This window comes from Artemia franciscana, unplaced genomic scaffold (assembly GCF_032884065.1).
Source record: "Artemia franciscana unplaced genomic scaffold, ASM3288406v1 PGA_scaffold_218, whole genome shotgun sequence".
NCBI lineage: Eukaryota > Metazoa > Arthropoda > Branchiopoda > Anostraca > Artemiidae > Artemia > Artemia franciscana.
The window spans coordinates 102767-246945 of record NW_027062647.1 but is presented as its reverse complement, the minus strand read 5'-3'; the positions used below and the strand labels follow the sequence as shown (position 1 = coordinate 246945).

Genomic DNA, 144179 nt, shown 5'->3' with positions numbered 1-144179 from the left:
CTACCAAGGCACCAATTAGGGGGTGGGGGACAATTTTTCTCTCTAGACATGACTCGTGTTTGTAATAATCAAATGTTCGTTTTGTGCCTTCAATTCCTAATAATATTTGTATTACATAATTTCAGGTGTATGGGGAAGAGGAGCATTATTCACACACATGTATATACATATATCAAGATCATGATCCACCATTTTATTAAAATAGTCTTTATAAGTAACTTTTAAATAAATGCTTGTTTAAATAAATGTATTTCAAGGACATTAATGGAAACAATTCATTTTCTGAATAAAAGAAAATCACCCATGTTCATTTCCTTAATTTTTTTTGGTCCTAATTGACGTTCCCTGGAATTTTGACAAATGTATGTATATGGCCTGAAATTTTAAGATAGACCAGCATAAGAAATAAATTTTGAACTCCAAAAATTGATTCAATACAATCACATTTTCCTTCCAAATATGGTTGTCCTCATTAAGGTTCCCTTGGTCAAGTCTATTCACCCTGAAAGTTTAATGTTGAACCAAGAAAAAGAAAATGCTCGGTCATCTTTCAATTTAATGAATCAATAAAACTCAAATTTTGAAAATATTTATTTCAATCTTCTGTTCGTTTGGCCAGTATACAAGCCCAGCAAGTTGCTAGCCAATCAGAGAAAAAAATATGGGCCTATCTTTGGCGTGACATAAGGACCATCGGTCTAATGCTATGCAAATTTATTCCATTATGAGAAAACAAAAATTTCTTGCCTAGTCTTAGGGGTCGAATATCAGCAAAACTAATCTTAGAAGTACTTCCGTGTCTATTTAGGTTAACCTGACCCTGTCTAGATGTCCTGTGAGTTACAAGACTGACAAAGACAGACAAATCTGATTCTGTCAAATAGACAAACCAGTATTTCTTGTGGAAACCAATATTTAAAGACAAAAATGTTTTGGCGTTTTAATCCGTTCCCGAAAAAGAATATTTGAAGCCCCCCTCAAACACTTCATGAAAGTTTTAAGTCCAAAGTATTGTATTCGTCAATACACTACTTTGATAGCCTGGGTGCATGTAATGTCTTTTTGATTTATCTCACAACTTCAAAATCAATAAATTTGCAGTTCCATTGGGCCTAAGAGTGCCAAAATGTTAGGGAGTTCAAATATATAAATTTATTCCCAGTCCATCTTCTTAGTCTAACCACAAAATGCGAAGTCCCCTTGCCTTCTCTTCCCTCAACACTCTGAAAGTTGCAGTTTAATCCATACAATTCATTCCTAAGACATTGCAAATACACCGTTTGGATAACCTAAATACAGTTTGTTAATGCACCTCCGCCCCCTCTCCAAGTCAAAATTCTAGGATCAGTTATCCCTCAAAAGACCAATGAGAATTTCAATTTACTTCCCCAACCCCTTCATGGGATAATAGAGATACGCTAAGCTCATAACCTGGGTACACTACACACAGCATCTTTTGCCTACATTGTGTACTTCACTGGGCATAGATTTTTACTGCCACAGATACTTATGGTTTCAAAAATTTCAAACACAAAGAAGACCAAAATCTTCGGATCTTTCTCCTCTACCCTACCCCCCCCCCCGCCAAGAACTCAAGATTCAATGTCTCACTAGCGTACCTCAATACTCCCTGACAGTTTAAATTGACCTCCTACGCTGTTCCAAGGATATTTCATACACACTGCTTTGATAACCTTTCAACATTGTGTTATTTAATTCACCTTGACACAAAGCCATGAATAAATTATAGGTCCTATAGGATCTAAATCACTTGGACCCTATAATGTTAATTTTTTTAAGTTAATAAAAAAGTTTTAGTCCTCCCTCTTTCACCCTACCCCCAAGTCAAATCTGGGATCCACTTGCACTCCCTTAAGCTTTCACCGTGATTGCCCAAATCCATCCAAATATATAAAAGAGACTATTTTCATTATATGGTGCCATATAGGGTCTTTTGATGTACATTGTTACTTAGCTACAAAAAATATTCTAATTCACATAAATAATTACAATTTGGTTGATTTGTTTGGCTTTTATTAATTCGGTTTAAAAGGAGGGGAGAGAATCAACATACCACACTTAAAAAGTTTATGAGGATTAGTATCATTACCAAATAATAGAGATGTTTTCGAAAGATCTGGGCCACATTGCACAGTATTATTATCATGCATGTATATATTTTTTTTCTCCTTAAAATTTATTTTCATCCCTGGAGAACTGCCGACAATCTGCAAAGAGGATTAAAAATATACCCTCCAACTCTGAAGAAATGATAGTATTTAGTAAGAACATCAAGGTGAATGAAAAGTAGCAGTGAAATTAAAACCCAGTTCATCACTGAGTGTTTGCAGCGAATACTTATTCCCTATTGAGCAACAATATAATATTACCTCAATGCAAGAGTAGAAAACCAAGAGATAACCAAGCAGTGACCTGAAAGTTTTCTTTGAAGGATTTTTTTTTCTTACTTTCTGTCAGTTCGTGATGGAGTAGTACTCAGACTTACTGCAATAATTAGAGATTGCAAAAGCTGAAGTTTATTCAAAACTCAAGTTCCTACAGAAATTACAATTTATAATAGGAAAAATACAAATTGCTTTTTACTTCTAAATAAAAAGTGTGAGAACACCAGAAATAACATTTTTTCCCAAAAACACTGGTCAGATTGATTAACAAAATACAATTTCATCTCCACTGTTATTATTAGACAAACTAAAAAATACCTGGATCATTATTCCCCAAGAGCCCAAAATAAAATCTAAAAAAAGCGCAAATCAATATTTTTTCTTTTTATTCATCTTTTTAGCTTACAGGCTATTGGATGAATAAATAAATAAATACAGAAATTATTTTGAAATTCACTCATCAAAAGTTTAAATTTTCTGAATAATCTAAAAAGACATCAAAATTGAATTGCTATACATACGGTAGTAATTTTTGGGAGTAGACTGAGTGCAAAACCCATTTGGGAGTGACGACTGGCTTATTATAGAGATCCAAGGTTTCTTCTATATCTGTAGGATCAGGATTTTCTCCTGCGATCAGATGGGTCATAAGCCCACTAATAGAGCTCGGTTTTTTAGCTCCTCCATCTATCAAAGCCTTCTCAATCTGAAAACACAGAAGTAAACATTATCCATTGCTCAGGATATTGCAGATTTTCTGCATAAAATTTTGAACAATGATAAACAAAATCATACTAGGTCTATCTTCAATTAAATAAAAAAAACTAGTTTTTTTAACTGAAAGTAAGGAGCGACATTAAAACTTAAAACGAACAGAAATTACTCCGTATATGAAATGGGTTGTCCCCTCCGCAGTCCCTCGCTCTTTACGCTAAAGTTTTTAATTGTTTTAAAAAGTAGAATTGTGGCAAAGAGTCAAACTTTAGCGCAAAGAGCGAGGGACTGCGGAGGGGACAACCCATTTCATACACGGAGTAATTTCTGTTCGTTTTAAGATTTAATGTCGCTCCTTACTTTCAGTTAAAAAAACTAGTTTTTTTTATTTAATTTCTGAACGTTTTCTAATTAATGCATGTTTGATTTTGGCTCTCCGCACATGAATTATTGAAATGAAATTAGTATATTAATTTTTTTTGGCTAAAACGTCTGTACACTTCCCAATAACCATTACTATATGTAAACACTGGTCAAAGTTTGTAACTTGCAGCCCCTCCCCCAGGAATTGTGGGGGAGTAAGTCATTCCCAAAGACATAGTTCTTATGGTTTTCGACTATACGGAACAAAATGGCTATCTTAAAATTATAATCTGTTGACTTTTGGAAAAAAATTAGCGTGGGAGGGGGCCTATTTGCCCTCCAATTTTTTTATCACTTAAAAGGGCACTAGAACTTTTCATTTCCGTAAGAATGAGCCCTCTTGCGACACTCTAAGACCACCTGGTCGATACGATGACCCCTGGGGAAAAGAAAAAAACAACAACAAACAAACAAATAAACACGCACCCGTGATTTGTTTTCTGGCAAAAAATATGAAATTCCACATTTTTTTAGATAGGAGCTTGAAATTTTTGCTATAGAGTTCTCTGATATGCCGAATGCGATAGTGTGATTTTTGTTAAGATTCTATGACTTTTAGGGGATGTTTCCCCCTTTTTTCCAAAATAGGGCAAATTTTCTCAGGCTCGTAACTTTTGATGACAAAGACTAAATTAATTGGAACTTATATATTTAGAATCAACGTGAAAATTCGATTCTTTTGATGTATCTTTTAGCATCAAAATTCCGTTTTTTAGAGTTCCGTTTACTATTGAGCCGGGTCGCCCCTTACTACAGTTCTTTACCACGAACTGTTTGAAAAGAAAATAATTCGGTATTTCGGGGCTTCTGACATTATTACTCCTTTGCGGAAGTTAGGCTCAAAATTGAAAAAGGATTATATTTTTTCTCTGGGCCCCTTCCACCTCTTAGTTCGTTTATTTTCCCGTTAGTTTTCACCTGTTTTCGCTATATAGTTGTGTTATCTCTTAGCAGTTCTTTCGTTAGTTGAGTTATGGTTGTGGTATATATGTTTTATCGCTCGTATAGTTGTGTTATTTTCAAATTATACTCCATAATAGAGAGGCTCCGAACACCCAGCATTGTATATTAAGCTCTGAATTTGACGTTTTTTTCTAACGTGACCAGATTCGTCCTGCGCCCTTTTCATTGAATTTTTTCCCCCATGGCATATTTCTCCAAGGAAAGATCCTCCCACATAGCCCTCTCCCTCAACCCTACCCCCAAAACCAAAAAAATCCCCCTGAAAACGTCTGTACACTTCCCAATAACCATTATTATATGTAAAAACTGGTTGAAGTTTGTAACTTGCAGCCCCTCCCCCAGGAACTGTGGGGGAGTAAGTCACCCCCAAATACATATTTATTATGATTTTCAACTATTCTGAACAAAATGGCTATCTCAAAATTTTGATCCGTTGACTTTGGGAAAAAAACGAGCGTGGGAGGGGGCCTAGATGCCCTCCAATTTTTTTGGTCACTTAAAAAGGGCACTAGAACTTTTCATTTCCGTTAGAATGAGGCCTCTTGCGACATTCTAGGACCACTTGGTCGATACGATGACCCCTGGAAAAAAAAAAAAAAAAAAAAAAAAAAAATAAACACGCACCCGTGATTTGTCTTCTGGCAAAAAATGCAAAATTCCACATTTTTGTAGATAGGAGCTTGAAACTTCTACAGTAGGGTTCTCTGATACGCTGAATCTGATGGTGTCATTTTCGTTAAGATCCTACGACTTTTAGGGGGTGTTTCCCCCTATTTTCCTAAATAAGGCAAATATTCCCAGGCTCGTAACTTTTGATGGGTAAGACTAAACTTGATGAAACTTATATATTTAAAATCAGCATTAAAATGCGATTCTTTTGATGTAGCTATTGATATCAAAATTCAATTTTTTAGAGTTTTGGTTACTATTGAGCCGGATCGCTCCTTACTACAGTTCGTTACCACGAACTGTTTGATAATCTATAAAAATTGGATTCCAAAATCATTCTTAAGAATTAATCAAGTACAGATACAGGAGATGCTTTTAGCCCCCCCCCCCAAAAAAAATATTTAAAGTTTACAATATTCTAAACTATTCTCCTGTATTTCTCCTCAAATTCACCTTGTTTCTTACTATTTTTCAAATTTGAGGCCCTCCCTTGAAATAAATCTATGTGAATATGCTTATCCAAACACATTTATAAGCACAGGTTATAGATAAAATTGACTTTAACAATGGAAACATGGTGAATTTTCAAATAACTTGCTTTTTTTCTTGTTATTCACATTAGGCAGTATAATTTTGGCTCATCAGTCTTATAAACCAGCTTTGTTTTTCACAGTTTTTTACAACTGGCACTTTTGTGCTGCTAAGACATGACTTGCTGCAAATAGCTGCCCATTAATAACTTGAAAGTCCCAAAATAACTTGAAGTCACAGATTAAAATTTTTAGTTGCACTCACTGTTTTCAAACCATTTTTAACAATAATTACTTTCACTGTGCAACCTTTTTTTTGTGTACCCCTGTGACAGCATAATGGATAAAGTCGCCAATGCAGACTCTAGGTACATTGGCTCTAACCTGCCTGTTGTGAGGCCTACTCCATCAAAAAGTGGTGATCCTTGAGGTAAAACAAAAACAAATAAATTCTACACATACAATAACACAATTTTCCTTATTATTCAAGGTGAAGTGACTGTAAACTCTAGTTAATGGCTTTTGAAAAGGGTAATTAAAATCTTGCACTTTTCCATTTTATTTTTATTAGTACTATAAAAAAACAAATACAACAATAAAGAACAAAAACTGAAAGAGTAAAAACAGAAAAAAAGAAAACATATACATCAGATATTGTAGCCCCAAAAGCTAAGCTTGTAGGGGGCCCAATCAATACAGCAACAATTTCAAATGCACAAAAAAACTAATATGAAATAAAGCTATACATCAATACATAACAAAAATTGGCAAAACTTACACACAAAGAAAGAAAAAGAAACTCAGGGAAAGAACAAAATACAGAAATCTCATTACAGTCTAAGAAACCCACAAGCAGAATTAAACAGTATCAGAAAAGACCTCTCACACAAAGCTTAGTAGGTAGATAAATTGATAAAGGTTGGGAAAACGAAATCCAACTCTACAATATTACTAAAATTTGATTTCATTTTTGAGCAGCATCAAGGCTCTTATTCAAAATTGTCTAAACTTTTGATTGAACATTAGTGTTCAATCGAATATGAAGGGGAATTACTACTTTCAAAATAGTTACCTGTGAAATATTTATACCATTATAATTTCTTTAAAACTCCATTTTTTAAACTTTGGCCACTATCAGCATTGTTAAGATGCAATCATTAAACATAGCCAAAAAACTGCCACAGCTTTGTGCTGTGTAGGCCTTATACAACTTTGGTTATCAACATGGTTTTCTCCATATTAAAGAAAGAGACTCAGTCCCTGTAAAAGTGACCAAAGTAACACTTAAGGGCCACATTGGCTCTGGACCCAGTTTGACCACTAGAATTGATTTAGTGTGGTCTACCTCTTTGCCTTCATTTATGGGGTTGAAAACAAAGACACAGTCCCCATCCTTATGACAGAAGAAATTCATAAATGCCCCATCAATTTCAGAATAATCTTTATAGGTAATTTTTTTTTAGTGTGGCCTACCTTTGTTTTCTTATTTCCTATTTATAACAGAAACAAGTTGCAAAATCCCTAGCTATAAGCCAAATTCGTTTGTCAAACTTAGCTTTATTGTGATCTCTCTATTTTCTCCAGCACATTAGAGATAATATCCAGGACTAAGCCCTTGTCCTTATAACAAAAATAACTGCAGCAGTCACTATTGGCTACCAATCAGCTTTGGTTATCAAATTTAATTCAGTTCAAATTTAACTTTTAATAGACTTAAGTCCATTTAGAGGAGCAGCAAATTTTCTCTACAACTAAAGAAATGTCTGCTCAATAGCCACGTGCCCTCCACACTCCTCTAGGCATTTCAAAATGTGTGCCTGAGATGCATTTTAAGTACAAGCTGGCAACAGAGTCAGTAATGCTGAAATCCATAGTAGAATAGGCCAGTCTCTCATAAGGCTACTATTGTTCTAGCAAAGAAGAGGTGGATGTATTTAGGATATGTTAGTCATATGAAAAAGCCACCTTTCTTGGGTGGCCTATGATTGGAATGAAAGACAGAAAAAAAGGTTGTTCAAAAAACACCTTGCAGCAAACTTATTACCAAGATCTGAGAATGGCTGAGACCTTGTTAGTACCTGAATGGAAAGACACCCCCACTTTAGGAAAAGTGGAAATGCTTCACTGTTGCCTGTTGCACCACCAATGGCACCTGACGAACTGAAATAAGGTTGTTTTACATGTTTCTTCTTGGTACATTAGAGCTGAAAACAAAGACTCAGTCTTTGTCTTAACAACTTTTGGACATTATTGGATACAAACCAAGTTTGGGTGTCAAGTTTGCTAGCTATTTTATTTGTTAGATTAGGGTTGACAACAATGGCTCAACCATCATCCTAATGATGGAAAAACACAAGAAAACGCTTTGGCTCTTTCTTAGGTAGAACCTAGTAATGAGAAAACAGAATGTTTTTGAAGCTAAAAACTTTACCAATGTAGCTCATACAACTAAAAAAAGTTAGTTGTTTCATTTGCAATCAATTTGTAACTCTAAGCTTAATACACTTCATCTTTAAACTTCAACCAAAGCTAAAAGGCTATTGTCAAGAAGAGGAGAATGATTATCTGAATATATTAGTATGGATGACTTTGTATTTTTGTTTTTCAAGAAAGGTCAATTTGACAGTCAAAATAGTCAATGTGAGTTAGAGCAATTCTTATTAAATTGTCACTATTTCTAAAACTTGAAGAATAGTTTCAAAACAATACAATGACCATTTAAGCTGGTTAAATGATTTAGCAAGTTCTACATTTAATTAGATGCTTATGTTTTACTTTGCAAGAAAGGTTAAAGCCAAAGAAGTCAACATTATTGATGCTAGTGTGATTTTTTCTTAGCTTGATCTAGCAAAGAACAAACCATAGGGAAAGATGAAGAAAAATAAGATACTGCCTATTTTTGGTTATATTCATATACTGGCTATATCAGCTGCATGTTAATAGTTTCCCCTGAGAGTTGGTTCTGTCTTTCAGCAATTAAAGATTTTTTCAACTGAAAGTACAGTATAGAGCAACATTAAAACTCAGAAGAACAGAGGTTGTTCCATGCGTGAGGGGGATAACTCCTCCTCAATATCTTGCTTTCCCTCAAAATTTCGTTTTGTATTTTAAAAATCTCCTTACTTTAATTAAACACCTCTTTTCTTTCAGGAATTTAAACTGGTTAAATGATTTAGCAATTTCTTTATTTAATTAGATGCTTATGTTTTATTTTGCAAGAAAGATTAAAGCCAAAGAAGTCAACATTATTGATACTAGTGTGAATTTTTCTTAGCTTGATCTAGTAAAGAACAAACCATAGGGAAACAGATAGTAGTAACTAAAATATGACATCATACCCAATATGAGAGTGTGCATGTAACTGAACCACAAAACTGAATCCCAACTAACTAAACCCTCATGCAACTCAGCCCTATTTAACTGAGAGCCCACGGAACTGAACCACCATGCAACTGACCCACAAGGCAACTGAACTCAATTTTTGAGTATTCTAAAAATATGAGGTAATATCATTGGGTAAAACACATGTTAGAACTTCTACATGTTCATCCTTGTTGGAATTGTTTGTTACTTAAAGTCATAACATAAACACCTGTCAAGATCATTCATGAAAAAGGTTTGTTTTATTTTTGCAAAAAAAGGAAGAACAAATATCACAAACCATTAAATATAATTTATATCTCTTTTTTTTTCGGATGAATCATAATTTTCTGTATGTTAAGTAATAAAAATATGTGTTGAAAATATTTGACCTTTGTGAATCTTGATAACAAATTTTGATCAGATGTCAGATGGAGATTACAGCTAAAACCAATATTTTTACTTTTTATATACTGATTTTGATATTTCTGACCAGTTTTTTTTTGCTCAGATTAACTTTATGTTTTGTCAAAATTCAATAACAAAAATTGTAATTAAAGAATATTTTGTGCAGTGTTTTTTTAAATTTTGAATAAATACAAAAAACTTCCTTAATATGAATGAATATTACAAAACCCCTGACTTGGAATTACTTGGGCTCAAGATAAAGAAAAATAAGATACTGGCTATTTTTGGCTATATTCATATACTACTATATTTTGGCTAAATCAGCAGCATGTTTATAGTTTCCCCTGCCTTTCAGCAATTAAAGATTTTTTTTTCAACCGAAAGTATGGAACAACATTAAAACTCAAAAGAACAGAAATTGTTCCATGCAGGAGGGGGAAAACCTCTCCTCAATAACTTGCTCTTAACATAAAATTTCTCTTTGTATTTTAAAAATCTCCTTACTCTAATTAAACAGCTATTTTCTTTCAGGAAATGTTCTTAAAAAATTGGGGGGAAAAGTTACAATTAGCATAAAAAATGAGGTATTGGGGAGAGAGACCCACTCCTTATATGCAAGACAATTTCTGTTTGTTTTAACTTTGGATGTTGCTCCTTGCTTTTAGATGATTTTTTTTTTAATTAAATTGCTTTCCAAATAATGCTGGAAAATCTGCCTTTTCTCTCCATGAAAAATCCCCCCAAGAAAATTCCTCCTTGGAAAGTTTCTCCCAAGTAAGACCCCTCTTCTTACAGACAATTCCATCTCTGCTGCTCCTGTGAAAAATCCCCTAGATGATTTCAACTCCTTTGATAATTTTCCCTGGACAATTTCCCTAGTATATCTCCAAATGTAAAATTAAATTGACAAAGAGAAAGTAAGAAAAATAAAAAGAATTTAGCATGATAATTCTGGCAAATTCCTCTGTGTATGGTTTCTCTTTGAAAGTTCATCCTGGAAATTTCTCTTCCCATGGACAATCTCACCTAGAAAAACACACTAAAAAAATCCCCCCACAGAAAATTAACCCTCCCCAAAAATGTCTCTGCTTCCCAAAAATAAATATGGTACTTAAAAAAGCTTCTATTACAAATTCAAATTTAAGCACTTTTTGACCTAACCTAACTATAAGTAATTTTGGCACTGAGAAAACATAGTGATATTTTGTCAAAAACTATCAAGAAAACAGCACTGCAAAAACATAGTATTATTCTGTTGGAAACAACTGATAACTCATACTTTAATTGAACATTCATCATTTTTAAGAGCTCAAAAAGTGCTTAAATTTGAATTTCTAATAGAAATGAAACTTATATTCATAAAGAGCATAAAAAAGGCATCAAGTGGTATGTTTACTTTATTGGTAAGTCAATTATATGAACTGTGATATATTTACTATGAACTTCACCCCTATCCCCATGATGTGCAAATATGTACCATGATTTGAATATATTTAGGCATTGGGATAAAGTTCATTTGTAATGTAAATGAATGTTGCAAATGAATGATTCAGGATGCAATTCTGGGTAGATATTTGTACTTTAGCAGGGTGGGGCATATATGCTACTCTTTTAATGTATAGGTTATAAAAAACTCATGAATTTCTCAGAAAAACAAGGAAAAAAGTTAAGATAAAGGTCCTCCCCCTGAAAAACATGCTAACTATAATAATTCTGTATAGCCAAGGCTATTATGGAGTAAGAATTGTTTCCTTAGCATGTTTCCTAATGTGTGATGGGCTCCTAGGCTTATACCAAGTAAATTTGTACATTAAAGGGGGGCAACTGCCCACCCAATAATGTCGAGGGTAAATGTTTAGCTTCATTGCAAGCTGTCTAAACTGGAAACTATGTTGTGAAACAGCATAGTTTCCACTTTAGAGCACTTAAAGATGCTAATTCTAGAAGCACATCCATTTTTTAGCTTTCTAAAATCCATTTTTTTAGCTTTCTAAAATCCCCCTTCAACAAACTAAAAATGCATAAAGTGGGCAGGGTTTTGAAGCCAAGGGATATGTTGGGGTTGTACAATTTGAATGAAATTATATTTTAAATACTAGTTTTAGTCATTACTGGTAATTTTTGTATAGTAGTAAGTCAAAAGATATTAAAAATTTTACACATCCATTAATGCTAATTATCCACTTTCACATTTGAACTAGCCAGTGAACTGGTGAATCAGAGAGATTAGTTAAATATTACATTTGTCTTCTATTGATTTGAAGAAATGCCTTCTGACACAATGGAGATTATACAGTTTTTTAGTTCAAGATTAAATTTGTTTTAAAAGATTCTTTGGCTATGGGAAGGCCTTGGTGAAACAAACTTGGTTGAATAGTGATTCTTGCAAGAAAATATTACCTATTGAGCAAAGCAAATTAGTCCATAAGCCCGGGCAAGGTCTGTATTCTATATTTATTGAGTAATTATTCAACCTGAAAGAGCAAACAAAAAGTAGGTCATAAATGTCAATTAACAATTCAACCAATAAGAATACAGACCTTGCCCTGCTGCCCACAGGGCTCATGGACACATTCACTTTGTTCTATAGGTAATACTTGCAAGCAAGAATCACTATTCAGCCAAATTTGTATCACCAAGGCCTTCCCATAGCCAAAGAATCTTTTAAAACAAATTTAATCTTGAACTTGAAAACTGTTTAATCTCTCTGTTGGAAGAAAAATTCTTCAAATCAACAGAGCACAAACATAATGTTTAACTTATTGCTCTGATTCACTGGTTCATTGGCTAGTTTAAACTTGAAAGTAGAAGTGGATAATTAGCATTAATGGATTCATAAGTATTTTAATTATCTTTTGACTTACTACTATACAGAAATTACCAGTGATGACTGGAATTAGCATTTAAAATATAACTTTCTTTATATTCTATAGCCTCAACATTTCCCTCAGCTTCAAAACCCTGCCCACTTTACACATTTTTAGTTTGCCCCTTGGAGGAGGGTCAACCAGAAATGAATGCGCTGCTAAGATTAGCATTTCTAATTGCTCTAAAATGGAAACTATGCTACTTTGCAGCATAGTTTCCAGTTTAGACAGCTTGTGATGAGGTAAAATTCTAGTTAATTGACTTCTTGCTATCTCAGAAAGGGTTTAGGTTATGAAAATGAATTTTCAGAGATGAATCTACAGACTGAAGTATGTCCCAGGAAGGTATTCTGAAGCAACTACATCCACTGCTTCTCCCTCTAGAGGGCCATGACCTTTGATGACCTTCAAAAATATGTTGTGTTATAAAGTGAAACCTTGCAAAATAGATCTTCTGCTTAATTGAAGTACAAAAAAATTGTTTTATGCTTCATAACTTTGCTCAATTTCCATTTTATAAGGTTTTAAAGATATACAAATACATTTCCTAAATTTTGAAAAAAAAAAACATTGATATGGCTCAAAATTCTACTCACATATCAGGAATTGCATTTTCATAACTAAAGGCAGAGAAAAAGCAACTAGTAACTGAAAATTAAGGTAAAATATTGTTTTGTTAAAATTTCAATAGGTATAGACCTGTCATGTAGGCAAATTTCAGGGCCCTCTAGAGGGAGAAGGAGTGGAGATGGGGTAAAATTCTAGTTAATTGACTTCTTGCTATCTTGGAAAGGGTTTAGGTGAGGAAAATGAAATTCTCAGGGATGGACCTACAGGCTAAAGTATGTCCTGGGAAGGTATTTTAAAGTACCCACCCCCACTCCTTCTCCCTCTAGAGGGCCCTGAAATTTGCATACATGACAGGTCTATACCTATTGAAATTTTGACAAAACAACATTTAACCTTAAATTTCACTTACTGTTTGCTTTTTCTCTGCTGTTAGTTCTGAAAATGTAATTCCTGTTATTTGAGTAGAATTTTGAGCCATATTAATGGTTTTTTTTCAAAATTTAGGAAATGTATTTGCATATCTTTAAAACCTTATAAAATGGAATTGAGCAAAGTTATGAAGCTGAAAAAAATTTTGTTTTACTTCAATTAAGCAGAAGATATAATTTGCAAGGTTTCACTTTTATAAGACACATATTTTTAAAGGTCATCAAAGGTCAGGGCCCTTTAGAGGGAGAAGGAGTGGAGGTAGTTGCTTCAAATACCTTCTCAGGACATACTTTAGTCTATAGATTTATCCCTGAAAGTTTCATTTTCCTAACCTAAACTCTTTCTGAGATAACAAGAAGTCAATTAACTAGAATTTTACCAAGATGGGTACTTTAAAATACCTTCCCAGGACATGCTTTAGCCTATAGACCCATCCCGAAGAGTTTTATTTTCTTAACCTTAACCCTTTCTGAGATAGCAAAAAGTCAATTAGGCTACCTAGGATTTTACCTGTGATGAAACTAGGCTAAACAATTACCATCTGCATATGGACCTCTATATTAACTATCTGGATATGGACCTCTATTGTCCCCAGTAACAATGCTGGAGACTTTCCCCTGCTTTTAGGAATAGTATAAGTAGGCTCATTTTAGGATCTTTCTTTTTACATCTTAGAATGTTAGTGTTTCCTTCTCAGTGGGGTTTACCATAACCTAAAACCCAGTAAGAACATCATGTAGATATGCTCTAAACCAAAAAATTACATTCCTAGGCTCAAATGTAAAAGTTTTATCATTGGGCTAATGGATTCTTTAGAAGTTTTAGACATGCTATATCCAAGAACTATATCTGGCCCTGTTGTGGGGGAAAGATGGGAGATATCTCTATACAATTATGGTAAATATGGTATTAAGATAGGCCTCAGAAAGATTAGTTTAGCCTATGCTTGGAAAGAGTAGGGTAGGCACATTGAATGGTACCCAGGCTACTAGGCCTGCTTTTTTCTTTGCAGACAGAATTTCAAGTAAAAGATCTACCGAACCTTCACATTATCAGAAAACTTACATTAGAGGGAATAGATCCAGTACAGCAGTATTTTACAGAACTGAACATTCTTTGTTTAGGCTATTTGCTAAAGCATGTCCTCAAAATTTTCAAATGTTTCGGCAGTATCATTCGATCTGAATGATCTCGCCATCTAATATTTATTTAAGAAAAATTCAAGTAAGAATTTTAAGAAGAAAAATAGACCAAGATGAAAACAAAAACAATCAACTAGAACAAAAACATGTGATAAGAACGTCAAATGGTTAAAACTTTGAAACCCCAGACTTGGGCAAATCCTCATGTAAAATACGCTTTTCCATCTAATATTTCTTTAAGAAAAATTTAAAGGAATTTCCTTTATAAAAAGTAAAAATATTATCACTATTATTACCTAGTATATTTAAGTGATGTTGTTTGTTCTTAAAATATCGGAAATAAATCAGAACCCGAATTAAATCCACGTTAAAGCCACAAAAATAGAAGCAAACTAAACACAGAATTAGCGAAATTATAATTTATAACTCTCACCGCGTACAATCTTGAAGAAATATTTTGGGTGCATTGCTCCCCCTTCCCTTTTTCCTATCCTACGGTCATGTTATTTATCATAGCATGCCAGATTTCTCCAAAGAAACATTTAAGCGGCTAAAAATATTTTAGCGATATGGAAGTCAAATCAAGTTTGAGAACTTTGTCAAAATAAACTCCGTGACCTTTGCCTTAACAGTCTTCTGGTTGTACTTTCCACAGGTGTTAGGCTGTCATGGCATAGGAAAAAAAACGAAAACAGTGCACTTCTTGTGGATTATACACTTAGTAACGATTTACTAATAGCTGGAATTTTGTTCAATCACAAGACAATTCATAAATACACACGGATGCCACCAGATATTCGAACAAGAAATCAAATCATCGTTCTCACAAGAGAACAATAGAACATACCTGAACATAGAGAACATACCTGAATTTGACAGCGACAAGTTGAAGCATCGGCATACACACAGAGATTTTTGCAAATCTCTGCAAAACAAATTCGAAGCCTTAAACATACCTGACAATTTTACAGATGTATCTCAATTATGAAAACGTACCGCGGGACGGCCGAGACAACCATTGGGTTCAAGAAAGGAAAGAAAAAAGAGAGGATATCTGATAACACCTGGGAATACATAAGGAAACGAAAGGACACCAAGAGAGCTATCCTGAGTTCATTGCGGCCTGATTAAAAAGATTGATAAGAAAGTGGCATGTGCTGAAGAAGCTACCAAAAAAGTTACTCGAAAATCGTACATAAATGAGATAGTCGGTAAAAAAGCAAACTGGTCGTCTCTAATAAAAGACGAGGATGGAGAGCTAGTCTCTGAACCCCAAAACGTCGGTTTAAGATGGGTGTCACATTTTGAGCACATCTAGAATGGACACTAGCCTGACGACCGAGAAATGGTGTCTGACACATCGTTTTTTACAAATTGACGTGAGTACTGACCATCCCAGCACCAAAGAAGCAATAGTAGCTACGAAAAGGCTGAAAAATGATTCAGCCTTTTCTGAAATACTCTTGCCACGGTATGTTCAGGAGTCTTCTAAGGCACATATTCTCAAATGCTTGTACACGCTTCTCTCTATATATATTTAGTTTCCAGCACTTGCTAGTGTAAAGGAGAATGGATATCATATTACTGATTAGAAGACGTATTTTTAAGCATAGTGAGTATTTACTACTACGCCAAATTGGTATTAGTTTGTTGAAATCTGAGGATGCTTCTCCTATTCTCCTTTTTATTCCTTTCGTGATTTTGCCATTCACCATCATATATAATCCAACTTCTAAGATACTTAAATTCCTGAACTTGTTGAATTTCCTTATCCTCGTATTTTTCTCGGCCTTATCGGTTATGGTGTCAAGCAGCAGTTACAGTCGTTGTTTCCTTTCTTCTAGTAGGACTACGTAATCAGCGAAATCAATATTTGAGATCAGTCTGCTACTAATCTCTGCACTAGAGCCTGACGACTACCGTAGAACGTAGTCCATTATGGTTACAAACAGAAACAGAGGTAGACCGCATCCCTGTTTAACACCAGACATTATACTGAAGAACAACGTCTCTCCTGCTTTGGATCGAACACAGCATTCGCTATGTTCATAGAGGACTGTAATCATTTTGACTAGTTTCTCAAGTACTCCATAATGCTCAAAAGTCTTTCATAAAATATCTTGGTGAGAAGGATCAAACACTTTTTCAAAATCAATGAAGAGTAAGTAGAGTTATGTATTCCGTTCTTTAGACTTCTCCACCATTAGTCTGAGGATGAAAACTAGATCGGAACAGAATCTAGGTGCGATTCAAGGGCTGCTCTTAAGTGATGCAATATCACTGTGGCAAATAGTTTACTAGGAACCAACATTTTATTGATACCTCTCCAATTGCCGCATATTAGGGCATCTCTCTTCTTGAAGAGTCTAACTAGAATTCCTCTAGTCCGTAGCTACTATTGCTTCGTATGTATTTCATGATTTCAATTACCTCCCTAAAAGATTGTGCTAACATATTTACTGTGGAAGCTGAAGCTGCCTCTTTAAACAAAACTAAATGCTCAGGATTTTCAAAAATGTGGGGAGCCAAAGCTCATAGTTTTACTCTTATATATTTATTTATGGCTATGTTGTGTTTTGCAGTCTTTTCCCAAACGGTCAATATAAAAGCCTCCACGGGAACATGGGACTCTCTAAACATTACTGCCAAGCATAGGATCTGTTTCCTACTCACCAATTTTGAAAATGTTCAACCTTTATTTCATTTTGAATAAGATGGAAAGGTTATGCTTGTTTTAAATTTAATCAAGCCTATTAACAGACTTAGGGATATACACTCACTCTTTATGCTAAATACCTTGTTCTTTAAGCCAAACTTTGACTTTTGTCACAATTGTATAAGGATGTCTCATGAAACACAAGGGCAATTTAATTAGAATAAGAGACTTTTTAAAAGAACCATTCAACTTTAGTATGAAGAGCAAGGGATTAAGGAAGGGCCAATCTCCCTCATTTACTTAATAATTCCTGTTTGCCTTCAGTTGTAATATTGTTTCTTACCTTCATTTGATTTTTTTTATAATTAATAACCTGTGAAGATCTTGTGTATATTTTCAAATTCTCAATCAGGGGACTGGTAAGACATAAAAATAGAAATTTGATATAGATGAGATTTTCAAGGGCTTATCAGACCTATCGGATATATTTCTGACCTATTGGACAAATGGTTTTATTTTTTTGACCAACATATAGCCAATATCTAACAGTGCATAATACCAAAATCTATTTTAAGTATTTTCATGAAATAAAAGAAAGAGAAAACAATATTTAGACTCGAGGCTTTTTTTTGTTCAATGGCAATTTAATATTATAGACAGTTAAGGCCAAATGCTTTTCCTTTTCTTTTTTGTAAAAATTAGTTAGTTGTAACAATAAGGCTTTTTAAGGTTTTGAATAGCTAACATTCTGAAGTACAACATAACTCTTTACAGATGGAGACAGGGTGCAGCTTCAGGCAAAGCTAAGCCTGGTTTGCCATACAGCATTTCTTTTGAAAAAAACGATCAAGTGAGAAGTTATATTCATTAGAAAGTTAACGTGAAATTGTGCCTTTTGATAGTTTTTGACTTGCCTAGCATTGATACAAATTTTCTTTTGTCTGTCACATTTACTTGGAATGTTTTAGAAAAATATTGAAATACGAAACCTAAGTAATTTTGCTTCATATTTTATACCAAGTCTAAATATGACAAGCATTTTCAAGAAATTTTTAAGAAAAATTTATATAGTTCCTTTAAAAGGTTGTCAGCACATTTACAGATCATATTTTATTTCAAATTCCTTGACACTAATATGCTTACCTAATATGTTTTTTTTTTTCAAATATTAGCTCAATATGCTGAGACACACTTCCCTGGGAAATCCCCTGACTCAGGTTCCTTTTTAAGCGGTTTAACTTTTGGTTTATGATTTTAAAGTAGGTAAGGCCAATGTTTGACAAATCCATTGACAATGTGTCTTTTACCTGGTTATAATTAATCAAAATAAGCTTTGGACTAAACTAATATCTTGTCAAAAACCTTTTGTGTGCCCGCAGAAAATCCATTCAAGCTCATTTACAGTACTCCACTGCAATGTACGAGGTCTCAAAACTATATTTTACCTAATAAAAGAATGCGGTGACACAATTTGTACAATTCAGTAGTCACGTGTTCAATAAAAAGAAAAATTCACTTCCAAGCTCCAACATATATCTGCTAAGAGCTGACGGACACCCGAAGGCAAAGATCAAAGCTCTTGTCAAGTCATTGGCTGAATCCTCTAACCTGTAAGATAACGGCAAGGAAGTTGCCTATTTTCATTATCAAACCAATGCTGTCCTTTATTGTGTGAATTATTTCACTCCTAGGGTCATTTGCAATTTCAGAGTTTTGAGGTGACCAAATCCATGGTTCCTGACATTATACCTAACATTGCATTGAAAACCTGCAGTGCCAAATTTGCTTGACCGTCATAATCGCTTTTCCAGCTGTCTTTTTTCCGACGGAATCTTTCCAACATATTGAAATCTGCATAGGTCATTCCTACACATAAGCAATAAGGTGATCCAACAAGAGTGAACTCTATCAGCCTCCTCTCCTGCATTGTCAAAGTTTACAAAAAGTAAACTTTAGAAAAGTAAAGTTTACAAAAATCCAACAAAGACAAGTACCCAGCATAGTATATTGGGACCTAAGCTTTTCATTCTTTACATAAATGACACAGGAGATAACCTAGTGAGCCCTCTGCTTCACTTTCCTGTGTGTGTCACTTTCCTGCTTCACTCAATCAAAGCCTTTCTGCCAAAAAGGTTCACTTTTTTTGAACAAAGCCATAAAGGAAGTCAAAGAGCCTCGTCTCCATGGAATCCAATTCTCCACAGATCACTCTTGGAACACCCACCCTGATCAGATAGAAACATCCTGCGCAAGAAAGCTCAAGATAACATTCGCTGCAAAAACATTCTATTGTTCAGCTTTATCATCCCACTTTACAAGTCTTGCATCAGACCCATTGCCGAGCATGGTTGCCTGCTATATGCAGATGTCCCAAAAACACTGCTGGCACAACTTCAAAATAGTACTTTAGTTGTTCCTTACGAGTCTCTCCAGTCTTTTAATGAGATGTTTTATGTAGCGTAGATAGCTGTTCAACATAAGTACTTAAAATCACCTCCTTCTCATGAGATTTCTTGTACTCTGCTTTTAATTGTTCAACCAACAAGACTGACACAAAGGCACACATCTCGTTAAAATTATCTTGAGGCTGGAAAGCCAAGAGCAAAGGACTTGAACAACTTCATCTGACGGTGCACATCGATCTGGAATGATCTTCCTGAGGAAGGTAACTTCAAAAGTTTTTCAGTTGACTCTTTTAGAAGATGGATTAGTCATTTAAAATCTTAATAAAAGGCTAGCGGTAAATCGGATATTTCATTGTACCTGTTGCCACTATCCTACTAATAAATAAAAGGCTTAGAAATCTATATATATAAAAATAAGTTGTCTGTGTGCGGATCTGTGGATGGATCAGGTGACGTCATGTTTGTTCGCATATGACGTCTGAATTATTTCACACTAATACAAAAGAAGAAAAAAACTAAAAAAGGTAAAAACTACAAAAAAACTAAAAAGAAAAAAAAACTAAAAAAGCTAAAAAACTAAAAAAACTAAAAAAAGGTAAAAATCTAATAACTAAAAAAAAACTGAAAAAAAATAAAAAAAGGCAAAAACTACAAAAAAAAATAAAAACTAATAAAAAAACTAAAAAAGCTAAAAAACTAAAAAAACTAAAAAAAACTAAAAAAAGGTAAAAAACTAAAAAAAACTAAAAACTAAAAAAGAAAAAACTAAATAAAAGGAAAAAACTGAAAAATAAAAGAGAAAAAGAAAACTAAAAATATATGAATAAATATATATAAAAATAAGTTGTTTGTGGGTTATGTCTGTCTGTCTGTCTGTCGAGTGACGTCGTGTTTGTCCGCATATGACGTCTGAATTATTTCACACTAATACAAAAGAAGAAAAAAAACTAAAAAAGGTAAAAACTACAAAAAAAAACTAAAAAGAAAAAAAACTAAAAAAGCTAAAAAACTAAAAAAAACTAAAAAAAAGGTAAAAAACTAAAAACTAAAAAAAAACTGAAAAAACTAAAAAAAGGCAAAAACTAAAAAAAAACTAAAAACTAATAAAAAAAACTAAAAAAGCTAAAAAACTAAAAAAACTAAAAAAACTAAAAAAAGGTAAAAAACAAAAAAAAACTAAAAACTAAAAAAGAAAAAACTAAAAAAAAGGAAAAAACTGAAAAATAAGAGAAAAAGAAAACTAAAAAAATATTAATAAATATAAAAAATATAAATATAAATATAATATAAATTAGCAATCAACAAAGCACCGAGACACAAATGACGACCGGGACACAGGGAGTATAAATGACGACCAGGACATAAGTAAAAAAAAAAAAACTAAAAAAACTAAAAAAATGGTAAAAACTACAAAAAAACTAAAAACTAATAAAAAAACTAAAAAATCTAAAAATCTAAATAAACTAAAAAAGAAAAAAAAGAAAAAAGGAAAAAAATAAAGGAGAAAAACAAAACTAAAAAACGAATGTATATACAGACCGGGACACCGGGATACAAATGACGACCGGGACACAGGGAATATAAATGACGACCGGGACACAGGGACACAACTACAATGGGGACGCCGGGGGGCACAGGGGGATATAAATGACGACCGGGACACAAGGAATATAAATGACGCCCGGGACACTCAAAGAGAAATCACTGACTGGAACACCGGGACACAAATGACGACCGGGACACAGGGAATATAAATGACGACCGGGACACAGGGACATAACTACAAAGGGGACGCCGGGGTGCACAGGGGGATATATAAATGACGATGGCGACTCAGGGAATGGTCGATTAGCAATCATCATCAACAAAGCTCAAGGGCAATCATTAGAATCATGAGGTATAGATCTGAATACGGATTGTTTTCCCATGGACCATTATATGTTGCATGTTCAAGAGTCGGTAAACCTGACAATCTATTTATATGCACAGACAATGGGACAGCAAAGAATGTTGTATATTCGCAAGTTTTACGTAGTTAAAAACATATATATATATATATATATATATATATATATATGTATATATATATATATATATATATATATATATATATATATATATATATATATATATATATATATATATATATATATATATATATATATATATATATATATATATATATATATATATATATCTATCTATATTCACAGGTGGGACATAGGGACACAACTACAATGGCGCGTAACTAATATGGCGCGTAACGACTTACGCGCGCGGGGGGGCTTGGGGGGGGGGCGCGAAGCGCCCCCACCAACTAGGTGTTGGGGTGGAGCTTATAATTTTGAAAATCCCTCTGTTTTCTCCCCTGGAGTACTCTACCCCTTACGTTTAAAGGTGGCGGGAATGGTTATGTATAAATCTAAAGGGCAGTGGTGCCTGGGTGTAATAAAAGGCTTGGCAGGAGGCTTCTTGCCCCTTTTTACTTCTGACCCTAACTAAAAACAAGAAAGAGAGGTAAAACTCAATGAAAAGGCAACAAATGAAACTGCGGCTAGTAGAGAGAAAAGATGAAAGGCTAAAACAACTCGGATATTTTACCTTTATGTAAACTAGACGACCTCAGCACAAGAGAAACAAAGATAAAAAAAACCTAAAACCAAATAAAACCACCACTAATATTAATAAAATACAATTGTCGCAACTGATCCACGTAGGGAAAAGAAGCTATTAGAGTTACTTCTAGGAAAATACCAAAGCAGCTGAGGAAAAAAATCTTACTAATTTCTATGAAAACCAGGGCTGTCTCCAGTTTTTTTTGGGAAGGGCTATTGTTTTGGAGAATTAAGAACTTTAAAAAAACATTAAAAATTCCTTTCTATGCATTTTTGTTACGTTTTTACAAGTCAACAAACATTTTGAGGGGGTGTTCAAACCCCCTAGCCCCCCTCCAGGTAGTGCCTTGATGGCAGCTGTTTCGAAAGTGAGCCACTAGAAAAATAATGGTAATATAGTACATGGGAGGCAAATCATGCATAACATAGTCAACGTTACTATATTGACTTTGATCAGTTTTCGACGTAATAACTATATTAAGGTGTTGTTTTGTTAGACAGCACTGCCGTTCTTTGACGAACAAATAAACTTTCAGCTGGGGATAAATCCATTTGTTTAGACAGCGAAAAAACAGGTACAAAAGTCCAGATATTTTGATCCACATATTCAGCTACTGTGTTCAGTAGAAATACTAAAATAATAAAATTGAAACTAAGATATTTATGTGCAACAAAATAAATAACTTTTTGGGTCATTCACAAAATAATAAATTTCTGGCTTATTCACTAGATTATTTTAGAGAGAGTTCATTGACGAAGTTCGTGTAAAGTCTTGATGTAAATTTCCTTGTTTAATCTTGCCCAAATGTAAAACAAATTTTCAACGAAGGTGACAAAGTCTTCCGTGTCTTCTAATTGCAAAAGGAATGTTGAGTATATAGATGTTCACTGGGTTGGTCTCATTTCCCATAAATACGACGTAATACCTTCAATTAGGTGTTGTTTTCTAGACCACACTTTCATTCTATGACGAACAAATAAGCTTTCAAATGGGGATAAATCCATTTATTTAGACAGTGAAAAAAAAACAGGTACAAAAAACCTAGATATTCCGATCACATATACAGCGACCGTCTTCGGTAGAGATACTAAAACAATAAAATTCAAACTAGCCTATTTATTTGTTCGTCATAGAACGGCAGTGTTGTCTAAGAAAACAACACCTAATTAAAGGTGTCACATCAAAAATACGTTGTATATGTGGGGAAACGAGACCAACACAGTAAACAGCTAAAAACTCAACATTTGGTTTGCAATTAAAAGACACGGAAAGCTTTGTCACCTTCGTTGGAAATTTGTTTTACATTTGGGCAAGATTAAAGAAGGAAGTTTACATCAAGACTTTGAATGACCTTTGTCAATGAACTCTCTTTGAAAATAATCTAGTAAATAATCCTTAAGTTCATTATTTTGTGAATGACCCGAAAAGTTATTTATTTCGTTGTGTGTAAATATGGTAATTTCAATTTTATTACTTCAGTATTTCTACTGAAAACGGTAGCTTTATACATGATCGAAGTATTTAGACTTTTGTACCTGTTTTTTCATTGTCAAAATAAATGGATTTATTCCCATTTGAAAGTTTATTTGTTTGAATCTGGTTAGAGGCATGTAATACGTCTCAATTAAAAGAAAGTTAAATTATCGCAAGTGTTAATTGAAAAGGTCACAAAAAAAGTGTCCAATTGCGTGATTATTTTGGTTTATCATTATATTCATATATGAAATCTCAATATAGTTTAGGTTTTACTTTCTACAAATGAGCTGGCTGGAGTTAAATTTTTATTTGAGATAAACATAATAAAATACGTGGTTATTTCATTTACTATTTAAACTGACCTTGGAAATGATAATCATAAAATTAAATAGGAGCCTGTGAAAGTTGGTGATTTTTGTATTTATGTATAACAAGCTGTATTTACTCCATGACTTTTTTCCCCTCTTCGCAAGAAACAATAGATTTCTAAAGCTACAAAATGGGTTAAGCCAACGATATTTCCATAAATTTGCAAGTAGCTGATTTAATTGAAAAAAAGGCTAATAAATATTAGTTGTAGAATAGAGTAGTAAATAGAGACGGAGATTTACGTAAATAGGTGGAGGTGGAGGGGAAATATTTTTTTTCAACTACGTTGAAAAAAAAAATCGGTCTTAAAACTTGTACTACATATGTTTTGGGAATTGATGGCCATGGGGGGATTATTACCTTTTAATCACTTTTGACTTTTAAATAGGACACTAGCCCTTTCAATTTCCAATTGAATGAGCCTTTTTTGAAGTTTCTGGGCCAACAACTGGCCATCTAAGAGCTTTTATCAGAGGTATTTCGGGAAAATACGAGGTGTGGTGGAGGGTCTCCACCCTCCAATCACTTTTAACATCAAAAATGGCACCGAGCTTCTGATTACCTATTCAATGAGCCCACTCCGAAGTTTATATGACCACTGTTTCTATATAAAAAAAATGTACCCAGGTAATGGCTTACAACCCCTGCCTGGAGGACTGTAAGGGGGTTCACATCTTCAAAAATATAATTTCCAGACCCTTTAATTACACTGGACGAAATGCTTATCTCTATATTTTGATTGAATGTGTTTGAGGAAATGGTGGACATGGAAAGGGGTTAGTTGCCCTCGAATTCCTTTTGACTATGAAAAGGGCACTTGCCCTTTCAATTTCCAATTGAGTCAAACCTTTTCAAAGTTTCTACAACAATTTCCTAAATGCGAAGCGCCCCGGTATAAAAAGTGGTAAATAAATACATAAATAATACATTGTGCCCATATCGCTCTTTACTTATGTAGCGCTAATGCGCTGCCAGTAGTGTTGGGACAATAGGTCCTGATTCTCCAGCCTGGTTCAGGTTCAGAAGATCGCCTCTAATACAGACTTTAAGCTTGAGGCTCTAGAAGATCATAGTCTCAACGTCACTTGCATAACCTAATTAGCAAAAAATTAAAGCATGAACTAGTTATGAAGAAGCGGCTCAAAGAAAACTTGAAATTCATATTTCTGTTTGACACGTTTTTTTTTCACTATAAAAACAGCTTGAGAATAGTTTGTTACTACCAGTTTTGAAACAGAGCATCAAAAATGAACAATTGATCTCAAGATAATACTTTTTATGTATGTACTTTTTAATTCATAATTGATTAGAATATTAACTCCTTTCCTTTTAATCTATCATTTAATTAAATCAAATTTTTCCAATGTTTAAAATATATATTTTCATTTTCATACTTTACTGTTGAAATATCAGTAATGAACTGGCATAATTTGGCTCTAAACTGTATCTACTATAAAAACGACCCCGTCAGTGAGATTAAAATCATGAATTATAATTTGATGGCTAACACAGGGGGGTACACATTATTTGCTAAATGGATGCTTTTATGTCACCATGGCTTACTACAATGATCATTTTTAAATGTAAATTAAAGATATGTAACTTTGTCTCCAAGGCTGCAGAGCTATAGATTAGCCCCAGATCAAAATGAGTAATAGATTTTACAGAGGTCATTCTTTAACATCAGGTGAATTGCTAGGACTTTCGAGGTGAAATTTTCAGAGAGGTGTGGATGGGGAAAGGAGAACTGGAAAATATGACTTGGGGGATATGGGGGTTTCTAAGTAGGGTTATAAATATCTTTTTCTTATCTTCGATGCTTATCGATCTGTTTTTGGTGTTAATAGCTAAAGTAAAATATTTTTGACTTTCGAGAGTTGACAGCTTTTGGGAGTTATCCTATTGAAAGGACTATATCAAGAATGATTTGTACGATAAACTTGAATATCCTACGAATATATTCCTTGGGTAATGAGGACTAGAAATTTTCTTCTTAATCCCTTGGTTATAGGAAAGGTGGGTGGAGAGACCACACGTTTTAACTCTTTTATCTCAGATAAAACAGCAAATTTTGTAGAAAATAGTATATATCACCCACGAGACACCAATATATATAATCACCATACGTCTAATTGAACAATGGCTGACATTCCCCTCCCTAGTCTGTCCGCTAGAGTTCAATATTGTTTCACCAAATGCTTTTGACTTTTGAATCAAGTGTTTCCACAATAAAGTTATAGGTTTAGCCTTCCCAGCAACCCTATTTTCTAATTGATCAGAAGAAATTTCCAGAAATGAAGGTAAAATTGGGAGTATTTTCCCCCTTTTTTGGGCACTTAGAATTTTTTTGGACTCGAATATTTTTTACTCTGTTTTGCATAAAGTTCGATAAAGGTACGCTTCTTTTAATAAAATTCCTGTTTCAAAATGTTTTATAATCTATCTTGCCCAAAGCTCGATGAAGATACGCTTCTTTGAATCAAATTTGTTGTATAGAAGCTTTGTGCAAATCAAATGTGTGTACTCTATTTTGCCCAAACCTTGATGAAGATATACTTCTTTGAATTCAAATAGCGATTTAAAATGTTTTTTACTCTATTTTGCAAAAAGCTCGATGTAGATACGCTTCTTTGAATGACACATATTGGTTCATAATGTTTTCTACTCTGCTTTGCCCAAAGCTCGTTGAATTTACGCTTTTTTAAACCAAATCTGTGGTTCAAAATGTTTTGTACTCTGTTTTGCACAAAGCTTGTTGAATTTACGCTTTTTTTAAACCAAATCTGTGGTTCAAAAAGTTTTTTTACTATGTTTTGCACAAAGCTTGATGAAGATACGTTTCGTTGAACAAAATGTAAGAGAGAAAAACAAACACCTGCTCAGACACACAGGCACAGAGAGAGACAGATAGACAAGAACATCTACAGACACAGAGAGGCTGACGCACAAACACAACAAGAAAGAAGCGGGGAAAAGCAATCATTCACTTAGACTCACAGGCAGAGTGAGAGAGACAAACACAGAGGCAGTCAGACACAGTCTTACAAAAAGTCTTGCAGAGGCAGTCTTACTAACGCACAGGCATAGAGAGAGGAACAGAGAGAGAGAAAGAGAGAAACAGAGAGAGAGAGAGAGAGAGAGAGAGAGAGAGAGAGAGAGAGAGAGAGAGAGGAGAGAGAGAGAGAGAGAGAGAGAGAGAGAGAGAGAGAGAGAGAGAGAGAGAGAGAGAGAGAAAGTACAAACACACAATTCAGACTCACAAACACACAAAAACAGACAAGGGGACAAGCGAACACCCGCTCAGACACTCAGGCACAGTGATAGTGACAAGAAAACAGTCAGTCACACGCCTACGCTTTTCATTCTTCACATAAACTACACAGGAAAAAACACTTCGAGCCCTCTGCATCACTTTCCCGATGACACCACGACACATTTTCCTGAAACGTAATGACCCAATCAGAGCCTCCCTGCCACTACAGAAAGATCTTTTGGAAATTGAAATTCTGTCTGATGCCTGAATGGTCATATTCAATGCATTGAAGCCCAAAGACCTTATGTTCTCCCGATGAAAGGTATCATCATGAGCCCTTGCTTTACCTTCTCGAACGAAGCCATAGAGAAAATTAAAGAGTTTCGTCTCCATGGAATGCACTTTTCCACTGATCCTTCTTGGAACACCTAGCCTGATCAGATAGAAACATCCTGGGCAAGAAGGTTGGAGATAATCTTCGCTGCAAAAACCCCTGTATGCTGGTTCTCGTATTCTGCCTCCAATTGCTCAACCAACAAGACAGACACGAAGGCACACATCTCGGTTCAATTATCTTAAGACTGTAAAACGGACAACACACCCTTGAACAACTTGACCTGACTTTGCATATTGACCTGGAATGTTCTTCCTGGGGAAGTTACCTTCAAAAGTTTTTCTGTTGACACTTTTAGAAGATTTAGTACTCATCTAAAACCTCGATAAAAGACTAGCATTAAATCAGATATTTCGTTTTACCTGACGATGTGATTCTAGGAGTAAATAAAAGGCTCAGAAATAGTATATACTTTTGAAAATACCTCTGTTTTTTTCCCCCTGAAGTACCCACCCATTACGTTTAAAGGTGGCGGTCGCGATTGTTTATAAATCTAAAGAGCAGTGGTGCCTGGGTGTAATAAAAGGTTTGGTAGGAGGCATCTTGCTCCCTTATTACTTCTGACCCTTACTAGAGAAACTATTACTAGTTTCTTTGAAACCAAGGCCGCTTCGAGTTCTTTTCATTGAGTATTGTTTTTTTATGGAGAAGGGGAGCACAAAAAACTTCAAAAACACGTATCTGAACTTTCTTATGCATTCTGTTACGTTTTTACAAGTAGACAAACATTTGGAGGGGTTTTTCAAACCCCCTCCCTGGGTAGGGCCTTGATGACAACCCTTTCGAAAGTAAGCCGCCAGAAAAAATAATGGCAATACTGTATATGGGAGGCAAATCATTTATTACCTAGTCAATGTTACTACATTGACTCTGATTAGGGGCATGTAATACGTTTCAATTAAAGGAAAGTTAAACTATCGCAAACACTAATTGGAAAGGTCACGAAAAAGTGTCCAATTACGTAATTATTTTGGTTTATTATAATGTTTATGTCTAAAATCTTGTTATAATTTGGTTTTCACTTTCTACAAATGAGCTTGCTGGAGTTATCTGAGACAAAGATAATAAACCACTTGTTTATTTTATTTACTATTTAAGAAGACCTTGAAAATGATAACCATAAAATTAAATAGGAGCCTGTGAAAGTTGGTGATTTGTGTATTTATGTATAACAAGCTGCAAATGCCGCATAGCAATTTTTCCCCTCTTCGCAAGAAGCAATAGATTTCCTAAACTACTGTTTTGGTATAGCCAATTATTATTCCACAAGTTTGAAAGTAGTGAATTTAGTTTGAAAAAACGCTAGTGAATATTAGTTGTAGGTTAGACTAGTAAATAGGGACGAACATTTACGTAAATCGATGGAGAGGAAAACATTTTTCTGGATTTTCCTTGTGCATAAGCAAAATCTGAGATTCTGAGAGAGGTTTTTTCTAAAAGAAAACAGTAGAAAAACACGTATTCCAGAATTAGTGTCATTTTATCTTCATTTTAGTTGTTAATTGATACAAGTCCACTGTTACATAAAACAAAATTTCCTAGAGCCTTGAGCAATTAGGTTTTCTTTTTTTAAGGTGCTATTCAAAAATGATAAAACTATTCAAAATACAGCGCTTGCTTGTACGAAGCGTGGATGACCATTTAGGCTTTTATAGGTTTGAAAGGGTTGGTAACACTTGTGACTTATTTGTCATCACTAATGCTTGTTCCCAGTTTAAATTCATTTTTGTGTGATGTTTCTTAGGTTTTGATTTTAATTCTTCATTCGAAGCAAAAATTGCTTTTCATCCCTCAAGCAGAAAAATTCCTTTTTGCTTAATTTTTGACACACTATGTAAGTTAATTGTGTTGCGGAGCAACACTACTGCTTTCGTAGTTTTATTTTTTTTTCACCGTGATCAGCGACCTGTAGCTCCGAAGTGGTAAGAGTTAAAAATTTGAGATTTTTCAGAGGGAAGGGAAACGTGAAACAGAGTAAAAAAGTTCCAGAGAAGTTCCTAAAATTTCTAACAGTTTTCCATAAAAAAAAATAAAACCGTTTTTTCTTAGAAACTCCGTTTGATGTTTGGCGTCAAGTTAAGATGACCCTAGCTTCGGAAATAAACTTGTTAGAAATACAGTTATGCTGAACTCATGTAGAACTTTCATTTGTCTCTTCGAGAACCGGAGCACAAAATTCCGTAGCTCTTACAGATTTCCCGGAAATAATTCCGGAAAAGTCCATCTCGTTCCGATTTTTTTTGGAATTTTCTCAAATTTTCGATTTTGATGTTTCTTATATTTTTATCGAGTAGTGCTATGAAAAGTATGCAAGAAGAAGTGAAGTGTTCTATATACCAAGTTGCTTCGTTCTCTAAGAAATAATTTCCGAAGTTTCGACGTTCTAGAGGTAACTTCTGTTCTGGACCAGGTAGAATTTTTTTTCCAACGGGGTTCGACAGGTCTCGATCTCCTAACAACTGGAGCTTACAATAGTTTCTCCGAAATAAAATTCTTTCTTTGAGTTTTTCTATTTGGAAGTTTTGTCATGCCCTCGGGACAATTTAAATTTTTTGGTGAATTTGGTTTGTTTTATATTTTCCTAGTTTAGACCATCAAAAGTTAAGCAGAAAACTATAAGACGTTATTTCCGTATCTCTTTCAGATTTCCCGGAAATAATTCCCGAAATGTGCGTCTTGAAACATAATACTTCGAATTGGCGTCAAGTTAAGACGGCCCTAGTTTCGGAAGTAAACGTTTTAGAGATAAAATAATTATGAACTCATATAGAACTTTTATTGATGTTTTCGAGAACTGAAGCATGAAATTCCGTAGCTCTTACAGATTTCCCGGAAATAATTCTGGAAAAGTCAATCTCGTTCCGATTTTTTGAAATTTTCTTAAATTTTCGATTTCGATGTCTATTTTATTTTTATCGAGTAGTGCTATGAAAGTTATGCAAGAAGAAGTGAAGTGTTCTTTATAACAAGTTGCTTCGTTCTCTTAAAAATAATTTCCGAAGTTTCGACGTTCTAGAGGTAACTTTTGAATAGTTAGGAAAAGGTAACTTTTGAAAGTTAAATGGAACAATCATCGACCATGTGCATACGGATAGCGATGTGTCTAAGTGTGGTGTTGCAGTCACATATTTCAGTTACCACAATTTAAGTTTTGCTGTATTTGATATTTGAACTTTTTCTTATTTTAGTTTCTTGGTTGTCATTATACATGTAGTGCAAACTGTGGTTTAATTTGTATCGTATTATTCTGTTGTACAGGACAAATTCTAAAAGTTAAATTTGATTTCTAGTTTCAATTATTTAAAGAAATTCTGGTTTATCTTGAAATTGTAATTATCCATCCTATAAATATTCAGAATTGTCAACTGTGTTATTGTGTTATTCTTGTTTATTTCTGGACCAGCTAAACATTTTACCAAACTCAGTTTAGTAGGAGCTCGAAATAAAACCATATCAAAGATGCTTCAAGATAACAATCGAAGCCACATTTGAAAAATGTCGTCTGAAGGACATAATGGAGACTGTTGCTCCGCAACTGTGTCCCGTAGGGCACAGTTGCACGTGTTGCTCCGCAACTGTGCCCTAAGGAACAGGGCACAGTTGCTGCAACACTTCCCGTTGCACAGGCAACGGAGGTCTAGTTTTTGCTTGTTTTGAGGTTTAAATTCGCTCTTTAATTTCTGCTGAAAACTGTGACAGTTTAGCGAGCTTTTCTGGACAATTAATAGATATAATCTTTGCATATATTAATTAAAAAAAATACACAAACAGAAGTTTTTCAAAAGAAGAACAAGCTGCATTAGTCCTAAGACAATCGGAAATAAAGTCAAATAACAGTTTAAGTGTAAAATCAATATAAATAACTATCAGTCAATAAGTGAAACCCCCCAAAAAATAGAACTTACAATGAATAATGAACTTAGACCTAACACGGACAGAAACTGCCATAACCAAGAGTAGGGCTAGCGCCCCTTATGCCCTGTAAAAAAAAAGATCACTTGGGCCTTACTAAGAATATTTCTTGTTTTAAACTATGAGTTTTTATTCGTCATAATATAAAAAAAGATTTTCAGTAACGTATCTCTATCTTCCCAACCACCACATTTCAAAAACTCATTCAACATATTACCAGTACCAACGTTCTTATTATTTTTTAATCTTTAAATCACTTTAAGATTTATTTATTCATCCGTGTTAGTAGGTTGTTGATGTTATTGTGTTTAACATGGATTTTTTTTAAATTATATTTGTTTTCGGTTGCATTTATTACTTAATAGTAATTTTCGGGCCGTTATAAGTCTGAATTATTATAGGAATTTATTTCTGCTCGCCTCAAGTTTTAATATGGCTATTTATTTTTCTTTGAAAATCCTCTTTTTTGAAAGATTTTTTGTATTATTATCATTTAAAAGTGGTGATATCACCTCTCCTTTTATGGTTGAAGTCTCTTCTAATCATGGTCTTTTCTTTGTCTCTATTTATCGAACAGTTCGTGGAAAGAAACATCAAATATCGGACGACTTGGTCGAATAGTAACCGAAAATATAAAAAAAAATCAATTTTTTTTTAACAATTAGTACATCCAAAGACTTGCTTTCTATGCCGATTCCAAATATATATATATATATATATATATATATATATATTATATATATATATATATATATATATATATATATATATATATATATATATATATATATATATTTATATATATATATATATATATATATATATATATATATATATATATATATATATATATATTATATATATATATATATATATATATATATATATATATATATATATATATATATATATATATATATATATATATATATATATATATATATATATATATATATATATATATATATATATATATATATATATATATATATATATATATATATATATGTTTTTAACTACGTAAATCTTGCGAATATACAACATTCTTCGCTGTCCCTTTTTCTGTGCATATAAATAGATTGTCAGGTTTACCGACTCTTGAACATGCAACATATAAATGTCCATGGGAAAACAATCCGTATTCAGATCTATACCTCATGATTCTAATGATTGCCCTTGAGCTTTGTTGATGGTGATTGCTAATCGACCATTCCCTGTGTCGCCGTCGTCATTTATATATCCCCCTGTGCCCCCCGGCGTCCCCGTTGTAGTTGTGTCCCCGTGTCCCGGTCGTCATTTATATTCCATGTGTCCCGGTCGTCATTTGTGTCCCTGTGTCCCGGTCGTCATTTATATTCCCTGTGTCCCGGTCGTCATTTGTGTCCCTGTGTCCCAGTCTGTAATTTCTCTTTGAGTGTCCCGGTCGTCATTTATATTTCTTGTGTCCCGGTGTCCCGGTCGTCATTTGTGTCCCGGTGTCCCGGTCTGTATATACATTCGTTTTTGAATTGGTCTTTTTTTTAGTTTTTAGCTTTTTACTTTTTTTTAGTTTTTTTTTAGTTATACCTCATGATTCTAATGATTGCCCTTGAGCTTTGTTGATGGTGATTGCTAATCGAACATTCCCTGTGTTCCTGTCGTCATTTATATATCCCCCTGTGCCCCCCCCCCACGTCCCCGTTGTAGTTGTGTCCCTGTGTCCCGGTCGTCATTTATATTCCCTGTGTCCCGATCGTCATTTGTGTCCCGGTGTCCCGGTCTGTATATACATTCGTTTTTGAATTGGTACATGATGAAATAAATTTTTGTGTTTTTCCCCTTTTTTTCTTTTTAGTTTTTTTTTTTGGTTTTTACATTTTTAGTTTTTTATTTTTATTTTTTTTAGTTTTGTTTTTTAGTTTTTTTAGTTTTTTTTCTTTTTTCTTTTTAGTTTTTTTTTGTAGTTTTTACCTTTTTAGTTTTTTTTCTACTTTTATTTTTATTTCTTTTAGTTTTGTTTTTCTCCTTTATTTTTAATTTTTTTTTCTTTTTTTCTTTTTTTACTTTTTCAGTTTTTTTTTAGTTTTTTTTCGCTTTTTTAGTTATTTTATTAGTTTTTAGTTTTTTTTCTTTTTAGTTTTTTTTTGTAGTTTTTACCTTTTTTAGTTTTTTTAGTTTTTTTTTTACTTATGTCCTGGTCGTCATTTATATTCCCTGTGTCCCGGTCGTCATTTGTGTCCCGGTGCTTTGTTGATGGTGATTGCTAATCGAACATTCCTTGTGTCCCGGTCGCTTTCTCTTTGAGTGTCCCGGTCGTCATTTATATTTCCTATGTCTCGGTGTCCCGGTCGTCATTTGTGTTCCGATGTCCCGGTCTGTAATTTCGTCAGTCGACAAACATGACGTCAGTCGACACACAAAAATGACGTCACTCGACACACACACATACAGACAACTTATTTATATATATATATATATATATATATATATATATATATATATATATATATATATATATATATATATATATATATATATATATATATATATATATCAAACAGTTCGTGGTTTGAGTAACGAACTGTAGTAAGGAGCGACCCGGCTCAATAGTAACCAAAACTCTAAAAAATGGAATTTTGTTACTCAACATTAAAACTTAAAACGAACAGAAATTACTCCGTTTATGAAAGGGGCTTTTCCTTCTCAACGCCCCGCTCTTTACGCTAAAGTTTTTTACTGTTTTAAAATGTAGAGTTAAGAGAAAGAGTCAAACTTTAACGTAAAGAGCGGGGCGTTGAGAAGGAAAAGCCCCTTTCATATACGGAGTAATTTCTGTACGTTTTAAGTTTTAATTTCGCTCCTTACTTTCATTTAAAAAAACTTGTTTTTTTATTTAATAATTCATTAAGGTTGACGTTGTCCATCAAAAGCTACGAGCCTGAGAATATTATTCTTATTTTCGAGAAAGTGGGGAATCAACCCCAAAAATACAAGCTATTGTAATGAAAGTTAGATTCTGCAAGTTTGAAAATCCTACTATAAGGGCTTTAAACGCCCATCAACAAGAATGCAGAATTCTGTAAAAAAAATTTCCCGAGGAAAAGTCACGGATGCGTGTTTAATAAACACGCATCCGTGACAAATAAACACTGTTTATTTGTTGTCGCTTTTTTTCCAAGGGAAATGGTATTGAATTAATGGTCCTAGGAGATGGCGAGAGGGCTCAATCGAACCGAAATCAAAAGTTCTAGCTCCTTATTCAAAAGGCCAAAACATTGGGAATACTCTTGTGGAAATTTCAAATGGGGGGGGGGTGATTTCCTTGGATACTTTGAAACAGTCAGAAATAGAATTAGAAAAAAAAACATTGACTGGGACAACATTAACTCATGTCAAAATAACTCCGTATATGAAGGGGATACTCCTCTCCTCAATACCTTGCTCTTTGCACTGAAGTTTTCAGCACTTTTAAAAAGAGCTTCCTATTCTGATTAAATGGCTCTCGTATTTCAGGAACCATTCTTAAAAATTAGGGCAGAAAACTCAAACTTTAGCTTAAAAAGCAAGGTATTGAAGAGGGGGGTATTTCCTTTATATGTGGAATAATTGCTGTTCATTTTCAGCTTTAAAGTTGCTATTTACTTTCAGTTGAAAAAACTTGTTTTTTTATTTAGTTTCTATTGTTCTTCAAAAATACCGGTAAATCAGTCTTACTCTACATGAAAAGTTCCTTCCCCTAACGGGAAAATCTTCCGTGGAAACTTTCTCCCACATAAAACACAATCCCACCACCATAAGACTCGCTTTAGATAATTCTATCCTTTGCAAAAATTCCCTTCCCCCCATAAAATTTATTGGGAACGTCTGAAAATATCTCCTTCTCATACTTTTATTTGAAAAGACTTTAATTTCTAATCGTTTTACCGATCATCACAGAAATTCCCGTTTCCTTGAAACTTTTTTTTTGGCGAAACTCAAACCTGCTGAAAATAACCAAAAGACGATTCCCTTGGAAAATCTCCACATGCAAAATTTAGTTGAAAAGAGAAAGAAAACTAATAAAAATAATTTCGTATAGGAATTATGTCAAATCCCCCAAGTGTAAAATTTTCCCTGGAAAGTTTACCCTCAGGAATTTACCTCCCGATTTTTTCTTTATATGATAAAGTTCCTATATGATGTGACCTTCCGGTGATAGTAATATCGAGAACTAATGAAATCGGTTGTCTAAAAACGGAAATAGCAGGGTAATAGAAAGGCGCAATGGTTTCCAACGGTCCGAGTTGATGATTACCCCTCGAAAGCTTTTTATTTGACGAGAAAGCTCATATTTATAGCTGAAATTCATTTTTAAGAATTGTTTTTCTTTGACTGATCTATGATGTTTGTAAGCTTTTACATCGTTTCTAGTGTTTACTTTAAATAGTTTCATTTTCTTTCTATCCTTATCAGTTTTATGCAACTAACATTTCGAGTTTTTGCTTGTTTTTTGGGTTTAATTAAAAGACCAGACAAGGGTTTCTTTATTCATTGTTATTAATATCTGTTATCTTTATGTTTGACAGTATTATTTCATTTAATTTTTCATCGTCTCGGGTTTCATTTATTCTTTGATAATGATTTCTGGTCGTGCAATTATAGGACTTTATTTCTGGTATAGTCTGGTATAAGTGTCTTAGCTCTGTCTCTATGGTCTAAGTCTCAAGCCTAGTATGCCTCTACGTTTCTTAGAAAAACTTCTTTCAGAAAACTCTTTAATTTTATTGCTTTTTTTATTGCTTTTTGATTGCAAAACTTTCGTTATTTCTGAAAATAATTAATATTTATCAAGTTTTTCAGATTTTTGTCTAAAGAATTAAAACATCCGATTCTAATTTAATCACACTTCCTCTTTGACCACTGAATTTTGCATGAGGTTGAGAGATTTTTCGCGGGGGATATGGGGGATTATATTCTGTAAGGAGATTTCTAATTTTCAGGGAGAATTTCCAGGAAAACTTCAAACAACCAAAATAGCCACTAACAAGAAGTGGGGTTAATGATTCTCAAATGCCTTAAAGGTTAATGTGTCATTTGTTCTTTTCTAAAAACGACGTGCATTTTGTAAAGTATGTCTTTATTTTTCACAACATAATAAAACAAATACTAGCACAAATTAAAGTTTATAGGAAGGAGAAAAAACAATTCGATAGACTAAATCCAGCAACAATTCTTAATTTAGTCTATTAGATCCTGAAAATACATTTTTTGCTCTTTTTCATATTGATTTCGTTTAAATTTCGAAATTTCTATTTTAGGTGTCAATAAACAAAAGCTGATAGAATAGTCTCGAGAGCATAAAATGATAAAATTTTTCAAATTCATATAATTTTTTAAAATTTCAGAACAAGTTTTCTTCACTGCCTTACGATACCCACTGAAAAATATTTGTGATTTTTCATTTCTTGCCATTGATGAACTTGAGATTAATTGAATGATTAAAAAAAATAAAAAATAAACTAGATTCAGTATTGCTCCTCCGAAGCATTAATGCCTTACAGAATGAATGCTTAATACCTTGCAAAATTAAAATTGAATTAGCAGAAGTGGTGTGTTAGCTCGTTTAAAAATACAAGAAATAATCCGCCAATTTGCATTAGGGGGGCAAAAGTAGAACGAAAAAGATATTTTGGTAAAAAAATCTTATGTATGAAAGCTTGATTCATATCGGAAAATCAGCTCAATTATTTTCGAAATTTTAAAATGCATTGGGAAGAAACCTAAATGAGTTTTCGCGAAATTTCCAATTTTTTCTAATGATTAGGCAAGTTTTTCCCAGTGCTATAGAAATTTCCGTGTGTTTCTAAGGAAAAATAGGTAATTCTGTTTGTGCGTGTCAATTGATTTATTTCAAGCCAAGATAGGCGTTTCATTTGTTGTTGGAGTTATACTTTCAATTTTTGGGCCTTAGCACACCTAAGGAACATTTTGCAAATTAAACTGGCGAAATGCAAACATAAATATTTTTTATAGCATTTGAACAGACAAGGGCCGCTTTGACGTGTTCCTAGATATTTCGAATCAGGTAACTGTGAAATCGCTAAAAATTTCAACGACGTCGCAGAAACACAGGTTTTTTTTAAATTTTGCTTTATGCCTTTCATTAATATTGTTTTCATACAGGCTTCTCCAGCCTAATTAAGCTGCACTTTGTTTAACTTATAAGAAACCTGGTCTTGGACAAGGGTCAATTCAAAAGGATATAGCTAGTATGAATCCCTCAGTCTAGATATGAAGGGCTCCTGGAAAATATAGGAATCTTAATGTCCACGACAAATTATTTTGGGTTAAAGCAAAGTTACCCACCACTACAGACTTAATAATAATATCCAATTCATAATTTTCTGATTTCAGCAATGTCCACTTTAAAACATAATGCTTATGATTGAGCAGAAGATGAAAGGGTACTTGTGTCTTATAGCCACCACACTCAAGTTTTGGCGAGAAGTGAAGTTCGGTGAATGCTAATAAAATAAAACAAAATATGATGAAAATAATATACATTAACAACAAATTTATGAAAACTATAGAAAAGAATTATGGAGGGGGCCGCCTGACCGTATTATATTAAATACGTAACCTAAACTAACCCAATCTTACCAAAATACCAACTAAATATTTAATTTAAACATAGCTACAATATAGTTTCCCACTGGTTCGGAGCTAATATTGTCTGGTGTAAAAAACATGAAAATGTTTGCGATATAAGATCTTGAGTGTGGTGGCTAGAAGACAAACGTACCGATTAAATATTTATATATCAGCTTCATAAATTATAAAAGAGGGAAACCACAGTTGTTTGTTTTTTATCTCTGAGATAAATCTGGCAAAAAACACAAAGACATGCTCTCCGTGAGCCAGAATTTGCTCCCTTCCATAAAATATCCCAGTATAAATTATCCCTGCTTTCGACTTATAAGAAAAGTATTAGAAATCCAAATTTTTGAAGTAACGAGCACCCTCCAAAGTTTCTGTGACCATGAGGTGGAGGTTTGGATGAAGAATGGAGGTCCCTTGACATTGTTAGTAGCTAGTATTTGGGAACAAATTGGTGTTGAACTTTCAATCTAAATTATTGTCATTCATTTTAATTTTCAGCTTTTGCTGTACAAACTTGATATTAAAATCAGCGAAAAACTAAGGTCGATCTGAAATTTACGCTTTTTTTATCAACGTGTGTGGTTCAACCATAAGACTACACTGTTGTCGTTTTAAATTTCAGGCTCTGTAGTATAGCTATGGCGTAAAATAAAGAAATAAAAACGAAAAACACGTAAGAACAAATCTTATTCTTCTGTCGGTTTCCCTGTCAGCAGGTATGGTGAAGGTTTAGTCAGGCAAATCGAACCGGTTGAATAACCAGCGAAAAATAGATTGAATATCCCAGTTTTTTTCAATAGAACCTGCTAAATATCCTTTGCTAACGAATTTATCGAACTTGATGAAAAATTCGGCATAGTTTGTCAAGTTTATAACTTTAAATTCACAAATTCTGACTTCCCTCAAGCCCTTAATTAATCACGGTTAAAATAATAATTACTCATTGTCCAAAAAGAAAAAGGTTTAAATATCTCTAACAGTACTTGGTTGATTAACCTTCTTTATAAAGATCATAAAAGCAACAATCGTTATCATTCTTTTTTTCATCTTTTTTGTGTTCAGAGCAATTGTGTCGACACATTCGTTAAATAATTACAGCTTTTCAAACATGATCATCAAAATTTAGTAAATAAGTAGGAGGAGCCTTTAAAAAGGATGATTATATTTTACCCAATTTTCATTGGGATCTTTTAGTATAATTCTGAGAGCTCTGACAAAACTAAAAAATATACATTAAAGAAATATAATTAAAAAATTTATTGGAGTTGGCCCAGTAGTGACCTTATAAAGGAGATACCTACCAAGGTAAAGGAAGATTGTAAAGTGAGTCTTATATTAATAATTAGAAGGTAAGATCACGATATATTTCTGATGAATATGAATAAGAAGTTCTAAGTAAAATGTTTGAAATATGAAGTTCTAATTGCTAGCACGAGAGAAAATTTTTTACTGCCAATTACTATGAGATTGCGTCTTTACCCTGTTAACAAAAAAAGATATACATGGATCTGGAGTTTTCAAAGAGGGTTGGCCATCCAGACTACACATCTTTCTTCCAAAATATACATTTTACTTTTTAATATTTACTTTTAAACCATTTTACGTTTTATATTTTACTATTTCCCCCTTGTTTTTACTGCTTTTACACAACTTTCCTGAATTTTGGGGTTTTGTTGCTTTCTAAAAATATTCCCATCTAGGTCTTTAAAACGGAGGCGATTTCCCTAAGTGAGGTATACCAATAATACCTCAAACTAATATTTAACTACATCTGTCTAACGTAATATAAATTTGGAAATATTGATATTTTTTTGACAAAACAAATGATTACGATAATCGTTACATTTTGTATCGTTTATTTGGCTATAGCAGTGTAATATTTTTAATATCGGCCTGTAGGCTTTTTTGCAATTTTAGGTTTTTATTATTATTATTATAATTAACAGATTTTTGATTGATTAAAAAATGGACAACAACATCGGTTTATATACCAAAAATACTTAGGAGAGACATTATGCGTTTTGATGAGTAATACGCTTCGGCTTCAAACATTCATAGCTTTAGCTATATAGTTATAACATTTGCTTGTCTTTCCCAATGCATCCCCTTCAAATAAAGGGTGCAATTATTTTTGGCAATAATTTGGGAAAGAAGCTCCCTTCCTAAGTGTAAGCTTTGAATTAAAACTGTTCTTAAACCATTCTTTCAGTTTGTAACACAATATTAGACTCAGTTTAAGATATGGTATCAGAGCCGTAATTTTCTATTACTCCTAAATAAAATGACAGTAAATAAATGACAGTAAAAACTGAAAAATGAGTCATTTGGTACCATAAATGCACAATATAGTATTATATAAGTGTTGTAATAGTGTTTTATAGTGCTATAAAGGTAAATATATACTAAAGAAAACTGACCCGTTTCTGTTAATGGTTGAACTATGGATGCGTATCTAAGTTCTGACAAGATTTTCGAAGATACTAAATTTCAGCTGGAGGAGGGGGGTAAACTGGGGTTGGGCGGAGGTAGCAAACCTAGATCTAGAGGGGGGCATTCGTCCCTTCTGCCATATAGCAAATTACGCCTCTGATACCATATCTTAAACTGAATTTAACATCGTGTTTCAAACTTACGTCTTAATTCAATGCTTACACTTAAGAAGGGAGATTCTTTCCCAAATTATTGCCAAAATTAACCGTACCCCTAATTTGAAGGGGATGCGTTGGGAAAGACAAGCAAATGTTATAAGTATATAGCTAAGGCTATGAATGTTTGAAGCCGAAGCATATTACTTAAAACGTACAATGTCTCTCCTAAGCATTTTTTGTATATAAACCGATGTTGTTGTCCATTACTATATCAATAAAAAGTCTAGTAATTTTTATAATAATAGTAAAAACCCAAAATTGCAAAAAGTATACAGGCCGATATTAAAGATATTACACTGCTATAGCCAAATAAACGACAAAAATATAATGATTATCGTAATCATTTGTTTTGTTAAAACTATCGATATTTACAAATTTATATTACGTTAGACAGATGTAGTTAAATATTAGTTTACCGTAAAGCAGTTTAAACTTGTAATTGTAGGTATTATTGGTATACTTCACTTAGGGAAAATCAAATCCCCCAAGATTTTGACATAATTACGCCACTGTAGGGTGTCGCTTATAAGCAAAAGAGAATAGAATATAGGCTATCATGGTCTATCCATCTGTTTACACTCTGCTATATCATTTCGAGAAGTTTATGAATATCATCTTAATTAGATGTCAAGAAGCAGAAGATACAAACACAATATAGGCCAATGATGATGCATGTTTGTGGACAATGAACATACATTCTTGACAGACATACTACTGAATAATTATATCGAGACGAAAGATGTCTATTTAAACACCAACAGTATCTTATTATAGTATATATCCAAGGGGCTATCCACTCTTTCCCCTGGAAACACATATTAGAGAGTAACTTGTCCCATAATGAACGACGTATTCCCCTCAACACTAAGGCACGCTTCCAATATAGTATGCATCCTCATTCCACAAGGGGTATAACTCCGTCAAGCGTGGTACGTGCTACGAGGTGTACATGATTGTTGAAAATGGGCAATCTCTTTCAAAAAGCAATTTTAAAGAAGCTCTGTGTTGCGAATAAGGACGATGAACAAATAGTTTCTTATGTGATTCTGTTTGTATATAGTGGATGTAGAGAAATAACAGGGCAATATTGACTTCGAGGATACCCTCAGGTAGACATACCCCTTTACTCAGCAGTACGGTCAAACAAGTATAGGGATGGAGGGATGAGTCTCTGGTATATTGAATCAAAGAGTGTACACTATTCTAACTGTTGATCCCATCTCATTTGGGAATTTCATTTGGAGAAGGTTACAGACTAGGCCCTCCTTCTGATCGTTCACAGATTAATATTTCATACAGTAGTGCCAAATGGAGAGGAAGGCTTTGGGGATGATTATACTTTTCTAAGCTCTGGAGAATATATTTTTTTTTGCATTTTCTTTGAAACGAAAAGCGGAAAAATAAGCCCCGCTAGATTTTCACAAATACTGTTTTTGTATCTTCATTAAAACAATTGAAAATATGTCTTACCCTCTTCTTTTCCTTGAACTGGCAAACCTGATATCGTTTAGAATGGGAATAGAGTATCGTACAAACTCAGTTTTGTTTTCCCCTTCTTTTTTGGGATTCTTAGCCGGTTTAAAGGAAAAACTAGAAGATATTTACCTTTTTTTACATATTCCCTATCAATCTTTTTTTCTAGAGCTGTATGGCGTCCGTCATCACCCGTTGCCACGATCCGCAAGGCCGCAACTCTAAACCTTTTTACCTTAGTTAAGTTTGTTCTTTGATTAAATAAAAAAAAAAAAAATTTTTAGCTGAAAGTAAGGAGCGACATTAAAACTTAAAACGAACAGAAATTACTCCGTATATGAAATGAGTTGTCCCCTCCGCAATCCCTCGCTCTTTACGCTAAAGCTTTAAATTGTTTTAAAAAGTAGAATAGTGGCAGAGTCAAACTTTCAAACAGTTCGTGGTAACGAACTGTAGTAAGGAGCGACCCGGCTCAATAGTAACCAAAACTCTAAAAAATGGAATTTTGATACCAATAGCTACATCAAAAGAATCGCATTTTAATGCTGGTTTTAAATATATAAGTTTCATCAAGTTTAGTCTTACCCATCAAAAGTTACGAGCCTGAGAAAATTTGCGTTATTTTAGAAAATAGGGGGAAACGCCCCCTTAAAAGTCATAGAATTAACGAAAATCACACCATCAGATTCAGCGTATCAGAGAACCCTACTGTAGAAGTTTCGAGCTCCTATCTACAAAAATGTGGAATTTTGCATTTTTTGCCAGAAGGCAGATCACGGATGCGTGTTTATTTGTTTTTTTGTTTTTTTGTTTTTTTGTTTGTTTTTTTTTTCCCCAGGGGTGATCGTATCGACCCAGTTGTCCTAGAATGTTGCAAGAGGGCTCATTCTAACGGAAATGAAAAGTTCTAGTGCCCTTTTTAAGTGACCAAAAAAATTGGAGGGCACCTAGGCCCCCTCCCACGCTAATTATTTTCCCAAAGTCTACGGATCAAAATTCTGAGATAGCCATTTTATTCAGCGTAGTCGAAAAACCTTATAACTATGTCTTTGGGGACGACTTACTCCCCCACAGTCCCCGTGGGAGGGGCAACAAGTTACAAACTTTGACCTGTGCTTACATATAGTAATGGTTATTGGGAAGTATACAGGCGTTTTCAGGAGGATTTTTTTGGTTTTGGGGAGGGGTTGAGAAGAGGGGGATATGCTGGGGGAACTTTCCTTCGAGAATTTGTAATGGGAGAAGAAAATTTCCATGAAGGGAGAGCAGGATTTACTAGCATTATTAAAAAAAAAACAATTAAAAAATAAAAGTGAAAAAGCTTTTTCAGCTGGAAGTAAGGAACAGCAATAAAACTTAAAACAAACAGAAATTATTACCCATATGAGGGGCTCACCTCCTTCTATTACCTCGCTCTTTACGCTAAAGTATTTTCGGTAATTTCAACTACTTATTCTACGGCTTTTGTGATTCAGGGGGTCATTCTTAATAAATTGGGATAAAATTTAAGCTTTAGTGTAAAGAGCGAGGTACTGACGATGGGGCGAATCCCCTCATATATGTAATAAAAACATGAGAATACAAAAGTTCTTTACGTAAGCTAATTTATAAGTTACGTAAATCTTTTACCAATAAAAAGATTCGTAAAAAATTAAAAGTTCTAGTTGCCTTTTTAATTAACCAAAAAATCGGGGGGCAACTAGGCTTCGTCACCCGCTCTTTTTTTCTCAAAATCATTCGATCAAAATTATGAGAAAAACATTGAGCCAAAAAAAAAAATATGCAAATTTCGTTTTGATCATTCCTCTGCGGAGAGCCAAAATCAAAACATGCATTGATTCAAAAACGTTCAGAAATTAAATAAAAAAAACAAGTTTTTTCAACTGAAAGTAAGGAGTGACATCAAAACTTAAAACGCACAGAAATTACTTCGTATATGAAAGAGGCTGCTTCCTCATCAACGCCCCGCTCTTTACGCTAAAGTTTTTTACTGTTTTAGAAAGAAGAATTGAGAGAAAGAGTCAAACTTTAGCGTAAAGAGCGGGGCGTTGATGAGGAAGCAGCCTCTTTCATATACGAAGTAATTTCTGTGCGTTTTAAGTTTTGATGTCACTCCTTACTTTCAGTTGAAAAAACTTGTTTTTTTTATTTATAGCGTAAAGAGCGAGGGATTGCGGAGGGGACAACTCATTTCATATACGGAGTAATTTCTGTTCGTTTTAAGTTTTAATGTCGCTCCTTACTTTCAGCTAAAAAAATTGGTTTTTTTTTTTTATTTAATTTCTGAACGTTTTTGAATTAATGCATGTTTGGTTTTGGCTCTCCGCACATAAATTATTAAAATGAAATTTGTATATTAATTCTTTTTTTGGCTAAATGGCTTTCTCTTAGTTTTGATCAGACGATTTTGAGAAATAAGGGGTGGAGAAGGAGGCCTAGTTGCCCTCCAATTTTTCGGTTACTTAAAAAGGCAACTAGAAATTTTAATTTTTAACGAACGTTTTTATTAGTAAAAAATATACGTAACTTAAGAATTAACTTACGTAACAAACTTTCATAACCTTATATTTTTATTATGCATACGAGGGGGTTTGTACCCTCGTTAATACCTCGCTCTTTACACTAAATCGTAAGTTTTGTCCCAATTCTTTAAGAATGACCCCTGAATCAGAAAGGCCGTAGAATAAATAGTTGAAATTACTAAAAATACTTTAGCATAAAGAGCAAGGTATTTATCTCCTCCTAAATACCTCGCTCTTTATGCTAAAGTATTTTTAGAACCCCTCATATGCGTAATAATCTCTGTTCGTTTTAAGTTTCAATGCTACTTCTTCCTTTCATTTGAAAAAACGTTTTCATGTTTATTTTTCATTGTTTTCTTATAGTAATGCTAGAGAATCCTGCGCCCTTGTCATTGAATTTTTCTTCCCCCATGACAGATTCCTCCAAAGAAAGATCCTCCAACATAGCCCCCTCACCTCAGCCCCACCCCCAAACAAAATAAAATCCCCCTGAAAACGTCTGTACACTTCCCAATAACCATTACTATATGTATACAATGGTCAAAGTTTTTAACTTGCAGCCCCTCCCCCAGGGATTGTGGGGGAGTGAGCCATCCCCAAAGACATAGTTATTATGGTTTTCGACTATGCTGAACAAAATGGCTATCTCAAAATTTTGATCCGTTGACTTTGGGAAAAAATGAGCGTGGGAGGGGGCCTAGATGCCGTCCAATTTTTTTGGTCACTTAAAAAGGGCACTAGAACTTTTCATTTCCGTTATAATGAGCCCTCTTGCGACATTATAGGACCACTTGGTCGAAACGATGACCCCTGGAAAAAAAAAACAAACAAATAAACGCGCACCCGTGATTTGTCTTCTGGCAAAAAAAAATACAAAATTCCACATTTTTGTAGATAGGAGCTTGAAACTTCTACAGTATGGTTCTCTGATACGCTGAATCTGATGGTGTCATTTTGTTAAGATCCTACGAATTTTAGGGGGTGTTTCCCCCTATTTTCCTAAATAAGGCAAATTTTCTCAGGCTCGTAACTTTTGATCGGTAAGACTAAACTTGATGAAACTTATATATTTAAAATCAGCATTAAAATGCGATTCTTTTGATGTAGCTATTGATATCAAAATTCAATTTTTTAGAGTTTTGGTTACTATTGAGCCGGGTCGCTCCTTACTACAGTTCGTTACCACGAACTGTTTGATTAAACCCATAGACATTCAAAGCTCGTGCTTTTTTGTAGCACAAAACCTTGAGAATGAATGAGCTCCATTAGGTGCATTTGTGGCAAGATTAAGTTCAAAATTACTGAAAAAATATAAAATAATTGCGATTACCAACGGCCTTTATTTATTTGTGAATAGTTTTCAGCATAAAATCAAGTTAAACATTTGAACCAAGATAAAGGGTTTGACGAGATAGTCTGCTCTTGATTTAGGGTAATATTTGCTGCTTTAAGTTCAACTTTAAGTCTCTAGTTTCATTACGGAATATCTTGTATTTTATTTTTGCTTATGCCCCTTTCAATTTGTTGGTACCAATTAAATGATAGAATTCGTAGTAGGCTAATATGCTTAGGAATCCGCTGGGCGGTGTCCCCTTGGAAGATCCTAGATCTTCCAAGGCTTTTTGACGAAATTTGATCGTTTCGAAAAATTTTAGTCTTGGATCTTTCACTTTAATATCTTGGTCTTTTTATCGCGTTTATTCTCAACTCGGTTACTTTTTTCATACTTAGATGAATTTGACACCAATCAAACAGTTCGTGGTAACGAACTGTACTAAGGAGCGACCCGGCTCAATAGTAAACGAAACTCTAAAAAACGGATGCGATCAAAACATTTGATGTTAAAAGATACATCAAAAGATTCAGATTTTTATGCTGATTCTAAATATATAAGTTTCATCAAATTTAGTCTTTGTCATCAAAAGTTACGAGCTTGAGAAAATTTGTCTTATTTTAGAAAATAGGTGGAAACACCCCCTAAAAGTCATAGAATCTTAACGAAAATCGCACTATCGCATTCAGTGTATCAGAGAACCCTATAGCAATAATTTCAAGCTCCTATCTACAAAAATGTGGAATTTCGTATTTTTTGCCAGAAGACAAATCACGGGTGGGCACCTAGGCCCCCTCCCACGCTCATTTTTTCCCAAGTCAACATCAACATTTTGCGATAGCCATTTTGTTCCGCATAGTCGTAAACCATAATAACTATGTCTTTAGGAACGACTTACTCCCCCATAATCCCTGGGGGAGGGGCTACAAGTTACTAACTTTGACCAGTGTTTACATACAGCAATGGTTATTGGGAAGTGTACAGAAGTTTTCAGGGGTCTTTTTTTGGTTTGGGTGGTGGGGTTGAGGGGAAGGGGCTACGTGGGAGGATCTTTCCTTCGAGGAGTATGTCATGGGCGAAGAAAAATTCAATGAAAAGGGCGCAGGATTTTCTAACATTACTTTAAAAAACAATGAAAAAATAAACGTGAAAACGTTTTTTCAGTTGAAAGTAAGGAGTAGCATTGAAACTTAAAACGAACATAGATTATGACGCATATGAGGGGCTCTAAAAAAACTTTAGCATAAATAGCGAGGTATTTAGGAGGAGATAAATACCTCGCTCTTTATGCTAAAGTATTTTTAGTAATTTCAACTATTTATTCTACTCGTATCATTTTAATAATTTATGTGCGGAGAGCCAAAATCAAACATGTGTTAATTCAAAAACGTTCAGAAATTAAAAAAAAAACTATTTTTTAAACTGAAAGTAAGGAGCGACATTAAAACTTAAAACGAACAGAAATTACTCCGTATATGAAATGGGTTGTCCCCTCTGCAATCCCTCGCTCTCTATGCTAAAGTTTGACTCTTTGCCACAATTCTACTTTTTAAAACAATTAAAAGCTTTAGCGTAAAGAGCGAGGGATTGCGGGACTTTTCCTTACTTTCAGTTAAAAAAACTAGTTTGTTTTATTTAATGCTATGTAAAAGACATCTTCCTGTATATATATATATATATATATATATATATATATATATATATATATATATATATATATATATATAAGAGAGAGAGAGAGAAAGAGAGAGAGAGAGAGAGAGAGAGGTGTTATTCTGCTATGTGAATGGTTCACCCATGTGAGAATGGTTTTCTGCCCCAGATGACAATTTGGGAAAGAATTATGAAGAGCAGCTTGAGCATTTTTTTTACACGAAGATTGCCTACTGATATAACACTTTCCCTCCGTACCATTGCGCGTAGTAGAAGTGCCTAAGGCGAAACGTTTCTTGCGGTATAGGTGAGGTTAGCACTATGCATTTGAGGGATGGAGGAACATAGATTAGATACCATCTTGTTCTTTTAATTCATATGATTTTCGCACAGGGAGTTATCCCATTTTCTTTCTGCATTGGTTACTTGACCCATATTCCCAAGAAAGAAAAGTCGACTACTCAGTATTCTTCGTTCTGCCCGAAAACTGTGTTGACTTCCCTCTGCAGGCTTTTCGGGCTGTTGTTTGTCGACTAATTGAAGCATAAATGTTGTGCCCTCCATACAAGTTCGGTTTTCAGCAAGGCTTAGGCCGTTCTGGTGCTTTTACAGTGGTGACAAATGACTTAGTCGATGAAGATGATAGCGGGGAAACGCTTGTTTTGTCTGGACATGATGTCTGTCGGGCGTTCGACTCAGTGGTGCATACCACCATGCTTTTATTTGCAGAAAAACGAGGAGTGAATACGTTCATCATTAGCCCTTTGCGAGACAAAAGCTGAGGTTGAAAATTCGCCTTAAGTGACCTCCGGACAAACTTTGCCCTTTCGCACGGTGTGAAAAACTCGTCGATATTTGCAAATATACCCGGCTGGCATCTGTCTCTTCCCCAAAACTTTTTAATAATTACGTCCTAGATCATGAAGCACAGTGTCCCTCATCTTGTGTCCTGGTTGGTCTTAATCTTTCTCTTATTTCTAGCTGAATACCAGCTAGTCCTTCGAGAGTATTTCCAATATCTTGAAAATATTAAGCCCAAGGTACGCTGATATAGCTCTGTCTTGATTTTAACCCCGAAAAATCAGAAATAGTGCTCTTGAACTAGAAAATATCGGATCGACCCTCTTTAGTCTATCTGGGAAGCTCTGAAATCAAGCATGTCGAAGAGATAACGTACCTGGGACTGCCAATTGGCTCACCCCTTAAGCATACTCGTCAGCTGCTGATAGCTCATATTCAGTGCCGCATTTTCGTTACATATGCTTCATTTATTAAAGCAAAGCTTTGCCTTAATAGAGCTACACTCGAAATTTCGTATAGCACCATTGCAATGCCCCATATTCTTTATTGTGCACCCTTTTGGAAGATCTTTACTCAAAAAGAAAAAAAAAGGTCTCATTATGTCAAGTTTGTCAAGTACCTACTTCGGCTTCCCGCATGGACTCGAGACACAAAATTGATTAAACCTCAAGATCACAGAACTATAATATAGCAGTTGAAAAGCAAATTCGAAATCATTGGGAGGTTTTTAGCACTAGTGGGACAGTTAGATAGTACCCATGGGTGCCAACAAGGGGGAAATGTGGGGGGGGGCATGACCCCCTGAAAATTTGGGACTAAAAAGTAATTATAAGGAAAACAGAGGGAAAAAAGCCGAATAGGGGAAAACCATGGAAAAAATCTGTGTTGCCCCATTACCGGCTGCCTACCAATAGATTTTGATGCTTAATAAGGAAAATAAAAGTCGTGTTTTGTGACTGAGTGACCCCTTTCCAGTTTTCCACAAATATATTATTTGTGTGATTTGGTTGGAGCAACATAAAGAAACAACAAATTCTTCATAGTAATGAATGGTAAGTGAATTACGATCCTTGTCAATAATAAAAGTGGAGCCTAACTAGTCATAACATTCAATCAAAGAATCAGCTTTTTATGATGATTCTAAATATGTATTTGTTTGGTAATAATTAGTGCAGTTATAAGTACACAAGAAAGTTCATATAATTATAAAAAACACTAGGAAAACAACTTAATAAGGGGGAATTTGGGTAAAATATGCCGTCAATTTTTGCTTGTATTGCAGGAGTATCCATGAGCTGATATATAAGCCACTATAATCAGAAATATATCTCCTGATATCATTATCACTCCTGGAAAAAAAAAGATACTAAAAAGCAAAAAAAATGAGTCCGATCAGGGAGAAAATACAAAATTCCCAGCCTTCCGTCCAGGAGAAATATTTCTGAATCTAGTGGCTTCAAGCAATATTAAGCCATCATAATCAAAAATATATCTCCTGAACAGAATGCTGGGAATTTTTGTATTTTCCTCCTGAACGGATATATTTTTTGGGTTTGTATTATCATTTATTTTTTTCCTGGAGTGATTATATTTATCAAGTTGTCACTTGGAAAAAGATTTAATTGTTTACAGTTATGAAGCATAAAGGTGTACAATATACCGGATTTCGGTATTCAAATTAGATTAAATAATTGAAATTAAAGTTTTTATTTGGTTTTCTTAATTTTATCTTTAATGTTTTACTTTGAACAAACTACTTTGATAATACCTTACTTTTTATAAGCTATTGAGTCTAGAGGCATTGAATATTTTGGTGTTTGATAACCAAGTTCAAAACTGTCGATATTGCTAAAAGAATATCCGTCCACCGCTTCGGCATTACTCAACAGAACTGAATGCCGGGAGTTAATATCTTTTTTGCAAGTAGGCTATTGTTTTGTGTATCTTTTGTAATTCATCATTATATTTAATTTTTAAATACTTTTATTTTAATTGATATAATTTTTTCATTGCCTTTAGAAAAATGTTGGTCTTTAAGCTTCATTAAGCAAAAGCACAAACAAGTTTTTCCAACTGAAAATAAGGAGCAACCTTAAAACATAAAACTAGCAGATATTATTACGTATGTGAGGGGGGTTGCCCCCCTTCTCAATGGTAGACACCATTATGAAACCTCTATGGTAGGGTTCTCTGACATGACGAATGTAATAAAGAGAATTTCAATAAGTTCATTTGCTTTTTTGGGGGTGTTTCCCCTTTTTTCGAAAATCATGTAAATTTTCTCAGATTTTTGGTTTTGGGTGGGTAATAATAAACTAAAAGAATTTTATATATTTAGAATCAACATAAAAAGCCAATACTGCCGGTATAGCAATTGTCAAGAGGAAATTTTTAGTTTTGGCGAATATTGGCCCAAGTCACTTTTTACTTCCAGTTTCACGAACTATTCGATAATATTCACTTGTGACGAAATTTTTTTTAACCTATTCATTTTTTTTTAGTTGAAAAGGACAATAAAAAGAAAGATGGTTAATTTGACGGCTGGATAGTAAGTTTAAATTTTGTTTTTCTTCGATATTTTATTTTTTTAATGTCTGAATATATAAGGGATTTAAGTTCGAGGGGGAAAATTGACCTGTTATGAAACAGGTACATTTTACATGGCCTATAAAATCAAAACGTGGTATTTATGCAGACAGGATGATTTTTGGGCATCTCTACTCCTTTTTTAAACTATTCTAAGGTGTAGAAAATTAGATAGTCTACATCTGTTATAATCTACGGAAGCAATAAATCTCTCTGTAATTTTGGTTTGAATTCGATTTTCTTTTAATATTAAATGCATAATAATTAAATTGATCCCTTTACCAGGAATCCTTTTCGTTCAAAATTTAGTGTAGTTTCTTTCATTTTGCATACAATTTAATTACTCTTTGTATTTTAGATGTTTTCCTAAAAGTATTTATAATAAACTAATTTCTACGAAAAAAATTCCTGAAATATATTCCCTGTCATCCAACCACCACTGATATTTTGGCGTTTGCCCCACCTGGAAAATTTTCTGCACCTGCCCTTGATCCAACCAGATTTTTTTCTAATGATTTTTACTTTAAGGTTTTTTTTAGGATTTTTTGTAAAGAAGAGAACAACACCAAAAAAAGTAAAAAAAAACGCGCAAGTTACAACGCAAACATAAAGAATTACAGGAATAGTCGTAGGACCTTCAAGATTTTTTTTGGGGGGAGGGGAGAGACTCTAAACTTCTTTCAACTTTCCCAACCCATTCTGTATACGTGCCTGCTGTGATCTTTTTGAATCCTTTGATAGCCTTATTTATTTTTTTTAGGAATGGTACTTGCTTTGAGTCAGACTTTATGCTTGATATTTTGGGTAAGTAGTTTTACTGTCTTAATGAAATTTTTATCGACGCTTAATAAGCCAAATATTGTTTAATACGATATTTTATTAATATAGTTTTTTTCTCTTATTTCATATATTTAATTCCATTTAAATTTTGTTTTACATTTATATTCTTTTATTATATCGTTATTGCTGTATTATATTGTATTATACAAGAATGTTTACTATTTTTTTGTTTAATGTATTATTTAAAAGTTGTTTAATATTTGGAAAGACGTACCAGAAATAGGGACAGTGTGACCATAAGGGATTTAAATGACAAAACAGAGGGACGAATTGTAAGTTCGATTTTTTGTAGGAATCTTCGTCTTACTTAATTTTTTTTTCTTGCATAAAAGTAGATTACAAAAGTATGTTACACGCGTAAACCAATGAAATTAAAGCACAATGCTTAACACAAAATTATACGAAATTAATTTGTCTTGTTCTCTTGGCATACTCCTACTATTACTACTACTAAAAACTCAACGCAGCATCAAGCCACCAAAGGCCAAGACATATACGCACACTCCGGCTCCCCCCCAAGACATTCAAAGTCTCCCTCTTTGCACAAGCCCAGGAACTTCGATTTCCCTTAATTACTTCTTTAAGACCACTTCCGACCATCCCATTCAGGGAAGACCTGCTTTGTTTTTGGTCCTAGATGGTTTGACGATCTTTGACAATCTGCCATCCTTCATCTACGGAAAATGTCCTAGCCATATAAAACCTCCCATTATAGCCTTAGAAAGCGCAATAGAACCAAATTTTTCGCACAGTCTGCTGTTTGAAATACGGTCGGTCAGACGGGTATCTAAAAGGATCCGTATATAATTCCTCTGGAAAACATATTAGAAATCCGCTTCAATCTTTTGGAGCGCCTACTTTTCAGAACCATGCTTGGCCCCTGTCATCACTGTAGCTTCCAATATTCAAATTATTGTCGGAAGACTTATCTTACTATTCTTCCACACGTCTTCTCAATCGTGGAATCTCATCCTGGGCTCTGACTGTTCTACTTTTAACATCTTTACTGTTTCCACTATCTTTATGTATAATATTACCAAGCTAAGTGAAGGTATCCACTAGATTGGTCTTCTCTTTACCCAAAATCACCTCTTCACCTTTACTTATTCCCAGTCTAAGCGAATTAGTCATCTTAAAATTAATTTTCTACCCTATTTTCTCGCACTAAATTCACAAAACCCCCCAAAAATCATATTTTGCTAATATTTTCATTTAACTTGCTAAGATCATCATTATAATCAAATTCTTAGAGTGTTTTACTTTCTCAATTGCTTTCATGCTCTTTCATAGCCTTTGTTGTGCTCCTTAGAACGATTCCTATCAAAGGGATCCATATAAATGGGCTTAGAACACAACCTTGCTTAAACTCCTCATTCAATGTGAAACCAGCTATTAACCTTATTTCCTCCTACATTAACCTATAAAATTACTTTAATGTATTAATTAAAAAAAAATCAAAAAAGAAGTTTTTCAAAGAAAAATAGAGGCCATATTAAGTTTATGATCTGCACAAATATAAACCTATAATAGTTCAAACTAAAAACGAACAGAAATTACTATTAAAGAATAAATGGAACCCAAACCGACCAGAAATTAAATAAATAATCATAGCAAACAAATATACAACAGAAACTAATATAAATGAATAAGTAAATCTTAAAGCGAGTAAAACATGAATTGAATATGCAAATCGAGCAAGAATCTCTTACTATTAGAGAATAAATGAAACCCAAAACGACAGTGACTAATATAAATGAATGGATAAATCTTAAAATAAGTAAAAGATGAATTGAATTTGCAAATCGATCTTAAAATGAGCAAACATCTCTTACTATTAAATAATACATGAAATCCACACGAAAGAAATAAAATAGACAATCATAGCGAACAATCATACAACAGAGACTAATATAAACGAACAAATTAATCTTAAAACGAGTAATACCTGCATTGAATATACAAATCGAGCTTAAAACGAGCAAAAATCTCTTACTATTAATGAATACTTTTTACCCAAACTAAACCAGAATTAAAATGAATAATCAAAGCAAACAAAAGTTCAACAGTGACTAACATAAATCGATAAATAAATCTTAAAACGAGGGAAAATCTCTTGCTACTAAAGAACACATGAAATCCAAAGGAACAGTAATTAAATAAATAATCATACAACAGGTGCTAATATAAATGAAAAATAAATCTTGAAATGAGTGGAAACTTAAATTGAATATGTAAATCGAGCTTAAAACGAGCAAAAATCTCTTACTATTAATGAATACTTTTTACCCAAACTAACCAGAATTAAAATGAATAATCAAAGCAAACAAAAGTTCAACAGTGACTAACATAAATGGATAAATAAATCTTAAAACGAGGGAAAATCTCTTGCTACTAAAGAACACATGAAATCCAAAGGAACAGTAATTAAATAAATAATCATACAACAGGTGCTAATATAAATGAAAAATAAATCTTGAAATGAGTGGAAACTTAAATTGAATATGTAAATCGAGCTTAAAACGAGCAAAAATCTCTTACTATTAATGAATACTTTTTACCCAGACTAAACCAGAATTAAAATGAATAATCAAAGCAAACAAAAGTTCAACAGTGACTAACATAAATGGATAAATAAATCTTAAAACGAGGGAAAATCTCTTGCTACTAAAGAACACATGAAATCCAAAGGAACAGTAATTAAATAAATAATCATACAACAGGTGCTAATATAAATGAAAAATAAATCTTGAAATGAGTGGAAACTTAAATTGAATATGTAAATCGAGCTTAAAACGAGCAAAAATCTCTTACTATTAATGAATACTTTTTACCCAAACTAAACCAGAATTAAAATGAATAATCAAAGCAAACAAAAGTTCAACAGTGACTAACATAAATGGATAAATAAATCTTAAAACGAGGGAAAATCTCTTGCTACTAAAGAACACATGAAATCCAAAGGAACAGTAATTAAATAAATAATCATACAACAGGTGCTAATATAAATGAAAAATAAATCTTGAAATGAGTGGAAACTTAAATTGAATATGTAAATCGAGCTTAAAACGAGCAAAAATCTCTTACTATTAATGAATACTTTTTACCCAAACTAAACCAGAATTAAAACGAATAATCAAAGCAAACAAAAGTTCAACAGTGACTAACATAAATGGATAAATAAATCTTAAAACGAGGGAAAATCTCTTGCTACTAAAGAACACATGAAACCCAAAGGAACAGTAATTAAATAAATAATCATACAACAGGTGCTAATATAAATGAAAAATAAATCTTGAAATGAGTGGAAACTTAAATTGAATATGTAAATCGAGCTTAAAACGAGCAAAAATCTCTTACTATTAATGAATACTTTTTACCCAAACTAAACCAGAATTAAAATGAATAATCAAAGCAAACAAAAGTTCAACAGTGACTAACATAAATGGATAAATAAATCTTAAATCGAGGGAAAATCTCTTGCTACTAAAGAACACATGAAATCCAAAGAAACAGTAATTAAATAAATAATCATACAACAGGTGCTAATATAAATGAAAAATAAATCTTGAAATGAGTGGAAACTTAAATTGAATATGTAAATCGAGCTTAAAACGAGCAAAAATCTCTTACTATTAATGAATACTTTTTACCCAAACTAAACCAGAATTAAAATACTTTTGAACTATTTGTTTGTATCAATGTTTGTAAAAAGAAATCTGTATTTTGAAATTATTTTTATCTCAAATGATGTAGACATTTTGTGAAACTCTTTAAATCCTATTTTATGATTTATTTCATATTTTATGATTTATTTCATATCTTTTAAACTAACCAGAATTAAAATGAATAATCAAAGCAAACAAAAGTTCAACAGTGACTAACATAAATGGATAAATAAATCTTAAAACGAGGGAAAATCTCTTGCTACTAAAGAACACATGAAATCCAAAGGAACAGTAATTAAATAAATAATCATACAACAGGTGCTAATATAAATGAAAAATAAATCTTGAAATGAGTGGAAACTTAAATTGAATATGTAAATCGAGCTTAAAACGAGCAAAAATCTCTTACTATTAATGAATACTTTTTACCCAAACTAAACCAGAATTAAAATGAATAATCAAAGCAAACAAAAGTTCAACAGTGACTAACATAAATGGATAAATAAATCTTAAAACGAGGGAAAATCTCTTGCTACTAAAGAACACATGAAATCCAAAGAAACAGTATTAAATAAATAATCATACAACAGGTGCTAATATAAATGCAAAATAAATCTTGAAATGAGTGGAAACTTAAATTGAATATGTAAATCGAGCTTAAAACGAGCAAAAATCTCTTACTATTAATGAATACTTTTTACCCAAACTAACCAGAATTAAAATGAATAATCAAAGCAAACAAAAGTTCAACAGTGACTAATATAAATGGATAAATAAATCTTAAAACGAGGGGAAATCTCTTGCTACTAAAGAACACATGAAATCCAAAGGAACAGTAATTAAATAAATAATCATACAACAGGTGCTAATATAAATGCAAAATAAATCTTGAAATGAGTGGAAACTTAAATTGAATATGTAAATCGAGCTTAAAACGAGCAAAAATCTCTTACTATTAATGAATACTTTTTACCCAAACTAACCAGAATTAAAATGAATAATCAAAGCAAACAAAAGTTCAACAGTGACTAATATAAATGGATAAATAAATCTTAAAACGAGGGAAAATCTCTTGCTACTAAAGAACACATGAAATCCAAAGGAACAGTAATTAAATAAATAATCATAGAACAGATGCTAATATAAATGAAAAATAAATCTTGAAATGAGTGGAAACTTAAATTGAATATGTAAATCAAGCTGAAAACGAGCAAAAATCACTACTAACAAAAGTTTGGCTACTACCCTGTTCCCTGTTTATGAGTATCTTAAGCCTACTACGTCATTAGCACTTTACTGAAAACGAGTTATATTATAAATATTTTCATTCATACTTGTTATTTCAACATCGAAAATAAAAACTACAATGAAAACTACAAAGTCTTTAACCGCTGAGCTTTCAGCAATTGATATAATTATATATCGAGTATTTATTTTAATTTCGTTATCTCTTTCCAAGAATGTTCAAGATAAATTTAGTTTTCACTGCAAACAGGAGATTGGCTACTGCCCCCATTCCTAACTGTAAAAATCTATGGCTACTGCGTCACTGCCGCTTTGCTGAAAACGAACGGTATTACGAAGATTTTCTTTTGGACTTATTACAACATTGAAACTAAAAATTGAAATATGCTGATATTTCTTCCTTAAGGTTTAGATAATTTTTTATTTATGAAAGTAAGAAAGGTCAAAATATTTCAAACGTATTTTTTATTCAGTACCACAATAAAATTAATGTACATATTAAATAATATTAATATTTATTTGAATATTTAGAAACGTTTAGACTTTTGTAACTGTTTTCGCTGTCTAAATAAATGGATTTATCCCCATTTGAACGCTTATTCGTTCGTCATGGAAAGGCAGTGTGGCCTGAGATAATGATATCTAATTTAAGGTGTTACGTTTAAAATAGGTCGTATACATGGGGGAATGAGACCAACCAGGTATACAACTATAAAATTAACATTTCCTTTGCAATTTAAAAAGCACAGAACACTTTACCACCTTCGCTGGAAATTCATTTTACATTTAGGCAAGATTACAGAATAAAATTTACATCAAGACTTTGAATGAACTTTGTCATTGAACTCTCTCCGAAAAAATGTAGTGAATAACCCGGAAGTTCATTATTTTTTGAATGACCCGAAAGCTAATTAATTTTTTTGTATAACTATGGTAGTTTTAATTTTAATACTTTATTGCTTCTACTGCTGACGATCGCTGCATATGTGATCGAAATGTTTAAACTTCTGTACCTGTTATCGCTTTCTAAATAAATGGATTTATCCCCGTTTGAACGCTTATTTGCTAGCTTGCGTAGCAGCAATAGTGGGTATACTGCATTACATTTGGTTTCTTCAATAAACGCTGAGAGTTTCGGCTTAATACATACCATTAAACTTTCCTGAAGCATTTCTGATGCGTCCACTTGAAAACCTGTGCGGGGATAGTGTGTTTCGATTTAGTTCCATACAGTTTCTATATATCCCAAATTTTTCGCCTTAATATCCTTAGTTTTAATAGCAATAGTAGTAGTAGTAACTGTAGAAATAATTTTAGTAGCCTAAGCTTTAGTGGTAGAAGTAGAATAATAGTAACAGTAGTATGAGCAGAAGCAGTAGCATTAGGATGCAAATATTTTCTGTTGGTTAGTTCAACGTCCCTCAAAGCAATCCTTGTTAGTTTCAACTTCACTCACCAGTCTATTCCTAAAATATTGCTGTTACATCCTTTTGACAACCTGCATACAGAGGGTATGTTTTAATTCAGCTCATACTAGTAATAGTATTGAATAGCGGTGGTATTACTAGCAGCAGTAGTACTAACCTGTGGCCTTTTGTGTCAGTTGAACATCCCTCTCATCAAGTCCTGAAAGCTTTAATTAATTACAATTTGCCATTGTTATCACATTGCTGTATGTCCCATGGATAAATGTTCATTAAATTTTAAAATTTTGACCCTGAACTTTTTGTTTTCTGATTTTTTGGGCTATTTTGAACAAAATTTTGATTGGATGCATTTGGGGTAAAGGGATTGTGGTATGTGTTTAATTGCCCTCTGATCCCTTTTAATTCTTAAAACACTTCCAGAACTTTCGCTTTTTAATCAAATTAGCCACCTCCGAAGTTTACATGACCATCCCTTCTACCTGGGTGTTAGTGTTATCACGACCGTGAGTGTGATTGAGGGAGTGTTTTTAAGGGAGTGAGTGTGTGAATTTGAGTCCCCCGTGAGTTTGAAAGTTCATGCGGCCACCCCTACTAAAACCTCGTATAAATCTGTATATAATTCTATAACAACTTACAATTCTTACCCCGGGCTCTTGGACATTTTGTCAACCCTAGAGGCATTGTTATATGATTTTTGGACTATTTTAGACAAAATGGACAAAAACTTTGATAGGATGTATTTGGGAAAAATAAGGGGTGTCTATTACTTTTTAGGCTTAAAATGGGAAGCAGAACTTTCAATTTCTAATCAAATGAGCCAATATCAAAACTGTATAGGCTATATCAAAATTTTGATTGGATACATTTGGAGTAAAGAAGGCATGTGATGGGTTTAATTGCCCTCCGATCACTTTTAATTCTTGAAATACCTCTAGAACTTCCGCTTTTTGATCGAATAAGCCACCTCCAAAGTTTACATGACCATCCCTTCTGCCTGGGCGTTCGTGTGATCGCGACCGTAAGTGTGATTGAGGGAGTGTGTTTAAGTGCGTGAGTGAGTGTGTGTGAATTTGAGTCCCCCGTGCGTGTGAAAGTTCATGCGACTACCCCTTCTATAAAAACATCATATAAATCTGCATATAATTCTATAACAAATTACAATTCTTACCCCCCCCCCTGGGCTTTTGGACGTTTTGTCAACCTGGAGGCATTGTTATATGATCTTTGGGTTATTTTAGACAAAACTGACATCTCAAAACTTTGATCGAATGTATTTGGGAAAAATAAGAGGGGTGTCGAATTATTTTTTAGTCTTAAATTGGGAAACAGAACTTTCAATTTCTAATCAAATGAACCTCTTACAAATTTTATTCGACTATTTCTCCCATAAAGCCTTATATGCCCAAAGGACATTACTTACGACACTTGCATTCATGTGGGGTAGGGGTATGTCAACCCGTTGTTTTTGCTATCTGATCTTTGAACTATTTTGAAAATAGTTATCTCAAAATTTGGATCGGATGCATTTTGTGAAAAGAGGGCTTGGCGGGAAGGTAGTTACCCTGATCACTTTTGACTCTCCAAAAGGGCACTAGAACTTCCGAATCGAATAAGCCCCTTCCGGAATTTATAGGGCCATCCCTTCGAAATGAAGTGCCCCTGAGAGAGAAAAAAAAAATAAACAGTCAGCCTTATGGCCTTTTCTATAGGCAATGCTATAAACTTGTCTTTTATTTATCTGGCATCAGAGGTAACGCACTAGCGCTGCATATGGTAATGAACTATAAGGTTTCAATATAGTAAAATCTTTTTTTATTAGAGGCACTTCATATGGAAGGGGTGGTCGAAAGAACTTTGGAGAAGGCTTATTAAATTGAAAATCATAGGTTCTAATTCCCCTTTTAAGAATCAAAAGTGATTGGATGGTAACTATCCCCCTCACCAGGTAGTTTTATTCTCAAACGCATCCAATGAAAATTTTGAAGGAGGATTTGCAATATTTTAAAACCGGCTTAGGGTATTAAGTTGGAACTTTCAGGATATGTTGAGGGATATGTTGAAAAGTGGTTCAAGGACTGCCAGATCTCTTCCCATACCCATTTTAGTTGCCCTCCTTCCAAAAGTTTTGAAATAGAAATCTTGTTAAAGATAGCCTGGATTTCAAATAGCTATGGGGACGACATATTCCCCTTCCAACTTTTGAGAGGGATGCCGAACACAATAAGGCACAATGTGTGCATGCTGGCTGTCAAAACAGTGCATCAGGAATATTTAAGGAACGGCTGAGGTTCTTTAGTTGAAAATTTCATGGGATGTTGAGGCCGTTGTTGAATAGCTATTGGAAGGCAACCAGCCCCCTCGCCCTTTTAAGATGCTCCCTTCCGTCATCACTGATCAAATATTTGAAAAAATTATTTTGTTCGAAACAGTCACAGGGTCTAGTAGCCATGAGCCATGACTCCTGGGATGCAATACCCCCCACAGCCCCCAGTGAAAGGATTGAAACTTACGCAATTTGTCCTTTTTTACATGCAATATTCGTCGCTAGAAAAGGGGGAATATTTGATTCGAGGTGTGTATGGAAAGGCTAATGGTATTAAGGTGAAACCTCGGGAAATGTTACGGGTTATGTTAAACTAAATCTAAAGATAGTATGTGTATGGAGTTGATGTTTATTTCTAAAAGTACTAATAATATTGAACTTATTAAAGCTGACAAAGAGAAAACATTTAAAATGTCTTTTGTTTGTTATTGCGCTGCCTATAAGACAGGTCAGATGCAACATTTTCCAAACTAAACATGGCTGTATTTGTATATTACAGTCAAATTCTACGCCAGTTTACAAACTAAGTTTTTTTTTCTAGATTAACACTTATTTCACTCATTTTTACTTTTTTTCATTTTCTTAACGCTGACTTGTTCAAGATAAGTGAGTATCTCTAAGAATTGTAGTCTTTTTAACACAGGATTTGTAAAGTTACTTTCTGTACAGATTTAACTTCAGACAAGTTTCACTCAGTAGGCTGATTGATGGCTTACACAAACAAATTTTTATCAATGAGAGTCCCTGTCCTTCAAAATTGAAGTTATTACTAAGATTACCCTGTCTTTTTTCTTGGTGTTTGCACAAAAACGTTGGATAAAATGCTAGATTTGACTAGCATTTTTCTCTTTTTTTCGTGTAATTTTCAATGAATAAAACAGGTCATGATTATCGGGATATTGGTCTACGGTTCCAGGTCACTAATTATTTTCAAGAAAAGTAAGAATTATGCTGCTTAATTTAACCAAATAATGAAATAAACTATGTATTTGAGTTTAAATCTAGGTTTAATGTTTAGGATTTTATGTGATACAACTTTTTTTTTCTGAATTATAATTCATATACTTTGCATTCATATGAATGCTATGAGAAGAAGGGAAAAATGGTCTTTTTTGTAGAGAAAAAGGGGAAAAAGAATTCTCTTTAAATTTGAAAAAGATCTCAAGGTATATATGGACGTAGTATTTTTATGGAACTTGGTATTAACCAAGTGACATATAGCAGTCGCCAATTCTGTCGGTCTGTCGGTCCCGGTTTTGCTACTTTAGGCACTTCCAGGTAAGCTAGGACGATGAAATTTGGCAAGCGTATCAGGGACCGGACCAGATTAAATTAGAAGTAGTCGTTTTCCCGATTTGACCATCTGGGGGGGGGGAGTGGGGGCCCGGTTAATTCGCAAAAAATAGAAAAAATGAAGTATTTTTAACTTATCAGCGGGTGATTGGATCTTAATGAAATTTGATGTTTGGAATGATATTGTGTCTCAGAGCTCTTATTTTAAATCCCGACTGGGTCTGATGACATTTGGGGGATTTCGGGGGGGGGGAAACCTAAAATCTTGGAAAACACTTAGAGTAGAGGGATCGGGATGAAACTTGATGGGAAAAATAAGCGCAAGTCCCAGATACATGATTGACATAATCGGAACTGATTTGCTCTCTTTGGGGTAGTTGGGGGTGGGGGAGTAATTCTTAAAAATTAGAAAAATGAGGTATTTTCAACTTACGAACGGGTGATCGGATCTCAATGAAATTTGATGTTTAGAAGGATATCGTGTCTTAGAGCTCTTATTTTAAATCCCGACCGGATCTGGTGATGGGGGCGGGGAGTTGGGAGGGGGAAACCTAAAACTTGGAAAACACTTATAGTGGAGGGATCGGGGGGGGGGGGTTAATTCTGAAAAATTAGAAAAAATGAGGTATTTTGAACTTACGAACGGGTGATTGGATATCCATGAAATTTGATTTTTAGAAGGATATCGTGTCTCAAAGCTCTTATTTTAAGTCCTGACCGGATCTGGTGACATTGGGGGAAGTTTGGGGTGGGGAGACCTAAAATGATGGGAAACGCTTAGATTGGAGGGATTGGGATGAAACTTGGTTGGAAAAATAAGCAGAAGTCTTGCATACGTGATTTACATAATTGGAACGGATCTGCTCAATTGCGGGGGTGGTGGTAATTCTGAAAAATAAGAAAAATGACGTATTTTTAACTTACGAAGGAGTGATCGGATCTTCATGAAACTTCATATTTAGAAGGACCTCGTAACCCCGATATCTTATTTTAAATCTCATCCGGATCAAGCGTAATTGGGAGGGGCAGTTGGGGGGACCGGAAATCTTAGAAAATACTTAAAGCGGTAAGATCAGGATGAAACTGGATGGGAAGAATAGAAACCTGTCTAAAATACGTGACTGACATAACTGGACCGGATCTGCTCTCTCTGGTGGAATTGGGGGGGGGGTAATTTTGAAAATTGAGGTATTTGTAACTTACGAAAGGGTGACCAGATCTTAATGAAATTTGATATTTAAAAGGATCTTGTGCTTTGAAGTTCTAATTTCAAATTCCGACCAGATCCTGTGACATTCGGGGGAGTTGGAGGGGGGAACCGGAATTCTTGGAAAACATGAAAATTGGAGTATTTATATCTTACGAATAGATGATCGGATCGTAATGAAATTTGATTTTTAGAAGGAATTCATGTCTCAGAGCTCTTATTTCAAATCCCGACCAGATCTTTTGACATTGTGGGGATTTGGAGGGGGAAATCTTGGAAAAACACTTGGAGTGTAGGAATCGGGATGAAGCTTGGTGGATAGAATAAACAAATGTCCTTGATACGTGATTGACAGAATCATACTGGATTCGCTCTCTTTGGGGGAGTTGGGGGGAGGGGTTCAGTGATTTGGCGAGTTTGGTGCTTCTGGACGTGCTAGGGCGATGAAAATATGTAGGCGTGTCAGGGAGCTGCACAATTTAACTTGATAAAGTCGTTTTCCCAGATTCGACCATCTGGGGGGCAAAAGGGAGAGGAAAAATTAGAAAAATTTTAGGTATTTATAACTTACGAGTGGGTGATCGGATCTTAATGAATTTTGATATCTAGAAGGACTTTGTGACTCAGAGCTCTTATTGTAAATCTTGACCGGCATTAAGCCTCTTATTTTCCGTTTTAAATCAATCTATTGATTCATAGAATTTTGTTAGAGCTCATACCATATGATATCTTGGCTCTTAGCTCTTCTCGCCTCGTCGCAAGTGCCATATGAGCTCTTAGCTCTTGTTTGAAATAAACATTGCTGAGAGTTGCAGAAATTTACAAGGTAAAACCGACTCCAAATCAAAACCTGACAATCTGAATGCACATGGTGTGTTTTGATTTAATTCAAGTTTACCCTCAGTATCCTCTTAAATTTTACTTCAATAGACTTAGCATGGATAGTGCTTGTAACACGGTAGTTGTGGTACATTTTGCCTTTTAATCAGTTGAACAGCTTCCTCATGATACCCTGGAAGTTTCATTTGGAAACGCTATGCCGCTCCGAAATATTGCTCATAAGCTCTATTAACTCCCTTTTTACACCGTTTTTATCTTAATACTCTAAGTCTTACAAATTGATACAATTGAAGTAGTAGTTGAAGTAGTTTAGAAGCAGTAGTAGGTGTAGAAGTATTAGTAAAAGTAGCAGCGGGAGTAGTTTTAGTAGTGGCATGTACATATAACCTTTATGTCAATTGGTCTTCCCCTTAATTATTCTGCGGAATTTCCAACTTAATGCCCAAATATATTCTAGAGGTACATTTTTTTGATAATCTGCATGGATATAGTATTTTTTGATTTAGTTCAAATTCCCCCTCAATATCCTGTCAAATTTTCATCTTTATGGGCGTAGCCTTAATTGTACTACTATAATAGTAGTAGTGGTAATAGCAGGGACGGCAGTAGCAGTGATAGTGTATTACTAGTAGTAGTAGTAGTAGTAGTAGTAGTAGTAGTAGTAGTAGTAGTAGTAGTAGTAACAATAGTAGTAGCATGTACATGTTGAACATCCCACTCATGATGCCCCAGAAGTTTTCTCTTGATACAGTAAGCCGTCCCAAAAATATTGCTAATACGTCCGTATCAACAATATGTATGGACATACTTTATTTTGATTTAGCTCATCTTCCCCTTACCGTTTCCTCAAATGTTTATTTCAATGTCCTCAGCCTTGACAGTATTCACTAGAGAAGAAAGAATTTTATAGATAGTAGTGGTAGTAGTAGCAGTAGTAGTTGTGGTAGCAGTAGAAGCACTGGTAGCACCAGTAGTAGTAGTAGTGGTTGCAGTAGCGTTCATTTATACCCCTTTTGATCAATTGATCATCGAATTTATCATTTCCCAAAAGTTGCAAATCAATATACTCGGCCATTCCTGGGCTATGTCATTTTGACAACCCATATACGCATAACGTGGTTTTATTTAGTTCAAGGCTCCCCTCAACATTTCGCGAAAGGCTCACCTAAGTGCCCTTTGTATTTTGGGAAAGTAAAGGTATAACATGTATACCTTTTTCAATAGCCTATACTACTTGTCAACAATGAACCAATTGCCTACCTTACATGAGCGCTGAGTGCTGTAGGGGGGAGGGGGTTGAGTCCCAAGGCATTATTATTGGACTTATCAACAACACTGAAGAAAATAGATATCCAAAAATTTCGATTGGATGTTTGTTTTGGGAAATGACGAGCGTGAGTGGGTAGGGGGTCAGTCGCCCTCAAACCCCTAATAAATCTTAAAAAGGCTACTATAACTTCTAATTTCCAATCAAATGAGCCACAAATAAAACCAAATAAAAGCCTAATTAAAAAAAAATTAAGCCCAAATGAAACACTATATTTCCCAAAGGCATAACTAACAACCCTTGCTCAAAGGCTCTGGGGGATGGGTTGCGTCAACTATTGAGGTATTGTTATATGTTCCTTGAAGTATTTTGAACAAAATGACTATTTCAGTATTTCAATCAGTTACGTTTAGGGAAACAGGGCATCGCGGGGCGGGGAGGGGGGGGGTAGTTGCGCTCCATCACTTTTTAAAAAAAGCAAAACTTTCAATGTCCAATCAAATGAGCCTCCTCTAAAGTTTATAAGACCCCCACCCCCTTCTATAAACAACCTTATATACCCCCTGGACCTAACTCACAACCCTTGCCCCCAGGTTCCGGGGGTTTGTTTCAACCCCAAAGGTCTTGATGTATAATCTTCAGGCTAATTTGAACCAAATTGATATCTCAAAATTTCTGTCGGACGCATATTGGAAAAAGAGAACTGAGGGGGACTAGTTGCTGTCCGATCACTTTTGAGTCTTAAAAAGGGCACTAGCCAAATGAATAAACCCACTCCAGGGTTTATACGACCACTGACTCCATAAAAACCATATTTGCTATTAATGGGCAACTAGTATAACTTATAGCCCTTGCCTTGAGGGCTGTGGGGGTTGTCATCACCAAAGACATAACTACTGGAGCTTCCGAATATGCTGAACAAAATGAGCATCTCAAAATGTTGATTGGATGTGCCTGGAGAAATGATAGGCGGTGGGAAATGGTTGCCCTTCAATCCGTTGGACTATTAGAAAGGGTCCTAGAAATTTTAGTTTCCTTTTGAATGGGTCCCTTTCGATGCTTCTATGACATTTCCTTCTATACGAAGTTCCCTGATAAAAAACAAAACATATAAATAATATATTGCGCCAACATTATTTTTTGTTTTAGCAGCGCTATTACGCTGTCTATGATTTACACAAAATCATATTTCACCACATAATAGGATTGCTAATAAGATAATACCATAGACACTAAGAATCTTTGAATTTAATTCTTTCATGCCTATTTCGCAATCGTAAGGTTCCTCAAAATTACGTGCTAAATATAGCACCTAGTGCGTTCGAATGATAGTCAATTATAAAGGTACTTATGTACGCATAGTCATGCTATTGTTACTATCACATGCAACAACTCATCGTACAAAAGCGAAACAGTTTAGTTCAACACATCTGCGTACCTTTTTTTTTTCGATGCTAATCCGTCCAAAAGTTTACTTCTTTTATAATGGTATCAATTCACAGAAACATAGAAGGGAATATTTTTTCTAAATCTAAGAGGGCAAAGGACAGTTTTTTTTTCGATTTTGTCGGTAAAAATGCCAAAAAGGTATTTTTTTCAATGGAAATACTCGAAGAAAGGTTTTTTTCGAAACATGGGGTGAGTGACTCCCTTCTCCATTCCAAATGTACGCCCCTTCCTTTTATTTATTATAATTTTAGCTATTGGATGTTTCAACTGGGGTCGATCATGGTCCTCTAGAAGCTGGGAGAGACGGACGAGGAGGTAAATTAGTCATTGAGTGTGAAAGTGACAAAGATTGTAAATTTAGCAGTGGCAGATGTAAAAATGGAGCTTGCAAATGCGTCAATTCGCAAATCTTGTACAATAACAAGTGCATGAATAGTAAGAATTTTTGTTCTATTTGTGGTAACTTTTTTGTCAATGGACTATTCTGAAGGAGACGTAATAGTAACCAAAGATGGGCACCTTTCAATTCCCCGGTCAATGTTATGCCCAAGGTCATATACAGAACTGCGTGAAAACACTACGATAATGAGATTTTTATTTTATGATATTCAGAAGATTCTATTAATCAGATTATCATGCTTCCTTCTATTTTCATCCACATTTTTAAATACAATATTCATTTCGCAGTTTTTATTGCTTTACAATGGAGTGTTACTATAAATTGGATTAAGAATAAAATGCCCATTTGACAAAGAGACATGATGAATCAATCAGTGAAAAAAAAATGGATAAATATATTGCTTAGGGCTATAATCTGACCCCACTAGGGGAGGGACGCAACTTTCATGGTAGTGACCGTTATGTTCGCAAAGAGTCTTGATTGGGGACTTGTATTGTGCTACTATTCTTTTGTTATTACAATGTTTCCTTCATAAGAGCCCATAGACAAGAATTTTCTCTATTTATTTTGTGCTAATCTATGAGAATTCAGACTATGTGGAATTGCCAATATTTTGTCACAATCAAAGTGACAGTCATGGCTTGTGTTACAAATGTAAAATATTGTATTACTAATACAATATCGTCTACCATCGCCGTTTTGGCACGACAACTCAGATCATGGTTGTATGCTACAAATCTTACATTAGATTGCTCACATAATATGATTGCCCAGTGTGGCACAGCACACTGACCATCAATCAAAGAGACAAAATAGAAAAGATTGCAGAAAAGGGCATGCAAAATAATTGTGGGAAGTGGTTATCTTGACTACGAGACGAGCCTCAAAGTTCTAAAAGTTGGAGACCCATAAAGAGAGAAGGTGTAAATTGGTTGTGGACTTCGGTCGGAAAATCCTTGACTCGGAAACACACCGTGATCTTCTTCCGGGTTTTGAGACACGCCAAACTCAACATTCCACCAGGCTCAGAGAGAGAACAAAAAACGATGCAAGGCAGGAACAACCGCTGATCCACTCATTCGAGCGGTACCTGAAGTCATTTGGTCCGTACTTCGTAAATCATTATAATGATGACTTGGAAAATAATTGCTAATAAACTATGTGCGAATTATTTAATTTTGTAGGTATTTTAAATTATTTTTGACCTCTGCTGTTATTTTTGTAATTGAGAAGAATATTAAGACAAAATAAAATGAATTTGAATTAAATGCTATCTTTTTTAGTGAGAATAAATGCTTCCTAGACAATGCTGCTGATAATGTAAAATTGAGATGGATAAGAGCAAACTGTTTCTATTCCAGGCGAATATAAAACCCATTTATTTCAGAATCTAATATTTTTAATTACAAATTAATCGCTAGTTCTATATTCTTATTGAATTAGATCTGGCAACTCATATGTACGGTATAAGGATTTTTATTTTAAGAATTATTTATAAGTTGTTCCATTTAAAATTTCCCTGTTTTTGTGGGAAAATAATGGCAGCCCCTCATAGTCTGATCTCTGAAAGATTAGCACAAAATAAATCGAAAAAGTCCTTTTCTATGGGCTTTTATGAAGGAAAAACTATAATAACAAAATAAATTTAGCACCATTCAAGTCCTCAATCAAGATTCTTTGCAAATATAATGGTCACTACCATGAAAATTGCACCCCTCCCCTAGTGGGGCTGAACTATAGCCGTAAACAATATATTCATCCATCGTTTTTCACTGTTTTTCATTGGTTGATTCATCGTATTTCTTTGTCAACTCTAGAACGTCCTTCCTCCCATGTTGTTGGAACTTAATAATTTTTTCAACTTTTTTTTTCATATCTTTAAAAGGCATTGTGTACACTTGTAACAAAAAATTATTATGTAGTTTTTTGGGAGTATGAAATGAAAATGGTATCCTTAATAAAACTTCACTCTTACCCCGTCAGTCAGCTGTTATGACAGCACAATTCAAAATCTAATGGGGTTTTTAGTAACTTAAGAGTTTCTTCGCCCTAGTTTTATGCACATAAAAAAAAATTGTCAAGTCATCAATTTTAAAAACTCCGAACAGATGAGTTTGTATTTCTATACATCAATTTATTCTTCATCCAACAAAGAATGAAATAAGATCGCCGTCTTTTAGATTCCATGACAAATTTGTGTATCAAATTTTAAAAGTCATTCTTTCACACAATTAATAAGAAAAGTAAAATCCACCAAAAAAAAAGAGAAGTGTGAGCCTGAGCATACTACGTGCATCTTTTAGTACTTAGAACAGATAGCGCAACAGGATGCAAAGTTTAACTCGTTTCGCAATATTTACTTTATCACTATTCTAACCAAGGACATACGATAATAATAAATTATAGACTTCATTCTTGTTTTTTCCTTTTATTGTCTTTTTCGGTTTATATGAATCAGTAGAATCTAAGACCTCACTTTATATTCTTCAATGCCAATATTATCTGCCATCTATAGTCTTTCTTTAATCTGCTAATTGTAATGGCTGTATTCTGTATTCTAATTTTAGCACAGGAAACGAAACAAGTGAAGTGAAAACTCTGGTAAATATTGTTCTATTAAACTTCATCTGTTTTTTAATCAAAAATAACTACCTACGTAAATTAAATTGTTAAAGGACGTAAGACAAATGCCAGTATTGCCGGGCACTGGCTTCGAAGAAAGCCAGTACCATCTATATTCTTTTATATTCTGTTAATTAGTATGGCTGTAAAGGAAGTATTTTAGCAGAGAAAATGAAACAATTGAAGTGAAAATACTGGTAAATATTGTTTTTTTAGACTTTATCTCTTATTTAATCAGAAATAGACTATCTACGTAAAATAAATTGTTAAATGACAATAAAATAAATGCCAGTATTGCCACGTACTGGAATTAAGAGATTGTCAAACTTTAGCTGTACCAACCTAAAAATAAGTTTTGCTTGCACTGGTCTCAGAGAATAGTAGTTTTAATTACTGGAATATCCTTACGCGACAATATTGTTCCATTTATTAACAAAATGGGCCTGAGAATAACCACTGACAGTTATAAGTGAAGTTTTTTTTAATTTGGGTATGGAGACACATACATTTACACTGCTTATTGCACATAATTTCTTAGAAAATATCTTCATAAACGTAAAAGGTACTAAAACAGTGGTTTTGTGTTCGTAAAAAACATAATCATGCATAGGATTCAAAGATTAAGCTGAGTAAGTAGCATGATCACCTAAATACAAGAAACTTCACCTAATTTTATTATTATAGTTTTATGAAGCATAGTAGCCTCCTAATGTTAGGGTAGAGTATTAATAAAGACTGAGAATGCAGTTAAGACGTAAAAAGCCTAGACTTAAGTCTTAAGGTTCCTATCCCGATGTCAAAGGATATTGAAAAAATAGGCAATCTAGCAGGTACCAACGGAATAAAGGTAAAAAATGTAATTGGAAGAAGAAGAAACGCCAGGACAGCGGGAATGAGAGAAGCTCTGACTAGACTAGGGTGTAGAAGTAGCGTTAATAAAGACTGAGAATGCAGTTAAGACGTAAAAAACCTAGACTTAAGTCTTGAGGTTCCTATCCCGATGTCAAAGGATATTGAAAAAATAGGCAATCTAGCAGGTACCAACTGAATAAAGGTAAAAAATGTAATTGGAAGAAGAAGAAACGCCAGGACAGCGGGAATGAGAGAAGCTCTGACTAGACTAGGGTGTAGAAGTAGCGTTAATAAAGACTGAGAATGCAGTTAAGACGTAAAAAGCCTAGACTTAAGTCTTAAGGTTCCTATCCCGATGCCAAAGGATATTGAAAAAATAGGCAATCTAGAAGGTACCAACTGAATAAAGGTAAAAAATGTAATTGGAAGAAGAAGAAACGCCAGGACAGTGGGAATGAGAGAAGCTCTGACTAGACTAGGGTGTAGAAGTAGCGTTAATAAAGACTGAGAATGAAGTTAAGACGTAAAAAGCCTAGACTTAAGTCTTAAGGTTCCTATCCCGATGTCAAAGAATATTGAAAAAATAGGCAATCTAGCAGGTACCAACTGAATAAAGGTAAACAATGTAATTGGAAGAAGAAGAAACGCCAGGGCAGCGGGAATGAGAGAAGCTCTGACTAGACTAGGGTGTAGAAGTAGCGTTAATAAAGACTGAGAATGCAGTTAAGACGTAAAAAGCCTAGACTTAAGTCTTAAGGTTCCTATCCCGATGTCAAAGGATATTGAAAAAATAGGCAATCTAGCAGGTACCAACTGAATAAAGGTAAAAAATGTAATTGGAAGAAGAAGAAACGCCAGGACAGTGGGAATGAGAGAAGCTCTGACTAGACTAGGGTGTAGAACTAGCGTTAATAAAGATTGAGAATGCAGTTAAGACGTAAAAAGCCTAGACTTAAGTCTTAAGGTTCCTATCCCGATGTCAAAGGATATTGAAAAAATAGGCAATCTAACAGGTATCAACTGAATAAAGGTAAAAAATGTAATTGGAAGAAGAAGAAACGCCAGGACAGCGGTAATGAGAGAAGCTCTGACTAGACTAGGGTGTAGAAGTAGCGTTAATAAAGACTGAGAATGCAGTTAAGACGTAAAAAGCCTAGACTTAAATCTTAAGGTTCCTATCCCGATGTCAAAGGATACTGAAAAAATAGGCAATCTAGCAGGTACCAACTGAATAAAGGTAAAAAATGTAATTGGAAGAAGAAGAAACGCCAGGACAGCGGGAATGAGAGAAGCTCTGACTAGACTAGGGTGTAGAAGTAGCGTTAATAAAGACTGAGAATGCAGTTAAGACGTAAAAAGCCTAGACTTAAGTCTTAAGGTTCCTATCCCGATGTCAAAGGATATTGAAAAAATAGGCAATCTAGCAGGTACCAACTGAATAAAGGTAAAAAATGTAATTGGAAGAAGAAGAAACGCCAGGACAGCGGGAATGAGAGAAGCTCTGACTAAACTAGGGTGTAGAAGTAGCGTTAATAAAGACTGAGAATGCAGTTAAGACGTAAAAAGCCTAGACTTAAGTCTTAAGGTTCCTATCCCGATGTCAAAGGATATTGAAAAAATAGGCAATCTAGCAGGTACCAACTGAATAAAGGTAAAAAATGTAATTGGAAGAAGAAGAAACGCCAGGACAGCGGGAATGAGAGAAGCTCTGACTAGACTAGGGTGTAGAAGTAGCGTTAATAAAGACTGAGAATGCAGTTAAGACGTAAAAAGCCTAGACTTAAGTCTTAAGGTTCCTATCCCGATGCCAAAGGATATTGAAAAAATAGGCAATCTAGCAGGTACCAACTGAATAAAGGTAAAAAATGTAATTGGAAGAAGAAGAAACGCCAGGACAGCGGGAATGAGAGAAGCTCTGACTAGACTACGGTGTAGAAGTAGCGTCTGCAGGAATATTCAGTCTTTGTCGGCTTGGCAGTGCAATGAGCGGGAATGAGAGAAGCTCTGACTAGACTAGGGTGTAGAAGTAGCGTTAATAAAGACTGAGAATGCAGTTAAGACGTAAAAAGCCTAGACTTGAGTCTTAAGGTTCCTATCCCGATGTCAAAGGATATTGAAAAAATAGGCAATCTAGAAGGTACCAACTGAATAAAGGTAAAAAATGTAATTGGAAGAAGAAGAAACGCCAGGACAGCGGGAATGAGAGAAGCTCTGACTAGACTAGGGTGTAGAAGTAGCGTTAATAAAGACTGAGAATGCAGCTAAGACGTAAAAAGCCTAGACTTAAGTCTTAAGGTTCCTATCCCGATGCCAAAGGATATTGAAAAAATAGGCAATCTAGAAGGTACCAACTGAATAAAGGTAAAAATGTAATTGGAAGAAGAAGAAACGCCAGGACAGCGGGAATGAGAGAAGCTCTGACTAGACTAGGGTGTAGAAGTAGCGTTAATAAAGACTGAGAATGCAGTTAAGACGTAAAAAGCCTAGACTTAAGTCTTAATGTTCCTATCCCGATGCCAAAGGATATTGAAAAAATAGGCAATATAGCAGGTACCAACTGAATAAAGGTAAAAAATGTAATTGGAAGAAGAAGAAACGCCAGGACAGCGGGAATGAGAGAAGCTCTGACTAGACTACGGTGTAGAAGTAGCGTCTGCAGGAATATTCAGTCTTTGTCGGCTTGGCAGTGCAATGAGCGGGAATGAGAGAAGCTCTGACTAGACTAGGGTGTAGAAGTAGCGTTAATAAAGACTGAGAATGCAGTTAAGACGTAAAAAGCCTAGACTTAAGTCTTAAGGTTCCTATCCCGATGCCAAAGGATATTGAAAAAATAGGCAATCTAGAAGGTACCAACTGAATAAAGGTAAAAAATGTAATTGGAAGAAGAAGAAACGCCAGGACAGCGGGAATGAGAGAAGCTCTGACTAGACTAGGGTGTAGAAGTAGCGTTAATAAAGACTGAGAATGCAGTTAAGACGTAAAAAGCCTAGACTTAAGTCTTAAGGTTCCTATCCCGATGCCAAAGGATATTGAAAAAATAGGCAATATAGCAGGTACCAACTGAATAAAGGTAAAAAATGTAATTGGAAGAAGAAGAAACGCCAGGACAGCGGGAATGAGAGAAGCTCTGACTAGACTACGGTGTAGAAGTAGCGTCTGCAGGAATATTCAGTCTTTGTCGGCTTGGCAATGCAATGAGCAGGAATGAGAGAAGCTCTGACTAGACTAGGGTGTAGAAGTAGCGTTAATAAAGACTGAGAATGCAGTTAAGACGTAAAAAGCCTAGACTTAAGTCTTAAGGTTCCTATCCCGATGTCAAAGGATATTGAAAAAATAGGCAATCTAGCAGGTACCAACTGAATAAAGGTAAAAAATGTAATTGGAAGAAGAAGAAACGCCAGGACAGCGGGAATGAGAGAAGCTCTGACTAGACTAGGGTGTAGAAGTAGCGTTAATAAAGACTGAGAATGCAGTTAAGACGTAAAAAGCCTAGACTTAAGTCTTAAGGTTCCTATCCCGATGTCAAAGGATATTGAAAAAATAGGCAATCTAGCAGGTACCAACTGAATAAAGGTAAAAAATGTAATTGGAAGAAGAAGAAACGCCAGGACAGCGGGAATGAGAGAAGCTCTGACTAGACTAGGGTGTAGAAGTAGCGTTAATAAAGACTGAGAATGCAGTTAAGACGTAAAAAGCCTAGACTTAAGTCTTAAGGTTCCTATCCCGATGCCAAAGGATATTGAAAAAATAGGCAATCTAGAAGGTACCAACTGAATAAAGGTAAAAAATGTAATTGGAAGAAGAAGAAACGCCAGGACAGCGGGAATGAGAGAAGCTCTGACTAGACTAGGGTGTAGAAGTAGCGTTAATAAAGACTGAGAATGCAGTTAAGACGTAAAAAGCCTAGACTTAAGTCTTAAGGTTCCTATCCCGATGCCAAAGGATATTGAAAAAATAGGCAATATAGCAGGTACCAACTGAATAAAGGTAAAAAATGTAATTGGAAGAAGAAGAAACGCCAGGACAGCGGAAATGAGAGAAGCTCTGACTAGACTATGGTGTAGAAGTAGCGTCTGCAGGAATATTCAGTCTTTGTCGGCTTGGCAGTGCAATGAGCGGGAATGAGAGAAGCTCTGACTAGACTAGGGTGTAGAAGTAGCGTTAATAAAGACTGAGAATGCAGTTAAGACGTAAAAAGCCTAGACTTAAGTCTTAAGGTTCCTATCCCGATGCCAAAGGATATTGAAAAAATAGGCAATCTAGAAGGTACCAACTGAATAAAGGTAAAAAATGTAATTGGAAGAAGAAGAAACGCCAGGACAGCGGGAATGAGAGAAGCTCTGACTAGACTAGGGTGTAGAAGTAGCGTTAATAAAGACTGAGAATGCAGTTAAGACTTAAAAAGCCTAGACTTAAGTCTTAAGGTTCCTATCCCGATGCCAAAGGATATTGAAAAAATAGGCAATATAGCAGGTACCAAATGAATAAAGGTAAAAAATGTAATTGGAAGAAGAAGAAACGCCAGGACAGCGGGAATGAGAGAAGCTCTGACTAGACTACGGTGTAGAAGTAGCGTCTGCAGGAATATTCAGTCTTTGTCGGCTTGGCAGTGCAATGAGCGGGAATGAGAGAAGCTCTGACTAGACTAGGGTGTAGAAGTAGCGTTAATAAAGACTGAGAATGCAGTTAAGACGTAAAAAGCCTAGAGTTAAGTCTTAAGGTTCCTATCCCGATGTCAATGGATATTGAAAAAATAGGCAATCTAGCAGGTACCAACTGAATAAAGGTAAAAAATGTAATTGGAAGAAGAAGAAACGCCAGGACAGCGGGAATGAGAGAAGCTCTGACTAGACTAGGGTGTAGAAGTAGCGTTAATAAAGACTGAGAATGCAGTTAAGACGTAAAAAGCCTAGACTTAAGTCTTAAGGTTCCTATCCCGATGTCAAAGGATATTGAAAAAATAGGCAATCTAGCAGGTACCAACTGAATAAAGGTAAAAAATGTAATTGGAAGAAGAAGAAACGCCAGGACAGCGGTAATGAGAGAAGCTCTGACTAGACTAGGGTGTAGAAGTAGCGTTAATAAAGACTGAGAATGCAGTTAAGACGTAAAAAGCCTAGACTTAAGTCTTAAGGTTCCTATCCCGATGTCAAAGGATATTGAAAAAATAGGCAATCTAGCATGTACCAACTGAATAAAGGTAAAAAATGTAATTGGAAGAAGAAGAAACGCCAGGACAGCGGGAATGAGAGAAGCTCTGACTAGACTAGGGTGTAGAAGTAGCGTTAATAAAGACTGAGAATGCAGTTAAGACGTAAAAAGCCTAGACTTAAGTCTTAAGGTTCCTATCACGATGCCAAAGGATATTGAAAAAATAGGCAATCTAGAAGGTACCAACTGAATAAAGGTAAAAAAATGTAATTGGAAGAAGAAGAAACGCCAGGACAGTGGGAATGAGAGAAGCTCTGACTAGACTAGGGTGTAGAAGTAGCGTTCTCTCATACTGACGTATGTCATACTAGCGTTCTCTCTCATACGTTCTCTCATACCAACTGAATAAAGGTAAAAAATGTAATTGGAAGAAGAAGAAACGCCAGGACAGCGGGAATGAGAGAAGCTCTGACTAGACTAGGGTGTAGAAGTAGCGTTAATAAAGACTGAGAATGCAGTTAAGACGTAAAAAGCCTAGACTTAAGTCTTAAGGTTCCTATCACGATGCCAAAGGATATTGAAAAAATAGGCAATCTAGAAGGTACCAACTGAATAAAGGTAAAAAAAATGTAATTGGAAGAAGAAGAAACGCCAGGACAGTGGGAATGAGAGAAGCTCTGACTAGACTAGGGTGTAGAAGTAGCGTTCTCTCATGAATCACGATGCCAATCACGATATTGAAAAAAATAGGCAATATAGCAGGTACCAACTGAATAAAGGTAAAAAATGTAATTGGAAGAAGAAGAAACGCCAGGACAGCGGGAATGAGAGAAGCTCTGACTAGACTACGGTGTAGAAGTAGCGTCTGCAGGAATATTCAGTCTTTGTCGGCTTGGCAGTGCAATGCGTGGTCAGCAGTAGGATTCGCATATATGAGACTGCAAAGGTTTAAAAATATGCCAACATTCTCATGTTGGTCCCAAGCTTCATAAGACTTGCCTGTTAACATGTTTTTAGTACCCCAGGTAATCGGAGTAAATTTTGATTCTGCCCTTCCTTACCTTTTTTGGCCAAATGATAATTTAGCCTCTCAGATGGTGTAAAGGGCTGAGAATCTTCATTATTATCTGTGATAATTCAAACGCATTTTAAATGTTCCTGCGTTGTCCATTGTAATTTGTTGCATTTTCTATTGGTTCATTCATAGTAAGTTTCGTTTGTTTTGGATTTATAATTTTGTATCATTATATTTATTCTTGTATAATTCTTCTCGTAGTTCTCAAAAGAAAAGCCTTTTTTTGCCCATTAAAAAACTGATACGGTTTTTGTATACGTTAATTACTGATATTGCTCATATTTCTTATTAGCAACATCGGTTATCTTGATTAATGTTAAATCATGGCATGATGAAAAAAATCATGTAGTTTGAGTAGTTCATATAGGAGAAGTCGCATATAAAATTTAGACTCCTTTTATTGCAAAATTGCCCTTCGATTTGTAATCAATCGCTATTATTCAAATCTCCTGAAGGCAAAAACACAGTGCACGTATGTGGAAGGAACTAGGACCCAGGGATTCGCAGTGGCCCATTTAATCGTAAACCCCGAAAATTTGACTTTTCAACAGGGTGTAGATTTGACTTCTTCAATTTTTATTCAAATAATCATCTTTAACTTTTGACATAATTCTTTGTGAGGCTGCAGAGTTGTTTGAAGCTACTAGCAATGTTGAAAGGGAGTAAAGTTGCCCCATGGTCAGTTTCTATCTAGAAAATACCGCTAGAAAATTCCCAAACAAACGAGCCTTTTGGTAAATTTCTATGTCGATCTGTTCCACATGATAAGGTACAGAAAAAAAATTTGGAAGGTTCGCTCTCTATTGAATGAATGATGTTACGATAACTATTATTCTTTTTTTTCTAGTTATAAAACAGGTATATACTTTAAAACCTGACTTGTGTTAAAGGACCCAACCGGTTAGACAGAAGAGTAATATCCTGGTTGCACCTGAGTATATTGGACATGGACATAAATCAAATATTTGTTTTAACTTTAAAATTCATAAAAAGGTGTTTCGTTTCATCCATAATTTAAATACAAGTTTATTGCACCACTTATGTAATCTTAACCAGAACCGAGGATATTTTGCTTTCTTTTTTAAATAACATATATGAGTGGCAAAGTGGCTTCTTCTTACTATTGGGTCCAGTCACTCCTTACTTATGGTTCGTTACCAGGAACTGCTTGATTGAGTAAGATTTAGAGCGACTTTCCAGGCAATGTCACAAATGTTATGTGAAATTAGAGACCATAAGTCACACTTTTTACTAGAAACCACAGATTTAAAAACAAATTGTGCTTTTTTCACTTTAACATCGATTTTTACTACAGAAATGGAGAATTTGGAATGAAAGGATTTTTTTGTAATAGACATCAACGTTAATTTGTTTTTAAATATTATTAATTTAAAATTTTTTCCAAAAAACAGTTTTTCAAAGAATAGTAAAGAGCTCCATTAAATCATATATCAACAGAAATAAAGTCAAATAATCTTTCAAGTGTAAACTAATACAAATCACTCTCAATAAGTAAGTGTAACTCAAAATAAACAGAAATTATAATGAATCGCTGAGTCAAGTTCAGATCGAGCAAAAATTAACATGATTAGGGCTGATAACCCCCATGCCTTCTCATGACCAGAATATCATTTGGGCTTTACTGAAAAAAAAAAAAAAAAAGCAAATGATCATGGATTGTCAGTTTAATTGACATACACTGATATTTATTCCTTAGGTTTTGACATTTTTTATCTGTAATAGTAAAGAAAAGTGAAAACATTTAAAATATATATATATTGTTTTCTTTTAACCTGAACACACTTACATTCTTTTTATTTATATAAATTGTACAAGCAGAATTAGTAATAGTACTAGCCCAAAAAGTCAACTTAATACCCCCAGTGTTCTCGATATATTGCTAAGGTGTCTTATTGGCAACCACAAACACAATACCTTTTGATTTAGTTTAAAGCAAAATTTAGTTATAAAATATAAAGGAGTAATTGTATAACTTTGGGGGTTTGACATGCCCAATATCCCTAAGGACATAGTTGCTGGACTGTTCTACTATGCTGAACAAAATAGTTGTCTCAAAATTTTGACTGAAAGTGTTTGGGGAAACGAATGGGCTTGGTAGAAGGGCTGATTGCTCTCCAATCTCTTTTTACTCTTATAAAGGGAACCAGGACGTTTAATTTTGAATCGAATTAGCTACTTTAAAAGTTTATATTATATTTATAGCTATTATAGAGTGGTGCTGCCTTTGATATTGCTTATATACCCTTTTGAAAGCCTGCATGCCTACAGTTTTTTTCGTTTAATTGAGGCTCTTCCTAAACGTTCCCTAAAAGTTTCATCTTAATTTTCTTAGCATCATTAGTTACAGTGAATGTCGTGGTAGTATTCAAAGTATACACATTGTGCCCTCTGGCTAGTTCAAAAATCCCCCACAACTTACCCTGAAAGGTCTAATTTAATAATATAAGTTGTTCATCAGATATTGCTTTGTTACCTTTTTGAAAGTCCACATCGACTTGAAAGTCGCTCAATAGTTTGTCTTGATTTAGTTCAAGATCCACCTAAATATTCCTTAAAAAACTTCACCTTAACGCCCTTAGCTTTCTCAGTAGTAATAATTGTAGCACTGTGTGCATAGCTCCTTGCATAGCTACAGCACACACTGAAAGTTTCAGCTTATTACCACCAACCGTTTATGAAGCATTGCTGATGCTTCCGCTTGACAACCTGTGTGGGAATAGTGTGTTTCAAGTTAGTTCCATACAGTCCCTATAAATCCCAATTTTTTCTGCTTAATATCCTTAGTTTTAATATCAGTAGTGATAGTAGTAGCAGTAAAATTAAATTATGGTAACCTAAGCTTTAGTGGTAGTAGTAGCAAGAGAAGCAGTAATAATATTAACAACAGTAGTAGTATGAGTAGAAGCAGTAGCATTAGGATGCAAATATTTTCTTTTGGCTAATTCAACATCCCTCACAACTAGCCCTGTTAGTTTGAACTTCACACACCAAACTGTTCCTAAGGTATTGTGGTTCCACCATTTTGAAAACCTGCACACGGACGGCGTCTTGTGATTCAACTCACCATCCCCCCTAGTAATTCCTTGAAAATTTCACATTCGTACCCTTAGGCATATTCGTAAAAGTTTTTCACAGTAGTAGTATTGATGTTATTAGTAATAGTGTTGAATAGCAGTAGTACTGCTAGCAATAGTAGTATTACCATTTTGGCTTTTGGTCAGTAGAACATCCCTCTCAGTAAGTCCTGGAAGTTTCAACGTAATACAATTAACTATCGCAATGACATAGCTGATATGTCCTTTTGATAATTTGTATGGTCATATACTTTTTTTTCATCTCAATGCTCTTAACCTTACAAGTAGTTGCCATAGAAGTAGTGGTGGCAGTAGTAGTAAATGTAGCAGATACAGTAGTATTAGCAGTGGTGTGCACTTATTGCCTTTTCGGGAGATAATTTACACATTGTTCCCACATTGCTCTTTACTCAGTCAATGATATTGTGCTACCTATCATGATATTCCCCTTTCAGAATTCTCTTGAAGTGTCAACTTAATACCCAAATCAATTTTTGAGATACATCATTTTGACAATTTGCATTTACGTAGCGTCTTTTGATTTAGTCCGAGTTCCCTTTCAATACTGGAAATTGAGGAGCCTGGAAGTAGTAGTGGTGGTAGTTGTAGCAGTATTGGCAGCATGCAAAAATTGCCCTTTTGATCATATCCCTTTTCCTTTCCTGAGTTTTCCGAATTGATGTATTCAGTTATTCCTGTGTTACAACCTTTTGACAATCCTTACACGCATAATATGTTTTGATTTAGTTCAACACTCCCCTCAACATTTTTTTTGAAAGGTTCACCTGAATGCCCCTCGTCTTCTTGGACAGTTAAGTTTAAGCATGCATACCTTTCTCAATAATATATACTATATCTAAACAGTGAATGAATTGCCTTGCTAACACCCCTTGTCCTGAGGACTGTACGCAGGTTGATATCCCCAAAGATATAATTACTGAAACGTTCAACAAGGCTGAACAAAATACATCTCCTAAAATTTTGATCAGATTTGTTTTGGGGAATTATAATCTTGGGGGTGGGGACTGATTGCCCTCCATTCATTTTTGTCTCTTAAAAAGGGCACTAGATCTTGTGACTTCGAATCAAATGAGCTCCATCCGATCCAAAGCTGATATGACCACCCGTTCCATAAAAGCCTCATATAACACAGGGCATAATATAAAACCCTTGCCCAGGGGCTCTGGGGTACTGTATCCACCCTAAAGACATTGTTATATGATTTTCAGACTATTGGTAACAAAATGACTATCTCAGAATTTCAATTGAGTGCGTTTCGGGAAAAGATGATGTCAGCGAAAGGGGGGGGATAGTTTCTCTCCATTATGTTTGACTCTTAAAAGGGAGCCAGAACTATACATTTCCAACCAAATGAGCCTCTTCTAAAGTTCACGCTACCACCCCTTCCCTAAAAACCCTATATGCTCCTGGGGCATAACCAACAACCCTTACCCCCAGATTCTGGGGATTCTGTCAACCCCAAAGACCTTATTTTATGATCTTTGGACTATTTTTGTACACATGGCTATCTTAAAATTTATATCGAATATATTTGTGGAAAATACGACATGGGGGGTGGCTGCCCCCCGATCACTTTGACTCATAAAAAGAGCACTAGAACATCTGAATTTCAATCAAACGTGCTCATTCCAGAGTTTTTACGACCACCCTTTCCACTAAAACCCTATAGGCCCTCGGGGCATAACTTACAAATATTGCGCTGAGGGCTGTTGGGGGTTGTCTTCCTCAAAGACATTATTTCCTGACCTTTCATATACGCTGAACTAAATGACTACATCAAAATTTATTACATTTGTTTAGGGAATTAATGGGCGTAGGGGGGGGGGGGACTTGTAGTCTTCCAATCCCTTTTGACTGATAAAAAGGGTACTATCTCTTTCAGTTTCCATTTGAATGAGCCTTTTTCGGAGTTTCTACGCCAACAAACGGCCATTTTAAAACTTCTATCAGATGCATTTCGGAAAATATAAGGTATGGAGTGTATCCACCCTCCAATCACTCTGGATCTTAAAAAAGGCACGAGAACTTCTGGTTACTAATTCAATGAGCCCCCTCTAAAGACTATACGATCACCATTTCTATATAAACCTTATGTGCACCCAGAGCCTAATTTGCAACCCTTGCCCTGAGGGCTGCGGGGGGGGGGGATTTTGTTATCCTCAAAGATATAATTTCCAGGCATTTTAACTACAGTAAACAGAATGACTATCTAAAAATTTTTATTCGATGCGGTTGGAGAAATGGTGCGCGTGGGAGGGAGTTAGTTGCGCTTCAATCACTTTTGACTATTAAATAAGGGCATTCAATCTTTCAATTTTCAGTTGAATGAGCCTGTTTCGAATTTTCTACGGCAAAAAATGGCCATCTCAAAATTCCTATCAGATGCACTTCGGGAAAATGAGAGGTGTGGGGCGGGTATTCGCCCTCGGATGACTCTGAATCTTAAAAAGGCTATTAGACCTTTAATTTACCAATTCAGTGAACCCCCTCCGAAGTTTATATGATCACACTTTCTATATAACCTTATATAACCCCAGGATATAACTTAAAAACCTTGCCCTGAGGATTGTTGGGGGGGGATGTCATCCTAAAAGACGTAATTTCCAGACGTTTCAACTGCGTTGAACAAAATGGCTCTCTTAAAATTTTGATTAGATATGTTTATAGAAATGGTGGGTGTGGAAGGGGGTTAGTTGCCCTCCAATCACTTTTGACTATTAAAAAGGTTGCTAGTCCTTTCAATTCCTAATAGAATGAGCCATTTTTGAGGTTTTTGTGACAATTTCTTCGATATGAAGTGCCCGGGTCTAACAAAAATAATAATGCATTGTGCCGTCGCTCTTTACATAGGCAGCGCTATTGCACTGCCTATGATCAAACAGTTCGTGGTAACGACCTGTAGTAAGGAGCGACCCGGCTCAATAGTAACCAAAACTCTAAAACATGGAATTTCGATACCAATAGCTACATCAAAAGAATTGTATTTTAATGCTGATTTTAAATATATAAGTATAATCAAGTTTAATCCTAACCCATCAAAAGTTACGAGCCTGAGAAAATTTGCCTTATTTTAGAAAATAGGGAGAAACAACCCCTACAAGTCATAGAATCTTAACGAAAATCACACCATCAGATTCAGCGTATCAGAGAACCCTACTGTAGAAGTTTTAAGCTCCTATCTACAAAAATGTGGATTTTTTATTTTTTGCCAGAAGGTAGATTACGGATGCGTGTTTATTTGTTTGTTTGTTTTTTTGTTTTGTTTTTCAGGGATGATCGTATCGACCCAGTGGTCCTAGATTCTTGCGAGAGGGCTCATTCTAATGGAAATGGAAAGTTCTAGTGCCCTTTTTAAGTGACCTTTTTTAAAAAATTTGGAGGGCACCTAGGCCCCCTCCCACGCTAATTATTTTCCCAAAGTCACCAAATCAAAATTCTGAGATAGCATTTTAATCAGCGTAGTCAAAAAACCTTATAACTATGTCTTTGGGGACGACTTACTCCCCCACAGTCCCCGTGGGAGGGGCAACTAGTTACAAATTTTGACCAGTGCTTACACATAGTAATGAGTATTTGGAAGTGTACAGACGTTTTCAGGGGGATTTTTAGGTTGTGGGGGGCGGGGGTTGATAGGAGGGGGATAAATTGGGGGAACTTTCCCTGGAGGAATTTCTCGTGGGGGAAGAAAATTTTCATGAAGGGAGCGCAGGATTTTCTAGCATTATTAAAAAAAAGCAATGAAAAAATAAATATGACAAAGTTTTTTCAACTGAAAGTAAGGAGAAACATTAAAACTTAACATGAACAGAAATTATTACGCATATGATGGGCTCACCTCCTCCTAATACCCCGCTCTTTACGCTAAAGTATTCTTAGTAATTTCAACTATTTATTCTACGGCTTTTGTGATTTAGGGGTCATTCTTAAGAAATTGGGACAAAATTTAAGCTGTAGTGTCAAGAGCGAGGTACTAACGAGGGGGTGAACCCCTTCATATACGTAATAAAAACATGAGAATACAGAAGTTCGTTACGTAAGCTAATTTGTAAGTTACATATAACTTTTACTAATAAAAACATTTGTAAAAAATTAAAAGTTCTAGTTGCCTTTTTAAGTAACCAAAAAATCGGAGGGCAACTAGGCCTCCACCCCTGCTCCTTTTTTTCTCAAAATCATGCGATCAAAACTATAAGACAGCCATTTAGCCAAAAAAATAAATATGCAAATTTCGTTTTATTATTCATCTGCGGAGAGCCAAAATTAAAACATGCATTGATTCAAAAACGTTCAGAAATTAAATAAAAAAAAGCAAGTTTTTTTAACGGAAAGTAAGGAGCGACATTAAAACTTAAAACGAACAGAAATTACTTGGTATATGGAAGGGACAGCTTCTTCATCAACGCCCCGCTCTTTACGCTAAGGTTTTTCACTGTTTTAAAAAGTAGAGTTAAGAGAAAGAGTCAAACTGTAGAGTTAAGAGCGAGGCGTTCATAAGGAAGCAGCCCCTTACATATACCAAGTAATTTCTGTTCGTTTTAAGTTTGAATGTCGCTCCTTACTTTCCGTTAAAAAAACTTGTTTTTTTATTTATATTTACGAATGCTATATCTTTGCCAGATTCGTCATACAGAATAAAAATTATAATGGTACAAGCTTTCATCTTTTCAAGTCTCTAGGGATTTTGTTGTAAATATTCTGTTTCTGACATGAAGTCTACCTAGATTTGGAGATTGAGCAGCTCGACTAACAGAGGCATCAATTCACGAAAACGTAGGGTGCAATAATATGTTTTTCTTATGATTCTACCAAAAGAAGTATATTTAAAATCTAGGCAGGGAGTGATTTTTTTCTTCAATCTCTTCCGGTAAAACACAAACCAGGTATTTTCTAAATATAGTAATGATAGAGCTCTTACCTGAAACGGACAATATATTATTAATGTTTTACTTGTTCGTAATTTTTACTTCGCTCATCAGTGTAAGTATAGTCATGTACGGTAATAAAGTATAAACAGTCTTGTTCCAGATGGAACCGAAGATGCTTTGCGGTCGCTAAAGCTGGAGCCTATAACAATCGGCTATGCATGTGAATCTGACTTTCAGTGTAGCCTTGCTGATCCCGAATCATTTTGCAATAGAGGGGTATGTGACTGCATTCTTGAAGGAAATGGCTTATGCGGTGCAAAGCAAAATGGCTGTTTTAGAAATACTTTCCAGGTAAAATAGCTCTGAGGATTTTACGCAAAAAAAAAAGATTAAAGGAAATATGAATTTAAGTCTGTGGTTGCAAATCCTGTTCTAAGGGATGTAAAATCCATAGTTGAAGGTGTCATCTTTTTATTGTTGTCTTTGTGCTAAAACTCATTGTACAAACAAAAAGACAAAGATGCGAATCAAAGAAAAAAAATAGAAGAACAGGAAAAAACGCACTTAGCCTACAACAATAAACACCAATCGATACAAAGGCACCTCCAAAAATTGCCCAATTTTATTTGACTTAAAGAACAACTTAAATCTTATTCGACTATACAGCAGTTAAGTAAGCATTGGAGTCCAAGGGTGGCATAGCTTCAATAGCTTGTTAAATTAAACATACACTTATTCCTGCATAAATGATAAAATTAGCAGATAAGAATTACGAGTCCAAGGGGGAAAGCTTAGAAAATATTTAGCAAAATAAAAGAAAAGAGGCCAATATTTTTACTTTTCCAAATCTGTACAGATTTCCCATGGCGGTGCAATGTACAAGCATTGTGGTATAGTATTATCCTTTCCTATATTACGAATGCACCAGTAAAAGAGAAGAATGTTATACTAGTCTTCCAAGAGACTGTTTGAATTATCTTACTGTTTACATGTTTGATTCAAGAGTTTCCAATATTTTACTGTCATCTCATAATTTTGATTAATGTCAAAAGGATACCAGAATATCACTAGAATATTGTATTCTTCTTCAACATGTCACTTGAAGCAAGAATTTGTAGAATTGGCCATTTTCCTTTTTTTTTATCAATAGATAAGACTAAATAATAAAAATTATAAATTATAATAATATCAATTATAAATAATAATATAAATTATAAATAATAATATAAATTATTTGCAAACATAGTTTACTAAGTATCGTAAGTGCCAATGGACAATCAATACGCAGCTTTATGCGGTCATGAAAGAGCTATTTTCTTGATTTTTCATTTTAATTACTGTTTTTTTAAAATAAATTTATTTGATCAATTATTGGCACTCTTGTCACGTTGGACTCACCCCTTCTGAAGATTTTTGATCTAGATTTTGTCATGATTAGCCATTATGGTCTCTGAAATTATTTAGAACTTAAGCTCATATGCGGTATTTAAAATATCTCACTCTACCGTTTCAAAAGGGGGCTAGAAATGTTGAGATTATTCTAAAACTGGATATAAAAAGATGGATACTTATATTGAACATCAAAGCCTAATTATACTTAGTAAAACTTTTATAAAGAGAAGATACGGCTAAGAATCCTAATAATTTTGATTAATGTCAATAATACCAGAATATCACTAGAATATTGTATTCTTCTTCAAAATATCACTTAAAGCAAGAATTTGTAGAATTAAATATTTTCCATTTTTTAATTCAATAGATAAGATTGAATAATAAAAATTATTAGAGTTTTTCCTGATCTAATATTTGTATACGAGCTTCATGACATTCAAGATAACTTATTTAACCTTTAATCAGATCCTCAGGTGGATCCGAAAAACCACAGCTTCAATCGTCATATGCAAACGGAGTTTACTAAGTATCATTTTTGCCAATAAACAACCAATGCGCAGCTTTATGCAGTCATGAAAGGACCGCTTTCTTCATTTTGTCTTTTAATTAATGTTTTTAAAAATAAACTTGCCAATTTGGTCAATTATTGGCACACTTGTCACAGTAGACCCACCTCCTCCTCAAGATTATGGTCTAGATCTGCCTTTGCTAACTAGTATGCAAAGTTATTCAGATTTTTGTCTCTGTACAAAGCATATACTACTTATTTAGTATATATTAAGTTACTTTTATTTATTTTATATTGTATATATATTAAATATCATATACTGCATAGTATTTAGCTATATTTTTTAGTGTATACTAAGCATAGTTAATACATACTATTTAGATCTCTTCAAGTAGCGTATTTACTTAGTATATACCATGTATTTTGTTTAGTATATAGTACATTTATTATGAAGCTATATAGTATATAGATATATCTATTTAGTGTATACTAAGTATATTTAACACATACTATTCATACCTGTAAAAGCAGCGTTTTTATTTAGTATATAATAAGTTTTTTATTCAATATATACTATATTTACGATATAGCTATGTAGTATATTGCTATATTTATTTAGTGTTTTCTAATTATATTCAGTTTATGCTGTTTATATTTCCACAGATAGTATATTTATTTAGTATACAGGCCTACTAGAATAATAATGACACTGTTTATCCTCATTCAAGTGTCGAAGCAGTGGCAGGTGCATTAGTCAAGTGTTCGTTTGTAATGGCAAGGAGGACTGTGAGGATGGTTCGGATGAAGAATGTAGCAGACCTTCGTGTCCTGTTGGTACAGTTAAGTGTACAAATGGGAATGGCACTGAAATTAAGTGCATATCTAGTGCAGGAAGGTGTGATGGGAAAAAGCAATGTCCAAGTGGTTCTGATGAACAAGGATGTTCCAATCTGGATTCAAGTAAAGCTGTTGCCTTATTTACTTTATTTTAAGTAAAATTAAATGTAGCAATTGAACTGTGTTATATCCAGAATTCTTAGTTTACTTTAGTCATTGTATTACTCCAGAATCTAATATGTGTTTATTTCTCTTTTTATGAAGATATACTTCTAATTGGAAGGGAACAGTTTGATAACTCGTCTCAAAGGCTAGGAAACCAAAAAAAGAATATTAGATTTATTAATATTTCACTAAAATCGAAGCGATTTAGAAAGACAAAAAACTTAACGTATTTTCTAACAAAAACTTGATGATTAAATTCAGTTAATCAAACATCTCCCTAATCTAACCCTTCCCTTAGTTTATATATCAAATTGAATAAAATAATTTAAACTAATAAGAAACCACCTTTAAACTTAAAACAATAATTATGACAATACAAGGGTTTTATTTTTTGAACAGTTTTGAAACCCAGGCCAGTAAAGAGAATTAGTGCCGCACTAAAAGAGTAAAACTTAGTCATTGCCAGAAAACAGTATTTTGAGGATTTCTAAGCGTGAAGTACTTTTCTATGAAGAATTTTTTTAATCAAATGAAAATGACGGCTTTATTTTTCTTTAGATAATTTCTAACTGTTTTGTATTTTGTTTGAGTTTATCCTTCAAAGCAGTTTCTGACTGTATTAGGTTTTGATATCTAGCCGTATTAGGTTAGGTTCTCTTAACCAAACACCCAGATCAGGGTGGTTAGAAACTCAAGTAGTTGATACATTCAACCCCAGGGAATCTCGTTTTATAGATCTTACCAAGCTCTAATAAAAGGCCAACCATAGAATCGGTTGAGCTAACGGCCCTTCACCTGAAAATGAGTACCACGAATAGTTATGTTTTAGCCATAGATCTGGACTTGCATAGAAAATATCGATCATTGTACGTCCGAAGGCATTCGCATGACGTCAGGAAGACTGACAAGCTAAACCTAATGGACCAAAGAGGGGCTGTGAAATACCAGTCGGAATGTTTAGACGTCATTTTTATAGACAATCCTTCTTTCCAACGTGTGAATGCTGGTCTCACTAAAAACCTGTCATACTGGCAGGAGAGAAAAGTGAAAGACAAAAATCATTCTTAGCTCTGATCTGGAGGAAATATGAGAAGAAATGTCTTTGGGACTGTGCTCAGTAGCCTTGCGAAAAAAATCATGTATGAAGCCATCTGTATCTGAAAGACAACTGAATATTTCTATCATAGGGGGTTATGCCCCTACCACTGTTCAGTGTTGCTCAGATGCCAGGCAACAGTTTCTCCTCCTGAAGCAACTGTTCTCGATGGTGAATTAAATGCGATAATGCATGACGATCCCGGTTTTTGGTATGGAGCCACTGGTCTCGTATTCCCCCAGCCTATTCAAAGAATATTACCTTTACATGCTTGAATTGTGCCAATCCCATGATCTTGTCACTGCAAAAATTTATTTCCAACGAGAAAACTGTTATCAGTATATGTGGTATAATAAAGACGGTCACACAAAAAAGAGCATTGCTTACATCATTATTTCAGACGCTAAGAATAATCACTGAAGAACTGTAGAGCCTACAGGTGCGCACAACTTAGAAATGCATACCACAGACTTGTGTTTACTGTTGTCCAGCTTCGCCTCAATGCCCAGCACAAAAAAATCTTTATGGCTGGTGTTGAAAACTAAAGCAGTCAGATACTTGTTTGAAGCTTAATTTTAGCATATCAAACCTCATCCATGCCCTTGGAGCACTTAACAGTATTGAAGACACAATTATGGCTCATTATCGAAAGATCGATTGAGTGTAGAACAGACTCATATACCGGGTCCAAACTTAATTTCTTTCATCAAAATCTGAGGAAATGGATCAAACAGTTAAAAACAATGACATAGGCAGTCTTTTAAACATCTTTAGTATCTCACAGAAAAACTTTAGTACCTTTTTTCTCTAGGATGAAGAGGCACCCCAGGTACCAAAGAAGACTCCTTTCTGATAAGAGTTCTCGTCTTGAGTGGTGGAAGGATCGTTTTTGCTGACTCCTCAATAATACTAACCCGTCTTTACCTTCCAATTATAGTCCCAGTCAATTTAGCTTTCACATATATGTACAAATATATGTTCCTCTAGACAAGGTTTTTGGCCCTTCAGAAATTCGAAGTATAGAACAACTAATCAAAATAATAAAGCTGCTGGCATCTGGAATTCAAGCTCAGGGCTACATAAATATGCTGGGCTCACAGTACTTTTGTTCTTGCACACCCCTTTCTCAATAATTTCGCAAACTGCAAATGTTCCAAAAGACAAGAGAAAGCATCATTATTCCTTATGGAAGAGAAGGACTCTAGAATTGACTGCACAATCTGCTTGAAAATAACCATTTTGTCTTTCATCAAAGAACTTTTTCCAATGATCTGACTAGATTGACGTACGGACATTATTCACAGAATTTGGCGACCAAAAGAAACTGGTGTTTTGTCGGACTGTTAAACCATTGAGCAGATTTTGACGGTTTTACAAATATCAGAAAAGGCGAGAATCACAACAAGCTACATACATATGCAGCTTGTCTTTACCTCTGCAGACTTTCATCCTCCATTTGACCCAGTCGACCGACAAGCTTTATGCTAGATTCTTGAGACTATTGGCCTCGCAGAGAAATATTTTAGACTGTTGAAAGCTCTGGTACTATGGGACAAATAGCTGCATACATATGAACAACCGTCATGAACCATTCTTTCAGATAGCAACAGTTATTAGTTAGAGATATGTAGTGGCTCACAAATTCTTAAACGTCATTATAGAGCATATTAGGGCAAATACCACTTGTTTTATATTCAGGCTCAAATTTGGGAATTATGCCATCTCAGACGCCAACTTTGCTGATGATTTGGCTATTCTAAAGGATTCCATAGAGTAACTGCTGGAAACACTCCAAATTCTGCAAGACGAAGAAGCAAGAGTTGGATTTCCGATAAACTGGAGGGCAGGTTAAACCCACCCATTAACAGGACTGGGGATTTTCAATGCCCTCGTTGGCTCTTTAACACTATATGAAGGTGAAGTGTGACAATTATCTGTCATAATTCTCAAGACAACAGAAATTTTTCTGTTAAAGAATCGAATCAGGATTGTGGATTTGTGTTTGTTTGACTTAGTTGTAAACAATTTGTTACTTCAGCTCACCAATTAGTTTTAGTTTTCTACCCAAATAGCCGAACAAAATTTATGTCAGTTTAGAGACCTTCTTAATATGCATCCACACCTACTTGAAAAAAATATCCACTGTGTCCATCCTTCATAGCTGGTTGAAAACTACCTCGCGGTCGACCAAATAAAGACTGCTCTGACAGCCTGTCCAAGTTTTTGGTGCTAGTGAAATGAACTTTGACGAAGTACATGCACTTGCCATAGACCGAAGCAAAATCACACTCTACGCCAAGCAGTGCCCGATGGGAGACTTAAGTCAAAAGTAAATCAATTAGTTTGTAGTTATTTGTTCAGAATAAAAAATCCACCCTTCTATTTTTTAGTTTTTTTAAAGAAAACTCAGGTTTGTTATTTAACTTTTTTTTCACACGGTATTAGCATGTATTAATAGTGTTAACCCTGGTTAATAAAGCTTCATAAATGTAATATCCAATCTAAATTAGTAATAAGGTAGTAATGGTCAAGGAAGGGATTTATCACTGTATTCAAACTCCCAAAATTTATCACGGAATGTGATACCCAAAATTACCAACTCTAGTGGAAATCTAGTTATTATTTGGGAAGTACTTACATAATAAATTTTGATATTCCACTTCTATATTACAATATTAATTTCAAATTTGTAATTTTTGAAGCTATGGATAATTCAATGTCGACTTTGATGGAAATCAGCCCCTATTTGTATAAAGTATATCTACTGTATTTTTATTTCGACTTCAAATTTAGAGTATATGCCTAGGAACTGTAAATAAGAAGGTTAAGAAATCCTTAAATACCAGCTTGGTAAAAATTAAAAACTATTTATGAAATATACACTTGATTTTTTTATTTTGAGTTTCTATAAAAAATTTCCAAAACATGTTTATATTTAGGATCGTCATGCTGCAATCTCAATGATTTTGAACCATTTGAAAAATTATTTACCATAATTATCATAAATTTTAGTGATTTTCTTAGTCTTTTGTTTCCTGATCGCCAGGCTCGTTTGTTTTATTTTCATTTTAAGGATTTTTCATCATTTAAGGGTGTCCATCAAACACATTTCCATGTAAAGACGGGACCTGTATTCCTGAATATGGTTTTTGCAACGCGATAGCATCATGTCCCGACAAGTCTGATGAAAATATTTTCGCGTGTCAGCAAGAATTCCACCAGGTTGACTACTGTCCTTTTCGATGTGATAATGGCAGATGTCGGTCACGGTCCATTCTTTGCTCCGGTACAAATGGTTGTGGTGATAATAGTGATGAAAAGAAGTGCAAGATTTGTAGTAAGTTCTTATTCTTGCACAATTAAAATGTTTATTTTTACGTAAGATGTATGAATATAGTAGAGGGCCAAAGACTATAACTAACTTGTCTCGGCTGAAAATTACTTTCTATTAAAATATTGTAAATATATTATTTTAAACATGATAGAAAATTGTTCTATTTCTTATAAGTTAATGATTATTCATAAAATTTGTGATCAGCTATTTATTGGCAGTTTCCAAATGATAGTAGGCTGAATTGAAACAATCAGATTGCCAAAAAGTTTGACTTTTAATGTCAGAAGTAATTTACCATAAGAAGCTCAAAAGGAGGGAATTTAAACGTTATAGGAGATGGGGCAAATTCGAGCCTAGAAAAAACCTTGGGTGCAATATAGAGGATGATACAGATTTTCTAAAGCGAGGTTAGATCAAACCAATTTTGTGTCTTGATAGTAAATAATATTCTATAATGGAACTTTGTTTTCTACGTCCGTAATTGGCGTGCGTCACTTCATATTTAGTCAATGAAATATTTTTGTTTTTATATTGGACAAAGAAATGGAAATTATCGAGGGAGAAAAAGAACAGTGTAGTAAAAAAAGAAGGGTAAAGAAAAGAAAGGAGGAAGCATTAATTGTTGTAATGTAAGAGCTATATCAAGACGTGTAGTTTTCCTGTTTTACATATAAAAAAAAAAAAAAAATATCACAGTCTTGTGTGCTAAAATTATACTTTAATCCAATACAAAACTAAAAATCAAACATTTAATGATACCGAATTTGATCATACTGCTAACATATAGTGAAATAACTTCAAGCTGTACAAAATTGTTCTAGATTTGTGTGCTTGTCCAGAAACGGCTGTTAAACGAAAAGCCATTTGTTATATATATCTTGAGTATTGTTCAACTTTATTGTGAGTTTTTTGTTAGAGAGTGGGGTATTTATGCTTCCCTTCTGTATCCTGGGTTGCAGGTTGGTATGACTTCATAATATTTTACATTAATCCCAGTCTCTGAAGCAGAGCTTTTGGATGTATGCTATGCGAACTATTTATTCTGTTTGTTTTCCAGTTTTGTACTTATGAGGAAAAAATGCCACCACGCTTTACTTTGCTGAAACTGCTGAAATTCTGAGGTAATCTGTGGAGGTATTTGGTAGTTCTGATTGTTTTATTGATTATACCAAATTTCTTTTGCTACGGATATCAATTAGGATATTTTAGGTTGATAAGCCTTATTCTTCAGTGCAAAATGACCCAAAATGGCTCTTAGCCATGGAACAATTATTATTTTAACCTGTTTTAACTAGGAAATTTAGTTAAAATTTTTGATTCAAATAAACTCTCCCCAGACTTACTATGACCAAAGCTTGATACGGTTAGTTCTAAGGAAAAAATTAATAAAACCATGTTAAAAAAAAGAACACTTTAAATACTTTGTTTTTTTAGACGGGCTTTTTAACTTGAGAATTTTACTGGTATGATTCTACTGAGGTTCTGGTCACTCCCTTGGGGATTTGTTTACAATTATCTTCAAAATCAGAATATATTAGACCTTAGAATTATCTTCTAATTTTTTATGTTTAAATCTAGCTTAAATGGGACAAGGATCATCCGTTAATAGGAACTTAAAAGCAATGTTCAAGTGGCAAGAGTATTGATACATCATATCATGGGCGTACGTAGCGTATTGTCTAGGGAGGGGGGCAGCCAACTCTGTGATGAAGGGCAGGGGGGGGGGGGATAGCTGAAGTTGTATTGGCAATTCACAAAACCATGCATTGCCAGCAAGTTCTCTCATACCTATGGAATCTTTATGTAATAAGTAATTATTAATAAGTGATTTATTAATAAGCCATATCTAGCCATAGTCATATCCATATCTATTTCAGCCATATCTAGCGGTAAATATGAAATTTGGGGGGCAGCGGCGTCCTGTGTATACTGAAATGATTTTTAATTATGACCTTAAATGAGGAGCTAAATTCCTTATATTATGTCTTTCCCTATATTTATAGCAACAGAAGAAAAGTCTTGTTGATTTCGGAAAATTTGAAGACACAATGATGCCAATAAACCTGTTATAGTCATGTTTTAGTTCCTAATGATGAAATATATATGGGAGGACGAGGACGAAAAATGAAAAAGAAAATCTCTAAAAAGATATGAGGGTTGTCAGGCCTAAATACACCCCTATCTCTTTACGTGTCTGTGTATTTCTTTAATCTACAAAATTTAACTTAGCAGAAGTCTGTCTGAAATAGGAGAAGGACAACAAATGTAAAAGAAATTTTTGAAATAAATTATAAGGGGTGTCATACTTAAAAACACTCCTATCCGACGATGTTGTTATGTATTTCTTCAATCTACAACTTTATCTTTGGAAACGTCTGTCAATTATTTTGTTTTGTTTTACAGAGTGTCCTAGAAGAAAAAAGAGACCAGGACCATATGTAGTAGCAAGCAGCACTAAGTGGCATATTATACAGGCGAGACCCCGTCTATGGCTAAACCGTATTGTGTTTTGGTAAAAATTGCAATCAAGGAAAATTAAATGAGCTGCCGAAAAAAACAACAAAAGTGCCACATAATTTTACGCTAGTAATTTTGTATTTATTAAGAGACTCCTTATTAAATATTTAATTTTTTAGACAACCAAATTTTTTTTTCATGGCTTGTGATAATAGTGGTCTCACAGAGAAACAAAGTTAACTTGTTTAAATTCAACGAGTAAAAATTGGTGGTTCTTTTTACTGGCACAAAATTCCATACAAAAGAACAAATCAGGTTTGAATAGTATACATTCATCGTTCAAAAAAAAATTTTTGATCCAAGTTTCCCGCTTAACAGAGTTATAAAAGTAATCAAATTTAAAAAGGTGATGCTCATCTCCAGAAATAAAGGAAAAAAGTGATTAGCTTACGAAAGTCGACTCCCAAAAAGACATAAACGGTTGGAATTGAGAAGCACTTTTTTACACAGAAGAATAAGACAGTGTTCCTCTCTCTCTCTCTCGCTTTTTTTTTATGACTTCAGCTTAGCAGCTGGTCACGCCTAAAATTAATTATATACTATGGGTACATCCAGGGGCGTAGCTAGGTAGGTGTCTCTAAGAAGTAATTAAAATGAAATGAGAATATTACAGCGGATAAAAATTGTAACTAGACAATAAAATCTTGAAAAATATATATCCCCGTTAGATAATAAAAGTCATAGTCAATATTTTCCGATGTCTTAAGTGATTACCAAAAAAGTAATTGCTAAGCTGTTTTAAAGAGAGAATTAAAAAAGTAACGTAGATGAAAAAGGCTGTAGTTTGCCTTAACATAATTTGCTATGCTGATCCTACTTTTTAATGAAGCTCAGCAAACAGCTCTAGTCAAATATGTTTGTGGTTTGGAAATTTCAGATACAACCTTTAACTGTAAAAGCAATTATGTTCTAATGAAAGTCAGAGCATTTTAGCTTCATACCAGTACATCATTATCACAAGAAAATAAAGAACAAAACAATGCATTAAAAAATTAATACACACTAAAATATAATGTAAGACAGATAGAAATAAGTAAATAATATACCAAAAAAAAGAAGAAAGAAACTCAGATTTGAGACCCTACGTCACCGTATCGGCTTTCGTTTCGAAGCAACAATTTTAATTTATCTGACTTGGGCTTTTTTTGTTTTGTAATTTTGAATAGCGTTCTTTTTTTCAATTTCTATATTATTTTCTAACATGTGTTAAATCTTTAACCTGGTTTATTTTTTTATTTCTCTGTTTTTTCTGTCGGCAGTGGCTTCCAAATTTTAGACGATTCCGCTTTTTTGTGTTTACTTTGTCCCTGGGCTTAGAAACCGTTAAATATTGAACTAAAAAATATATTCCAGCTATGAAATAAAATACAAGGTGGTCTCTGGTAGGGACAAATTTGCAGAAAAACTTCACTTCTAGAGAAATAAAGCAAATCAGTTATTCAGGCACAATGGAACGTTGCAAATTAAGCACTGCCATTTTGTGTAATGAGGCTTAAGATTTGTACTATATTGAGCATATTTTTATGAAGTACCATGAACAGGTAAGTGCTTTGATTGATTCAATCTCTTTTCTTGAGGTTCTTGAGGCTTGAATTTGGGGATAACTTCCGATTTGCTGGTTGTCCGACCTCTCTCACCCTTGCAAGAATAACTTTCAACCATACCAGTGACAATGCGACATATAAAATCCTTCAACGTAATCCTGTTAGCATCTAGTATAGTCGACAACTTTAACAAGACAAAGGCATTGACCGTTGTAATGTCGACGAAGTGCCACAGTAGGTGGTGCCACCACTTTCTTTTTTTTCTCTCTATTGCATAGAGAGACTTCAACATATCAGCTTTGTTGACGCAGCCCACAAATTTGTTGCATTTGACGACCAGATTTGGATATGTAACTTGGGTAACACATCCATCTTTCTCCATCCTACTGATCTGTGTCACTTCCCCTCCTTTATGAAACGTCGAAAGAAGCTGTTTACATCGTTTGCCCTTCCAGCTTACAGAGTAGGTTTCATCCGATCTCACATCGTATTCCAAATCACCTCGTCTCAGCTCTTTTTTGGCTTCGAGTTTTGGTGGACCCTAACAGTATGCACGAACTTTATCACAACAGTAGAGCTTGTTGTTCTTCATTTTTTCCATGAAGTTCACTGAACTGAAGAAATTGTCAAATAAATGTGAAAATTTTGCTTTCTAACTCCGTCGTAAGATCTATAACTACTCAGTATCCAAGTCCAAACTCGGTAGCATCATCTAACTTCCCAGTGTAGACCTGAAAATCACAAACAAAACCATTATCCATTCCTGAGAACTCGAAGTTATAAGGATGCAAATAATCCAGTTACAGTCCTGTTTTAGTTCATAGTGATGAAATTAACATGAGAGAAGGAGGACAAAAAACAAATTTACAATAAAATAAAAGGGGTGTCAAGCCTAAATACACCCCTATCCCGTAGCATGGCTATGTATTTCTTCATATATAAAAGTTATCTTAACAAAAAAGTCTATCAGGAGGTGGAGAAGGAAAAAAATGTCAAAGAAATTCCTGAAATAAATTACGAGGGGTGCCAGGCCTAAAAACACCCCTATTCGGTGCGTTACAATGTATTTCTTTAATCAACAAAACTTGTCTTTGATAAAGTCTGTAAATTATTTTGCTTTGTTTTCTAGAATGTCCTCAAAGAAAGAAAAAACAATCAACAGTGAATTAAAAGATAGGTCAGAGTAGCAAATGCAATGAAATACTCTTAAGAAAATTTCTTATCCTTTGCTTATAGAAGACCTAACAATTGATTTTATAGTTGTGTACTCAAGGCCTCAGTGAAAAAACAATTAGTAATTCAATCAGTAATAAAACATAAAATAATTCACCAGTACAGAATGAAAATATGTTCCCTGCAAAAGCAAAGTTTTGAGTAATTGCATTTGAAATTACTAGGCTTCTTTAGAAATTCTACATCCAAAATTTCTAGTTGTCTTTATCTGTAGGTTGTCTTGAAATACAGAAATCCATGGTAAACCAGAACCATGTGTAGTGGCAAGCAGCAGTAAGTGGCATATTATATAAGCAAGACCCTGTCTATAGCTCAACCGAATTTTATTTCAGTAGAAACAGTAATCAAGCAAAACTAAATGAGCAACTGAAAAATATTAAAATGCTGTATCATTTTATTCTTGGGATTTTGTGCTTATTAAGAGGTTTCTTATTAAAATATTAATTTTTCTAAAAACTACAATTTGGTATATTTTTTTGGGCTTATGATAATAGGGGACTCTCAGAAAAACAAAGTTAATTTGTTTAAATTCAACGAGTAAACCTGGTTCTATTTACTTGCAGAAAATTCCATGCAAAATAACCTATGAGGTTTTAATGGTATGCGTTCATCGTTCAAAAAAATTATTCGATCCAAGTTTCCTGCTTAACAGAGCTTTAAAACCAATTAAATTAAAAAAAGGTGGGTCTTCTCTCTAGAAATAAAGGAACAGAGTAACTAGCTTGCGAAAATCCAACTAACAAAAAGACGTAAACGGTTCGAACTAAGACATATTTTTCAAGTTCGAAGAACGATTAGTCAGTCAGTTACAAATTGCATGCTTGAAAGTTAAACATTGTTTCTACAAATGTGACTACCTGGCGCGGGTAGATATAACCAACGGACGTGAGTGTGGGATAGCCGGAACATAAGTTTTCTTTTATTATAACGCTGTAGTCTTTTAGCAAATAATTTGAAATCACATGACCTGGCAAAATAAATAAATGAGCATCCCAAGTAAAGCTGTCTTGCTACGCAATATATTAAGGGTAATTTAAAGCACGAAGACTTAAGAAACTCTAAATTCTGGTATTGAACTATCACAGTGCAATTTTATATGCTCAATTGCTTGAACAATACAAGTATAAAGCTATAAAGCTGATGAAGCTTGCTGTATTTCAGATAGGCCTGACCTAAGACTTAATTGATTTTTAGGGTAAAATTCTGGTTTAGCTAATTTTTGCTGTCTTAAAAAGGGGTTAGGCTAGGAAAAATGAAACTTTCAAGAATGGGTGAACAGACTAAAGTCAGAGGTGCCATTTTTTTGGGGGGGGGGGGGGTCAGGGGGGTGGGCAAATTTGCCCACCCCAGATTTTCCAGGAGGGCCCAAGCTTCCACCACAAAGGTCCTTTTCTGGCCATAATTATCCATTATGTCTAATATAATCCATTCTGTTCAAATGATTTGAACTAACTGCACACCTATTAGCCAAAGAGCATAATTACCTGACAACCCTTGGGGTAATTATGCTATTTGCTATTAATCATTGTAAACTTTGAAAGAAGGCTAGATTCATAATAAAAGTCTCAAATTCTGTCAAATGCCCCATGCCCACCCCAAGATTTGGCCCAAATGGCGCCTCTGACTAAAGTAGGCTATGTTCCAGGAGGGTATTTTAAGGTAAATCTGCCATATGGCCAATATGGGGGCAAAGTTCATTTGTGATGCAAATGAATGTTACATCTAGATTCAGGTTGCAATTCTTGCTATATATTTGCACATTAGGAGGGGGAGAGTGTTATACACTCTCTAAACATAGCTTAAGGTTATAAGAAATTCATAAATTTCTTAGAAAAACTGTAAAACCAAGGAAGGAAGTGAAGAGAAAGCTGTAAATATTTTTCAGTTCATATAATTGACTTACCAATACAGTGAACATACCACTTGATGCCTTTTTTATGTTCTCTATGAATACAATAATTGTTTCTATTGCAAATTCAAATTTAAGCACTTTTTGAGGATAAAATTCTAGTTTATGGACTTTTGGCTATCTTCAAGGACAGGTCTAAAGGCTAAAGTATGTCCTGGGAAGGTATTTTGAAGTACCCACCTCTACTCCTCCTTCTAGAGGGTCCTGTCTTTTGATGACCTTCAAAAATATGTGTCTTATAAATGTGAAACCTTGCAAAATAGATCTTCTGCTTGAATGAAGTACAACAAAATTGTTTTCAGCTTCACAACTTTGCTCAATCCCAATTTATAAGGTTTTCAAGATATGCAAATATATTCCCCAAATTTTGAAAAAAATACTGATTGGCCCAGTATTCTACTCAAATAACAGGAATTTTATTTTGAGAACTAAAAGCAGAGAAAAAGCAACTGGCAACTAAAAGTTAAGGTAAAATGTTGTTTTGTCAAAATTTCAATAGGTATAAACCTGTCATGTATGCAAATTTCAGGGCCCTCTAGAGGGAGAAGGAGTGGAGGTATGTACTTTAAAATACACTCTTGGGATGGGCCTGTAGACCAATCCCTGAAAGTTGCATTATCCTAACCTAACCCCTTTCCAAGATAGCCAAAAGTCACTAAACTAGAATTTTACCCTTTTTGAGCTCTTACAAATAACAAATTTTCAATTAAAGTATGCATTATTGGTTGTTTTGATAAAATAATACTATGTTTTTGCAGTGCCAAAATTATTTATAGTTAGGTAAGGTTAGTTAGGTTACATTAGGTCAGAAAATGCTATATATATATATATATATATATATATATATATATATATATATATATATATATATATATATATATATATATATATATATATATATATATATATATATATATATATATATATATATATATATATATATATATATATATATGTATATATATATATATATACTGTCAATCAGGTGGTACCCCATTTTGTAGTACCCTACCTATCTCCACTAAGTCTCCTTTTAGAGAGCAGTTTCCTTAGATGACCTTTAAAAATCTTTGTGTTATGAAAATGAAACCATGCAAAACAGATTTTCTGCTTATATAATGCACAAGAAAATTGTTCTCAGGTTTACAACTTTGCTTAATCCTAATTTATGAGGTTTGAAAAATCTGCAAAAATATTTCCTAAATTTAGAAGAAAAAACCATTGATATACCTTAAAATTCTAGTCAAATGACAGAAATAGCATTTTGAGAGCTAAAACCAAAGGAAAACAACCTTATAACTAAAAATTAAGATCAAAAGTTGTTTTGTCCAAGTTTCAATAGCTCTAGACCTGTCAAATAGGCTAGGCAAATTTTTAAGACCTAGAAACTAGAAGAGGGTTTACAGGGAAGTTCGGCAATACCTTCCCAGAGTACATTTTTGGCCTTGGACTTATTTCCAAATAGAAACAGTTGGCATTATTTCTGTTGGCATATTTTCAATAACCATACAAACAGCTTTATTGTTCAAATTGACATGTACCACTTTTGGACAGAAGATGGCAGTGTCCTATCAGCAATCATGTTGTGCCAGTTTGGATTTAAAAATACAGCTGCCAAACAGAGTAAATCTGCCATGGTCAAATTGTTTCCAACCAAACAATTCTGGCTTGATGAAATGTCTTCAAGTTGTTTGATGAATGTTGGAATCTGCTGGGGCATATTCAAAAGATCATTAGACAATGTCAACCATTGGTCCACTTCAGTTCTTTCTATCAATGTTGATCCTTACAAATGAGGAGCATATTGTCTTATTAGAAATCAACATATTACTCCACTTCAAGTGATGATTACATCATCATTTGCTATCAATTTGGTTTCACTGGTCCATTTCAGTAAATATTTTCCTTCTATTGCCACTTCAGCCATGAGGATTGCACTTAAAGGTGGATTCATCATAGATGCAGACAATTCCATGGTTTACAATTAAGTGAATTGCAAATAAAGCAATGGACTAGATATTTATTAAAATGTTAATAACTAGCCTGATCCTACAGTCCACACCAAATGTTATGAGGTTTTTTTTTGCAATTATGTTATGGGGGTTTTCTTGAAATGATTTAAGTTGTAGGGTGTTTATTGTTCATATAACTTATGGGAGATTTAACTTAAGATGACATCATGGGAGTTAAATAAGTGAAGGATTAGAACTAAGGGACTCGGTTAATAATACCCAATGTACTTGGTATAGAATCATCTTAGCATATAGATTCCCTTGAGAGCATTCCTAAAGACTATGAGAATTATACCTGGCGTCTGGATTCACAAGCAAGAACAATATAATAATAAGCAATGAATTTTATTTCAGTGCTGACATACAAATTGTCTGGTAGATGCACTTCAACAAGTAGTGTATTAGAACACACATAAACTCTGTCTTATACGTAAAATATTGTTCCTGTAAAGGAACACTTCACTAACTGAGCCTGGGCATTGACTAACTTAAAAACATTCTGTCTTTTTTGTATATATTTGCTTGCTATGGGGTGTTTGACCTCCCTCTAACCATATCTTGAAACCAGAATTTCATGGTTTTGCAATTTGCAAAATGAACCAGGATTTCACAATTTTGCAATTATGTTCCTAATGAGGTATTGTGTTATTGTGACATTAGCTGCTAACTTCAAAGGGAGGTAACTTCAAGATCTATTTGACATATGCTCTATATTTATGGAGCATTATATCTGGTGTATAATTAACACTTGCTTGTGAAGTTGGTTGTGAATTCTGCTGAAGTCACAAAGCAGTAAGAGTTAATTTTTGTATCATGTTATTTGTCTGATTACTTTTAGGATAGTTTTCAGCTAAATTTTCACTATTCAGACATTGGGTTGCAAAGCAACAATTTTCAAACCCATAGATTGTAGGGGAATCAAAATGTTAATATCATGATAGCACAAGCACCAATCTCCTGATTCTCTTCCTTTAGCTGGGAGTGCTATGTGTGGTTAAGGGCCAAAAATTTAATCCTTCATGTTTTTTCTCCCCAGAATTCTCCTGGTATCCATTTGAAGCTAGCTGGACTCTGACTGAGCTTTTGGAGTCAAACTGCTGACCCCCATTCCAAACCAAACAATTGGTAACATCTGGTCATGAAAAACTGCCCCAAAAGATATTAGACATTTACCCACCACTTCAAAATTTGAATTAGAGCAGAATCTCTGTTAAACCACCTCAAAAGGGATTGTTTCACCAATTAACAATTTAGATTTTTCTAATTTTTATCAATAAGCATGTGATTACCTAAAATATTCTAACAATAAAGCTTACAACACTATCAATTTCAAATGCACTGATAGTCAATAGCAGACCCTAATCACAGATGAACACTTTAAGCTAGAGCCATTTCAGAATTCTGGTGAATCCTGGACATGGGATCTTAAAGCTGGAATAATGTATCTAAGTTGTTGATAGACTATCATGTGTACATTCAGGCAATTGTTGTAAAGTAGAGTAATGAAGAAAAGAAAAAAAGACAGTACAATAAGAATAATATGACATTATCACCTGAGAAAACAGTTGGTATGCTTTTCTAAAAAAATAATAATACTGCAGTACCACATTTAAATGTTGTAAATCAGCCTATTAGGCTGGATGACTCCTTCTGCTACGTAGGCCTAATTTTTGACAGTAAAATAACATGGTTGAGACACATTGAGTATTTGTTAGGTAATTTTAGGAGTAGATTAAACCTTATAAATGTAATGTGCCTAGGGAAAAGGGGTGCTCCTTTTAAGTGTCTTAGTAAAATTATAAAGGCTGATATTCTTAGTAAGCTTGATTATGGTAGCTTTATATATGGTGATGCTAGTCAGAAGAATCTAAAAAAGTTAGATACAGTGTTCCACAGTGTACTTAGGTGATCCATTGGCTGCCTAAATAGTGCCCTTATTCCAGCTATGATGATTGAATTGGGGGTGAGCATGCTTAAGCTATGACATGACAGGTTACTTGTGAAGTATTTCACTAAAAAATTTACTTTAAATGAGGATATAATCAAGATGGAAATTATAAATAATTATAATAGTGATGTTAGTTTTAGGGATAGGAATGCTCCAGCTTTTTATAGGTGTAATAATTTGCTTTCAAATGAGTGCCCAAATATAGTACCCATTAATGAGATAGTTTTTGAGGATAATATATTGAATAATCTATGTGCAATAAAGAATATTGGGTATTTTCCTGTACCTGATTGTGGGGATGATAATAACTTGACTCTCAAACATGACTGGCTAAGACAAACTGAACACTTAAGAGACCATATACAAATTTTTACTGATGGCTCCAAGTTGGATGAGGGTGCTGGCTGTGCAGTGGTGGGCCCCAGTATTTAAGTTTCATGTAGCTTGTAGTTAACAGGCAGCCTGTCTATTTTTTCAATTGAGATGGTTGCTATATATAAGGCATTGGAATTTATTAAGTCATATGGGTTTGCCCAGAATAGGATGATATGCTCTGACTCAGCATAAGCCCTTAAGTACATGATGAATGAGCATGAACCTACTCGCGAATTAGTTTGTTATACCCACCAAATAATTGGGTTTTTAGAGCTTGTGGGAAATAACATACTTCTAGTCTGGGTCCCCCTACATGTGGGAATTGCTGGAAAAGGATCTACTGATATAATAGCAAAGTGGGGTATTTTAAATGGTCAGAGTATAAGTGTAAAATCCACTCAAAATGAATATTTTGCATGTATTTATAAGGTGTTATTTGATAGAGACCTATAATTTTATTAGAAGTTGCATGCTCTGACTCAGCATAAGCCCTTAAGTACATGATGAATGAGCATGAACCTACTCGCGAATTAGTTTGTTATACCCACCAAATAATTGGGTTTTTAGAGCTTGTGGGAAATAACATACTTCTAGTCTGGGTCCCCCTACATGTGGGAATTGCTGGAAAAGGATCTACTGATATAATAGCAAAGTGGGGTATTTTAAATGGTCAGAGTATAAGTGTAAAATCCACTCAAAATGAATATTTTGCATGTATTTATAAGGTGTTATTTGATAGAGACCTATAATTTTATTAGAAGTTGCATGAATCCAATTTTAGAACTTTGTGACTATAAGGCACCACCTGATGGACTTGTGCATGATATTAGATCTGTTGCTGTTACTGTTTTTAGATTCAGGACAGGTCATGCCAAAACCCATTCAGTTTTACTTAAATGAGGGAAAGTTAGCTCGCCCTTCTGTGATGTTTGTAATGAGTCTGATGATGTTTGGCATATTCTCATTAAGTGCACAGAATATGAAGTACAAAGAAATTTGTTTAGAAACCAAATTATAAAGTATTTTGGTGCATTTACAAGGAGAGGAATCCTAGGTCAGGCTAAGTCCCCTAAGTGGGTCCATAAAAAGACTATGTTGTTGTTGATTAAGTATATAAAGAGTTGTAATCTGCATAACATTCTCTGATTTTTTTTTAAGTTATAATGTATTGACTTTTATATTCATTGTATTGACCTCTCTATTTTGTATTTATATTTCCTTTTATAGATGCTTTAATTGTAGTAACTGTATTAACTTATATTTTTATTGTATTGACCTTTTTATCTATTTATTTCTTCTGGTATTTTGGCCTTGTTTAAATCTGAGTACGTTTCTTTTCACAGATATTTTAAGCAATATTAGCAGGATAGAGGTATGATATACATACTAGTGCCAGTGATTTAAGCAAGAACACTCTCTACAGCATCCTAGTATTCTCCCAAGATATCTTAAGTGTTGATGTGACCTGTACCTAAATTTTATTTGTGTGCTTCTCAAAGTGACATGGCCTCATAAGCCAAGTTTTAAAAGAGGATCGCACGTATACTAGCAGTTGATTTGCTCAAACGTTGACTAAACAACAACAACAAGTAGATTAATGTTATTTAAATAGCTAGGATGTAAGAGTAACTTTTAATGAGTTCATATGTAAAAAAAAGTCTTACTGGATTGTAGTTAACCAATCTCAAATAGCTCTCTCCCAACCATCTTAAACCAAGATATAGAACTTCTTGTCTATGATTATTGTCTTAAGTTTGGAGCTTGGAGAATGTAAGGATTCTTCCTTGGGAAGCTTCCTTGGGCATTATAAAAAGAACAATCACTAGTAGGTCACCTATGGTGATGACTAAATTATATAAGGCATTGGTCAGGCCTAATTTGGAGTTTGGCATATGTGTTGCTAGCCCCCTCAACAAAGGTGACCAGCAGAAGTTAGAAACAGTTCAGAGACGGGCTACAAAAGCAATTGAGGGATGCAAGTACTTAAGCTACTCATCCCGTCTGAAACTCCCCACTCTTGTCTACAGACGTAAAAGGAGTGATATTATTATGACGCATAAGCTCCTGAATTATAACTCCAATAAATAATCTATTTCAACTTGAGTAGTCTGCTAGAACTAGGGGGCATAGTCAGAAACTATCAGAAGAGAGCTGCCACTAGACGACGCAATAACTTCTTCACTTACAGAATAGTGAGTTTGTGGAATTCTCTCACCGAAAAAGCAGTCACTACCCCAGTTCTGCTGCCTTTAAAAGAGCGGCTGATGGAGAATGGTCATCAAAGCCATGGCGAACTGAGTGAGATGCCGTTGAGACGTCCAACCACCATCATCACTAACCAGCGATTCTACAGGATTTAATCCTTATTTTGCTGACAATGCGATTTAAGGTAATTTTTCACCTGTCATTATCACTTGATTTGGGAAAGCAACTTTGCACCTTCCCAGGATTTATACAAAATTGTGCTACTGCAAACCAGGCTATCCTGTTATTTTTAAGATAAATAATTCTAGACATAACAGTCAAAAGGTTGAAACAATATTGCCCGCTTGGATATGATGTGTACATTATGAGGGAAACAAATGTCAAATTGTGTAAATAACATATGTTATATCTTTTTTAAGTAAGAATCATACAATGATGGCCAACCTGTGTAATCAGATGACCAAAGTGAAGTCCTTGATCCCAAGGCTTCTCCAAATTTCATGCACATTGGCATATTGACCTCTTTTAATGCAGAATTATTTAGGAATAATATATGGAATGTAGTCTCAGAAACAAGGGATCACATGTACTTTGCCTCTCTGGTATTAGTCCTAGAGTGCAACTTGTTCCATCAAGCATGGTACGTTTATGTTATTCCTCTCTTCGAATACAATGGTGCATTTCTTGGCATATGGGCTTGAAAGTAATGAGCAATATCAACAATTAAGAAATGAAGAAAATTATTTTCGTGCAAGGTGGACTTCTGTTCCCTTAAATCCCTGTTGTTCATGGTAAAGTTTGCCTGATGCTGTATGTAAAAAAGATCAAACTGCAACAAACACAACCAGTTGGCAGTTCAAAGGTGTTTCATTTACTGATTGCCCTTAACATTTTTGAGCTTGTGAGTATTTAAGCATTTTCATTCTTATAGTATTACATGTACGTTCGTGTCCATTTGAAGCACCTCTGTTCACTTGCCCTCTCCCTCTACTGACACTTGGTACACAACTTTGCAGTGTTGATCAACTTATACATCTAGTGAATAAACATTCTATAATAAAAGTTCATTGTTTAAATGGTAGGGTATGTATGGTTTGGGACAAATGTGTTACCATATTCCTGTGTGGTATGAGAAGCTGGAATGCTATTTAATTGACATGTTAGTAATTCTCAACCAATTGGATATCCAAACAAACTTTTTTGCATTATGAGTTTATTCATGCTGTTATTTGTTGGCATCCCTAAATGGCAGAAGTTATCATTTTGCTGTTGTGTAATCTATAGTTTTCAATTCTCTTTTGGATAAGCCTTCTACTAGTGATGTCAACCACTGATTTGGAATTGTTCCCATTTGAAATAAAAGAAAGTGTGTTTGTGTCCATCTTTCTTGGAAAAAAAAAACAAGAAATTCTGGTTGTGTTTTTCTGTTTCTGTGAATTTGTTCAGTTTTTATTATGCTAATAACTTGACATGTAATTTAAAATTAAGGAATTTTGTGTGTTTCAAGTCAACAAAAAAAGTAAATCTGTTTGATGTATATGTTGTTATTAAAGTTCTGTTTTACTATTGAGTCTTTGTATCTATTGAAAAGGATGTACAAAATCTATAATAATGAGGAATTTTCAAGTAGCTCCTCAAAGAAATTCACTGTCTTCAGGAATTTCTTGTTTTACTTCTGTGTTTTATTTGATGAAAAGGCAGTGTGGTCTGTCATTGTTTTGACAAGGATAAGTTTTTTATGACAGTTTGTTACCATAAACTGCTTGATAAGAGAGAGAAGCTTAAAAGGGATCAAGGGCTAGTAGACATATTGTGTATAAAATCATAATTGTGCAAAATCATGAAACATTACTCCTGGCTGAAGGGCCACGAAATGGAGATCAGCTTCCCCCAGTAGAGACTGTAAAGTCCAATACTGTATTCTTTCCCTCTTTTCCACATTATTTTATTTCAACATGCTGATCATCATTATTTTCTTCTAGATTTCATATCCAACACAGGGTCTTGCTTCTTCAGCCATGGTCAGCAACTCAAATAAACCACAGGCAAAATACTTTCCAGCAAACACTGCTCCAATGCTTCCTGAAAAATCTTTCTCTGGTAAAGTTGCTTTTATCACAGGTGGTGGAACTGGATTAGGCAAAGCTATGGCAACAGTGTTGAGTAAACTTGGAGCAAAGGTGGCAATTGGAAGCAGGTTAGCACTTTTGTGCATTTTACAATTTTTTATATTTTATAATTTTTAATCTAAAATTATAGAAATTCAAGATTTTCAACCATGTGAACAAGAACTGATAGTTTTCCATGGATACAAGTCTTTTTCTGTGATTGTTTCAAACATATAACGTTATTTATGTATATGATAGAAATAATGTCTTGATGTTAATATATATATATATATATATATATATATATATATATATATATATATATATATATATATATATATATATATATATATATATATATGTATATATACATTTTTCTAGCTGCCACAAAACTCCCAAAGTGCCTCAATTCAGGTTTTTGTGGCAATGAATAAGTGTGAAGAAGAAGCAACAAACACTAGAGCAAACAAACACTTCTTGGTATTTACTGACAAACGCTTAAAAAAGAAGTAGGAAGGGAAGATGAAGTTTATGCTTTTTTTCGTTAATCTGACTATTTGCACTGACTGAGCTTCTGTTAGTTTAAGATGTTATTTTGAAGTGTAACTTTTTATACTAAGTTGAAAAATATATGCAGTATTCCTAGCTTTCACAGAATTGCTCTAGTGCCTCAGTTTTTTTTTTGTAATTAACAAGAATAAAGAGAAAGCAAAATACGATAGAAAATGTGTTTTTAAGTGTTATGCTAAAAATACTAAGCGATATGAAGCTTGTCCCAATATTTTTTGTTGATCTGATTATTTCCACTGACTCATCAATAAAATATGCTGTTGCATATTTCTTTTTAGAAAGTTCTCAGTTTCAAATGTATTTTTTTATGTTCAATACAAAAATATATAAGGTATATCTAGCTCCCACAGAATTGCCCAAGTGCCTCAGTTTTTATTTGTTTATTTTTTTTTCCGTGGTAATTTTTAAGAGTGAAGAGGAAGTGACAAATTCTAGAAAATATGTTTCTAACTGCTATGTGACAAACACTAAAATAGAAATAGGAAAGGAAAGTTAAGCCCTCGCTTATATTATTTTTGTTACTCTGATTATTTGCGTTGGTCCATCAGTAATACCTGTTGTTGCTTTTCTTATAGAAAGCTGCCAGTTTCAAATCTCACCTTTTATGTTAAGTTCAAAAATATGTATTGGTATGTCTGTTTTCCACAGAATTGCCCAAGTGCTTCATTTTAAAATGATTAAAATGTCACCTCTTACAATAAGCTCATAAATATTTAAGGGCATTTCTAACTTCCACAGAATTGCCCAAGCACTTGATTCTAAAATGACTAAAATGTCATTTTTTTACAATAATTTCATAAATATATAAGGGCATTTCTAGTTTTCACAGACTCGCCCAAATACTTAATTTTTTTTCTTTTCTTTTTTCAGTAATTAATAAGTGTGAAGAGGAAGTGACAAACACTAGAAAATATGCTTGTAACTGCTTTGTGACACATATTAAAATAGAAATAGGAAAGGAAGATGAAGTTTGTGCTTATATATATTTTTTGTTAATCTGATTATATACGCTGACTCGTCAACAATATCTACTACTGCTTTCTTTGTAGAAAGCTGCCAGTTTTGGAAGAAACAGCCAAAGAAATCTCAATTGTTACCGGGAACGAAGTGTTTCCTGTTCAAGTTGATATTCGTGACCCTGTTGCAGTAAAGAGTGCTGTTGACATGTGTGTATCTAAATTTGGCTTACCCAATATTGTCATCAATAATGCTGCCGGAAACTTTATATCTCCTACAGAACGTCTTTCTGCTAACGCCTGGAAAACAGTAATTGATATCGTCTTAAATGGGACTGCATTTGTTACGATGGAAATTGGAAAAAGAATGATCAAAGAGGAAACTGGTAGCTTTTAGATATTTTAAAATAAACACTAATATAGAAATTGTAATTATCTTTGTATTCTTTCATAAAAATGTTGTATAATCCTTTCAAAGATGGTCCAAAAAAGATTTTTTGAAGATGACCTATGTTGGTCTAATATACAGAATAATTGTGTTATATTAGTTTAAGTTTGTATAATTCATTGACGTGTTCCTAACATTCATCGTGGTATCTTTCTCGTCGCTAGAATTTAATCTTTGTTGTTTGCCACTGCCATTATGTATAACTTGATTTTTTACATCCTTCTAACGTGTAAGGGGTAAATCAAGCATAAGAGAAAAGGAGAAAGTTAAAAAGTGTCATTCCTAGGGCAGAACTAAGGTAGATAGTCATAGGACTAAGGAATGGAAGAATTGGATTGATTTTGAGATGATGCGTGACGAAATTATTTTCGAAATGATCTCGTTCTGAAATTATTTGAGTAACAAATACCCTTGTTATTCATTTCAACCATGCTTTTTTGACTTTGAATATTTTTCCAATAAATTTTGAGTTACTTGAAAATCCTATGGGATCAGAATGGCAAATAAAATTGCTGAATGATAGAAAAAAAGGAAACTCGGTGGAAACCAAGAAAATCAGTCAGGGGTATTAGAGCACCAACCAATTTACCTCTAGGCTGAAGAGAGTTCGAAAAAAAGGGATACAAAAATTCACAAGATGGCTATAAAATTAAAGGATAATATGGAATATCTGAAACAAAATTAAGTTTAAAGTAGCAACATTGATTCATGGATCATGCAGCACTATTCCATGGACATCATCCCTGTGATTTAAATTTAGCCTAATATTTTCTCGAGAAGGGTTGTTTTTCTTTTTAAGTGGATCCACAGAGGTTTAGTTAATGACTTAGAACAAAGCTATTCTTTTTTGACCACTATTATGTTTGGGCCAGGACCTAGTCACCATACAAGGCTGATTGGAAATAGAAATGGCTACAAGGCCTCTAATTTTTGAATTTTTAATCATATGGATGAGCTTGCAAGTTTCTATGGGATTCAGCGCGAACAAGAATAATGCGATGACGTAACAGAATCTATGGGACCATATTTGTCCCAAGAACTTGTTGTGATAGAATACATTCTACTATTTTGTCGTCCCTTGAAGTACAAATACTAAAAGATTGTCTCTCCCCTCCCGTCCAGATACTGATTTGGAGAACCTGTCAGAGTAAACATGAAAATTTCGGTATAACAATGAGGTTTCTGCAATTCAGAAACTAAATTAGCTTTTATTCACTCTAGACGAGAAATATGATTGTGATTTAAGCTTTGAACAATTAAATAGATTCTAACCCGCAAAACTAGTTTGCACGAGTCTGTTGTTTTCACTTTATCTGATTAAGAAAATATATATACGAGTTTGTACGAAAATTTTACCGTTGCACTAAATTTTCAATGCTAAGATCCAGTTGGATCCTATGATGATGAAATTCAATCTTCCTTTTCACTGGCATGATTTGAGAATCATGCACTTTGGATGAACATTACTGAAATAAAAAGGTCTGTTGCTGGAAATTTCGATCCTATTTATGAACATAAAACTTTTCTTGGAATCAAGTTTTGGGGAAATCTATAACAAAATTATGTTGAAATATTTTTTTTTGTCTTATCAGGCTGTTGAAGTTTTCGCAAATAGCGGTCTTTGGTTTAGGGGTTTAAAGTGTGCCAGTGCCAATAGAAAATCATCAGGTTTTATGACCTAAGAAAAAAAAGAAGGCATCTGAAGCGAAGTGGCAGTGGTGTGTTTAGGTATGGGGTCCAAGGGAGAATGTACCCTGGCGCTAGTTTTGTTTTCCCTCCCCTATGTTTTGAAAAATATCGTTTTTGGAATAGTTTCATTGAAAAAAACCTTTTCCTGTACTTTTATTGAAGAAATTGAAAAAAAGATACACCGCCTAAATTTTCCTCGTTTTTCTTCGGTACTGATGATCAAGCATCTCACAATCTTGTATTAATATAGTTGGTTGGAAGGGTCTTCAAACTAAGAAAACAGGTCAATATATGATAAATGTAAGAAATTCTTGAGAAAACGTTCAGATTTGGAAGTTCTGAGGGGGGGGGGTATGAAGCCCTCTGCATGCACGTTTGGCTTATATTGAAAAAAAAGGTGAGAACTATAAGTTAAACTCTGCGAGAGTGAAGGTCTTTCAAAACAGTTAGAGAAAATTAATTTCAATCAAATTTTCAAGTCTCCTTTTTGTATGTCTCAATTGCAATATGAGCTTTCGTCTGGTCTTATTTTCGCGCGTTTGATTTTAGCCTCCACATTGCTTTCAATTTGTTTGACTGGATTTTTATGGGACTTTTCTATAAAATAATTCTAATTGTTCTTAACTATATATGTGTTTTGTTCATTCACAGTTTGGTATTACATGTTTAGAAACATTTTGCATTTAGCTTATCAAAACGTTCTTTGAAACATTTACTTTTAAGCTCAAGGTTAAACATAAATTGTGTGATCCAAGTCGAGCCTAGCATTCTGGCTCGAAGTGCTTGGGGGCCAGCAGGTTATAATCCTTTTTTATCGCTGATAACAAGGTGAAAAAATAAGTGTTCAACTAATTAATCTAGTCAGTTCAACTGACTGGTATTCTCCGTCAAGACACAATTATTATTTCTCATTTCAGGTGGTGTCTTTCTATGCATTACGACACCGTATACAACTCATGGTTCAGGTTTCGTATGTCCATCTGCCTCTGCTAAAGCTGGCGTGGAAGCGATGACTAAATCCCTCTCCTCGGAATGGGGAAGATACGGAATTCGAATGAACTGCATTGCTCCAGGACCCATCGAAACTGAAGGGGCTTTTTCACGATTGGATCCATCTGGAAAGTAGGTATTAGAAGACAGAGATTAAGGTTTGCGTAAGGATACTATTTTAGGATGATCGGTCGTAGCGTGACCCTCCCTAAATAAGTCAGTATTAGGCGGCTTGATCTGGCTAGACAAGTCAATTGTGAATTGGCCCTCTGGGTGGTCATTAACAAAATTGATTATTTGTTAAATTATCACGTTTCTTATTTTAATTTCTTAGTCATCACACGCCTACAGACCAAGGATGACCACAGATAATTTCCTTGGGCAAGGGGATAGGAGTTCCTTTAATGGGTCGATGAGATGGCAGTAATTAAAGCGCTTGAAGTGCATTAAGAGATATTAATATCTTAACGAGAATGAAAACAAAGGGGTTTGCTCAAAGGGGGCTAAATATTCAGGACCTAAGTACCAAAGCACAGTTTTATATTTTTATTTCATTTTGCAAGTCCATTAAATTTCAGTTTCCTTTGGAGAGGGAAGGGACTGAGAAAACTCCCGATCTCAAATTTTACCGATGAACGTCATGGAAGATGCTATCTTGAAAAAATTATCCTGTTACCTGTCAGATTTTGTAACGGCCAGAACGGTTCTTTTTATGCAAAGTATGCCTCTCTGATTTTCTGAGTGATGATTTTGGTTCCTGGATAGTGTGAGGGAGAATTGAAAGACAAAGAAAAAAAATTCAAATATCAGTCCCTGCTGTTAAAATAAATTCCTTCAATTACAACACAACAGCACGATCAAGCTGTATAACAACAAAGGAGGGGTATTGGGTATTTAGCACCTTGCTCCTTGGAGTGTCGGGGGCTACTCCTAGTCCTATCCTGTATCACAGAATTTCACTCTTTCATGAAATTTGATAATCTTAATGAAAGTTTTCAAAACACGGATCTTTGAGTTCCCCGAAAATTATTACTAACTTTGAAATAGAACTCAAACTAGCATTATTATGAGCTTCTGTGTAGACTATAGTGGATTTTGGGGGAAATATTCTAAGAAAACTAATGGCTTAATTGTTTTAAAATAATGTTCCTCTTGGCTATAAAATTGTTTCTAAGAACTGCAATGGTTTTAATGGCTCTTGGTATTTACCAAGTGACATATAGCGATCGTAATTTCTGTCAGTCTGTCTGTCCTGGTTTTGCTAGTTTGGCCACTTCCAGATAAGCTAGGATGAAATTTGGCAGGTATATCAGAGACCAGACCAGATAAAATTAGATTTAGTCGGTTCCCCGATTCGACCATCTGGGGGGGGGGACGGTTAGTTCGGAAAAATTAGAAAAAATGAGGTATTATTAACTTACAAACAGGTGATCGGATCTTAATGAAATTTGATATTTAGAAGGATATTGTATCTCTGAGCTCTTATTTGAAATCCTGACCGCATTTTATGACATTGGAGGGAGTTGGAGGGGGAAGCCTGAAATCTTGGAAAACGCTTAGAGTGGAGGCATCGAGATGAAACTTGGTGGGAAAAATAAGCACAAGTCCTAGATACGTGATTGGCATAACCGGAACGGATTTGCTCTCTTTGGGGGAGATGGGAGGGGGGGTTAATTCTGAAAAAAATAGAAAAATGAGGTATTTTTAACTTTCGAAGGAGTGATCGGGTCTTAATGAAATTTGATATTTAGAAGGACCTCTTAAATCAGATCTCAAATCTCAAGTCCCGGCCTGATCCAGTGTCATTGGGGGGGGGAATCTTGGAAAATGCTTAGAGTGGAGAGATCGGGATGAAACTAGATGGGAAAAATAAGTAGATGTTCTATATACGTGATTGACATAACCGAAACGTATACGCTTTCTTTGGGGGAGTTGGGGGTGGCGTGGGCTGTGGGAAGTAATTCGGAAAACTTAGAAAAAATGAAGTGTTTTTTAACGAATGGGTGATTGGATCTTAATGAAACTTGATATACAGAAATATCTTATGTCTCAGATGCTTCACTCAAATCGGATCCGGGGATATAGGGGGTGGAGGGGACAAACATAAATATTGGAAACCGGAAATCTTGGAAAACGCTTAGAGTGGAGGGATCGGGATGAAACTTGGTGGGAAGAATAAGCACAAGTCCTAGATACGTGATTGGCATACGTGGACTGATTCTGCTCTCTTTGGGGGAGTTGGAGGGTTGTTGATTCGGAAGAATTAGAAAAATTTAGGTATTTTTAACTTACGAACGGGTGACCCGATTTTAATTAAATTTGATATTTAAAAGGTTCTGATATCTCAGAGCTCTAATTTGAATTTCCGACCAGATCTGGTGAAATTGGGGGGAGTTGAAGGGGGAAACTGGAAATCTTGGAAAACGCTTAGAGTGGAAAGATCGAGATGAAACTTGGTAGGTAGAATAAGCAAACATCGTTGATACGTCATTGACGTAACTGGACTGGATCCGCTCTAGTCGGAGGATTTAGGGGGTCCAGTGCTGTGGCGAGTTTGGTGCTTCTGGGCGTGCTAGGACGATGAAAATTGGTATGCGTGTCAGGGACCTGCACAAATTGACTTGATAATAACGTTTTCCCGGATTCGACCATCTGGGATGCTGAAGGGAGAGGAAAAATAAAAAATGAAGCATTTTAACTTTCGAATGGGTGATCGGATCATAGTGAAGTTTATATTTAGAAGGACCTCGTGTCTCAATCTCTGATTTTAAGTCCCGACGGGCATTAAGCGTCTGATTTTCCTTTTAAATCAGTATATTGACTCTTAAAATTTTGCTACAGCTCATGCCATATTAGCTCTTGGCTCTTCCGACCTTGTCACAAGTGCCATGTAAGCTCTTAGCTCTTGTTTAATTAGGTATACTTCAGAGTGCATTACTGGAGGAAAATAGTAGTTTGGACTATTGAAAATCATAAATTTGTGCAGTTTTCTTGAGGGAGGAGGGAGGAAAAGCTTTAAGCTTAAGTTGTTTTCTTTGAGAAATACTATATTTATCAGAGCTGTTGCGAATTTTGTTGTCAGGTGTGTTGAAGGGGAGAGTTGAAAGGATAATCCTCTTTTAAGAACCATCATCTTGATAAGAGAAAGTCTAATAAATTGACATGTTTGTGTAGGCATTTTTTTTATGTGTTGTAGTGCAAAATTCAATAAAACTGATTGAATAAAAATACTACTTGTAAGTATATTATTTTGAAAAAAATTGGTATACAGTTTTCCATTATAGTTTATATTTACATTTTGGTGATTGTTTTGAACTGAAGGCTTTATTTTCATTTCCCCACTCAATTAGTACAGTTTTGTTATTTGTTGGCTAGCAGTTCTGTCCTCCGGAGCTAAAAAAAACAATTGTTAGTAACAATTGAGAAGAAACGGGCATTTGGAGCATTAATCTTCATTTTAAAGAAATTTTTTTCCTAATGTTAAAAAAGGTTCAGTTAATCAATACGGCTTCTGAACGGCTCTTTCTAGAGAAATAGGATCATCAGTAATAAGACTTTTAAAGCTGTGTATTGTTATATTTTCATTATTTTCTTTGGAAGTGAAGGTTCAGATGCTAATATTTACACTCACATTTAGCTTCATTTTAGGTTCAAGGATGAATTATACAAAACTCTTCCAGTTGGTAGGATGGGGGAACCCGAAGAATTGGCCAATTTAGCCAGTTACATGGTGTCAGATTACGCATCTTGGCTCAGTGGAGAGGTGACTTTTGATTAACTCTTAGCAGGGGTGGGTTGGGTCTGCTATGTGGCGTAAATGGGATTAGAAATCTTAAGCAGAGTGTCATCTGCCCCCCCCCGGGTCACTTTTTGAGTAATCTTAAAAAATACCTTTCTTGGGTATTTTGAATGAAAATGACTTATTTTTAGTAATTTCATTGACCAAAATTGCGAACAACAAAACTGCCTACTTAGATGTTGAAAAATACATTTTACCCTCACCCCTATATTTCTGATGTTATATTCCACTCGTTCAACCTCCCGACCCAGTAAAATTTGTCGTCCCCCTACCCTTCTGAACGAAAATTCTGGTTATGGTTCTTTTTCTTGGTTATGATTTTTGAATTATTAAGTACCTAACTAGTAATATATCTATTATGTTTGCCAACAATTCTGGCAAATTAAAAAAAGAAGAAATGTTCATGTTTTTCCCTGGATCAATTTTTTTGGCATGAGTAACATATTGGAATTGGCTAAGGTAATACACTTCAAACTGTAATATGGTAATCGTCGCTTTGTGTCTTTCAGTGATGATTTCAGTGTTATATCCAAAAGAACTAGTTGAAAAAATTTTTTTTTTTATTTCTGAAGCCTGGACAGAAAACTGATAAGGTTCTGTACAATGAATCTGAACAATGAACTGAAATGAACTGAATGAACTGAACTGTACAATGAACTGAAAGGATCTGTTCAATGAAAATGTAAGCTCTACGATTCTTAGGAAAACTTTGGTCTTGGAAAAAAGAAAATTTGACATTTCAGCAAGGTTCTCTGTTGAAAATTTTGCTAAAATGGTAATGTAACTCGATTGGTTCAACGATTAGAAGTTTCGTTTATGCATCATAAGAGTCAAAAATACCCTTATCAGATTATTAAAAAAAAACACAAAAATTGCTGTACATACAAAAGTTCTGACCTAGTGTTTGAAATCAGGAGATGGAATTATAAAGGGAAAAGTAATAGTTGTGACAGTAACCGAAAAATGGGTTATTCATTTATGTTCTTATGAATGTTTGATATGCCTTGAATAGATATCATGCAAAAACTGCAGCTATAAGAAGAAGTGCAGCTTTCTTTCAACTTCCTGCTTCCTCTTCTTTGCAATTCCGTGGTAATTCTAAGCTTCCAAAATATTTCAAGAGGGAATACCTAAAATATTTAAAGGATTAAGAGATAGGTGATTAAAAATTATACACTTTGCTTATGTTTCGTCTTTGAGAGATTTTAGGAGAAAGAGGAAAAAACTTGAATTTTTGTCCTAAGGCTGCTCAAGCAATAACGTGTAGGTTCTTTGACAGTAACCCTAGCCCTTGTCGGAAGTGTAGTTTTAGTACTCAGAAGATGTTTCTGGCAGATGTTTGGTGCCAAAGGTCTAATGCTTGAAGGCGTATTTTATACACATATTAGGGGGAGGGGGCTTGGAAATTATAATGAAAAGGGAGGTTGAACATTATAATGAAGGGGATGGCATGTGTATCGAGAATTTGATGGTGAAGTTTGTCATCAATGTCAAGCAAGTTCTTGGGGGTGTTTGCCATTTTTCAGTGAAATTAGAGTTAATTTCATCTTAAGACAAACCAGCGAGGAACTGACCTTTTCTTCTTTTAATCGTGGCTAGGAACTTATCTTCGTTGTTTTTCTTTTTTCTTTCTGACAGTAGAAAGTCAGTATCTTCGGTCCTCAATAGGACAAATTGCAGGCTTCAATATGTTCTCGTATTTTCTTTGTACGTTGTTTTACATCCTCTTTGAGCTTCTGTGGCGTTTTTGACGCCAGAACTTCTGCTTATTTATTTGTGATCGAAAGTCCTGCTTTAAAAAAAATCATCTCTTTTTCGTTTTCTTTTGACACATGTAGCTGCCACTGCCAGTCCTCGACATTTTCGTAAGATATTTTTCTGCATCCTTTTTCAAACCTCGAATGCCCGGAGGCTATTTTAACACCAAAGTAGAAAAAGGTAGACAAGGACACACCAAGGCAGGATCTAAGCTTTTTTCTTTTACTCGGAATTAAAATCCTCTGTTCATTTCTTTCCTTTGTCACATTGATCGGGTTACCCTGATCCTCTGTAGAATTACTCTAGCTTTTAGCATGATTAAATAAAAAAAAAAAAATTTTTTTAGCTGAAAGTAAGGAGCGACATTAAAACTTAAAACGAACAGAAATTACTCCGTATATAAAATGGGTTGTCCCCTCCGCAATCCCTCGCTCTTTACGCTAAAGCTTTTAATTGTTTTAAAAAGTAGAATTGTGGCAAAGAGTCAAACTTTAGCGTAAAGAGCGAGGGATTGCGGAGGGGACAACACATTTTATATACGGAGTAATTTCTGTTCGTTTTAAGTTTTAATGTCGCTCCTTACTTTCAGCTAAAAAAATTATTTTTTTTAATTTAATTTCTGAACGTTTTTGAATTAATGCATGTTTGGTTTTGGCTCTCCGCACATAAATTATTAAAATGAAATTTGTATATTAATTCTTTTTTTGGCTAAATGGCTTTCTCTTAGTTTTGATCAGACGATTTTGAGAAATAAGGGGTGGAGAAGGAGACCTAGTTGCTCACCAATTTTTCGGTTGCTTAAAAGGGCAACTAGAACTTTTAATTTTTAACGAACGTTTTTATTAGTAAAAAAATATACGTAACATATAAATTAGCAACTTACGTAACAAACTTTCATAATCTTATATTTTTATTATGTATACAAGGGGGTTTGTATCCTCGTTAATACCTCGCCCTTTACACTAAATCTTAAGTTTTGTCCCAATTCTTTAAGAATGGCCCCTAAATCAGAAAGGCCGTAGAATAAATAGTTGAAATTACTAAACATACTTTAGCATAAAGAGCGAGGTATTTATCTCCTCCTAAATACCTCGCTCTTTATGCTAAAGTATTTTTAGAACCCCTCATATGCGTAATAATCTCTATTCGTTTTAAGTTTCAATGCTACTCCTTCCTTTCATTTGAAAAAAACGTTTTCATGTTTATTTTTCATTGTTTTCTTATAGTAATGCTAGAAAATCATGCGCCCTTTTCCTTGAATTTTTCTTCCCCCATGACAGATCTCTCCAAGGAAAGATCCTCCAACATAGCCCCCTCCCCTCATACCCACCCCCCAAACAAAATAAAATCCCCCTGAAAACGCCTGTACACTTCCCAATAACCATTACTATATGTAAACACTGGTCAAAGTTTGTAACTTGCAGCACCTCCCCCAGGAATTGTGGGGGAGTAAATCATCCCCAAATACATAGTTATTATGGTTTTCGACTATGCTGAACAAAATGGCTATCTCAAAATTTTGATCCGTTGACTTTGGGAAAAAATGAGCGTGGGAGGGGGCCTAGATGCCCTACAATTTTTTTGGTCACTTAAAAAGGGCACTAGAACTTTTCATTTCCGTTAGAATGAGCCCTCTTGCGACATTCTAGGACCACTTGGTCGATACGATTACCCCTGGGGAAAAGAAAAAAAAACAAAACAAAAACAAACAAATAAACACGCACCCGTGATTTGTCTTCTAGCAAAAAATACAAAATTCCACATTTTTGTAGATATGAGCTTGAAACTTCTACAACAGGGTTCTCTGATACGCTGAATCTGATGTTGTGATTTTCGTTAAGATTCTATGAGTTTTAAGGGGTGTTTCCCCCTATTTTCTTAAATAAGGCAAATTTTCTCAGGCTCGTAACTTTTGATGGGTAAGACTAAATTTGATGAAACTTATAAATTTAAAATCAGCATTAAAATGCAATTCTTTTGATGTTGCTATTGATATCAAAATTCAATTTTTTAGAGTTTTGGTTACTATTGAGCCGGGTCGCTCCTTACTACAGTTCGTTACCACGAACTGTTTGATTATGCTATAGTTAATTGAAGACTGGCAGGAGCGAAATAAGACTCTAGAATATAGAAGCTCTGGTATTGATGTTAAAATGAAGATCATGTTCTAAGTAACATTTTGAGTAACTCTAGGCTAAAATTTAGGAAAAATACCTACATTTTCGGAAGCTATAACGTTGATAGCCTACAGGATAAAAAAAAAATCGAGAGTAAGTTTTAAGGAACAGTTGAATAGAAACTGGAAAGTCTAAAATATGATAATATAAATGATGACTGGAATAATTTTTGGTAAATATTTCGTGTCCTGCAGGAGTAGTGGGTTTGATCTCAGTTTTGTTATAAGGGACCTAGAGTTCGAACTCATCTGCATCAACACCCTGCAGGGCTCGAAATTTCATTTCAATTATGAAATAACCTGTATATGAAAGTGTTTCCATACTATTTCAAATAGCAAAAAGATGAAGAAGAATAGAATTAGTTTGTGAAGTAGGAGATGGTGCCTTAAGGAAGAAAGTTAAAAACACAGCTAGGTATATTAGTGAAAACGATTTACCTTGCTAGAAAAGAGAGGGGGGAGAAATACAGAAATTGTTCGAGTGATAGATCATATGTAAATCAGTGGAATGCAAGAAAAGTAGAGAAAAAAATTAAAATATGAATTAATTGAGTTTGGAGTGGATGTCATGAACAAAATTTGCGTTACATCTGGAAATGCAGCCAGACAGCATAATAGTAAAATATTGTATTAATAGTAACAACATATATGTAAAAAATGAGACGGAGTAGCCAATATGGACTTGTCCCTGTTAAAGATAGGAAAGTAGCATCAATTAGTGATAAGGGGAGGTAGTGTTAAAGAGATATGGGGAAAAAATTTCGGGAAATTCCTTAACCATGATAAAATTTCTTGGAAGTGATACCGGTTGTGATGTTGCAAATGATTTGCTGAAGATTATGAATATGGTTTTTGGAAAGGGAAAGCCCTACGAATTTAGGAAAACTTCCGTTACACTCCTTTAGAAGAAACGGGATAAAGTTAAGTGTGCTAATTATAGAGGTACTAGCTTGGTTTCATTGGGAGGCAAATTATTAAGTATGATGATATTCTAAGACTTAGAGATACTGTAGATAAAATTTTAAGAGAAGAACAATGCGGTTTAAAAGGGGAGAGGATGCGTCGACCAAATTTTCCCCTTAGATTAATAACGAGGAAGTGCTTAAGTCATCAGATTCCCCAAAAGTCCCCAGTTTTGTTGATTCTAAACAAGAGTTGGATTCGGACGATACATGAGCTTTAGTGAAGGTCATATCCTTCTGTCGTGTAGTAGATATATGCATAAAAGTGATTAGTGCTATGTAACAGAAAAGTATTTCTGAGAGTAGGGTAGGGAATGAGGTTAGCAGCTGGTTTCGTATCTAATCAGGAATTAAGCAGGGTTGAGGTCTGTCCCATTTATGTGAATGACTTCGATGAACTTTGTTCTAAGGAACACGGTAAATACTATGGTGTCAAGTAGGAAGGTAAATCTCTCCTAGACTCAGATCATGCCGATGATTTGAGTGTTTTGGAAGAAAATATTTAATAAAATTAGTGATTTTTGGTGGTTTTGAGAGCTCAAGATGCAAGAATGCCCTTAAAAATTAATACTAAGAAGATTAAGTCGCTTCGACTACGAACAAATGAAGATGAAGAGGTGAAGTTAGGTAGCGAGTTATTGATCAAGTAATTAGCTTTATTTACGTGAGTTTTAATTATTTGTAAACATGGTAGATACAATGAAGATGTCAAAAATACAACGGTCATGTTCTAGAGTGGTTTTACACAGTAGAATAAGAAGATAAGTCCGCGAACCAAGATAAGGATATTGGAAGCCACAATGATGATAGTTGGCAAGTATGACTGAAACGTGGGCGCTTTGCAAGGTGGAGGATGAATTGTTGATTTTTTTTTTTCGGGGGATTGTGTATGTATAATTTTGGGCACATGTATGACTGGTTGTATTTACATCCGCAAGCTCTACCAAATATGTGGCTCCATTCCACTTTCCCGAGCTATAAAGAAAGAAAGATTGCAATGGCTAGGACACGTTTTGCGAATGAAGGATGACAGATTGTTCTTTTTGGCCAAATGAAAGATGTCCTTTTCGGTCGGCTCTGAATGGAGTAAGAATAGACAATGAGAAAAAATTTAAAGGAAAACGGATAACGGACTGTAGTAAGGAGCGATCCGGCTCAATAGTAACCAAAACTTTAAAAAATGGAATTTTGATACCAATAGTTACATCAAAAGAATCTCCTTTTAATGCTGATTTTAAATATATAAGTTTCATCAAGATCGGTTATACCCATCAAAGCTACGAGCCTGAGAAAATTTGCATCATTTTAGAAAATGGGGGGAAACACCCCCTAAAAGTCATACAATCTTACCAAAAATCAGATTCAGCGTATCAGCGAACATTGTTGTAGAAGTTTCAAGCTCCTATCTACAAAAATGTGGAATTTCGCGTTTTTTGCCAGAAGACAGATCACGGATGTGTGTTTTTTTGTTTGTTTTTTTTTCACAGGGATCATCGTATCGACCCAGTGGTCCTAGAATCGTGCGAGAGGGCTCATTCTAACGGAAATTAAAAACCAAAAAAGTTGGAGGGCACCTAGGCCCCCTCCAACGCTCATTTTTCCCCAAAAGTCACCGGATCAAAATTCTGAGGTAGCCATTTTATTCATCGTAGTCGAAAAACCTTATAACTATGTCTTTGGGGGTGACTTACTCCCCCACAGTCCAAGTGGGAGGGGCTACAAGTTACAAACTTTGACCAGTTCTTACATGTAGTAATGGTTATTTGGAAGTGTACAGACGTTTTCAGGGGGATTTTTAGTTTGGGTGAGAAGAGGGAGATATGTTGGGGGAACTTTGCTTGGAGGAATTTGTTGTGGGGAAAGAAAATTTCCCTGAAGGGAGCGCAGGATTTTCTAGTATTATTAAAAAAAGACAATGGAAAAATAAATATGAAAAAGTTTTTTTAACTGAAATAAGGAGAAGCATTAAATTTAAAGCGAACAGAAATTATTACGCATATGATGGGTTCACCTCCTCCTAATACCCCGCTCTTTACGCTAAAGTATTTTTAGTAATTTAATTATTTATTCTACGGCTTTTGTGATTCAGGGGTCATTCTTAAGAAATTGGGACAAAATTTAAGCGTTAATGTAAAGAGCGAGGTACTGACGACGAGGGTGAACAAGAGGATACAGAAGTTCGCTACGTAAGCTAATTTGTAAGTTACGTATATCTTTTACTAGTGAAAACATTCGTAAAAAAATAAAAGTTCTAGTTGCCTTTTTAAGTAACCAAAAAATCCCAGGGCAACTAGGCCTCCTCCCCCGCTCCTTTTTTTTTCTCAAAATCACTCGATCAAAACTATGAGAAAGCCATTTAGTAAAACAAATAAATATGCAAATTTCGTTTTAATTACTCATCTGCGGAGAGCCAAAATCAAAACATGCATTGATTCAAAAACGTTGAGAAATTAAATATAAAAAAACAAGTTTTTTTTAACGGAAAGTAAGGAACGACATTAAAACTTAAAACGAGCAGAAATTACTTGTTCGTTTTTTAAAAGTTTTTTTAAAAACTTCTGAAGAAAAAAGTTCTAGTGGCATTTTCAGTAACTAAAAATGGGAGGGCAACTATGTCTCGTCCCCCTCTCCCTTTTTTAAAATCGTCCGATCAAAACTATGAAAAAGCCATTTAGCAAAAAAAAAAAAAAAAAAAAATAATATGCACATTTCGATTTAATTATTTATGTGCGGTGACATTAAATCAAAACATGCATTCATTCAAAAACTTTAAGAAATTAAATAAAAAAAAGTTTTTATAATTCGATTAAGGAGTGACGTTAAAACTTAAGCGAACAGAATTTATTCCGTATATGAAAGGGGTTGTCCCTTCCTCAACGCCTCGCTCTTTACGCTAAGGTTTTTTATTGTTTTAAAAAATAAAGTGGTGACAAGGAGTCAAACTTTAGCAGAATGAGAATGACGTTGAGGAGGGGATAGCCCCTTTCATATACGGAAAAATGATGAGAAATAATGAATATGAGGGGGCCGCCCCCTTCTCAGCATCTCATTTTTAAGCTAATGTTCAACTTTTTATTCCAATTATTTAAGAAAGAATTAAATGAATAACTGACATAAACGAATACATAAACGACATAACTGACAACGAATTAACTGAAATAAATTAATACTATTTAAAGAAAACGCTCACGATGTGCCGCCGCAATCTTGACAAACCTTGCTATACTTTTAATACTCAGGAAATTTGTCTCTTTCATTCAATTTTCCCTAACCATATATGACGATTACATTTAAACTGTAGCGCAACTAATAGAGCATACGAATTCCATGATTTACTAACAAAAAATTTCTTTAAAAGTCACTGTGTAGGACGACGATTTGACCCAATTAGGACGCCAAGATACTTCACTGTATATTGTGTTATGACATATTCACCTAGTTGAACATTTAACAAGCAATCGGAGTGACTATTTTAAGCCAAAAACTCTCAACGAATCAAAGACCAACATACTGAAACTCACTGTCAATAATCCAATATCAAGTTTATTTGTCAATAATCAAGTTTAATCTTACCCATCAAAAGTTACGAGCCTGAGAAAATTTGCCTTATTTTAGAAAATAGGGGGAAACAACCTCTAAAAGCTATAGAATCTTAACGAAAATCAAACCATCAGATTCAGCGTATCAGAGAACCCTTTTGTAGAAGTTTCAAGCTCCTATCTACAAAAATGTGGAATTTTGTATTTTTTGCCAGAACGCAGATCACGGATGCGTGTTTATTTGTTAGTTTTTTTGTTTTTGTTTTTCCCCCAGGGGTGATCGTATCGACCCAGTGGTCCGAGAATCTTGCGAGAGGGCTCATTCTAACGGAAATGAAAAGTTCCAGTGCCCATTTTAAGTGACCGAAAAAACTGGAGGGCACCTAGGCCCCCTCCCACGCTAAATATTTTGCCAAAGTCATCGGATCAAAATTCTGAGATAGCCATTTTATTCAGCGTAGTCAAAGAGCCTTATAACTATGTTTTTGGGGACGACTTACTCCCCCACAGTGGGAGGGGCCACAAGTAACAATCTTTGACCAGTGCTTGTATATAGTATGGTTATTTGGAAGAGTACAGACGTTTTCTGGGGGATTTTTAGGTTGAGGGGAGTGGGGAGTCGAGAAGAGGGGGATATGTTTGGGAAAATTTTCTTGGAGGAATTTGTCTTGGGGGAAGAAAAGTTTCATGAAGGGAAAGCAGGATTTTCTAACATTATTTAAAAAAAAAGAATAATGAAAAAAATAAATATGAAAAAGTTTTTACAACTGAAAGTAAGGAGAAGCATTAAAACTTAAAACGAACAGAAATTATTATGTGTATTAGTGTATGGAATTAGTGTATGATGGGCTCACCTCCTCCGAATACCTCGCTCTTTACGCTAAAGTATTTTTAGTAATTTCAGCTATTTATTCTACGGCTTTTGTGATTCAGGGGTCATTCTTAAGAAATTGGGACAAAATTTAAGCTTTAGTTTAAAGAGCGAGTTACTGACAAGGGGTTGAATCCCTTCATATACGCAATAAAAACATAAGAATACAGAAGTTCGTTACGTAAGCTAATTTGTAAGTTATGTGTATCTTTTATTAATAAACGTTCGTAAAAAGTTAAAAGTTCTAGTTGCCTTTTTAAGTGACCAAAAATCGGAGGGCAAATAGGCCTCCTCCCAGGCTCCTTTTTTCTCAAAATCACTCGATCACAACTACGAGAAAGCCAATTAGCCAAAAAAATAAATATGGCAATTTCGTTTTAATTATTCATCTGCGGAGAGCCAAAATCAAAACATGCATTGATTCAAAAACGTTCAGAAATTAAATAAAAAAAAAACAAGTTTTTTTTAGCGGGAAGTAAGGAGCGACATTAAAACTTAAAACGAACGGAAATTACTTCGTATATGAAAGGGCTGCTTCCTCATCAACGCCCTGCTCTTTACGCTAAAGTTTTTCACTGTTTTAAAAAGTAGAATTAAGAGAAAGAGTCAAACTTTAGCGTAAAGAGCGGGGTGTTGATGAGGAAGCAGCTCTTTCATATACTAAGTAATTTCTCTTCGTTTTAAGTTTTAATGTCGCTCGTTACTTCCCGTTAAAAAACTTGTTTTTTTAATTTAATTTGTCAGAAGCTCTATTGTGATGTCTTAACAAGGGAGTTATGCACGACTAATGTTCACGAAAAGGTGAATTTAGAGAATGAAAATTTAATTGAAAAACTGAAGAAATACTTAAAAAAAAAATTAATATTAAAATTAATGACAATGATAAAAAGTTCCCTTTCCTATATTGGACTGTAAAATTTCATAAGTATCCCCCTAAACCTCGGTTTATTGTTGGAGCAGCTAGATGTCCGACCTGCATTGCTGCTACTGACCTCTCTTTGATTTTTAAGGAAATTATAAATAAACTTAAAACCTATTGTGGTGGTATTAAAAATTTTTCGAAATTTAATCCTTACTGGAGTGTTAATAATTCACTGCAGGTGATAGACTCTTTAACAATGGTTTCAGCTAAAAGAATTGAGTCTTTCGATTTTGCGACAATGTATACTATTTTATCACTTTATGTAGCGCTAGAAAATTTAAAAACGGTTTATCAAGAAATCTTACCTCTTATCTAGTAAGAGGTTCTTAAAAATAGACCCTTATAATAAAAAAGCTATTTGGACAAACTGCTTTAAGACTACAGTTAGCTCGAGATGTTACAGCGTAGATATGATTTTTGATTTATTAGAATTTGTTTTGTATAATACTTATATAAGATTTAATGGTAATTGTTGAAGCAAATTATGGGAATTCCCATGGGGGGAGGGGGAATGCTAGCCCATTTATAGCTGACTTGTTTTTAAGTCAACTCGAATATAAATATATGATGGATAAGAATAATCCAAATAATTTAAAGCATGTTTTGTCAATTAATAAAAGAGTACTCTTGAACCTAGTCATGGCACGGGTTTTAGAAGATCATTTCTTAGATTTGAATATTATTATTTCTGATAATAATAAATTAGGTTTTAAAATGTATAATAAAACGGATGATTTCGATTTTGAAGTGATTAATTCCCCGTTCCCTGAAAGTAATATACACTCAAATATTACATATTCAGCATTTTACTCACATTTACTTGGATATGCAAGGATTTGTATTAATTATATTGATTTTAAAAATAGATGCAAAATTTTAAGCCAAAATTTGATTTTAAGAGGTTTTTCAGCGAATTTGGCAATTCAAAAAATTTAATTTTCATTATAACGAACTTTTAAATAAATACCGAAAGAATTATCTTGAAATACTTAGTGAAATCTTTGGATGATTTTAATTTTCTTTGTTACTGAGTTTTTGCGTGTCCCTAATATTTGACAGTGGATTTCCGGAGGTTTTTGCATATATCAAATTTTCAAACGATCTTATTTTGCATTCATTTCCTTGATTTTTATCTAGGTCACATTCTCATCAAGAGAGAAAATTCAATATAGTGAAATTTTTTAAAATAATTGTTTAGCATTAATATAGATTGTGAATTCGTAATATAAATATACGAGGGCCAGAACCAAGGCATGATAAGTTTGTTTTGGTGTTGTTTTACTTGATTGTTTTATATTTGTTTTTTATCATAGGCATATATTTTGGGGGTGATACCTAGCACAGGGATACCATAGCAATTTTGTGGTAGGCACGCCACTTCCCTGAATAGGGAATTTAAAGTGCCGAAACCCTATAGCCAAGTGTGTATTCTCCTGATGAGCCCCTGTGTTGGGTTGTTGCCTTTGATTTATTTGTCTTTTTTATTTTTCATATTTGGTAAATGATGACTTATACTTACTTACGATATGACTGCCTGTCCATGGATTATTCTTTATGGTTGATTGTGTATGGCTATGCTGTTTGACCTATGTGATTGTATGGATGAGTAGGGTTAAGGCCTCGTTCAAGTACTGATCTATATTAATTACTAATATAGGAAAACAGTCTTCCTTTTCTCCTTCTGTCTTTTTTTTATGTATTTTTGCTGTTGCATTGGTGATTTCTTTTTTCATTATATATATATATATATATATATATATATATGATATCTGTGTGTGTTTGTGTGTATGTATTTTATAACTTCCTGGAATTCAGAGAATTATTCTTTACGCTCTGAAGTTCAAGCATACATACAAGGTCAGGCTGAAACTCGAGGGCATTACAAGGAGCTCATTAACATATAAATTTAGTTTAACGTAAGGTAAATCTTTATTAACTCTGAATGGGCTATAATGTTATTGCTTAAAAACTCCATATGAGATCTCAATTCCCTTCTTGATATCTTCTCACCTGAAATGTCATACTTTTTTCGATATAATATTATTTATGTGGCTTTTCTTGTCCTTAAACAGTTCATATGGTAAATTTGGTACATTTTTTTTGCGGGTACGATCTTCCACAGACAGAAAAGACTATAAATACGATCTTTTCTATAGGTCTAGCCATTCCGTCATCAATTAATTATTCGACAGAAGTCTCAAAATAACCGGTGTTATATTCCCCCCCCATGGAACAATAAGCTTTGGTTTTGTAAAGCCGAAGCAGACCTGTCATAAGTGACGTTGAAGATAGCTAACCACACATCCCCAAGTCTCTTGGCTTCGGAAAAAGTATTCTGAAAATAATTTTCTAGAATTAAAATGCTCATTTTTCTTTTTTTTTTCTGGGATCATCAGGTTTTCAAATGGTTTCCATTGGAAAAAATATATCGTCTTTTTTGGAGCAATATTGGATGTAACTCTATGCTTACTTCCGAACCAAATCTCATTTATGTTTTTCGGCCTTTTTCATATTAATTTTCACATATAAAGACTTTTGAGCGATCTTTTGAATCATTGAGCGAATTTTGAGTGATCTAACTATATCTTTTTAGCATACACCATGAGCTGAATTCTTCATGGTATAAACTTTAACAAAATACAACGAAACCTAGAAATGTAAGTTACATTGCAGCGGGGTTTAGGAATGCATAATCTTCGTTTGTTGTGTTGCTAAGATTGGTATGCGGTTATAGGCTGCTACATCCCGCGTAGTTTCTTTGACCATATCACCACTAATTTACAGTTAAAAACGAAATAAAATAAGATAACGAATTGTCTTACTAAAAAAATTGTTCCAATTTTTCTGTTTATATTTCGTTTGCAGTATACCCCATAATGGAAAAAGTCTGTTAGATCTTAGCATAGGGTTCGTAGAGTTCAAAAAAGATTGCTTTTATATTTCGTGTAAATTTAATGTAGATTTTCGCGTAGATGTTGTCAATTCAATTCATAAAGGGAAAGGGCAGGGTATGGGGAAAAACGATAATCGCTTGGAATAAGAGTTCTGGATCCAAAACTCTGCAATTACAATACATTTAAAAGTTTCTTGCATAATTTGTGAACTAAGAGAATATTCCATTTGAAAAAATATATGTAAAAAAATTGTTTTGTTTCTATTTCCTTGTCTTTGGCGTTGTTTATTTCTTTCACCAATTGTTTGACCAATCAGTGTAAGTTGTTTCAGTTTGTGAAGGAAATAATTTACCCAAGTTCCATTTACACATGATGATATTTAGCAAATTACTTTATATGAGAAAAAATTATTTCGTCTACAAAATTATTATATGTACAAAAAAATTTTCATGTTTTGTTCCTATTTCCTTGTCTTTTCCGTTTTTTATTATTTTTACCAGTTGCTTGAACAAACAGTAAAAGTTGCTTCAGTTTATAAAGCAAATAATCCTCCCAAACCCCATTTATAAAAGATGACACTTAACACATTACTTTATGTAATGAGCTTGTCTGTGTGAACTTGTGTTCCCTCAGTAAACACAAAAATGATATTTCAGTTTAGACAAAGGAATAGTAATTAGACACAGTAGGTCTTAAAAGTTTCATCACATTAGCTTTAGTGTAGCTGCCGAGACGCCTTCATGCCGTGTTAAAAGGTTTAAACTTTACCACCGTTTGAGCCTTTCACTGTTAATTTATAAAAGTAAATAAGTGAAAGTGATAACAAAGCTATTGTGAAGCAAAGCTAATTAACAAAAAAGAATGGGATGCTAGAAGCAGCAATTGGCAATAAAAGAAATTTTGGCTTTTTGACTGCACCTTTAACTTTAAATAATTCTTCCGTTCTCAGATTTTTGTGCACAGCAAGAGTGTAACTCCTGTCGTAAGTAAAAACCCTTGACTAAAGGAAAAGTAAGGACAAAACTAACTGGCTATTAAACATAGTCTCAGAATACAGCTCTGGTAAATCAAAATCCATTATATTATACAACATAAATTTTAAATTAAGGAGAGATAAATGTATTTTAGGTTTTCTTCCTATTGGCTCTTACGCTGCAATTTTTTTTGAGACTATCAAGATTCAAATGTAAAATAAAATAATCTGAGCTTTAAAATGTTATTGTGCTAAAGAAGGGAGCTAACTTCAAGTAAAAAAACGACTAAATGTATATATTTTCAGATATGCATGATGCACATCTGATGCACGTGTTGCATGTACTAAGCATAGCGTGCTCTCCTCCTTTCTCAATATTCCATCCCCCAACCGCCATCAAATAGCAATAAATTTAATATAATGATAAATTTAATAGCAATAAATTAATATGAATTTAATTTAATTTAATTTTTTTTTCTTTAGGCTCTCAAGATTCAGTTAAAATAATTTGTGTGTTAAATTTTCAATGTTAGAAAAAAGGGAGTTAAGTTTAAAGAAAAAAACAATCAAATATATACCTTCAAATATTTATTACATCCTAATCAATATATATCTTCAGATATTTCAATTTTGTCCGTAAATTTTGTCTCCTCTCTTCTCAAATTTCTACCCCTAACCGCCATTAAATAACAATAAATTTAATACGACCCTTCCTCAGCTTGCACCCCTTGAAGTATGAAACGACAGTAGAATAAACAATAGTAATATCAAAAATATTTTTAGCACATTAATAAAGTTAATGTATAGAAAATATTAATATTTAATCCTTTGCATACTGCTGCGAATCTAGATGTTACCTAAATTAATGTGATCTAAATTAATTAATGTGATTAATTAATGTAATTAATGTGATCTAAATTAATTTAAGGAGCTAAGTCTCAAATTTGTTTTAGATTTCTTGAGACAAAAATTTCTTTTGAGTTACCTGAGCTGAACAAAATTTTCAAGGTGGGCCAACTCCAAGTCTACAACATAAGTCTAAGAGAGACACGACTAAGTGTTCATGTCGAGCCAACTCCAAGTCGACAACATAAGTCTAAGGGAGACACAACCTTTTGAATAAATCGTGCTCAAGTCAGCTTTCTAAGATAAAGAATATTGTTGCTGGACACAAGCTTTTTTGAGTAAAGATAAACATTTCCACGCAAAACTTGTCTCTAATTGGGACGAAAATTATGTTCATATTGTGAGATAGCTACTGACATAGTACCGCTTGTTATTAGAAACAATTTTACAATGAACAGGAAATCTCATTTTCAGTAGATTTTGGCAAAACAGAAGTTGAATTTCTAACAGTTTAGTGTTAAACTTTTTACTATTTTAGTTTTTATTTCAGCTAAGGAACAAAATTTCGTTAGAAACACTCATTTTTCAGAGCTAAATTGTATATTGTCCCAAAGCACCATAGCTGAGCATAAGAAGTTGGAATTCTGGTGCGAGGGCCTATAGTTTCCAAACAAATGTGGCAATTTCTTTGAAATAAATATTTCTTTTTGTGGACTCTTTCCTTGACGAAAAAAAATTACATGAAGCTAATGGCAAAACTACTTTCCTTATTTTTACTTAAAATATTCGGTTTTTATCTATTAGTGAAAGAGACCGCATGGATTTGCAAGATTTATTCATTTGGTGTATTCTGTTTGTATTGTCCCTGTTTTTTCTATTGGGCCAAAAAACATTATATCTTATACGTCACCAATGCTTTAAGTTTGTTAAGGTATACATTTAATATCACGTATTTTGCAACAACTACAATGTTTGCTTTATTTGTAATCCGAAGAAGTAATGATGCTTGGGGTAGAATTTTAAGTAAGAGCAGAAAGATCAGGGTATATGATATAGCTGGTAATCTGATTCTTACAATTTTTTCATCAGTCAACATCTACTTATCTTATACAGAGAAACATTCTCTTTTACACATAATACTTGAAACGGTTATAATACTTTTTATACATTTATACTTCTTAGTATCACTTATGTATGTTCTAATTTGTAAAGAGCTGACTGACAAAACGAAAAAACAGATTTGGTTACTTCAGACGTCACAGATAGTTTTAAAGAAAGCGGTTTATTGTCATAGACAAATTGTCCAGGACGTGAATTTAGCTGTAAAACGCAATGAATTTTTCATATTTCTTCAAGTGGCAGACACAACGCAATATTTCATATTCTTTGTGCGCTATGTTACCAAGTTGCAGCTGAACTGGTCCAGTACCATGGATATTCGGCAAATAGTTGTCATTCTGAATTCCTTTATCATACCTCCATTCATGTTATGGATAATGGCAAGTAGTTCTGAATGCTTGGGTGACACATTAGCTAAACATGAAAAATTAATTTTAGGTAGTTGCTCCACCATTGGAGACTTGCCGTCATGTATAGCTCTTACTAAAAGGTGCTCCTATTTCAGTATCTGTGGACTTTTCTCTCTGAACAGAAAATTATTACTGAATATTTTTGTAACAGTGATATCTTATAGCATTATCCTGTATCAGCTTGAAATGCCTTTACAGTCCTGTTAAAATTTGAATAGGTTATAATTTGAAACGGGTTTTTGGCTTGAACATTCCTCCAACTTTCAAGAAAACAACATTTGATTAATTATTTGGTAGGGCATTGCATCTAGAATCTCCCTATATTCCCATTGCAAGAGACCCATGTTGCCAAAATCTCCAGAGTATTTAGTATAAATTACCGAAACCCAATAAAACTATATTCGGTGCTTCAGTACCCGGGTCGGGCCTATTGGTCTCTAAAGTCAGTAGTTTGCCAATTTCGATAGCCAAGGAATGTTAATATTTCCGAATTTGACTGCCCTGTTTATTTATTCAGCGCCAAGATAATCATAAAAGTGTTTTATAGGAAATAGTAATGTATACGACACGGACGGGGGTCATATCTTTCATAAGCCGCTTGCAAGTCAGACCTGTAAATGGGAAAAAATACGGGGCGCACGTTTTTTGACTTAAATTTGACTCACAATGTTTCAAAGTTGATTTACAATTACACTCCCTATATTTCGGAAATTATCATATGTTTTTGCAGGTCTGTCGTTATATAAATGCATTTTTTGCATCCTCGTAAAAAAAAAAATTCTTGCCCCAACTATATTCCGCACTTACATCCGTATTCCGTCGATGCAACAAATTGATCAGTTGCAACTTACAACGCCCTTTGTAATATTTGGGCAAGATTAATCTTTGAAGTTGTTGAGATAAGTTTTTATTTTACCAAATAACAAGTTCATATGGAAACAGCAAACGGTTGCGTGAAGAATTATTAAATGTTTTAATTGGTATAAAGGTTTTCCCTTCTAAATAAACTCCCTCCCTATCCTCCACATCTTTTCTTTTTTTTCAATTTCATTTTTATTAAATTAGCTCTAACTCCTAGCACATTTGTGCCAAAGAGTGAGGCACACCCCTTCTACAATATATTCACATTTGATTTTTTCTTTTCAATTCATGATAACTTGATGTTTTCTAAAGAAAGGGCAAAGTCTTCCTCGTTATACACTTCCCTATTGCATTGGGTATCTTATGCAAAGGATTTTTAAGCAAAGCAGAAAAAAACTGATCCTCCTCCACGCGGGGAATACCTCTTCCATAATCTATTCACCTCTCATTTATTTGTCATTTTCTTTTAAATTTTGAATTTTTAGATTTAAATTCTAAAACTAGGGTTCCTCCGTAAACAGGACTCCTCCAATCTCAAAAAGCATGGTATTTTTTTAGGTGATTTTTATGTAAATTCTCTCCAAAGAGACTTTTATTTTTTAATTCTATTGTATATTTAGCCCCATGCACGAGACAAAACCTCAGATATAGTGTTTTAGCTAAAAAGTACTTTTTTATTTTTCACCAAGAATTGTATTCTTTCGTTTGAAAATTCCGTACACCATTTGTTTTACTTTGATCCGCTGTAAGATTTGCTGTCACTTCTTTTTACCAGGTAAATTATTATTTTCTTCATTTATAATGTCCTCAATGAAATTATTTAGCTATATATTTAATCATATGCTGTATGTTACTATATGTTTAATCATAAGTTAATTGTATGTTAATTATATGTATAATTGTATGCTAAACTTTTTTTATTACATGTCTTTATTTCTTTACTTTACACTTTCACTTCTTTTTAACAGGTAAATTATTACTTTCTTTATTTTATTTAATTCTATGTTCACATACAAAGTCAATATGACATTCCTGCATGGAAAAATCCGTACGAAGATTTATATCTTTTCCAATATCTTTTATGTAACAACATAAATTTTCTTTCATCTTTGCTTATTTCTGTAACTGGCAAGAAAATATTACCATCTACTACTTATGGATTCATGAAATTTCGGATGCCAAAATACAGCTTCTATCTAGATAAGTCTAGTGTGGGCTGACTGCTTTCCCCAAATTATTAAGCAAAACCTTCGTACTTCATATTTCTTTGGTGTTTTCACCCTTGTCTCTTTTTTTGAATTTCAATAGCAAAAAAGGACCTTACATGTCAAAAATTCCGATTTCTAAGAAAACACAGAAATTAAATATCAAATTTATTGAATTAAGAAATTTCTACTTCATGTTTCTTTTCATTTTTATTGCACTTGGTATTAACCTAGTGACATATAGCAATCGCAAATTCTGTCGGTCTGTCTGTCGGTCCCGGTTTTGCTACTTTAGGTGCTTCCAGATAAGCTAGGACGATGAAATTTGGCAAGCGTATCAGGGACCGGACCAGATTAAATTAGAAGTAGTCGTTGTAGTTTAGAAGTAGTCGAAGTAGTTGTAGTTTAGAAGTAGTCGAAGTAGTTTTTCTGATTTGACCGTCTGGGGGGAGGGAGGGGGGCGTATAATTCGGAAAAAATAAAAAAATGAAGTATTTTTAACTTATGAGCGGGTGATGGGATCTTAATGAAGTTTGATGTTTAGAATAATATTGTGTCTCAGAGCTCTTATTTTAAATCCCGACCGGATCTGATGACATTGGGCGGAGTTGGAGGGGGAAACCTAAAATCTTGGAAAACACTTTAGAGTGGAGGGATCGGGATGAAACTTGATGGGAAAAATAAGCACAAGTCCCATATACATGATTGACATAATCGGAACGGATCCGCTCTCTTTGGGGTAGTTGGGGAGGTAATTCTGAAAAATTTGAAAAAATGAGGTATTTTTAACTTACGAACGGGTGATCGGATCTCAATGAAATTTGATGTTTAGGAGGATATCGTGTCTTAGAGCTCTTATTTTAAACCCCGACCCGATATGGTGACACTGCGGGGGATTTGGGAGGGGAAAACCTAAAATTTGGAAAACACTTAGAGTGGAGGGATCGGGATGAAACTTGGTGGGAAAAATAAAAAAAAGTCCTAGATACATGATTGACATAAACGGAACGGATCCGCTCTCTGTGGGATAGTTGGGGGGGGGATATTTCTGAAAAATTAGAAAAAATGAGGTATTTTTAACTTACGAACGGGTGATCGGATCTCAAGGAAATTTGATATTTAGAAGGATATCGTGTCTCAGAGCTCTTATTTTTAATCCCGACCGGATCTGGTGACATTGGGGGGGGGGGGAGTTGGGAGGGGGAAACTTAAATTTGGAAAACACTTAGAGTGGAGGGATCGGGATGAAACTTGGTGGGAAAAATAAGCACAAGTCCTAGATACATGATTGACATAACCGGAACGGATCCGCTCTCTTTGGGGTAGTTGGGGTAGGGGTTAATTCTGAAAAATTAGAAAAAAATGAGATATTTTTATTTACGAACGGATGATCGGATCTCAATGAAATTTGATATTTAGAACGATATCGTGTCTCAAAGCTCTTATTTTAAAGCCTGACCGGATCTGGTGACATTGGGCGAAGTTTGGGGTGGGGGAACGTAAAATCATGGAAAACGCTTATATTGGAGGGATCGGGATGATATTTGGAGGGAATAATATGCAGAAGTCTTACATACGTGATTTACATAATTGGAACGGATCCGCTCTATTTGGGGGGGGGGGGGGGTTTAATTCTGAAAAATAAGAAAAAATTACGTATTTTTAACTTACAAAGGAGTGATCGGATCTTCATGAAACTTCATATTTGGAAGGACCTCGTAACTCAGGTGTCTTATTTTAAATCTCAACCAGATCAAGCGTAATTGGAGGGGGCAGTTGGGGGGACCGGAAATCTTAGAAAATACTTAAAGCGGTGAGATCTGGATGAAACTGGATGGGAAGAATAGAAACCTGTCTAAGATATGTGACTGACATAACCGGACCGGATCTGCTCTCTTTGGTGGAATTGGGGGGGGGGGGGTAATTTTGAAAATTGAAGTATTTGTAACTGGTATTTGTAACTTACGAAAGAGTGACCAGATCTTAATGAAATTTGATATTTAGAAGGATGTGCGTTAAAGTTCTAATTTTAAATTCTGACCAGATCCTGTGACATTGGGGGGAGTTGGAGGGGGAAACCAGAAATCTTGGAAAATGTGAAAATTGGGGTATTTTTATCTTACGAATAGATACATCGGATCTTAATGAAATTTGACTTTTAGAAGGAATTCGTGTCTCAGAGCTCTTATTTCAAATCCCGACCAGATCTTTTGACATTGATGGGAGTTGGAGGGGGAAATCTCGGAAAAACACTGGGAGTGGAGGAATCGGGATGAAGCTTGGTGGATAGAATAAACAAATGTCCTTGATACGTTATTGACAGAATCGTACTGGATTCGCTCTCTTTGGAGGAGTTGGTGGAGGGATTCAGTGATTTGGCGAGTTTGGTGCTTCTGGACGTGCTAGGACGATGAAAATTGGTAGGCGTGTCAGGGAGGTGCACAATTTGACTTGATAAAGTCGTTTTCCCAGATTCGACTATCTGGGGGGCTAAAGGAAGAGGAAAAATTAGAAAAAACGAGGCATTTATAACTTACGAGTGGGTGATCGGATCTTAATGAATTTTGATATTTAGAAGGACATCGTGACTCAGAGCTCTTATTTTAAATCCTGACCGGTATTAAGCCTCTTATTTTCCTTTTTAAATCAATCTATTGATTCATAGAATTTTGTTAGAGCTCATATCATATGATCTCTTGGCTCTTAGCTCTTCTCGCCTCGTCATAAGTGCCAATTGAGCTCTTAACTCTTGTTACTATTAAATTACTCTTTTTTTTTAATTTCAATTGCAGAAACCGATTTTCACGTCGAAATTCAGCCCTTAAAAAAAAAAAAATTGTGGTTTAAATATCACATATTTTTCAAGTAAAGCCATTTTAGTGCATATTTTTCTATTTTTCAATTTACGAATCCAATTTTTTTTTCTATAGGAAAACCCCTTTCAAGTCAATGTTTCAGCATTTAAATATCATATTTATTCGAGTAATAACTTTCTAATTTATGATTTATTTCACCCCTTTAAAAATTTACAGTTCATCCCCCTATAATTTCAATAATTTTTATGTCAAAAATTCGAAATGTAATTTCAATAGCTTTTATGTCAAAATTTTAGATTTCTGAGAATTTTTAACATTTCAATACCACATTTCTTTACGTAATACCTTTCTAATTCAGATCTTTTTTTCCTTCTTTGACTGTTTTTCTTCTTTTCCAATTTTATTCTAATGGCAAATACGTTTTTATGTCAAAAATTAAAGATTTCTAAAACATAATAATTTCAGATTTGTGATTAAATGTTTGAAGGATTTAAGTACCACATTTATTCTAATAAAGCATTCTTTCGTCAACAATTTGTTCATTTTTGAACAATTTTTTTTTAATTTAAAAAGTAAAAAAAACACATTTTTAATTAAGAAATTCCATTTTTAACCATTTTGTTTTTGCCATTTAGATATATTTCTGAAATGAGACCTTTGTAGTTAATATTTATTATTCATTTTTATCAATTTTCAATTATATTTTTGCAAATTTTAATAGTAAGAAAATATTTCATGTCAAAAACTTCACATTTTTAGTAACTTTCAGTAAATACCTAATTTCTCAAATTTCAGCCTTTCTATTTCATATTTTTCATTTACTTTAAAAAATGTACGACCCTCACCTAATTTCAGCAGCAAACCTCTGTCATGTAAGGAATTCCAAATTGGTAAAGAATTTCAAACTTTCAATATCACACTTCATCAAGATGTGTCTTTTAACTTTATAATTCTTCTATTTTTTTAACATATGTCTTTTCCTTCCAATTTTGTTAAAAAGCAAACCCTCTTTTTCAAAAAATTTTGAATTTAAAAAATAAATTCAGGATGTAAATACAGCTTATTTCAAGTAAAGCCTTCTTACTTCATAATTTTTTTCATTTTCTGACTGTGTTTTTACATTTCTGTACCAATAGGCATCTGAATGTAATATTTTACTGTACAAGGAGAAGTATTGAAATGCCACAAGGTATTGAATGCATTTAATATGTATTTGGCGTTTAATATACCATAAGGAGGCTCAAGTTTTAATTCTATTCAAAGAAAATAAAATTGAAAAAGTAAAACTCTTTTTGTAATTAATAAAATTGAATAAGTAAAATATGAATTGTGTAATTTTGATTTTCATTTCAATGCTATAATAAGTGGAAAAAAGAATACTAGTAATATAATCCGCTCTCAGTAAAGCGCCAATGACGCAGTAGGCTTTAGATTTTCATAGTTAAGTCCAGCGACTACGGGGCAACTGTTTTTAGGCTGGAATTGCTAACCAGCTGAGCAAGGAACTCTCTTATGACCATGGCCTTGAAGTAGAGTGGGGGCCTGCTCACGAGGCAATCCAGATGAAGCTGGTTTCCTGTCATTGTGACATTTTCGTAACTTTTTTTTCTGCACCCTTTTTCAAACCTTGAATGTCCGAAGGCTATTTTAACACCAAAGTAGAAAAAAGTATTTGGCTGATTATCACCCTTATTCGGGCGTACTTTCTTTTCTTGGGAGACACATCAAGGCAGGATCTAAGCTTTTTTTCTTTTATTCGGGATTAAAATCCTCTGTTCATTTCTTTCCTTTGTCACATTGATCGGGTTACCCTGATCTTCTGTAGAATTACTGTACCTTTTAGCATGATTATGCTATAATTAATTGAAGACTGGCAGGAGCGAAACAAGATTCTAGGATAAAGAAGTTCTTGTATTGATGTTAAAATGAAGATCACTTTCTAAGTAACATCTTGAGTAACTCTAGGCTAAAATTTAGGAAGAGTACCTACATTTTCGGAAGCTATAACGTTGATAGCCTACAGGATAAAAAAAAATCGAGAGAAAGTTTTCAGGAATAGTTGAATAGAAACTGGGAAGTCTAAAATATGATAATTTAAATCATGAATTGAATAATTTTTGGTAAATATTTCGTGTCCTGCAGGAGTAGGGGGTTTGATCTCAGCTTAGTTATAAAGGACCTAGAGTTCGAACTCCTCTGCATCAACACCCTGCAGGGCTCGAAATTTCATTTCAATTATGAAATTAAGTGTTTCCATACTATTTCAAATTGCAAAAAGATGAAGAAGAACAGAATTAGTTTGTGAAGTAAGAGATGGTGCCTTAAGGAAGAAAGCTAAAAACACAGCTAGGGATATTAGTGAAAACGATTTACCTTGCTAGAAAAGAGGGGGAGAAATACAGAAATTGTTCGAGGGATAGATCATATGTAAATCAGTGGAATGCAAGGAAAGTAGAGAAAAAATTAAAATATTAAAAAATTGAGTTTGGAGTAAATATCATGAACAAAATTTGCTTTACATCTGGAAATGCAGTCAGACAGCATAATAGTAAAATGTTGTATGAATAGTAACAACATTTATGTAAAAAAATGAGAGGGAGTAGCCAATATGGACTTTTCCCTGTTAAAGATTGGAAAAGGGCATCAATTATGATAGGGGGAGGTAGTTTTTGGAAAGGGAATAGGGAATAGGGTTTTTGGAAAGGGAAAGCCCTAGCGAATTTAGGAAAACTTGAATTACACTCCTTTAGAAGAAACGGGATAAAGTTGAGTGTGGTAATTACAAAGGTATTAGCTTGGTTTCATTGGGAGGCAAATTATTTAGTATGATCGTACTTCTAAGACTCAAAGATACTGTAGATAAAATTTTAAGAGAAGAACAATGTGGTTTTAAAAGGGGAGAGGATGCGTCGACCAAATTTCCCCCTTAGATTAATAACGAGGAAGTGCTTAAGTCATCAGATTCCCCTAAAGTCCCCAGTTTTGTTTATTCTAAACAAGAGTTGAATTTGGACGATACATGAGCTTTAGTGAAGGTCATATCCTTCTGTCGTGTAGTAGATATATGCATAAAAGTGATTAGTGCTATGTAACAGAAAAGTATTTCTGAGGGTAGGGTAGGAAATAAGGTTAGCAGCTGGTTTCGTATCTAATCAGGAGTTAAGCAGGGTTGCGGTCTATCCCATTTATGTGAATGACATATATTATTATATATAAACAATGAGTACCACGTAACCCAAGCTCCGATCTCCTGACGCTCTGTCCTCGGCTTGGAAAGCTATGTTGTTGGGGACAAATCATCCACCACTTCCTGTTTTCTCCTTTATTCCTTCAAGAACCTACTTGAAGCTGGATAGACATTCGGCTTGTTTGAAAGGGAAATACCACTACCACTAAGCCCCGAACCAAACGAAATCCACCCCGCAGACCTGAACAAGCAAATTATTTATTATGGATCCTGAATTTTAACCATTCGGCCACGAAGGGTGTGTCTAGATGTTTCTTTTTAATGAGCATATTTTCTATGCTTTTTAGACCAGTCCAGATGATCTGGAAATTATTAACGAACCCAAAGCTGAGCATGTGGAAAGTATTGTTGAGAATGAGCACTAATTGTGTCCATTTGTTACATTGGATAAGTATGTTTTGATGGGTTACTCCTGCTGATACAGCTTAGGTTTCCTTCAGGTTTGTGTGTTTTGCAGAATTTGTAGATTCTAGACCAAGTTTGGTTTAGGAAAATCAAAAAATGTCTCTGATTGTGTATGGAGACTCGGAGCTGTTTCAGTCGCTCTAACTCTGAATGTGACATTCTGCTGGATACCCATTCAGTGATTCTGGAACCGTCTTGCCGTTTTTGTTCAGGATCTAAGTACAAAACACTCGATTTTTGGAGGTTATCCTTTTGTTTCTCACTTCCAATTGTACAAAGAATGGAATTTTATGCTAATTTTCTGCGATTTAATCTCCTGGCTATTTGTTTTCCACGAAAAAGCTGCAGAATGCATATTCTTGCTAGTTGAAAGTATGGCCATGAACTTTGTTTGCCCATGGAAAAGGGGAAGCCCAACCTTTACCCATCAAAATTGCCAGATTTGTTTCAAATAGGTTGCTTCAAATAAGGAGTGACCCGGCTCAAAAGTAACCGAAACTCTAAAAAACGAAATTTTGATATCAATAGATAAATCAAAAGAATCAGATTTTTATGCTGATTTCAAATTTATTTTTTGAAAAAAGTAGAAACTATCCATAACAGTCACAGAATCTCAATGAAAATCATACCATCAGATTCATCGTATCAGAGAACCCTACTATAGTGGTTTCAAGCTCCTATCTGTAAAAATGTAGAATTTTGATTTTTTCACTGAAGAAAGATCACGAATGCGTGTTTGTTTTTTTTCCCAGGGGTGATGGTATCGATCCAGTGGTCCTATAATATCGTGAGAGGGCTCATTCAAATGGAAATTAATAGTTCTAGTACCCTTTCTAAGTGATAAAAAATTGTAAGTTAACTATGCCCCCTTCCACGCTCATTTTCTCCCAAATTCAGCCGATCAGAATTTTGAGATAGCTATTTTGTTCAGCATAGTCGAAAATCTAATAACTACGTCTTTGAGGATGACTTAAGCCCCACAGGCCCTGGGGGAAGAGCTGCAAGTTATGAATTTTGCCAATTGTTTACATATAGTATTTGTTTTTTGAGAAGTATACAGATGTTTTCAGAAGATTTTTTTTTGTGTTGGTGGAGGTCAAGGGAGGGAGTTACACGGGTGGATATTTCCACAAAAAAATTTCATGGGGGAAGGGAATTTTCCATGAAGAGGGCGCTGGGTTTCACAATATTATTTTAAAAATGATTAGAAATAAAATAAAAATACAATTTTTTCAACTAAAAGTAAGGAGCAGCGTTAAAACTTAAGTTGAATAGAAATTATTACCTATATAGGGGGTCTGCCTCTCGTCAATACCTCACTCTTTACGCTAAAATGTTTTGATACTTTCAAAAACGCTATTCATTCTAATTAAACGGCCTTTGTGATTCAGGGGTTATTCTTAAAGAATTGGAACAGAATTGGAACTTCACCATAGAGCGAGGTATTGTCCAGGGGGCGAACCCCTCATATACTTAATAGTTTCTGTTCGTTTTTAAGTTTAAATGTTGCTTCTTACTTCAAGTAAGTAAAACTTGTTTTTTAAAAACTTAATTCTCTTGAAAAGGAGACTGGTCGCTTGAAAACCCCATAAACTAACAATACATCATCCATGGACGATGGAACGATCAATCTTTTCGTAGGTAAATGCACTCGAGTGTTTTTTACGGATTCTTTACTTAGCTGTCATGAAGAATAATAAAAAATGAAATTGAATCTCATAAGGTTCGATGATTGAATATCTCGTGCAGTCGATTCATTATTTTTGGAATTAGGACAAATTTCATTTTAGAAAAGAACAGAAAATATTCTATTATAGCGCGAAGAAAGTAAATAAAAGAACCCAGGTGAAAAATACAAAAGAGGCCTACAGCAAAAGCTAATCAGGAAAAAAAAAGATAGGAGACGTGTCAACATCATTAAAGCTGACAGTGAAATCTGTTATAATTTATTTTTTTATTTGGCTGCGTTGTCAGTTGGGTTTATATGAAGATTGAAATAAGCGTAAATTAAATTCAGTACAGCTTCATTTCAGGTCATTAAATCTTTAATCGTAGAACGCTGCCAATTAAATTTGAAACGCTGAAAGAACTTCACATATTTTCTTCTAGGTTATTAACTTTGATGGTGGAAAACTTCCTTTTATGGCTGGAGATTTCAATGCACTGGTTCAAGTCAAACAAAGCGAGTGGGATATGCTGGAACAAATGATTCGCTCGTCCAACCAAAAATCAAAGTCGAAGCTTTAAGGCTATTAGATTCCATAATTGTCTAATTTTTTGGTTTTTTGAGTGTCACGTATTCAGATTGAAATTTGATTTGTTTGGGTTAAATAAAATTTTTATTTGGAATCTTATATTTTATCTGCTGGCATCCTTATTTGATGGCATATCCAAAGCAAGAAGAAAAGCTACAAGGCCGCACATGTGCCTTTAAAACCAAATTTTGACCGAACTGCAGTCAAACCCCATCTGGATATTATCCATGCATATATGCGACTAAGAGTGTAAATTGTTTTTCCATCTTTTGGTATTGGAATGTGGTTGGGATTAAGTTGAATTGTACAAAACGCACGAAGGGGTGTATTATATGAAAAATAGTGAAAGTTTTGGTTAAAACCGCAAAAATCACTAGATTTTCGGGCGTTCTGTGCCTACTCCGCGTGTATAGATAAAAAGCCTTTCGGGTTGATGGTTCACAAAATAAGTTA

General features: G+C 34.3%; 3 protein-coding genes across 5 annotated transcripts in view; 2 read left to right on the top strand and 1 right to left on the bottom strand.

Moving 5' to 3' along the window:
- The window catches only part of LOC136041426 (PAX-interacting protein 1-like), a 75691-nt gene extending 61170 nt beyond the window's left edge, over window positions 1-14521 (bottom strand). Inside the window, exons 1-2 of one of the 2 annotated variants that reach the window (XM_065726095.1) lie at window positions 14404-14521; window positions 2927-3111 (exon numbers count right to left, since the gene is read on the bottom strand). In XM_065726095.1, coding sequence (XP_065582167.1) covers window positions 2927-3111; window positions 14404-14451 — 233 coding nt within the window. In that variant the 5' untranslated portion in view covers window positions 14452-14521. The remainder of the gene's footprint in view (window positions 1-2926; window positions 3112-14403) is intronic. The other variant, XM_065726094.1, reaches the window with a different exon arrangement.
- A 35118-nt stretch (window positions 14522-49639) lies between these two features.
- Window positions 49640-94809, top strand: LOC136041428 (low-density lipoprotein receptor-related protein 8-like). The gene is made up of 7 exons (XM_065726099.1): window positions 49640-49661; window positions 51956-51999; window positions 67003-67186; window positions 84993-85183; window positions 87461-87692; window positions 91922-92167; window positions 94568-94809. Exons 1-7 carry the CDS (start codon window positions 49655-49657, stop codon window positions 94678-94680), a joined length of 1017 nt encoding a protein of 338 aa, XP_065582171.1. The 5' UTR covers window positions 49640-49654; the 3' UTR covers window positions 94681-94809.
- A 3523-nt stretch (window positions 94810-98332) lies between these two features.
- On the top strand, window positions 98333-143820 carry LOC136041427 (2,4-dienoyl-CoA reductase [(3E)-enoyl-CoA-producing], mitochondrial-like). Of its 2 annotated transcripts, none has more exons than XM_065726097.1 (6): window positions 98333-98486; window positions 107890-108104; window positions 109635-109927; window positions 112596-112800; window positions 116317-116431; window positions 143581-143820. In XM_065726097.1, the coding sequence occupies exons 1-6, from the start codon at window positions 98442-98444 to the stop codon at window positions 143716-143718; spliced, it is 1011 nt and encodes a 336-aa protein (XP_065582169.1). In that variant the 5' UTR covers window positions 98333-98441; the 3' UTR covers window positions 143719-143820. The 2 variants fall into 2 exon arrangements, with proteins under 2 accessions (XP_065582169.1, XP_065582170.1); XM_065726098.1 differs by having other exon boundaries at window positions 98432-98454.
- Window positions 143821-144179: the final 359 nt, after the last annotated feature.

Excerpts from the sequence above, each read along its gene's own strand:
- LOC136041427 (XM_065726097.1), top strand. The coding sequence starts at position 98,442 with ATGAGCATCCCAAGTAAAGCTGTCTTGCTACGCAATATATTAAGG. Across the intron at positions 98,487-107,889 it reads TGCTACGCAATATATTAAGG|ATTTCATATCCAACACAGGG; the intron begins GTAATTTAAAGC and ends ATTTTCTTCTAG. Across the intron at positions 116,432-143,580 it reads CATCTTGGCTCAGTGGAGAG|GTTATTAACTTTGATGGTGG; the intron begins GTGACTTTTGAT and ends ATTTTCTTCTAG.
- LOC136041428 (XM_065726099.1), top strand. Across the intron at positions 52,000-67,002 it reads CTTTATGCTTGATATTTTGG|CTATTGGATGTTTCAACTGG; the intron begins GTAAGTAGTTTT and ends TTATAATTTTAG. Across the intron at positions 92,168-94,567 it reads AAAGAAGTGCAAGATTTGTA|AGTGTCCTAGAAGAAAAAAG; the intron begins GTAAGTTCTTAT and ends TTTGTTTTACAG.